At 42.8% G+C, this 144,179-nt stretch overlaps 2 protein-coding genes across 5 annotated transcripts in view; both read right to left on the bottom strand.

Moving 5' to 3' along the window:
* The window catches only part of Pole4 (DNA polymerase epsilon 4, accessory subunit), a 6,143-nt gene extending 428 nt beyond the window's left edge, over nt 1–5,715 (bottom strand). The window contains exons 1-3 of the mRNA XM_027943846.3: nt 5,463–5,715; nt 4,891–4,975; nt 4,374–4,415 (exon numbers count right to left, since the gene is read on the bottom strand). Of these exons, the coding sequence (XP_027799647.2) occupies nt 4,374–4,415; nt 4,891–4,975; nt 5,463–5,669 (334 nt within the window). The 5' untranslated portion in view covers nt 5,670–5,715. The remainder of the gene's footprint in view (nt 1–4,373; nt 4,416–4,890; nt 4,976–5,462) is intronic.
* A 45,086-nt stretch (nt 5,716–50,801) lies between these two features.
* On the bottom strand, nt 50,802–110,595 carry Hk2 (hexokinase 2). Of its 4 annotated transcripts, none has more exons than XM_071601766.1 (19): nt 110,495–110,595; nt 110,089–110,272; nt 90,603–90,765; nt 75,803–75,951; nt 71,331–71,450; nt 70,386–70,481; nt 69,577–69,676; nt 69,097–69,280; nt 66,737–66,892; nt 64,993–65,226; nt 63,478–63,782; nt 62,026–62,174; nt 61,664–61,783; nt 59,043–59,138; nt 58,453–58,552; nt 58,170–58,353; nt 57,446–57,601; nt 56,062–56,295; nt 50,802–53,368 (listed from the first exon to the last, which is right to left on the bottom strand). In XM_071601766.1, exons 2-19 carry the CDS (start codon nt 110,149–110,151, stop codon nt 53,224–53,226), a joined length of 2,754 nt encoding a protein of 917 aa, XP_071457867.1. In that variant the 5' UTR covers nt 110,152–110,272; nt 110,495–110,595; the 3' UTR covers nt 50,802–53,223. The 4 variants fall into 4 exon arrangements, with proteins under 4 accessions (XP_071457867.1, XP_071457866.1, XP_071457868.1 ...); XM_071601765.1 differs by having other exon boundaries at nt 110,482–110,593; XM_071601767.1 differs by lacking the exons at nt 110,089–110,272; nt 110,495–110,595 and adding an exon at nt 108,818–108,837.
* Nucleotides 110,596–144,179: the final 33,584 nt, after the last annotated feature.

The following is a 144,179-nucleotide window of genomic DNA, read 5'->3' as shown; positions in this document are numbered from 1 at the left end:
ATTTTGAAGAATATCTATCCAAAAGCTCCTCGGGGAAAAATATGATATTAAAGAGGGTGGGCAGTTGGAAATTAAGCATACCAATCTAGAGAATTAGAATTAGGTAGGTAAGGTTTAAGAAATTGTTGTGTAACTAAACATACAGGAAAACCATACAAGGAGTAAGTGACATAAAATAAATGATATAAGCTAAAAGAGTTTATAATCTTTTAAATAGTTCCAGCTTAAGATGTAGGACTGAGCCCATAAATTTATATGCGCTGCCACCCAAAATTACATTCAAAAGGAAAAAAAGGTTTAAAAAAGGTATAAATCTACAATAAGGAATAGGGGCCTATGGGCAGTTAACAGATTCCAACAACAACAAAAAAAAAGTGAATTATCAAAATCTGCCTGAAGCAAGTTTATAAACAGAGTAGAGAAAAATGAACCCAGAAGGAACACAGAGGGGGCTGCAGCTGAAGAGGAAGCCCATCTGCCTAGAACCATAGGGAGGATCTAGACTCAGTCACCAAGAATTATAAAAGACCAGAGAGGAAAATGAGACAATGACCCATGTTTCTCTATCACAAACTATTGCCCCCACATGTCTCTCATAACTTTTTCTATATGGTGAAGACATTTACACCTAACTTGAATGGGAGAATCACAGGGCTCTCTTTAAGAGCCAGACAGACCATCAGGAGACACTAGAGCTCCTCTAACAACACTGCTCCCACAACAGAGCATTCTGTATACTGGCCTTTGGAAGCCCCAGGTTAACATCTGACCACAACCCTGCTCATCCTAAAGCAAAGCTGCCAGGCAAAAACCATCCCCACTACACTACACACAGCTTCCAGTCTCCACATTCTCTCATTCTTAAAAAGAATAAACATCACTGAGAATTTAAAGAAATCCTACACAAATAAAAGAGACCAAAATTTATTTTAAAAGTTCTAGCATAAAACAGATAACTCAAGGCAAAGAACATAGTAAAAACAAGCCAGAAACACCTCTAATTTAAAAAAGATAATAGCCTGCTTTTGACAATGACAATATCTTGCTGAGACCAACTAATAAAGCTAAAATATATAAATATAAATATGTGCATGTATATACGTAACAAGTGTGTGTGTGTGTGTGTGTGTATAAATGAGAGAAGATCTTTAAGACATTAAAAAAAATCAAGAAAAAGCAAATCTAAAATCTTGAAAAGGCAGGGAACCAATCAATAGTCAAACCCCAAAGTCTGCCTGAGTGAGGAGGACTGGTAACCCATCCTTTTTTAAGCTAGAGTCCCATAATGTTATACCCTCACAGTAACCAAAATTAAATCAGACTCCTCACAGACCTGTAGCCCAGAGGTTACATCACCACTATGATGCAGGAATCTTCCAGTCTTAGATCTCATTAAGGAGGTACTGTACTGATAATGTTCCTAGGTGTCTTGCTGGAGCAAAGAAAAATTTTCTTTGGAGAAAGATATCACCATAAAATCTCAAATTATCAACAAATAATTTTTTCCAGTGCAATGACCACTATGTAAAGACAGTACCAAAAGAAAGAACAGATAAAAAGACAAACTCAAAAAGTCTAGATATTGGATTGGACATACTACAAAGTAAGAACTTCAAAAGGCTTTGGATATTAGATGGAATATTACACATGACATACTCTATAATAAACAACTATATTCACCACTTAAATAAATGAAAGACAAGTTTCAGAGTATCCACAGAAAATCAACAAAGAGGTTTAAAGGAAATGAAAAGAACTGAAGACAGAACCGAAAATTCCAAAACAAAAAATTACACAGAACATATCAAACAAAGGCAAAATTAGGGTTGGGCTTTTATGTATATTTAGTGAAAATCCCAGAAAAAGTGCAGAAAAGGAAAAAGCAGAGTCAATGTCTAGAGAAACTGGCTGAGAATTTCCCAGAGCATATCCATACTTCTATCCATCAGAGTGAAATCTCAGAAAATCAAAGGCAAAGAGAAAATCTTTTTTTTTTTAGAGAGAGAGGAGAGAGAGAGAGAATTTTTAATATTTATTTTTTAGTTTTCGGCGGACACAACATCTTTGTTTGTATGTGGTGCTGAGGATCGAACCTGGGCCGCACACACACAAGGCAAGCGCAATACCGCTTGAGCCACATCCTCAGCCCGAGAAAATCTGAAAAAGGGATAAACTACCTTCAAAAGACAGACTGTGATTTGAAACAATGGAAGCCAAAAAATGGTAGAAGGACAGCTAGAATTCTAAATTTAGCAGTAAAATCTTTTTGTACTTCCATTTCCCCCTCAAAAAAAAAAGAAAAAAGAAAGTTGAGAGTCAGCTCCCAGTTACCTATACCAAAGAAAGCTCTAAAGGACTTATTTGGGGGAAAAGGATTACAAATGGAGGATAAGACATACAAAAAGATCAAAAATTGTAGTAAACATGAATAAACTCATATATTATCTGTATCATATATCAATAACAATGTCTGATGTGGGCTGATAAAGACACATGGCAATAACAGCATGTTAAGTTGAGGGATGAGGGTTTATAAATGGCATTAATGGATTCTAAGATTCCATTTTGCTGAGGATGAGGGAAAAGGTTCTAACTTTTGGCTTTGATAAATTAAGCATGCATATAGTAATTAATGGATTAATCCTAAAAGGATAGATATATACAATTTCCCAACAGATGGAAGGGAGGAAAAAAAAGGGAATAATAATACAAAAGGCAGCATAAAATAGGACAAATGAAAAGCAGGTAAAATAAGATGGGAGATTTAAGTCTACTGTTATCACTAATTAAATTAGGCATAAATGAACTAAGTGCTCCAGTTAAAGGCAAAGATTGTCAGTATGAATTTAATATCCCCAATTATACAGCGCTTACAAAGATATGGAAATGTAAAGACAAAAAGATGGGGAAAAAAACACATAAACACTAAAGAAAGCTGACAAACTTTAATAACATGAGACGAAATAGACTTTAAGGCAAAAAACATTACTAGAAGTAACAATGGTAAATTTTTAAATATTAAAGATTCTATCACGAGCAATATATAATTATTTTAAATTTGTATATTCCTAATTCCAGTCTTAAATCTATAATGAAAAATAGATCAGAACCATAAGTGAAAATATTCTTCAGTCATAAGAGACATTAATACACAACTCTCATTAATTGATACAGTAAGCAGACAAAAGAAATTCAGTAAGAATATAGAAAATATAAACTATGCAATGAGACTTGACATTGCACCCAACAACTGGAGAATACACTTTTTCTTCATACAAACCCACACACAGAATACACCTATATACTGGATTATAGAGCAACAAACGAAACTAAGAGAAATTATTTTTAAGAAAAATAGGTTGAAAAAGAGGCTGAACAAAGATCTACAAATTAAAGATTACTTAAGATCTAGGCTTGAAGCTGGCCATGGAAAGGTATCTTCAAAGACATTTGAAAGACTACAACACAGGCCTAGTGTGATATGGAGATGCAGAACACAGAATAAAAAGAATGAAATAAATGAAGAAAAGATTTCAGAAAGTAATGAAGCTTAAAGGAGGTAATGAGAACACCTTGTTAGGGTGAAGGTGAGAATGAATTGAGGGCACATGGATTCTGAAAAGCTATTCAATCAGAATACACTGATTGAAGAGTAAGACTTAGGAATTCAGTAGAAGAAACAGCTGAGAAAGCAGTTAAAATGTGGTACTTCAAGTATTTCTTATTTTGATGACAAGATTTATTTATTTTTTTTTTTAATTTTTTATTGTGGGTTGTTCAAAACATTACAAATTTCTTGACATATCATATTCCACACTTTGATTCAAGTGGGTTATGAACTCCCACCTTCACCCCATACACAGATTGCAGAATCACATCATGATGACAAGATTTAGTTAGTACATGAGTTAACCTAAAATTCCTAAGAAAAAATAGTTACAAGAAGTACAGAATCTCAATGCAAAATAATCAGTACACACAGACTGCTAAAGAAGAAAATGGACAGAATGTTGGCAATTGTTCCTGATGGCTAATGTTATGATGAGGGAACAAAATTTCTATTTATTTATATTTAGGGATGGAAAACACAAGCAGGTATAAAACTTTCCAATTCATCTGAGTCTACCATGTGTCTTCATATTCCCTCTCCCTTCTTTATGGTTAGCAGTTTTCCAGAAGTTCTAACTCCCCAAGGGAAACTGACTCTAAATAGAGTTAGCAAGTTTGTTTTCACTGTCCTAATAGGAAGTAAGGAGAAGAAACTATCTCTGTACAAATAAGAGAGAACCAAACATTTGTTTTTAAGAGCTGAACTCGCATCATTAGCATGGAAAAGATAGGTGGAAATGATTTTCCACTGATAAAAAGCTTACCTTCCAGAAAAGCAAATTCATCCACAGCTTCTATTGCATTATCTGAAACACAAGGAAAAGGGACACTTGACTGTAGTCATTTGGCCATCAGCTCCAAATTAGCACAATCCACACAATGAAGGGGATAAGGCTTTATACAGATTTAGGCATTTATACAATATGTCCCTTGCTGTCTTGAGATCTATTCTGTTCCATCACTAAATCTTACATATGGCTGCCTAATAGAGTAAAGTCAAGTCCGCGCAAATACTGTTCAATGAGAAGGGGAAATGGGAATCCTCCTACCATGTTGCTTTACTCTTGAATTTATTCTCTTTGCTCTTAAAGTTATCAGAGAAGAGTTTGGCAATATAGCAGGGAGTATAAGATATAGTATTTGAAAACTTCGGACATGTGCAAGGGTTAGCAGCTAGACAGAGGGTCAGAAATCAAACACCTGCTTTGCCTTCTCAACCTGCAAAGGGGAAGCTTAACCCAGCCCTCCATTGTCTACTGCCAGATACTACAGAGACACTACCCAAATCTCTCCTCTGAAGGGTTTTCCTCTTTCCTTGTTGAGCACAACAGTAGGCATCTTTTGCAATGGTCTCCACAAACAGTTCCTGTCAAACAAATGAACAAAGTAAAAAATCAACGGACTCCTGGTTTTGAAAGAAAAGAAGGTGAAGGGCTCAAGCAAGTGGGGAGGTTCTGAAACTTAAGACGGTACTGGACTTCACTAAGGTCATTCCAGTACCTCTTCCCCCCTACTCATAAATCCACCGTGTTCCTTTACTAGACTGCTACAAATTGTATGTGAGCCAGGAGAGCTGCAAATCAAAGTTGATCTCTGCGCCCTCGTAAAGTGGTTAACAAAGCAATACAACCCATGAAGGTGCGTGACCCTCTTCTCCAGCCTTCCCTGATTACACACGCCTCAGACTGCAGCCAAACACCCCTTTCACTTTCTGGCTCAGCACACCCCGCCCAGACCCTCTTCTTCCTCCTCCCCAAATTCCGCCCAAGCCGCCCCCAAGCCCCGCCCCCGGGAAGCCACGCCCCCCAGAACCACGCGCCGCCACCCCTAGTGCCCTTGCGCTCCCGCCGCACCGCGGCTCGCGCCAGAATGAAGATGGCTTCCTGTCCCGCTAGCGTCACGTCGGGGTCCGCCTTCACCAAAGCCTTCACTCGTGCCAAAGGCAGCCTCGAGAGACGAGCCCCCGGGGGAATCGTCGGAGCTTGAGCCTGTGAGGCCGCTGCCTCCCCTCCAGGCCCCTCCTCCTCCCGGGGCGCCCCGCTTCCAGCCGCTGCCGCCATCCCGGCCCTGAGCGTGCTGCGCGCGGCCACCGACTGTGAGCGCGCATGCGGCGCCGGCCCCTTTCCCGCGCGGGCTGGGGGCCACGCCCTCTTCGGACGCGTGGCTCCGCCCCTACGCGGCGAGGCGTGCCCGGAAGCCCAGCGGGCAAGGTTGTAAAACTGGTACTTGTGCGGTTCCTTTCCACCCACGTGATGGCTGTATTTCACCAGCTGTTCCTGGCGACCCTTCGACCACCTCCGGCTTAGAAGCGCCCAGGAACCGACCTTTTAGTCGAGTTAACTTGGTGGCTGTGCCAGGCTGGTGCTGGGAGGAGCGCCCTGGGGTGGAGGAACCCAGCCCTATCCTGGAGGCCTGGACATGCCCAGGTAGCCTAGGAGGGTGCAAAACCTAGACCAACTTGCAGGAGAGATCCAGCCTTAGTCGTTCTTGAAGGAGAGGTAGGACTTTGGCAGGCAGAAGTGGAAGAAGTGCAGTCCAGGCAGAGGAAACCACAAGAAGGTCTGGAGGCCGGAAAGCATGATGTTGAGGCAGTCACAGGCACCCACGTTTGTTCAGAGATTGCATCAGATCACCGGGTCCCCTCTACTCAAAAAATAATAATAATGATCCAAAAAGCTTTTGTTCCTGTAGGTTATGCCAATATTTATTGTATTAAAATTAGTTTCATAATATTTTGGTACATTACACAATGACATAAATAACATTTTTATGACAAGTAACTTTGAAAATGAAAAATTTAATGGGAAGTTTCTAATGTCCAGCTTAATAGAAGACAACCAGGTCATCTAGCTGCTTATATATATTAATATTATCCATTTTTAATAGCTCTGAGAAACTATTGCATCTCCTTGAGAAAGAAAGAAAAAGGCAAATAACCTCTTAGTATTAAGAAATAGTTTTCGGCTTCACCCCTGAAAAGGATGTCCAAGAAATCCCCTCTCCATCCCCTGCAGGTTCCCATACCATACTTCAAGATCTGGTAACACAGGAATATTTAATATTTGCAATAAAAGTTCTATGTCATAATAAATAAAGCTCACTTTTTGGAGCACTATGTGTGTAGTTCAAAGTGCTTAACATTTATGTAAATCACATAATATAATGTTCATGGTACCCTATTGAGATATTATTTTAATTTTGTTTTGTAGTTCAGGAAATTGAGGCACAGAATGCTTAATAATTCACCCACAGAAACTGCAAATTGGTGCTACCAATCTGGAAAGCACTATGGAGATTCCTCAGAAAACCTGGAATGGAACCACCATTTGACCCAGCTATTCCACTCCTTGGTTTATACCCAAAGGACTAAAAATCAGCATACTACAGTGACACAGCCAAATCAATGTTTATAGCAGCTCAATTCACAATAACTAAACTATGGAACCAACCTAGATGCCCTTCAGTAGATGAGTGGGTAAAGAAAATGTGGTATATATACACAATGGAATATTACTCAGCCTTGAAGAAAAATGAAATTATGGCATTTACCATAATGGGTGGAACTGGAGAATACCATGCTAAAAGAAATAAGCCAATCCCAAAGAACCAAGGGCTGAATGTTTTCTCTGATATGCAGATGCTAATTTACAATGGGCGGCGGGGTGGTGAAAATAAAGGTATTTTGGACTAAACAGAGGGAAGTGAAAGGGGAGGAGTGGGCATTGGGGTAGGAATGATAGTAGAATAAATCACACATTACCCTATGTGCACATATGATTATATGTACAACCAGAAGAACAAGAAGTTATACTCCATTTATGTATGATGTGTCAAAATGCATTCTACTTTCATGTATAACTAATTAGAACAAATAAAAAAATTATTAAAATAAAAAATAATTCACCTACAGAAAGATGTGAAGCCAAGAAGTGAGGAAGTAATGAAGCCAAGATAACGTCTGGAATCAGTTCCAGGATTATGTGGTAAACTTTGCTGGATTAACACAGGCTACACTGCAGCAGAATGTTAGTCTTCACCCAAAATTAAAATCTTCAGTAGGGTATGAGTCACCAACATTTAACCAAAACTTCTTTTAGAACCTCAGATCTGAAGGAGGCTGAGGCAGGAGGATCGAAAGTTCAAAGCCAGCCTCAGCAAAAGCGAGGTGCTGAGCAACTCAGTGAGACCCTGTCTCTAAATAAAATACAAAATAGGGCTGAGGATGTGGCCCAATGGTCAAGTGCCCCTGAGTTCAATCCCTGGTTAAAAAAAAAAAAAAAAAAAAAGTTCTGAATTCTCTTCAGTTCACATTTAAGAAAAAGAAAAGGGAGAAAATAAAGATACAAAGGAAAAGTTTACTTTTAATTCAGCATTTTAAATTACTTAGGCAATGATTTCTGACCTTTTCACCCCACCTTTGACTGAAATAATATATTGTCTAGAAGGCTTTCCACAATGAGCTCCTTCCAATCTCTCCAGCTCTATTTCATACAACTTCCCTATCCTCTCTGCACCTGAACCACATCCTATTTTTCCAGGAAAGTTTTTGTCACTTTCCTGCAAATTCATCCTGTCTCTTTGTGGAGGCTTTCCACCACCAACCCACCCTTCCACAGGTGAGGTTACATTCCTCATACTACTGGGCTCTGTCCTTCTTAGAACTGATCACAGTTATAATCCTACATTTCCCTGTGTGATTATTAGATCAATGTTTGTCTCCTCTTCCTTCACCTCCAAATCAAAACCTCCATAAAGAAGGTGTTCCTGGGGGCTGGGGTTGTGGCTCAGTGGTAGAGAACTAGCCTAGCACATGTTGAGGCCCTGGGTTCGATCCTCAGCACCACATAAAAATAAATTAAAAAATAAAAGTACAATACCTTTGTGTCCAACTACAACTAAAAAATTATAAAGAAAGAAGGTGTTCCCGTCTGATTTTGCTCATTGAGTCTTCAGTCTGGTACAGTATCTGGCACTTAGTAGGTGCTCAATACATATTTACTGGATGAATGAGTCATTAACAGTGACTCACCTGGACTTGATGTCTCCTAAAAAAAAGCCTGTTAGAATTGTTATTTGAAAATGCCTACCAAGAGCCTCTAGTAATTCCTATAATGGGTTCTGTCCTTCCCTCAATCCTTAGAATCACCCCCTTGAACAATTAATTTAGCATTTTCTTACTTATTTTATTTACTTTGATGGAGGGGAAAGGTAAAACCATGAAAGAAAGAAAAATATCTTTTATAACTTAAAAAACAGAAAATAAGATAGATGCTTTTAATGACACCTTTGGGTCATTTTCTTTGTTTAGTCTCCTTGAATTTGTCCCACACTCTCATCTGTGGAATCTGGTGGTTTTTGGAAAAGTTTATGAGCAACCAGGAGTAGCAATCATGAAGAGCCAAACACTATCTTAAATCACTTCCAAAACATTCCTTTTTAGTTCAGTGGTCAAGAATATTGGATTTTCTTATTCTCGAGAAATAATAGAATTATTGTGAAGTATATGTAGTATTTAAGAAGTGTTCAAAAGAGAGTATAAGAATTAAGGAAGTAGTAAATGTCAAGTTGTGTGATGTTTCAGTTATGAATTAAACTGTTATGTAGAAATATTTACCACATAAACAGTGTTAAGTATCATTTATTGTTTATAATTAGAAGCACTTTTTATGTTAAGCTTAATTCCAAGAGGCTTATTATGATTATTTTTGAACAAATTTAACTTTGAAATTGTTCTTGTAGAATACCTATCCAAGCTCTTTCACCCCATCATGGGTCATGACATCTAGACTAAGGCCATGAAATTCAGGGATTTGTGAACCACAGCTATGATCACTTTGCCCAACACTGGAAGCTCCTAAGAAGCTGAGAGAATGCTGGTGGCATTCATCAATAACACAAATAACACTCTGGTCACTTGGAAGAGCAGTATGAAGTTTTACCTCCTGAAAAAGAACCAGAATTTCTCTGTCAACATACTGTAGATCCTTGGTGAAGCAGACAAGAGTCAATGCTGCTGAAACAATAGTCGCCATCTTTGATGGATGCAGCCAGTCTACCACAAAGTGAGAAGAAATCTCATGAAGCATCCAGTAATTGTGAAGGTTCTTACACAGAAGACCTAAGGAGGAGTTCAAGGATATGGGACAGCCTCTGTGCTAGTGATCAAATAGAGGTAGGATTCATTAAACATTGTAAGTTCTTTTCAGAAAGAGAGAAAGGAGAGAAGGAGAAAGTTTTCCAGGGAAGGAGAGAGAAAGGAGAAAAACCATAAATAAGCAGTAAATTTATTCCTACTGTAATCAGGCCTGACTTCCCACTAACATTATTTCTAGAAGTTGGATTTATTGGTCATGCTAATACAATTCAATAATTTTCTATAAGGGCATGACACCTGGTTCAAATCTTTCAAAATCTTGTTCAAAATCTTTCTTCTGATTCAATCTGTAGTAAGAAGCCATCCATCTCTATTATACACAAATGCAGCATTCTCAAAGAGAACTTTGAAATTCACCCCTTTACTAGTTTCTGCCCTCTAGAGTAGAGGACTAGGACCAAATGGAACTCAAGCAGACATTAGGAGTAAGGGCTGGGTAGCAATTTTGTATCAGGCAGTCAATCATTTGGACACTATTGTGATAGCTTCAAATTATGTCCATAAATTCTTTGACACTCCTATTTCAAAAAGTGGAGTCTGAAATCCCTCTCCTCAAGTGTATGCTGGACTCCATGACTAACTTTTAATAATAGATAATATGGAGAAGTGACCTGTATGCCCTTCAAGATAAGATCATAAAAGGCATAATGCACAAGAAGATACAAGAGCTAATATATGAGTTCACCAAGGTTGCAAGATTCAGGATCAATATGAAAAATCAATTGTATTTTTAAACAACAGAAATGAACAGTCCAAAATTTAAGAAAATAATTCTATGTATAATCACATCAAACAAAAAAATTCTTAAAAATGAATTTAACCAAGCAAGTGCAAAATCTGCATAGTAATCTTTTATAGTTAGGAATTTAAAGAACATCAAATAACTTGGAAGATACCCTGTGTTCGTGAATTGGAAGGCAATACTGTATAAATTGATCTAAGATTCAGTACAATCTCTATCAAAATCCCTTCTTGCTGTTTTCACAGAAATTGACAATCTGATCCTAAAATCCATATGTAAATTTAAGGAAACTAGAAAAGCCAAAACAATTTTGAAAAGGAAGAGCAAAGTTAGAGGATTTACACATGTCAATTTCAAAACTCACTACTAAGATATAGTAATAATGACTGGGCAGTATTGGCTTAAGGAGAAGCATATAGATGAATGGAATGAAAATGAAAACCCAGAAATAAACTTATACATTTATGATAAATTGACCTTCAACAAGGGCACCAAGACAATTCAATGATCAATGCATAATCTTTTCAACAAATTGTGCTAGGGCAGCTGAATAACCAAACACAAAAGAATGAAGTTGGGTCCTTATCCTTATCATATACAAAAAATTAAATCAAAATGATTCAAAGACCTGAAGAGAAGACCACAACTATAAAACTCTCAGAAGAAAACACGGGTATAAATTTTATGACTTTGTATTTGACAAAGAACTCTTAGACAAAAGCATCAAAAGCATGAGAAGCAAGAAAAACCAGATAAATTGGACTTCATCAACATTTTTAAATTTGTTCTTCAATGATTCTATTGAAAAGACAAAATAGTTGAAAAATCATATATTTGATAAAGGACTTGTACCTAGAATAGGATATTGGTTAAAAATAAACAGCTAATATAATAATAGAAAGACAACCCAATTTAAGAATGGGCACAGGATTTGTATAGACATTTCTCCAAAGAAGATATACAAATGGCCAATAAGCATATTAAAAGATGCTGAATATCATTATTAATTAGAAAAGGAAAATTCAAGTCAAAAACCACAATGAAATACCACTTCTCACTAAGATGGCTATAACAGCAATAAAAAGAGAGAGAGACAAAAACTATTGGTGAGTATATGGAGAAATTGGAACTCTCACATATTTCTGGTCAAAATGTAAACAGTGTGGCTACTTTGGAAAATAGATGAGCAGTTCTTTTAAAAGTTTAACAGAGTTACCATATGACCCATCAATTCCACCCCTAGGTATATGCCCAAGAAAACTGAAAACATATGTCTGAGTAAAAACTTGTACACAAATATTCTTAGCAACATTCTTTGTAATGTACAAAAGTAGAAACAACCCAACTGTCCATCAACTTATGAACAGATAAACCAAGTGTGGTCTATCCATACAACATAATATTGTTAGGCCATAAAAAGGAATGAAGCATTGATACAAGTTGCAAAATGATAAACCTTGAGAACATGCTAAGTGAAAGAAGCCAGACACAGAAGACCACATATCATAGGCAAACTCATTAAGACAAAAAGTAAATTGGTGGTTGTCAGGTGCTGTGGGGAGGGAAAAAATGAGAAGTGACTGTCAGTAGATATGGAGTTTCTTTTGGGGAATAATGAAAATATGCACAAATTAGTGGTAATTATTGCACAACCTTGTAAATATACTAAAGGCCACTGAGTTTACACTTTAAAAGCATGAATGTTTTGATATGTGAATTCTATTTCAAAATTTTAAAAACTATTTTTTAAAAAGGCACTACTGATTCCTTTCTCTCCTCGCCTCCCCCTCTGTCCTTCCTCCCTTCTTTCCTCCCTTCCTCTTCTATCACTCACTGTAGGAGAAATTAGCTGCCATATTAAGGACACTCAAATAGCACTATGGAGACATATGTGTGAAAAAATTGAAGCCTCCCATAGATAAATAGCAAGAGAACTGAACCTTTCAGATAACAACCATGAGAATGAGCTGTCTTAGAAATGTATCCTCCAACCCTCGCTGACTACGATGACTGTATTAGGAAAGACTAAGATCTTTACTGCAATATCATGAGAGACCCTGAGCCAGAACTACCCAGTTAGGCCACTCTCAAATTGTGAACTCATAGAAACTGTAAGATGATACATACATGTTGATTGTTTTAAACTACTAAGCCTGGGGACAATTGTCATGCAGCAACAGATAATTAACACATAACCAAGAAACCCACTCTTTCAGGCACTATGCTAGCCATTGAGGATCCATCAGTAAGTAAAAGTAGATACAATCCCTGCCTTTTTATATCTTAGAATATAACACATATGGTATATATTAATCAAATAAGTACAGAAGAGTGTCATTACAAACTATTATATATGACAAAAGAAAACCCCAGGTTGTCATAAGAATATAGAATGGGCAAACCCCAGATCCCAATTTATATTATTATTCTGGAAGGTATTATTCAAAGACTCCTCATTTTCCAATTCACCTGTCATCTACCCATCAGGGTCAGAGAGAATGCTTTGAATAGGTCCTAGACCCATTGAGCAGATAACAGACCTGCCCTACCACTCTGAAACTGCATTCAGAAGAGTTCACTCCATAGAACTTGTAGCTTGTTATCTTTATGAGGGAGCTACCCACCAATAGCTGACCAGTACAAGGAGGAATTTTAGGCAATTCATAGTATCAGCCAGTCATGCTCTGGCACACCAAGACTAATATTTATCAGTGTCAAGCATTAGAGAGAGCAGGTGTTCTTTTATACTTGAATGTAGCATTCTACCCATTCAGAAAATTGGAAAGTGGCTATCCAAGGTCCCATAAGGTCACAAGTACCATTAATCCTGATGTTCTCTCTCCTATAACATCTCTCTATATGTATTCACCTAGTCTTTACTACTTCCCTAGCTCTGACCAAGGCCCAGTTCTCCATGCCATGTGTACATGCCTTAACAACCAAGACATAGAATTGAAATAAATGGTGAAATGTGTGGAAGGAGAGTGGCCTCCCACTAGCACTGTGGTCACTCCAACACTTGATTTTAATAGAAAGTAACTGTTCTAAAGTGCATTCATGGGATCTTTTCCCCAACCTCCAAAATAAAAACTCAAAATACACCTGGATTTATACCTGAGACAACTAGAAAAAACCCCAAGCCAAGCTCTCTTGAGAAAGATGTCTGGGGAATGGGTGATGCTATTCAGCAGACACCCCATTACCAGCTCACAAACAAGAGTAGGCAAATTTCTTAATCCCCTCACCACCACCTCCACACAAAGATTTGTTCCAGACACTAAGTTTCATTTCATCTCCATGAACCCAAATTTCTAGTTTTCTGCACTTATCTGACTAGTCCTTTTATCCAGTTTTTCAACACTTAAAACTCTCCCCTGAATTTCTTAGAACCCAGATATTCTATAAGACCTAGGGAAACAATCAGCTTCCTTAATTAAATAAAATAAAAATTTCCAATTAGTACTATATTATTCATTACTATAACAAAATACCTGAGGTGAGTAAATTTTATTTTTTAAATAAAAAGAGGTTTATTGAGTCTCACAGTTTTAGGATACTAAAAGTCCAAACAGGATAGAGCAGGCTCTGGTGAGGGAACCCTCTTGGTCCTATCACCTCATGGCAGATAGCAATGGTGGAACTATGTGCAAGATGGAGAAATCACAGTGTCAAACAGGAAGCCAGAGAGGCTAAGTGGGGCCAGGCTCAGGTTTTCATAACAACCCTCTAGAAGGAACTAACCAGAGCCCCACAAGAAATATCTCAATCCCTTCTAAGGGCATACCTCCACTGACTTTCCACCAGGCTCCACCTCTTAAAAGTTCATACCATTTCCTGTGACCAGCACCCTGGAGATCAAGGCTCCAACACATGACCTTTTGAGATAACACACACAAACCGCATCCATGTAGCAAGTGCATATTGATGAGAAACAAAACTAAAGATTAAGATTATAAATACTATTGAATAGAAATTACTTTAAAATTACTTTCTTGTTCCTTTCTCGCGAATGAGCAATAGTTCAAGTTGGTATACTTCCTAATAACTCTGCTCCTGACATGAAATTCCACTGCTGTAACAGAGAATTTGAATTGAGGATGCCTGTACCACCTTTAGGCCAGGAAACAGAGCAATTTTTCCACCACCTTTCTCTGTTCAAACTTCCTGCAAAATCCGTATCCCCACGGCACACATGCCATGATGTTATTTGTTCTTCAGTTGGCACCAAACTCAGCTGTAAGCACTGAAATAATGTGGTGGAACACTTTTTATATATATATATATATATATATATATATATATATATATCATTCAGATTATCTTCAAAGCAAAACCCTAAAACTTGAAAATTATCATGGAACATTCACTCCCTCAAAAACATATCTACAGACCTAGACTTCAATGACACAACTGGATCACAACCAAGACATTTAAGTAGTATATTACCAAGGCCTTGGGAGCATCTGGGGGAAACCAACAACAGGGCCTGTGATAAAGTCTGATAATCTGACTTACAGAATCTTGTTCATCCATCTGCAGCTTAAAGCCACTTCCTGGCTGTCTTCCTGCCTGACCCCAAGTCAAACCTCCCACCCAGCACCAGGTACGAGCTCCCTCTTTTCCCATCCTTTTTCCCACAATAGCACCTGACTTCCTCAAAGGCTGATGCAAGGGTTGATCTTACCCTTCAGAGGAAACCCTTCCCCAGGGCAGAGACAACAAGGATTACCCAGCAGCCACAGCAGAATCATGTTCATCATACCATGTGCAGCAGTGCAAGACTCCACAACTCTCTGTGCTGGCTCTTCCCTCTGGCCTTCACTGTTTCATTGCCTTGAGCAAGAACTCTCTTGCCAGCTTTAATCATGAACAAATTCACAGCTTTGCTATACCATTAGCTCAAGGATTACAAACATGATTTCCTCCCCTAATTGCCAGATATGACTGTACCAGTCCCACCAAACTCCCTCTTTACCTCCCACTCCTCCCCACCCAACTATGAGGCAAGATGCTGCAGAAAGTTCCAGTAGTTCAGCTAGGTCATTGGGAGATATACACATTATTTTCCTAGGCCTAAAGTTCTACAAGTAACAAATTCAAGGGATTTTAGTGAAAGGAAGTCCAGTTTTGAAAAAGCAGGTGAGTGAGCTGGGTTCTTCTTTGTGGATTTGGCCAAAGGCCTTCTTCACAGTCTTCTATCTGTGGCGCCCTTTCTCTGTCCTCTTCTATTGGTATGGTCAAAGTTAGATAAAATTCTATGCAGAAATAAAGTTAGTAAAGAGAAAGTGCCACAACAAAATTTTACCACTATCAATGACAATAAGATAAAATAGCAGAAAGGAGATTAATAAGCAGAATAGATATCAAGAATAAATAATATAAAAGATGAAAGATTTAAAATCATAGGTTTAAAAGTCAGACTAGGTAAATAAAATAATAAATAAATAAATTGAATACACTAGAAAGACAAAAATGAATAATGTATTAAAAGAAAGAAAAGTTAAATATAGTCAAAATTAGAGAAGGCAGGACTGGAGATATAGCTTAGTGGTAAAACAGTTACCTAACGTGTGTGAAGCCCTGGCTTTAATCCCCAACACTACAATTAAAAAACAAAAAAGTGGAGAATACAAAGACCAGCATCTTCTAATAGGGCAAACTGGGTGAATCCCTTGATCTACTTATACTGAAGTTTCTCCACTTCATCTAGTGCTAGTAAAGACAGCTCCTGAGGACTATTCTCTTGTGAAGTCTCCCCAAGTTAGCACACTGCAGTACAAAAAATATCAGGGCAACAAGACAAAGATCTCACCATTCAGCTTAAGCTGCCACATATTTTTAAGCAGCTCTTAGTCCATAATTAAGAAACTTTGCTATTAAACACTAAGTTGCTCCAGTTGGCTTTGCAACCTAGCCCCTACAGTATACAAACCCATTGTCAAATTGGATGGTTCCTCCATAACCAGAACACATAACTGCTATGGCCTATTAACTGTGCTTTTTTAGCCTGGGCCGCCTCTCTGTGGAATGGCCTTGTGTACTGCCTCTACCCCTCCTGCTGCTCTGGGCTGCTCAGCTAATTCACAAAGTGGTAAGTGAAAGGAAAGCAAGGAACCAGGAGACAGGCGAGAAATGAAGGATGCAGACCAGGCAGAGATACACGCTAGAGTTTATTGGTCAGAGCTGACAAATAAAGGCACATCTCTTCATAGATGAAGAGAGGCAAAACAGGCGTGGGGTTTAGGACTTTTATGGGGCAGGCTCAGGGATCCTGGCAGGTCCTAATGCAGGTGGTGAAGGGTTGGGTTGTTATGAGGGAGGAGTGAGCCTTTCTCAGAAAGGCCCTTGGGCAGAAAAGTGAATTTTTTCTTAAAATGGTGACTGTCCCTTAAGATGGCTGTCCAGATGCTAAGCACGGACCTTACAGTAAGATCCAGGCTTCTGGTCAAATTCAGGTTCTCTATTTCCCTATTGCTCTAGCAATGGAAACAGATTTCTTTTTCACTTGGCATTTAATAAACACTCCTGGTGAGTCACTGCCTGCCTGCTTCAGCCTGGTGAAAACAGACTAGTGAGTAGGCAGTCTCCCCGGGGCAGCAGGACAAGATTTCACTTCCACACTGTTTTTGCATTTCCACATTTTACATATGTCCTCAGAACTGAAAAAACTAGAAAGGAGTTAAATGGAAGACTTTGAAATTCATGGAAGCAGAACCTAAGGGTGGTTTGTTCTCTTGCTGAAGTCTGTCTTCCCATTTCATCACCCAAATAAAGACTCCATCCCTGCAGTCACTTCTAACCCCTGGACTCCAGTGCAAGCGCAATGCTCAGGCCTGCAGCTGAGGATGGGGGTGGGAGGTGGACTGAGAGAGGGAGGGAGAGAGAGATCCTTGAGGACGGGTTACACAAGGCTATTTACAATTGTGATTATTTCAGGGGTCGGAGGGAAGAAACAGGGTTGTGGGGAGACAGGAATAATTAACTTTTTCTCTGCTGATCTTAGTCTTATTTCTTCCGTTACAATAAAAACATGTTGCTCTCATAATTTAAAAAAATAATAAAATTATCTGAAAAATAAAGGAATTTTTTTTGTCATTATAAGACTGCTGAGGAAGAAAGAAATGGTTTACAAAGAGGAACTAGGGGTGTGAATCTTCATTTACATACCAAAAGACATACTCATTGAGACAATATGCATAAACACAAATCCTTCCTTCCCAGACCAGACCAGGTTCTGCAGAGTGTTGATATGTCAAGTTATCATTCTAAGGGCAAACATCGTCTGAGTCTGCCAGACAGGAATGAGGAGATAGCTACTTGAGCAGGCAGAGATCTGTACAAACTTCTTTGATGTGGGGCCCTGAGATAACAGAGTGCCTTGGAAGCAAATTATTTCTACTACCCCTGAAGACTTAAAGACGCTGTCTCACACTTTTCTAAGACAGAGCCGGCAATACTGAATGGATTAGTCACTATGAGCTCTCTAAACTGCCAGGGTGTGTGAGAGAGAGACAGCGGTGTTTGGAAGTATAGTAGAAATTCTATAATTAATGAATATATTGAAATAGGAATTCTCTCCGCATTAATCTTACTCCAGTTCTAACTTCTTAAGATATAACTATAAAGAAATGGTATTTCTTTTTAAAATTCCTTTAAAGATGACCCCATAGAAGTGGGAAAATTAATTATTCAAAATGACTAACGTTTTAAGAAAAATTGGCCCCAATTTTTCCCACATCATAAACACCACCTCTATTGTTAGACCAGGACGCAAGAAAAGACCACTGACTCCAATTAAAATCAAATTAAAGCAAGCTTATTATTTCGACCGGCCGGGCTGCTTCTCCCTCCCAAAACGGCGGGAACAAGACAGCACCCCACCTTTCCTACAGCCCAGCTTTATAGCCCAGAAAGTTACACAAAGCGGGGTTACAGATAACAGAACTCTGACAAGCATCACACTAATGGTAGTTTACATTTTTTTTTTTTTTGCTGGCCCCAACATCAGAATTTATGAGGACCATTAGAGCCTCAGAGAGGGTCGTTGTCTGGCTAGGGAAGGCCAATATTTATGAGGTGTCACTAGGTTTCAGAGAGGGCTGCTATCTGGTCAGAGAGTCAGGCATGGGTGAGTTCAAGGCACGGGCAGGCATTCCAAGCAGGTTCAGAATTTGCAGTAATTTATAGTAAAGCCGAAATTATCTTTTCATGGCTTTGTGGCAAGATGGCTCCCAATTTTAATAAAAGATCAGGTTGGGTCTATCACTATCAAAACAGTCTATAAAAACACTTTGAGTGTCAAGGTCCTGTCCCAACTCTCAGCCCAAAACCCAAATTTCAGATGAGAGGGAAGATTCTGTGGGTCCTGGTATCTTATGGAGGAAAGAGAGTCAATGGAGTCAATAAAGCTGTATACATGTGAAGGCCACAGCACCAAACAGAGACGTGGCCCGTGAATGGAGCTGGAGAAGAAGGAAGAGCTCCTGGCACAGAAGTACTAGACTTTACCTAGCAAACCCTATAGTTAGCATTAGGAAAATTTTCCTAGCAGTCTTAGACTATACTGTATTAGGAAAATTTTCCTTTTAGGAGACATTGGCGTCCCTGGGAATTAACCTTGATGGTCTTGAGTGAACCTCAATAGCTAAATTCGCTTCTTGTTTTGACTTTGCTTTAGGTTCTGATAGAACTGCTTAACAGCTACTTCTAACATTTCAGCCCTGGCTCCTGCATGGCTTATCACTGCTGGTCACAACATTCCACCTGACCTTCACCTACTCACCCACCACTTCACCTGTGGCACCTGCTTAAATTCTTATCCTACATGACAAGAAATGTCCCCTGCTGATCTGCCTCACTGTCTTGCATTTTAAAGACATTCAGACTTTGATAAGGGCAATCAAAGGAGTATACACATAAATCAATATTGGTGGGCAGGAATAGAAGTTACTCTTTGCTCTTCCCTCCAGCTCCTCCACAGCCTTTTTCTAGGCAAGTTACTTTCAATTCTCTTTCTTTTTCCAGAAATCCTAGCAGTCTTTGACTGTACCTTGGTTGCTGTGTGTATTCCCACTCAAGTCTTCCTCAAAATAATGAAGTTCCTTGATGCAGAGATGCTACTCTATTTTTGGTGTGTGCTCCCACAGCATCCAACAGATGATTTCAAAGTAGTTGTTCAATAAATGCTTACTGATTGGTTGGCATGATTGATTCAGAACTCAATTATTCTTTAGTCATTCATCATACATAAAAAACTTAAGTGTAACATTTTAATATCAGTGAGAAGATATGCAGAAAAATTGTGATATGAATGAATTATTTATCAAATTAATGAGGTTTTCTGGACATAGCTGAGTTGTCTTATAGAATGTCCTGCATAATGGATTATATTATATATATTTTAATTAAATAGTACTTTATCATACATAATCAGTTTAATTTCCTGCCTGTACAAATAATACTCTTCGTGACTGTCCTTATTTTAGAGAGGTTTAATTGAAGAATACCATGCATATAACAAAGAACATAAATTATATTTTTGTACACTTATTTTTTTGAGACCTCAATAAATTATCATAAATGGATCACACTTGTGTAACCAACACACACACATCAAGAAGTCTTAGGAAGCCTCAGAAAACCTACCTCACAGCCCCTCTTCTTCCACATAAACCCCTACCCTGACTCTACCACTAAGAATTTACTTTATATTAACGGAATGATACAGTGTGTGTTCCGTTGGGTTTACATTGTGTTATAATCATTTGCAGTTCCTGTTTTCTTTTCTATTTCCCTCCCCACTGGCTTCTCACAGAGGATCCATGTCTCACTTGATTGTTTATCTGCCAGGTGCCTAGACCAGCCCCTGGCCTCTGGCAGCTACTCAGTATTGTCATTAAATAACTGAACAAATGAAACCTCACACATCTTTTCAGTGACTGGGCCAATTTTAAAACTCAGAGATTCTCAACTTAACAAAAGAGGTAAAAGACCTCTACAATGAAAACTACAGAAGGCTAAAGAAAGAAATTAAAGAAGAACTTAGAAGATGAAAAGCTCTCCCTTGTTCTTGGTTAGGCAGAATTGATATTGTCAAAATGACAATTCTACCAAAAGCACTATACAGATTTAATGCAATTCCAATCAAAACCCCAATGACATTTCTCATAGAAATAGAAAAGGCAATCATGAAATTCATCTGGAAAAATAAAAGACCCAAAATAGCCAAAGCAATCCTTAGCAAGAAAAGTGAAGCAGGTGACATCATAACACCAGACCTTGAACTATACTACAGAGCAACAGTAACAAAAATGGCATGGTATTGGCACCAAAATAGACTGCTAGACCAATGGTACAGAATAGAGGACATAGAGACAAACCCACATAAATACAGTTATCTCATACTAGAGAAAGGCTCTAAAAACATATGTTGGAGAAAAGACATCCTCTTCAAAAAATGGTGCTGGGAAAACTGGAAATCAATATGCAACAAAATTAAATTAAGCCCCTATCTCTCACCATGCACAAAATTCAACTCAAAGCGGACCAAGGATCTAGGAATTAGAGCAGAGACCCTGCGCCTAATAGAAGAAAAAGTAGGCCCAAATCTTCATCATGTTGGATTAGGCCCCAGTTTTCTTAACAAGACTCCTAAAGCATAAGAAATAAAATAATGAGCTGATAAATGGGATGGATTCAAACTAAAAAGAAACAATCAGTGAGGTGAAGAGAGGGCATACAGAATGGGAGCAAATTTGTACCACATGCACATCAGAGCACTAATCCCAGGAATACAAAGAACTCAAAAAACTTAACACTGAAAAAATAAATAACCCAAACAATAAACGGGCTAAGGTACTAAACAGACCCTTCTCAGAAGAAGATATACAATTGATCAACAAATATATGAAAAAATGTTCAACATCCCTAGCAATTAGAGAAATGCAAATCAAAACTACTCTAAGATTTCATCTCATTCCAGTCAAATGCCATTTATCAAGAATACAAGCAACAATAAATTTTGGTGAGGATGTGGGGGGCTCTTGCATTACTGGTGGGACTGCAAATTGGTGCAACCAATCTGGAAAGCAGTATGGAGATTCCTCAGAAAACTTTCAACGGAATCACCATTTGACCCAGCTATCCCAATCCTCGGTTTATATCCAAAGGACTTAAAAACAACATACTACAGGGTCACAACCACATCAATGTTTATAGCAGCTCAATTCACAATAGCTAAATTGTGAAACCAACCTAAATGCCCTTCAAAAGATGAATGGATAAAGAAATTGTGGTATATATACATAATGGAATATTACTCAGCATTAAAAGAGAATAAAATCATGGCATTTGAAGGTAAATGGATGGTGTTGAAGAATATTATGCTAAGTGAAGTAAGCCAATCCCAAAAAAACAAAGACCAAATGTTTTCTCTGATAAGTGAATGTTGATCCATAATGGGGGTGGGGGAAAGCATGGGAGGAATGGAGGAACTTTGGATAGGGCAAAGAGGAGGAAGAAAAAGGGAGGGGGCACAGGGGTAGGAAAAATGGTGGAATGAGATGAACATCATTACCCTAGGTACATGTATGAAGACACAAATGGTGTGACTCTACTTTGTGTACAACTAGAGAAATAAAAAGTTGTACTCCATTTGTGTACTGTGAATCAAAATGCATTCTGCTGTCATGTAACTAATTAGAATAAATAAATACCTAAATAATAATAAAAACAAAATAAAAAATTCAGAAATTCTTACTCTAAGCCAATGACTTTGTCTTTTGCTTTTGTAAAATTTGTGTATAAATATTCCCATCTGTTTCATGCAAGCAACTCTGGAGAATGTGGAGAGGTTTTTTTTTTTTGTGTTTGTTTGTTTTTAATATAAATTTACAGAATACAGGTATGACGATGTGAGGGGAAAAAAAAGAAATGTGCCACATTAGATTGGGTAGAGAGAAGTGATGGGAGGGGAGGGGAGGGGTAGGGGGGAATGGAAGGACATCAGAATAAAATAGACATTATTATTGCTGTGGGTATATACGTGACTGCATGACCAATGTAATTCTGCAACCTGTACACTCAGAAAAATGAGAAATTATATTCCATCTGATTCAATTGTATATGTCAAGATCATTGTACTGACATGTGTAACTAATTAAAACAAATTAAAAAAATAAAAAATTAAAAAAATAAAACCACAGAATATCCAGTTAAATTTGGGGGAAAAAAAAAGACAGAAAGAATGGAGTGATGAAGCCACAAGCCAAGGATGGCTGACAAACACCAAGAGTTAGGAGAGAGGCATAGAAACAGATTCTCTATCAGAGCCTACAGAAGAACCCAATCATGCTGACATCTTGATTTGAACCTCTGGCCTCCTCCATGATGAGAGAATAAGGATCTGTTCTAAGCCACCTGGTTCATGGTATTTCATTGTGGCACCCCTAGAAAGCTAGTATAAGATGTTATGGCCTTGTTCTCTCATTCTCTCAAAGGTATGAGGTAGAGTTTTCCAGAGGCTATACGGTGTGTGATATGGTAACAGACTGAAAACAATGCAGACGTGAGAATCTACTATGTTCTATTAAGCCAAATGTTCAAGAGACTTGCAAAATTGTTTTAAAAAATCCACTCATTTAATCTTTGTTTTGGAGAAGTTATTCTATTAAAAATGTGTATTTTAATCTAAATTTTTTTTTACCTATTTTACCTTTATTTTGTTTTTTATTTATTTTTATGTAGTGCTGAGGATAGAACTCAATGCCTCACACATGCAAGGCAACCATTCTACCGCTGAGCCACAGCTCCAGCTCTGGAGAGTTTTGATGACCATTCCATTCTTAAAATAGTTGAAGCCCTTATGGGCTGCCTAAAGCTGGCTGGTACAAACCCACAAATACTTTGAGTTCAGAACCAGTGTCATATATGAGTTGTATGAGATGATTTCAGGTACCTATTTGTAAAAGATGGTTTGTTAGTTAGCTTCTGTCACTGTGAGGAAAATACCTATTGAAGAAGTGCCCTCTGCAGACAGAGCCTCAGACAATGGTTTTGAATTATTTTTGCCATTAGAAAGACTATTCTTAAAGTAAAAATGGCAGTTCACTGCCATTAAACATTTGAGCCATCCAGTTCCCTTCATCTGGGGATGAAGTTACTCACTGAGCAACTTTCTGATATTTACCTTCCTTAGAGGTCTGTCTTCAGTGGAAGATGATGTGAGAAGAGACAAGCATTCCAGACACAGAGGCAGTTCCAGTCCTCTTGTGAATCAATAAATTGACATGCTGGTTTCATGCATCAGTTCTTCATGCTTAATTAATTAAAGCTGAGAGATGGATGTGCACTCAGTCTGCTGACAGATCCAGTTTTTAAACCTGCAGGGCAGAGACTAGACCCTGGACAGAAGTGGTGCCACCCTGTGAGGTCTCTCAGAGATGCCAAATACTCATCCTCTGATGTACCTCACCTTGCCTTTAGCAAAAAAAAAAAATTCCTCTAGCTTTATATCTATCTGCTGACTCTGAGAGCATTGATTATGAGGAACAAGATGTGGATTGGCAAATCTCTGATCCTGATTAGAGAGAGAGAACACTAGACAGCAGAGGATAATACAACCCTCCTCCCTCAGCAACTAAAACAAGTCTTAATGTGTTTTGTGAATGAGGATGTTATATGGCCCTGGTCCACTTTCAATTAATTTTAGTTTAGGAAATGCATTTGTGTCCCAAGATTGTGAGTATTAAGTATCTTTTCATAGCTGTCAATTTTCTCCACATTAAAATAAGCATAATAATACTTACCATGCCCCCATTGATTTTTCTAATCATTGGTTCATTCAACAAATATTGAGTGCCTGCCATATGAAAGCTACTATGCCAGGCATAGTGGTGTTTGGGGAAATAGAGATGCATGGTTTCTGCCTTCTAATGGGGAAGACATAACTTAAATTAATTGCATTCGTCCATTTGATTTGCTATACCAAAATACTACACACTGGGTGGCTTAAACAACAGAAATTTATTGCTTACAATTTTGGGGGCTGGGAAGTCCAAACTTGAAGTGTCAACCAATTTGGTTTCAGGGGAGGACTTTTCCTGGTTTGTAGAGGGCTGCCTTCTTGCCATGTCTTCACATGTCCTTTTCCTTGTGCACGCTCAGACAAAAAGAGAGAGAAAGGCAAAAAGAACTCTCCATTATCTCTTTTTATAAGGATTCCAGTCTCCTAGGATCAGGGCCTTACCTTCATTACCCATTTAACCTTAACTACTTCTGTCAAGAAATTTTCACCAGGGCTGGGGATGTGGCTCAAGCGGTAGCGCGCTCACCTGGCATGCGTGCGGCCCAGGTTCGATCCTCAGCACCACATACAAACAAAGATGTTGTGTCTGCCAAAAACTAAAAAAAAATAAATAAATATTTTTAAAAAAGAAAAAAGAAATTTTCACCAAATACAGCCACAATAGAGATTAGGGCTTTAACAAACGAGTCTGAGGGAGAGGGTACACAAACATCACTGCTGGGAAATTATTAAGGTGGTCAGGATTGAAAAGAAGAAGCTAAGAAAACACTTTGGGGAGAGTTAAATGATATCACCTACCTGGTTCTTTGCCCACTCCATTTCTTTGGGTAGTCCATTGTCCAAGACAAGGAGATGTACAAAACAGTCCCCCCACTAACTTACCTAATAAGTTCCATTAAACTTTCTTTCCTACAGAACTTCATTGTCAGCAGAATTTGTAAACAAAACTCCCTAAAAAATTTTTCATAGTTGCCAGGATTGAAAAAAAATCTGCAGCATGAACATCATTCGAAGATGCTTGTGTATTTCTGCTTTCAGAACCCACTCTGCCTCTGCCGCTACCCCTGATGCCCCCTGAAGAAGGCAACCAGGGTGACCTTGGCCACTGGAACTACACTGTTATTTCTGCCACTAGAAACTAGCAAAGCACATCTCCTTCAATGGTAACTCCTTTTTGTTTTTATTTTATCTTCCTGTCTTGGAGACCTTAGAATAAATTTACTCAGGACTTGACTCAAAGAAGTCCAACACTTTTCTACTGAGAAGGATTTTCTTGTCTATCCAGAAGACTTTTCCTATCTGAGGGGTTGGAGAATCCTCTACCCTCAATTCTCAGGAATATTAATCCTGCACTGAATTATGTCCCCCAAAATTTCACATTGAGGTCCTAACCCCCAGTTTTCCAGAATGTGACCTTATTTGCATGCAAGGTCTTGAGAGAGATGATTAAGTAAAAACGAAGTGTAAAATTTAAAAAAAAAATTGGTATGAACCTTAATCCAATATGACTGGTGTCCCTATAACAAGGAGAAATATGGAGACAGACACGCAGACAAGAAGAATCCCACAGGACCAAGAAGACAGCCATCTACAAACCCAGGAGAATCCTTCCCTCAGAACCCTCAAAAGAAATCAGCCCTACTAACATGGCAATTTCAGATGTCTAGCCTTTAGAACTATGAGACAACTCATTCCTATTGTTTAAGCCATCTAATTTGTGTGGGCCAGTCCCAAGGCCAATGCAGAAGATAATCTGCTTTATTTGTTGTTGAGTAAACAAGTGACTCCTGCCATTGCCTGTCATGCCTGCCAGCACATGTCTTTCTTGAAGGTGGAAGTATTCTCGGTTTGGGAAACAGAAGACAGCAGGGGTTTGGGGCAGGAGAATCATTCTTGCAAAAGATACTGTGCTTTGGCAGAGTTGATAATGACAAACACACCAGGCAACTCAGTTACAGTCTGGTTCCTGGGGCCCCTGTGCACCAATGTGTGGTTTCCTTGGTGACAGGAAAGCTGCTGGAGAAATAGCAATTTGGGGGACATCTGACTGGTTCTGATGCTAACTGGTTCTGACAGCTTTGATTGGGATGGAAAGATTTAGAGTCCCTACTGGCTTTCGCAAATTAAACCCTCCTCTTCTGCTTATAAACATTGATTTAGATTAGGGGATTCTCCTGTGACCGGCAAGTTCTCTACCATAGAAGTTGACTTGGTAGAGCTTCTGGCAGGTTTCTGAGATTGGGATCTTTGGAGCAGGCCAACAAGGTATGGCTACACCCTAATGTGTTTCTCAGGCAGTGCTTCTAAGGGCATGCATCAGGCAGATCAAGCTGTGGAATACAGAAACCACACCAGTTATTTCAACAAATAATTTAATCTAGGCAATTGGTTAAGCAGGTACTGGAAATTGAAAAGGCAAAGGGGAATATCAGGAAAATCAACACAGAGACAGTAACTGTAGGAAGCAGCCCCACTTCTGGAGCTGGAGAACAAAGGGATGAAACTGGAGTTTTAATTTCTTAGAAGTTTGGAAGAAGGGCCCAGCAAAGCTGGGACCCACACCTCCATGAGCAGTGACTGCCTAATACTTCTGTGGCTGGAGCTCAGAGCAGAAAAACTAGAAACTGGAACCCATTGTTCTTGGAATAAACTGTCACTGCAAGGTTTAGAAAAGCAGAGATGTTGCCCTCCCCCACTCTAATATACACAGAGCTCTTGAGTTTACTGTCCTCCATTTTCATGTCTATTTCTAAAAATCTTTTTTTTTTTTTTGGTACTGGGGATTGAACCCAGGTGTGCTTAACCACTGAGCCACATCCCAAGCCATTTTTATATTTTATTTTGAAACAGGGTCTCGCTAAGCCTGGCTTTGAACTCACATTCCTGCCTCAGCCTCCCAAATCACTAGATTAGAGGCATATGCCACCACAGTCTGCTAAAAATCTTTTACTACAGAGAAACTCAGATAAATGCAAACATAGGTAAAATAGTACAGCAAGCTCACATACACCCATCAGCAAGACAGAGCAACCATTCACATTCAGTCTTGTTTTATATAACACCGCCACCACCCACCATATTAGTTGAAGAAAAATCCCCAAGTGCCATTTTGATTCCCCCATTAATATTTCAGAGTATAACTCTAACAATTATTATTTTTAAAAAGTATGCCACACCACCACCACCACCACAGGGACCTGTGGTGTAAGGGATGGGGGATATTTTGAAAGTTGGATGCTACAGACCTGGCACTGGAAAGGGCCTTGTGGGGGGCAGTTGTGGAAAAGTGGTTATCCTCATTATTTCCAGCTCCCTTCCTGAACCTGTGGATATTGATATCAATGCACAACCCTTTAAGCCAGGCAGGGTCCAGTGGTTTCTGGCCTTCTTTTTTCAGGGAGAGATGCTTGGAAGTCACTCTTTGTTGGAGAAGGCCTTTTTTTTTAGGGGTTCTGAGTGATGTTTTCATCTCTTAATGTACCACTATCACTACTTTGGCCAGTTTGGAGTCTAGGCAGAGGATCCTGTCATTAGGAGAAGTTTGGGGACTGTCCTATTCAGGTGTTGAAGAGTCAGATCCTTGGATTCAAATGCAAGGATCTGACTAGCTTTTTAACTGTGTGTCTCAACTCAGTGCCACAGTAACCTTACCTATGAGACCAGGACCCCGAGGGTGTTAAAGGTTTCACTGGGCAAAGAAATAGTGGGGGATGCCCAGGGAGCACGGGGCTAGCACTGAGCAAGGGGAACAAAATCCTCTCCCGCTCCTGCCCTCAGAAATAGAAGATGAAGTTCAAGTAAGAAGGTATTGTCGGAGAATAGCCGAGTGACTTTTGCTTCTCGAAAAGCTGGGTAGTTTTATCATCCTATGTGCAGCTGAAGACCCAGCCTCAGAAGGGACCACTGATAACAGAGATTCTGGGTCCTTGTCTACCATGCTGTTACCGCTGTTTACCGGTCCTTGCTTCCCAGATGCAGAAGTATAACACCAGAGAAGCACTCAGAGGCAAGTTTAGAGTAAAAAGTAGAAGCTTTATTAAAGGACAGCAGAAAAGACTTCTTCTGGGAGGAAGAAGGGGACCCAAGAGGTGGAATCCATGGAAGGGGGAGGTCTTCCCTCTTTTATAGCTAAGGTCTTCATTCAGCTTTCCCGCATTCCTGTCCTTTGTTCTGTTATTTTGCAGTGTTAGAATGTAGGTGGGAAAGCCCAAAGGTGAGGGACAGATGGGCCAGAGGAGTAATCTGGGCAGGAAGGGCCTGAGGAGGCTTCTTTCTATTAGCACTTCCCTGTTTGCTGGGAGCTGCTTCATTAACATTTCCTTAGAATGGGCTCTGGGCCTTGGGAACATTAACATTTCAATTTCCCCACGTGCTGCTCTGCTTTCCTGGGCTCCATTCTCAATATGGCCTTCATTCTGGCCTTCATTTTCGATTTTACTCGATATTAGACCCGATTTACCTAACTACACTAACTACCTATCTTTAAATCTGGCTTCAATGCCACATTGCTCCTGGTGGCTTTCACATGGTGGGAACCCCAACCTTTCCCTTTCACATGAGAGGGCCTGCCAGCATGCACATGAGGTGGGGGGTGGGGGTGGATAACTAAGGACAGAAGTGGTGGCAGGCCCATGGGGAGGGCAGAGGAGTCGGCAGTTCTGAGACTCCAGGATGATCACATGCATAGTCCTGGATGCTGTGTGAAGGTGGGGACCACACTTATGATCAAGCACAAGAACCCATGCTTAAAAGCATTCCTCACTTGGTTTAATAACCTGCGGTCACCATTTTGAAATTCTTGAAGTTTTTAAACAAGAGCCCTACACGTTCATTTCACACTGGTCCCCACAAGTCAGGTAGCCAGTCCAGCCTGGCAACAACCCATCAACTGTGTGAACTGCAGCACCCCTGAGCATCCCAGGTGAAGGACAGAAAGCTGATCCAGCCAGGGATGTCGTCCAGCACAGCTGTTTACAAGGAGACAGAAAAGTTGAGGAAACCAGCAAGTAAAGGGTTCAAGAGATCAAGCTAGATTGTATCTGGGATGGGAAAGGAAGCAAAGCCAGTAGCAGACTGGTATATCGGAGGAAAAGGAGAGTCCCTAAGCAACTTTGGGAGACCCTGTTCCAAAATTAAAAAGAAAAAAAAGAAAAGAATAGAAAGAAAGGGCTGGGGGATGTAGCTCAGTGGTGAAGTGCTCCTGGATTAAATCCCCAGTACCTGTCCCACCAAAAAAATCCTATTTAAAACTTCATTCCCAATGTGCTCAGACTATCATTCACTTTTACCATTTATTCCTGTAATCAAGACATTTTGTGGAGGGCCATTTTGTACCTGGCTCTGTGCCAGGCTGCTAGGACTCAAAAGCAAGCAGCCTCTGCCCTTACAGCACTGCTCAGCCTCCAACATCCTACCACCCAGGGGTGCCAAGGGATTCAAGGGCTCTGCCACCCTGTGCTCTTGTCCTTGGCTTCTCGGCCCAGATTCAAGAGCTTAAATGGCCTCATGCTGAGCGTGGAGCAGGGCTGCCCAGACTCAGACAGCCCTGACACAGTGAGAACTGTGGAAACCTCCCCTCCCGACACACCTACCCAGAAGCTTTCCATCACCTTGTCGATTTTGGAGTGCCTGGGCTCAGACTTCATGTTGGTGGCCAGTGTGAGTTGTTCTTCGGCCTTCTTCCATTTCTCCTTCTTGGCATAGAGGAAAACGATGTTATACAACACCTGGAAAGGCAGAGGCCACGACAGAAATCTTGAGGCTCCTTCCTGTCAAAGTGCCAGCAAAGGGCATGTGTACTCACAGGGCATGGCACCTGGTGACACTTCCCCTCCCAGCTCTCCTGGGTGGCACATTAGTCTTGCAACCCAGTTCTGTCAATCACTAGCCTGGTGCTAAGATAGCATCTCATGGTGTGTCAACTCAACATCTGTATGTTCTTCCAACAACCAAAGGGGGCCCAAGGGGACAAGAGCTCAAGGGGACTGTGTGATTTTAGTATGGAGATGAGTGACTTGCCCAAGGCCCCTTAAACAGGCAGAGAGAGGACTGTGACCTCCCTGTCCAGTTCCTGCCTCTGAGCCTGCACTGAACCACTGGACAGGTGCAGGGTGGAAAGAAAGTTCTAGGGCAGGAGTTGACAACACTGTAATATAGCAATATGCATAAGGAAGCTCTAGGGGCAAGGTCCAGTGGAGCAGGAAGAGACCGCAAAGAGTTAGGGGAGCACTTGTCCTGGGTGGAGAGGGAGCAGCAAGTTAACCATTGTCATGTTCCAGGCCTTTAGTTGAGTTGTAGTTTTCTAAATATGTGTTTTATTATTATGCTTCACAATTTAGACATAGGACCCAATATATATATATATACATACATACATAACTTTATAATGGTATAAAAGTAATGTGTATTCAGCAGAAAAGTTACTGCAGTTTTTTAATTTGATCTTTTCTTGGTCCAGCGATATGCACTACAACAGACTTGCAATTTGGGCCGCAGCAGTGAGCCCCAGCTCCCAGTAACCAAGCCATCATGGGGGAACAGCCCCCACCCTGCAGTGGACTGTGTTGCCAAGCTGTGATGGTCAGTAAGTCAGGTGCATGACATGCATTTTCAACTTAGGGTATTTTAAATTTAAGATGGGGGCGCTGGGGCTGGGGCTCAGTGGTAGCACTCTTACCTAGCATGTGTGAGGCACTGAGTTCAATTCTCAGCAGCATATATAAATAGATAAGTAAATAGAATAAAGATCCATCAACAATTAATAAAAATATTAAAAATAAATAAATAAATTTAAGATGGGTTGATCTGCACAGGTCTGGAAGCGTCTGTATGTGCTCATCTACTCCTAACTGTGGGTAGAAAGGAAAGGAGAACTCAAGCGGGTTCAGAACTTCCTGTTTGGTTCTCAGCCACCTTCTCTTGAAACCTTTACCCACAACAATTTTTGAGACTCAGTGACTAGAAAAACCTTGAGACTCCTTGACAAGAATGCTGTGATTTCTCAGAAGGCGAAGAGGTGAAACCCACGTGGGACGAGAGGAACAGAATTAGAAACAGGGAAATGACTGTGACATAGAGGGCCTCATGTCCCCAAAGATGGAGCTCCACTTGCAAGGAGACCCTCTCAGTCAGCATTTCCTGTTCCTCAGGTCATTTCAACCCCTGCTACAGGGAGGATGTCCCTTTCATCGAGTTCTGCTGGGATGTCACTGTAGCATGATCCTTTCTCTAGTGCCACTTGACCCCCCCAACCCTATGTTCTGTGTAAGTGGTACTGGGGTGACTGGCAACGTTAAGATGGTTTCACCACCACAACTGAGGGTAGGGTGCCTCTGGCATCTAGAGGGTACAGTCCAGACGCAAGCATCACCCGGTCCATCGTAACAGCAGTGCTGTGGCTGAGAAGCTCGCCTCTAGCACAGCCAGCTCCAAGACCAAGCCTCAACTGCCCAGTCTGGTGAGAGGTAAAGAAAAGATGCTAGCCTGCTCTAGGGCTGAGATGAGGTCACATGTCCCCAGGGACCCTGGGCAGCTGTGGACTCTTATTTTTAGCCCTGAGTGACCCTGGGAACACTTGACTTCTTGTGCCTGAGAAACTATCAGAGGAAAAGGAGAGTCTAGAGTCTGTTGGTCTTGTAGACACCAGCAGTTGTTGGAGGGGAGGCAGAGGTGTGATTAAGCCAGCAGGTAAGGAGGGTTTCAGAGGTAGAATAGATGGAAAAGCTGGGCCAGGGCCTAGGAATGCAGAGCCTACTGGAGGATCAGGCAAGTTCAAACTGTTGATGATGGGGCCAACATGGGGATGGGAAAGCATGGGAAGATGGGAGTGAGGGGTCTAACTGGTAACAGTCCAATAAGCAAGCGAAGCACAATCCCTGTTATTCAGAAACCTAAGCAGGAAGGAAGCACAAGAGAAGTTGATCACTAACGACAAGAATTCCAACCACCATGCAAGGACTTGGGGACAAGACTGGACTGGTAGGGATTGGGGGTTTACCCAAGCCCTAGAGGGACTAGGGCACAGACAGGTTTCCAGCACAAAGACCAGAGCACCAGCTGCCAAAAAGAAAAGTCAATAATAAGACTGGGGTAAAAATGGTATCTCTCACCCTGCACAAAAGTCCACTTGAAGTAAATCAAACACCTAGGAATTAGACCAGAAATGGTCTAATTCAACTGCTAGAAGAAAATGTAGGCTCAACACTCCCAACATCTTAGTACAGGCACCAACTTTCATAACAAGGCTCCTAATGCACAAGAAATAAAACCACGTCAATAAGTGGGATGGCATCAAATTAAAAGGGTACTGCCCAGCAAAAAAGCCAGCACAATGAGAAAGACTACAGAATGGGAGAAGATCTTTGCCATTAATGTCTCAATCAGGAGATTAATATCCAGAATGCATAAAGGACTCAAAAAACTTAATACCACACACACACACAAAATTCATAAATGAGGAAAAGAACTAAACAGACGCTTCTCAAAAGAAGAAGGACAAATTACCAAAAAACACATGGAAAAAATGTTCAACAACTCTATCAATCATGAAAATAAAATCAAAATTACACTGAGATTTCTTCTTACTCCAGTCACAATGGCCATTAGCAAGAATACAAATAATAATAAATTCTGGTGAGGATGTGGGGGGAAAGTTACATTCATACATTGTTGGTGGGACTGCAAATTAGTACAACCACTTCGGAAATCAGTATAGACATTCCTCAGAAAACTAGGAGTGGAACCACCATATGGCCCAGTTATCCCATTCCCTTAACCAAAAGAATTAAAATCAGCATATGATAGTGGTATCGCCACATCAATGTTTATAGTAGCACAGATCACAATAGTCAACTTATGAAACCAGCCCAGATGCCTGTCAACAGATGGCTGGATAGAGGAAACGTATGATATGTGCACAATGGAGTTTAATCAGCCATTAAAAAAAAGAATGAAATTATAGCATTTTCTGGTTAATGGATAAAACTAGGTCATCATACTCAGTGAAATAAGCCAGACTCAGAAAATCAAGGGTCAAATGTTATCTCTCAAATGGGGAAGCTATTATTATCATCCTGATTTTACCAAAAGGGGGGGAACAGATTATATCACTTGCTCACAAGCTCCCCAAAAAGAGAAAAATAAAGGAAATAGTGGGGGGACCCCATAAAAATAGAAGTGAGATCAGTGAAGTAGAAGAAAGGGATTGGGTGGGGGGGAGAATGAATGGGAAAAGGGAGGAACACTAGAATGAAATTGACCAAACTATCCTATGTACATATATAAATATACCACAGTGAATTTCACCTTTATGTATATCCATAAAGCAATAATCAAAAAACTATAAATAAGTAGAAGACCAGTAGAACAGAGGAAAGGAAACAGAGAAGGGACAGGCAGAGGAAAAGGAGTACTAGAGATAAAATTAGCATCAACTATATTTCATGCTTGTATAATCATGTCAAATGATGCCCAATATTATGTATAACTATAATGCACTAGTAGTGGCAGGAGGAAGCCAGGTTGGCTGCCTGGGAAGACAGTGAAAAGGCTGGCACCTCCTTTTCTGGCTCCTTCCCAGGCACTTACCACTCTGCCCATCATTCCCACTGGCCACATCACTCTCCCAACATTTTGGTCTCCCCTATCAGTCTGAATGTTCCAGGAGGGGACACTTGTTTACCTGCTGATACTTAATGCAAAGCAAGCCACTTGGAACATAGTAGGCCTTTAAAATTGTTTTCTGGCTATCTGGGTCCTAGCTGGCAAGACAGCTCAGTGGTCCCTCGGCAGGTGGCTGTGGATAGCTGGGAGCCTGCTGCACACTCAGGTACAAACTGCCGGGGTTCTAACTTTGCCTCTGCTATTGCTAAGCGAGGGACATCTTGTGAGGAATTCAATCCCACTGCATCTAATTTTTCTAACAAGATGGGAATTTATACTTTTTTATCTTATTATGCGCCTTTCAGTTGATGTATAAAGAACATAGGATATTGCTAGACATGCCTCGCACTTGCTGTTATCATCTGATGACAGATAAAGAACATTTTGTATGTGCGCATATTGTAGCTGTCACAGCCAGCAGCAGAGGCTTAGCATCTCCCAAGGAGCACCGGAAGATGGCAGCCTCCCACAACCCACCCTCAATTAACGTTCCTTAAACGTTGGCACCGAGGCCCAGAAGAACAGAAAGGAGATGCATCCCTGACGCAAGTTGCGCGTCCGTGGGGGAAGCGGCGCATCAATCTCTTTGCTCAGGGCTGTAACTAACCCGTTCGCCTGCCAGGAAGGGGTGCCTGCCGTTCCCAGCACCTCCGAGAGGCGGGCACCTCCTGGAGGCCACCGCTAGATCTGCAGGGATGCCCACCTGCATTTGGGGTGGTGGCGGGGTGAGGGAGACTGTAGCGCGGGAGGAGGGTCCATTCATTCTATTTTATGCATAAACATTTATAGACACTGCTGTGTGTTAGGATCTTTATTTCTGGGAGAAAAATAAAACGAACGTCTCGTCTCCCCGTGCATTCATGGCATGATGGAGAAGATAGATTACCAACAGATAATTCAATGTGCATCACAAAGAGCTGGGAAAGAGGTGGATATCAAGGAGGAAATAACTAACCCCTTCATTCCTCCGAGCTTTGATTTGTCCTGGTACTAGTTCAAGGCACCAAAAAATAAAGACAGGAACTAAACAGTCATCCTGCTCCTGAGGAGCATATAGTCAGTCCCATGGGAGTAGAGACAGGCAAACTTAGAAATAAGGGGCAAGGCAAAAGGGACCAGCCAGGCATGGGAAGAAAGGTCAGGGGAAATATTGCAGTATTTTGCAATGAAGCCTAGAGAATGTGCAGGATTTCTCTAGGTTGAGATGTGAGAAGCAGTATCTTCGGTAAATTTGTAAAAGCAACTGGAAATATATGGGTTGGTGAATGGTGGGTTTGTTCTGAATCTGAAATACAAGGAAGGGCAAGGACGCCAAGCAGGAGAGTTGGGGCCCACAGGACGCATCAGAGATTCTAGAGCAGAAATTCGCACTATGCGAGTTCAACCTGAAATGCAGAGTGAGGGCAGATAAAAATATAGACCGCTCAAACTTGATGCCCACCAAGTGCGGAGCACTGGGCACCGTTATTTATTTTAATCTTTTTAATGGGCTGAGGGGGTAAGTACGGTTATTATCCCGAGTTTACCCGAGTTTAGGAGGGAAACAGATTACATCACTTGCTCACAAGCTCCCCAAACAGGCATCAAGTACCTGCTAGATCAGGTCTGCCAGATGCTGAGCAGGAGCCCTTCCATGCTACTGAGCTAAGGGAAGCCAGGGGCACTACAGACAAGACCCCTGGGGCAAGTGGAATCACATCACCTGATGACTTATCTGGATCTGGAAGATGAAGAATAGGGAAGAGTCAAAGATACAATTATAATGACATTTGTTTTTGAGATAATACATTTTCAGACCTGAGAAAAATCTTCTGGGCCTTTGAGAACAACACGCCCAGTTTTAAAACCACACTTTCAGCCAGGTTCAGTGGCACACTCCTGTAAGCCCAGTGGCTGAGGCAGGAAGATCAGGAGCTCAAAGTCAGCCTCAGCAACTTAGTGAGGCCCTAAGCAACTCAGAGAGACCCAGCCTCTAAATAAAATATTAAAAAGGGCTCGAGATGTGGCTCAGTGGTTAAGGGCTTTGGAGTTCAATTCCTGATACAAAAAAAAAACTTCAAGGATCACTGTAACCGTGTGCAACTGTATCATACCCCTGTTCCTCCTAGTAGGAAGGATGAGTGGGGTGTGCTCCTAGATGTAGCCCCCATCACACATCCTGGATCCTGTCCTGTACCTACTCAACCACATCACTTCATCAATTTGTCTCTGTCTCTCCTTCAGGAACAATTTTTTGTCTTTTCACTGAATCATCCCCCATAATAATCATATATGTGTACTAAAATCTCCCCCATAAAAAAATAAAAACCTTCTTGACCCCAAACCTCAAGCCTCCTCTCATCACCATATTATATCCATCCTCTTCAAAGCACTTATTCATACTCAGACTCCACTTCTTTTCCTCTCATTCTTTCTCAAACCCACTTCAATCAGCTTCATTCTCACGACTCTGCCACAACTGCTTCTATGGAGTTCATTAAATGACTCTACATTGCAAATCCCAGGGGCCATTGAGAGTCCTCCCCTGAGGTGACCTGCCAGCAGTATTTCACAAATGTGAGTCTCCTCACTCAAGTGCCTTGCAGCTGCCTACCCTCTTCTCTACCTGCCTTCCCCTCCTCCCTGTGCTCACTACTTGGCCGCGATCTAACAATTCCCCACTGCCTGTTTCCAGCCTGATCTTCTCTCTGAACTTCAGGCCCATCTGTCCAACTGTCCACTCCACATCTCGCCTAGACGCTCAAACCAGTGTGTGGTCTGTGTGGAATGACCTCACCTCTCCACTCTGTTCTCAGTGTGGACAGCTATGGAGGAGCATAGCAAGAGCATGGCCTGAGCCATGAGGACACTGCTAGGACAGTGGGCACACACTCCTGTTGGCACCGAAGTCATCAATTGCTTCTCGGTGCCACCAGTGAGTGGAGGTGAGGAATTTGCTAAGAACTTGTGCAAGGGACCCAAGAAAGTGTCTTCAGATGACCCCAGCCTGGGCTGGCATGGGCTTTAACAGTGCCCTGTGCTGATCTGTGAGCCCTGCACCCATGGGGCCTCAACCCCATTGCCTCACTGTGGATGCAGCTTCCAGAATGACCACGAGGCTATCCAACCTACATCTCCCTAGGGAGACCACAGGGGCAATATTCAGGCTTCTGACAGTGAAATATGTGGGTCATGACACCAAATGCAATGGAGTTGACTGCATTGTGACCTGCTTCAGGACGTTCTGGATGAACAGGGAAATCCACTCAGTAGTTGCCCTCTCTCCCACATCGTTTCTCTCTGCCCCACACTCCACCATTCCCATAAGAATAATTTCTCCCACTTAAAATAAAACGACTCCATTGACCTCACATGGCTCTCACACGCTGCTTCTGTCTCATTTCTGCTCTGTATTGAAAAATCTCCCCTAAACACTCAACTGCCTCTCATCTCCTCTGTCTTCTAGAATCCATGCCACTTGGGTTTCTCTTCCCACACACACACACCACAAACTTTTTTAACCCAGGTGGATGAAGGCTGCCAAAGGTAACAGCCCCTCTTCATCCAGCGTGCACTTGACCCTGTGCAGCACTTGGCACTTGAGCGTGCCCATCCTTCATAGCATGCTCTCCCACTTGGTTGGTCTCCAGGGTGACCCTCCCACTTCTCTCTCTCCCTTCTTGGTCACATCTGCGTAGCTCCTTTTATGACCTCTCAATTTTGGTGGTGCATGCCTGTAATCCCAGAGACTCGGAAGACTGAGACAAGAGGCTTACCAGTTCAAAGCCAGCCTCAGCAAACTAGTAAGGGCCTAAGCAAGATAGTGAGATCCTGTCTCAAAATAAAATTAAAGTGGCTGAGGATTAGAGAGAACCACACAGGGTCTTGCTAGGTTGCCAGGGTCTTGCTAAGTTGGCTGGCCCTGAACTAGTGATCTTCCTGCCTCAGCCTCCTGAATCACTGAATTTACAGACATGGGCCACCCCTGGCTCTTCATTTATAAATTTATAAAAATTTAAGATTCCTTAATTTTTGTCTCTAGCCTTAACACTCCTGAACTTCCTTCCCACAGACTCAACTACCTATGCAACACCTCCACCTGGATAGCAAACTCACCTCACTGTAAGGTGCCCAAAACAAAATTCCCCTTCCTTCCCTTTCTCCCTCCCTCCCTTTCTCCTTGCTTCCTTTTCTTCTTTCCTTCCTTCCTCCTTTTCTTTCCTATCTTTTATCTTTGACTTACTCCTTATAATAAGGGATTTCAAACATCCACAAAAGTCCACAGACAGACTGGTGTACCAACTCCCCCACCCATCCCACAGGCTCGGTGACTATTCACTCAGGGCCAATCTTGTTTCTATTCTCCACTCCGTATTATCTTTCCCAGACATTCATGTTGCATCATTCCATATATATCTTTTTTTTTTCAGTTTGCATCTCTAAAAGACAAGTCCTCATTTTTAAACATCATCATGCCCTCATTGTCCTCATAAAAAAAAAAGGATGATTTCTTAACATCATCTAATAGCCAGTCAATGTTCCATTATCCATCTGCCTCATAATTTTTTGGGAGCTTGAATCAGAATTCAAAAAAGGTCTGCACAGTGTGATTCATATATCTGTAAGTCTTTTAATCTCTAGATTCTCCCTCCCATTCCCTTTTCTTGGCAATTTATTTGTTGAAAACAGGTCACTTGTCTTATGGTGTTATCCTCTCTTTGGATCTTGCTGAATGCACCCCCACAGTATTGTTTGGCATGTCACATCCTCCTCTGAATTATCGGCAAATTGGTATTTGGATTCTAGAGGTGGTGGCAGATCCTTCTATCGGGAAGCAAATAATGTTCCCCTGTCTCTCTTTTTATCATTTTCAGAGCAGTTTATGCTCATTGCCTGGACCCATTACCTCATTAAGATGGCCAAATGGTGTCATATTCAAATTCTATCGTTCTTCTTCATTCATTAGCTGGAAGATTATTAAAGAAAAATGCCCCCTCAAGTGCTATTTGATTATCCTAGGTATAGTTTGCACAGAAAACGCAGAATAAATGCTTATTCCTTCCCTTTACTATCAATCATTTTTCTCAATAATGAGTTGGTTCGACATAATTCTCCAACAGGCACCAATTAAAAGATCAATTTTAGCCTCATCATAAACTCATGGATTTAAACACATTTGATGACATTGCAATTCACTGCAGTTTTATCCTTATTAATGCTCACATACTCTTCTTTCTTTCTTCTCTCTTTCTTTCTTTTCCTTTTTTACCGGACCCAGGGCCTTCTACATGCTAAGCAAGTGCTCCACCACTGAACTCCATTCCCAGATCATTATCCCATCCTTAGCAAGTGAGGGCCCCTTCTAACTGGCATTAGTCCTTGGGACCAGACCCTAATCGTCTTTGAGAGCTTCCTTGTTAGCTAGTATTTCCAAATACCCCAGGATCCTACGGTCCATTTCCTGCCCCATACTTCTGGTCAGCAAACGTGGAAAAGAGTACTGCAAGATCACGGTATGAATGCTGGCATGACTGTTGTGGCATTCGTTTGAAATAGATCTCTTGATTCTCTCCTCAAAGCCTGCTCCTCCCTCATCTTCCCCATGCCCATGGGTGGCAACTCCCTTCGTCTAGTTACTCAGGCCAGACACCTTGGAGTCAGCATTGAGTCTCTTTCCTTCACACCCATGTCTGCTCTATCAGCAAATCTGCTGACTTTGGCTTCATATAATGTACCCGGCTCTGCCACGGCCACCTCCCTGCACTGTGGTCTCACCTGCTGCAATGTAGGAGCCTCATAACTGGTTTTTCTGTCTGTTCTCTACATGGCAGCTAATAGGCTCTTTTGAATAACATGACCGAGACCTTGATACTCATTTGCTTCTCCTTGTGCTTGGAGAAGAATCCAGACACGTTACGACAGGCTGTAAGGCCTGCATGATCTGGCCTCGAACCCCTCCCTCGACCTCCCTGTACTCACTGCCTAGCTGCTTCTGTTCTCTTCCTCAACAGTTCTTGCCTTTCCCTCTGCCTGGAGAGCTCTTTCACACACACACACACACACACACACACACACACACAAATACACACACACACACACACACACACAACTCTTCCTCATCTCCTCATTTCTGCTGTCTTCACTTTATCAGAAAGGCCTTTCTTCACTCCTGTATAAAATAGGCCCCACACGGCCCCACACCAACATCTTCTGTCCTTTTACCCTGCTCTTTTTTGTCTTGAGAGCACTAAGCACAGGGGACAGGTGGTAGGTGTTCATTCTCTCACTACTAGGATACAAGGCAGGAATTTGTCCATTTTGTTCACTGCTGTACCCCGAGAACTAAAACAGCAGTCCTGGAAATTGTTCAACTGATGTTGACCGACTCAATGAATGAGTGAATTAACGCAAAGGAGAGAGGGAACATGTGGAGAAGAGACAGACGTGTTAGCCAAGTTTCCATCCCTATGACAAAATACCTGAGAGAATCAAAGAATTTGGGCTCAGAGTTTCAGAGGTTTGGGTCCATGGTTGCTTAGCCCTGTTGCTTTGGAACCAGGGCAAGGTAGTCCATCATGGCTGAAATTTGGGGCAGAGCAAAGCTGTTTGCCTCATTGGTAAGGAGCCAAAAGACAGAGGAAGGGGCATGGGTCCCAATATCTCCTTCAAGGACAAACTCCCAATGACCTTCTGCAAGGCTCTGCCTCATAAAGCTTTCGCCCCCTCCCAAAAGCATCACAGGCTGGTGGCCAAGCCTTTGACACGTGGGGGGACAGTGGGAGACTTGGAGACCTCTCATTTAGCCTTTGGGGCAGTGGTGGTATTGACCCTTGACCTCACTCTACCTGATGAGATGTTGCCAGTGGGAAAGACGAGAGAGCTCTCTCCTGTTCCAGACTTACCTTCCTGGTCTTCAACAGACGAGGCCTCATCCGGATTCAGCACTGAACCATAAATGAAACCATTTATTACACAGAGTTGCGGGAACATGATATAAAGATGAACAAACAATGTAGAGGAGAGAAATGAGCCCTCTTGAGTTTCTGTAAATATCAGAGAACAAGAGAACCCAGAAGTCTCTCTATTCAGCTAGTCAAACAAAGTTTAGCAAGGCCTTTGGAAGCACCCCAGCAGAAGGCAGGGTGTCCAGGTACATATTTCAGGGAGCACGTCACAGTCAGCCCATCTCTGCTTTCATGAGTGTTCAGGTGAGGAGTTTAAATCACTGGTTTACAATAAACCTAAACAAAAGTGTCATTTTCTTTTAGACCGGCCACTTGTCTGTGGAAATCTGGCCATTTATTTAAGACCATCAGCTCTCTCTAGTGGTAGACTGGATCTTTTGAAGGCAATCTATGCAGGATGGGGATGCAGAGGCACTGGAGGGGACAGGGGAGTTGGGTGGATGTGGACAGTGCCCTGAACATGCTGGCCAAAGCTCTCTGCCTGTTCTTCCTTCCCCTCACTCCTGGTTCCCCCGCCCTTTCTTTAGAGGAGACAAACCTTCTTAGCAACTTCTTTCTTTTCCCTCTCTCCCTCCTCCCTTTATCCCCATTCCCCTCCTCCTTTCATTCTTTCTCTCTACCTCTCCATCTCTACTCACCTCCTCCCTTGAAATATTGTCTACGGCTAAAAAAAAACAATGGAAATTCATAATTTTAAATTAATCTGCTTGTTTGGGAAATCTAAATGAAAAAGATACATAGCAATGTCCTGTCTTCCAGGTGCATCAGAGGCCATATTGAAGTTTAGGATCAGGTTTAAAAACAGAGGCGTCTCCGGCTGAGGAAGCAGTTCCGAAATACAGCCACACGAGGGCGCCTCTGGGGCGGAGCCGCCGATAAGGAATAGGCATTAGTCAATTGCAGTGCCCAATGCCGCCTCCAGGGGCACCATCTCTCTGCATCTCTGGGCAAGTGTAAATTACGTTACTACCCGTGCTTCTGGCGCGCCGCCACCACCCACCTCCTGGCCCCGGGAGATCTCCAACAGGTCATCAGGATTCAAAAAGCAGTGATAGCTCAATGGGCTGAAGATGGGAGGCCTTCTCTCAAGTGGCTCTGAAGTGTGTCATCTCTCAGGGACTCCCACTCCATCCTAGGAAATACCTAAAATTGGACAGCTCATCTCCCTAGTGAGGGAGAGCTTAGAACTAGATTTAATTTAATTTCAGTACAGTGACATTTCTTCCATCCCGGTACTTGTGCAGCAACTCCATAGTCACCTTATGCATAATGTATTTGAACTGAATAATACACGTGCACAAACATCTTTTCCCCCATATTTTCATTCTGTGGAGCATGGGTAAATGGCCTTAGGGCGATACCTGAGGCTTAGAAATACAAAGAATGTGGCCAAGGAAGGGGTGTCCAGTCCTGCAAGGCAGAGCCTGTCTCCTGAGGAAACTCCAGTACCCCAAGGCGAGGACTTTCCTAGCCCTCCTGAGCAATGGGAAAATGGCAATGCTCAGAAGCCCTGTGCTGCACCCTCTTCAGTCCCCAGGATCAGCAGCAGCTGCAGATGGTTCTGGCATTTCCCACTGCTTATTAAGATGGAAAACATTCAATAAAACAGAGCACACGTTTGTCCCCCGGAGGACCTGAGGACCTAAAGCTGCCAAGGATACTAATTCCTGTTTATTTCTACACTCTTTTTGGCATGTTTCTTGTCTGCTTTCCCTGGAAATGGGCTTGAAGCCTGGAAAGCAGACAGCATGATTCATGAAAGAACTGTTTTTCTTGCTAAATAAAAGCAGGGAAAAGGCCACATCATCTTCTGAGCACGAAGTGAGAAAGGCCTTGTTCCCCATAGCCCACTATAGTGGGTGGGATGGTGTGTGTACCTTCAGGGCCAGGTTTGTGAGGTTTCCTGTGCTGGCATCTGAGAGTCTGGATCACAATTATAGTCCTGAGTTTTCAGGTAACACCAGCTGCAAGGAGGAGCTTACAAAAGCAGAATATAAAAGTTCAAGCTAAATGGGAGCTTACAACCCCTCGTTTCATAGGAAGTGTAGGTGCTATGATTGAATACGGTTTGTCCCCCTAAAGGTTCATGTGCTGGAAGTTTGGTCCCTGATGTAATGGTATTGAGAGGTGGTGGATCTTCCTTAGTGGAAGGTGATTAGGTTTGGAGGAATCACCCTTGGAAGAGATTAATGCCTTCTGGAGGAAGTGGACTAGTTCCCAGGTGAATGGATTGTTATAAGAAGTAACCGTGGTTATATCTTGCTTCCTCTCTCTTCACTCCATCTTTTGCACATATTCCACTATGTGATGCCATCTGCCACACTGTGACACAGTAGAGGCCCTTACCAGATGCACTCAGCCAACCTAGCTGCCAGAACTGTGAGCTAAATAAACCTCTTGCCTTTAAAAAGTTCACCTCCACATGAACTAGGTGATTAACCCAGATGGTCTGCAATGGCAAACATTACTCCCTCGACTGTTTGGCTCGCCCAAGGAAGTGAGTGGCATGTGAAATCTCTGACATTGTTTTCAAGACTGTCTGAAATCATAGACAAGTGAAGACTACCACTACCTAAGAAGAAGAAACTAAAAATCTCCTGTAATTTCACCATCAAGGAACTCAGAAAAAAAATCTGGAATATATCCACAGTCACTTTGCCTCTACTTACTTTCTCTCTCTCTCCCTCCCTCCCTCCCTCCCTCTCTCTCCCTCCCTCTCTCTCCTTCTCCTTCTCCCTCTCCCTCTAATTCTTTACTCAACACCACAGAAAAACTGTTGTTAAGCACAGATATAGGGTTATGACATTGACCATGTGCCAGGCCACAAAGGATTACTTGATAAATACCATAGAATCAAAAATAACAAACATATCATTTTCTCAGACCCTAATGCCAAAAAATTAGAAATGCATAACAAAAGGATAGTTTGCAAAATATATTGCTGGGAAATAAATAAGATTACATTTTCAAATGTGAAAAAAGAAAATATATAGCAAATTAGTATGCACTCAGAATGTCAATGAAATGGTAATCAATTAAAATTCCTGGGACTTAAAACAGTAGATGGAGAGAAATTCATAACTTCAAACAGAAACTGGAATAAAAGTATTAAACAAGAAAGAAAAATTAGGACAAAAAATCAATGAAGTAGAGGAAGAAAAGACAAAAGCAAAAGCAAATTCTTTGAAAACTTCAATAAAGTAAAATTCTGCCAAGACCAATCAAGAAAAGAGGAGATGTAAGCCAAGCACAGTGGTGCACACCTGCAATCCCAGCAACTCGGGAGGCTAAGGCAGGAAAATTGCAAGTTCAAGGGCAGCCTCAGCACTTTAGCAAGGCCTTAAGCCATTTCACAGATCCTGTCTCAAAATTCAAAAATTTTTAAGGGCTGGGGATGTGGATCAGTGGTAAAGCACTCCTGGGTTCAATAAAAAAAAAAAAAAGGAAAGAAATTGCAAATAGATAAGATTAATTGAAAGGGGAGAAACAATTATAGATATGACAAAGACGAAAGAATGACGTAATAACAATAGTCCCTTTGAAGTAGCTTTGTTAGACTATCAAACCTAAATCTGATTGAGGGTCAACATTTAAGAATCAATTTGCAGAAATACAGAGGACAGGAGAACATGTCAAACTGGAGATGCAATCATGGACAATTCTAGGCCGTGACCCAATTTCTTCAAAGGAAGGAAAATAGCTGGAAGGGACCGGAGATATTAGAAGACACATCAGCTAAGTGCAATGGATAGACTTCCTCAGATTCAGATTCAAACAGACAAGCTTTAAAAAAAAAAAAAAGACATTTGTGAGATAATTGGAAGCTCAAACACTAATTGGGGTTTCTTGATATTTAGCAATAATTACCTGGGGAGGAGTGGTGGATAGATTAAAAAACACAGTTCTTAACTTTTGAAGTTCCCTACAAGAGCATTTGCAGTTATAAAAATGCCCATGTTAGCCAAGTTCAGTGGTGCACACCTGAAATTCCAGCTATCCAGGAGGCTGAAGCAGAAAGATTGCAAGTTCTAAGCCAACCTGGGCAACTTAGCAAGACCTTAACAAATAAAAAAATGAAAAAGGGCTGGGGATATAGCTAAGGGGTAGAGTGCCCCTGGATTCAATCCCTAGTTACCCCCCACTCCTCAAAAATGCCTGTGATTTGCTTTGAAGCATTAGGAGAGCAGGGCTGTAAATACAAGATTCGCTGTGAGTTGATAACCACTGAAGTACAGGAGATCATTAATCTATTTTTGTATATGTGCTTAAATTTTTCTAAAATAAAAGTTTTCAAAGTATGATGAACAACAGTATGCTAAATAATGTGAAAATCTGGATATTGTTGATAAGTTTGTGATGCAATATGAAATGTCAAAATATGGAATACATAGTCCCTAACCCAATTTATAATCATTCAACTTAATGATTTTTTACTCTAAAATTTCTGCTGTTTCTAAGTCACCAGTTAATGGAATTTTTTTATTAGCAGCCTAAATGGTCTAAAACACTAAAAATGGAAAAGAAATTCCAGGAATTGTTACCAAAAACCTATAACAAACTTTTTTTTTTTTTTTTTTTTTGGGGGGGGGGGTACCAGGGATTGAACTCAGGGGCACTCGACCACTGAGCCACATCCCCAGCCCTATTTTGTATTTTTTATTTAGAGACAGGGTTTCAACGAGTTGCTTAGCACCTCGCCTTTACTAATGCTGGTTTTGAACTCACAGTCCTCATGTCTCAGCCTCCCAAGCTGCTGGGATTACAAGCATGCGCCACCACACCTGGCTAACAAAAAAATTTATAAGGAAAATTTCAGTATATTTCCTTGCCTCTCAGGTATAATTGACACATTTGATAAATAATAATGTAAGATGCCCGGTTAAGTTAGAATTTCAGATTAAAAACTATTTAGTATAAGTATATCCCATGCAATATTTAGGATAAAATACTGGGTATCCTGTATTTTATCTGTCAATCCTACTTTCAAGGAACATTCAGCATCTGAAGACATTCTCGTCTAAATTGGGGTTGGGGTATTAATGATATCTGCTACAGAGCCTACGATGCCAAAGATAGTACCTCTCACACACACAACAAAGTAATGATTCTAAGGTTAGAATCCTATGTTATACACTTATAATAACCGACCAAATATATAATAAAAATCAAGAACCACACCCAGCAACTATGAACGATCTGGGCATTAACTTAATTCATAAAATTTTTATAAACTTTTAAACTCTAACAAAAGACAGAAAAGATTTTATAAATACATAGAGACTTTTAATGCTTTTGTGAATATGATAAAGGTTAATTTTAACTCCATGATCAATTAATACAAAATTCCAAAATTTAGGCAGATTATTTTCAGAGATTACTTATTCTAAAATTTACAAGAAATAATAAAGGGCCAAGACTAGCATAGTCAGCTTTGAAAAAGAAAAGGGAATACTAACCCTGCTAGATACTAGGCACACTACCAAACCCTGGTAATAGAAACAGAATGTTACTGTCCCAAGAACAAACAAAAGAGATTAATTAGAGAGATGGAACACTCAGAAATAGAACCTTAATATATTTTTCAAAAGTTGTCCCAAGCCAGTGAGAAAAGATATAAATCACTAGTAACATGGGAAAAGAAAAACTAGATCCCTATTTAATATTATATAGAAAAACAAACTTCTTAGGGGATTCATTTATCCTTTAAGGCAAAAATTACCAATAAATAAAATTAACAGAAGACCATTTTAGTGACTTAAGGGTGAGAAAATTCAGAAGAACCAACTATACAAACAGTAAGCAGAAGTGGTGGCACATACCTGTAATCCCAGCAACTCGGGAGGCCAAGTTAGGAGTGTCAAAAGTTCAAGACAAGCCTCAGCAACTTAGCAAGGTCCTAAACAACTTAGTGAGACCTTATCTCAAACTAAAAAATGAAAAGAGCTGGGAATGTGGATCAGTGGTTAAGAGGCCTTGGGTTCAATTGCCAGTACCAAAAGAAACCCCCAAAACTGTAAACTGTAAACTGTAAACAAAAATGATAGGTGGATTTGATTACTCCAAATGAAAGGCTTTCTAGTCCACAAAGCACACCATAGACACAATGAACAGGTTAGAAGATACCTGCAATATCTAAAGCCCCCAAAGAATTGATACCTGCATTAAATAAGGAGTTCTAGTACATCAGAAAGGAAAAAGAACACTGGTTGAATACGAATATTAAAAGGGAGTCAACTAAGGGAAATCCAAAAGCAAACACATATAAATAAACGCTGAAACCCACAGTAACCAGAGAAATGTAGATTCAAGCAACCATAAGATTCAACTTTACACTCATAAGATTAATAATGAATAGATGTCTAGACAATGCCAAATGTTAGTGGAGCTTTGTGCAGGTGATTGACGGCAGGGACAGCCTTTCAGGAGGGTAAGCTGGTAGTGTGGGGGTCAAAGGTGCATTTGCCAAATGCACATCCTATGATCCAGCTGTCCTGCTCTAGGGTAGATGCCCAGAGAGATGATCACAAGGACATGTGCAAAGAAACTCATTGCAGTGACACTCATTGCCATGTTTGTGTAGCCAGAGTTGAGTCAATGCACATGACCACTTCTAAGAAGATGGATGGGAACACGGGGTGAGTCCATGCACACAATGGGATATTTGTGGCAATGGGAAATAATGCATTAGCTGAGCACATGACACCCGTGGGCCTTTGAAAACATGGTGCTTTGTGAGGTAGGGGAAAGAGACTTTTAGCCAATAGAATTAGTAATTTTTTAAAAAAAATACACACAGAGGCTGGGGATGTAGTTCAGTGATAGAGCATTTGCATAGCATTTGCAAGGCCCTGGGTGCCATCCCCAGCATCATAAACAAACACACACAAAATTAAAAAGCATCAAAGTAATATATGCTTCATCAAAATAAGTTTCACATGGAGCACAATGGTTGGCATTTGGAAGTGGAGAATATGAATGAAAAAAGAGAGTGAGGACAAAAGGAAATAAGAAAATAAAAAAGCAAGAAAAGTTTGTGCAATGATGAGAAATTACCCTGAAAGGATAAAGCAGTGGTCTTCTGCTCCTGGGGCCCAAGCTATAAAGAAAACAAAGCAACCCAGAAAGAAAAAGTTGGATGGTCTTGACTGAACCTAGAAAAGATATTTCTAAGCTGTGAGTAGGTGGTGTATGGGACCTTCTACTTGTTTGAAAGGAACAATTTCCCCATGGTGAGGGATGGAGCATGAGCATGGAGAATCCAGGGCTCTGAGACCCTCCCATGCAGGAATTCATCTTAAGAAACTTAGAAAATTATATGCTGAACATCTTGTCTAGTACTAGGACCTGGGGAGAATTAAGGGTTTATGCCACCCCAAACCCCCACCCCACAAGGGAAATGACAGAGAAGCTCTTCTGAGTCTTCAAGGGAACCCACAGAGACCCAAGGACAGGTACCAACATTGCACTGAGTAGCCAGGCTAGGAATGGCAGATAAGGCCAAGCCTCCCAGATGCCCAGAGGGGTGGGAAACCTGTGGGGAGCTGTTGAGGAGGGGGCTGCCTGCCTTTACCACAACAGATCATTGAGGCAGAGGGGATATTCAGGGAAGTCCACTACACCTGCTGTCATATAGCATTGTTTTTTTTTTTGTTTTTTTTAACAACAATAGGATCATAATACAGTCATATCCCTTGGAATCATGGAGGATTGATTTCAGGACTCACCAAGGATACTAAAATTCACGAATGCTTAAATCCATTATATAAAATGGTATAGTATTTGCATATAACCTCCACATATCTTCCCATACAGGAGAACGTAGATGTCTAGACAAGTTGTAATACCTAATGTAAATAGTTGTTATACTGTATTGTTCCAGGAATGATAAGAAAAGAGCTTACATGTGCAAACATCAAGGCCTAACTACATTTTCAATTCTCAATCCGTTGGATCCCAGGATGCAGCTCCCTCAGAGGGCAACTGTTCAGGTTCTAACACACTGGGGGCATGAAGCAGCATCCTCTGAACATTGTCCTTGTTATTAAATATTCTTCTATAATGCCTATAATATTCTTTGATAACACCATATAATGATCTTATCAAAGACCATAATGTAGGGCACATGCCAGTTACTTTGCTAATTGCTGAGGTCCAAATCATCCCCGCTCCCTGCTCTTTATCCCATTTCCCAGGCTCCCTTTACCAACTAGGTTCAGCCATCAGGAAACACTGCAGAACACTAAAAGGTGGGAGGGAGAGAAACCCTGGTACCTCTACATCCCCCACCCAGTTTTGTGGTTCCAGTTACTGCCTCTTCACTCCCCCGCCCCCAGCTTTTGCACTCTGGTCTAGGCAGCAGGATAGAATCACCTTTTCCCTTTTTTGGGGGGTATCAGGGATTACATCCAGGGGTGCTTAACCACTGAACCACATCTGCAGTCCTTTTTGTATTTTATTTAGAGACAGGGTATCACTGAGTTATTCAGGGACTTGCTAAATTGTTGAGGCTGGCTTTGAACTCACAGTCCTCCAGAGGCAGCTTTTTTGTTTGTTTGTTTGTTTTTAAAGTTGTCAATGGACCTTTATTTTTTATTTATTTCTATGCAGTGCTGAGAATCAAACCCTGTGCCTCACACATGCTAGCTAAGCAAGCGCTTTACCACTGAGCTACAACTCCAGCCCCAGAAGAAGCTTTTCTTGATGTCATAATTTCTGGGTTGCGTCTCTGTACTATTTGGTCCCCTACTGAACAGGTTTTACCAATTTATACTTTGACCAATTTACCAACTTATACTCCCATGATCTCACCACTTTGTTAAAAACAATAGGAACTAATTTTAGTTTTTCCTTCATCATTGGCTCTATTATGCTCTTAGCCTTGATCATTTTCCTTTCTCAGTTATTGTCAAGCAATGTTGTCAGTGTCAATGGGCATCACTAGGGAATCTGTTCCCCAGATTTGTGTTTTACTTCTTGGGGGCCTGGTAGGGAAAGACAGGCAAGTGCTTATTGGTTCACATCAGCACTAACTATCATGCTCAAAGTAAACCATATCTGCCTATTGAGGACAGCTAGGACCCCTGGTAGTGAGGCTACATCCCAGCCCAATTGTCTGAGCAGGAAAAGCTGGACTAGCCAGGGTTCTCTGTGAAGTTTGACATCCAGGAGTCAGGGGTAACCCAGGAAAAGTTGCCTTTCAGTTCCATTAGGACTGGGTTTTGGAGAAGGGAAATCTATGGGATAACTCTTGACCCCATGCCTGTCAAGTTCAGTCACTCTCCATAGTTGGAGAGTCCACATCCAAGGATTCAACCAACCAACCTTGGATCAAAAATATTCAGGAAAGCTGGGCATGGTAGCATACACCTGTAACCCTAATGATTTGGAGGCTGAGGTAGGAGATTGCAAGTTTGAGGTCAGCCTCAGCAACTTAGCAAGTCCTTGTCTCAAAAAATAAAAAGGACCAGAAATGTAGCTCAGTCCAATTCCCATCTTTAAAAAAAGAAGAAGGATGGGGGAGCATTTGCATCTATATTAAACATGTACATTATTCCCTAAACAATACAGCATGACAACTATTTACATAGCATTTACATTATATTAGGTATAAGTAATCTAGAGATGATTTAAAGTATGTGGAGGATATATCATAAAATCTATGCAAATACTACACTATTTTTTCTTTCTATAAGGGACTTGGGCCTCCAGATTTTGGTATCTTGAGGGGATCCTGGAACCTGTCCCCCATGGGTACTGAAAAATGAGCACACTCTCAAAATCAAGATACCATCAATGATTCATAGACTGGCCAGGAGGTAGTACAGTGCCGAGAGATGACTGCCTTCTTAAAAATGCATTTGGAAGATTTTGCTCAGATCACACTTTGAATATTTTGAAAAATGTTAAAATTTATTAATAATAGTTAACATCACATAGTTAATTCAACTACTTCTCTACTGTACATAGTGACAACAGTCAACTTCTTCACAAGACTGCATGCTCAAGGATTTGAGATGATCCATATTCAGTGCATCCCAGTCGAAGATTGAGATCCACTGTATTTACACCAAGCAAAGCAACATCATTGAGGGGGCTGCCAGCCCAATGCCAGGAACACAGACAGTCCATGTGTATGGTCCATTGCTCTCGTTTGGAAACCAACAACACGTCTTTAATAGCTATACACACATCTCTACCTTAGGGGGAAAAAGTGTAATTTCATAGACAGTGCCTAAGTTTTAAAATTTACAAAGTCACAATTCAAAAATAAAATTCAGTTGTATTTCACAGGCATCCCCCCTTTAGGGACCCACAAATCTAAAGCTGGCCTTCAGTTTTCATTGCAGTTGCAGGCACCCATATTTTGGATCAATAACTGCAGATGGAGGCAGCAGAGGAGTAACATCAGACAGGCACAGTAAGAATGGAACAATCAAGGACCTGTCCCCTTTCCTCTGTGCTTCCCAGAAGGAGCTGGGCAGTTTTTACTAATTTCTACTCCATCTTATTCAAAAATGATAACCGGGCACTGTTCTCAGCACAAGTTTGAAAAATGCGCAAAAACTGGGTGTGATCGAGCCGTTGATTTCCTCTCCATCTTTCTATTTTTGTCCTTGTGTCCTACTTAATAGTGGTACAAGGCCATTCCCTCTCTGTTATGTTGTATCCAGGTTTAACATCTGTGCTGATTCATATTTTAGGGCAGAGTGGGCTTTCAGGTTCAGAATTAACTGCACTCTTGGAAAGAGTATGGCAGCTATGATACCACGGTCCATCCCTGCCAACAGTTTGAAATAAATACTGTGTATAAAAAACAAACAAGGGTCAGCAGACCAATGCCAGCTCAGCCCAAGGAAGCACATAGACAACATTTCTTATAAAACATTTACAAAACAAACCCAAGGTGAAATTTGCCAAGAAGGCACAAAATACACCAAAAATGTTGTCCCTGAGGTTTTGTTTGTTTGGTTGTTTAATATCTTGGTTTTGGTTTGATGTTGACAATTAGATACAATTTAAAAAAAAAATTTTTGGTGGCTTCCTTTATCTTGCCAGACAGCTTCAAAATAGTACTGACTTTCCTAAGAATAAAAATTTCTAAACAGTGAGTCTATTTGAAATGCTTCCTTTGGTTTCCTTTGGTTAGCATCCCATGGAATATTGCCCCAGGAAAGTCTCTTGACAGATTAGCCAGTTGCTGTGGTTTCTCCAATCCATGGGCTCAGCCTTGGTCTCCATCCCTGCCTTCCAGGCATTTCCAAATCTGTAGGGTCAGGAGGAGCCAGAAAGCGGATGCTTTTCCATTCACTCACCCCGGAGAGGCTTTCCTTCTCTTCCCACAGGCGAATGAGGTATTTCTAGTAGCTAGTCAATGTCTTCACTTTCTGTCCTTAACTGTACTGATCTACCAATGAGTCTAAGGAGACCTTGCATATCTATATACAGAACAAATTAACATATAAATACATTACATACAATCCACCGTTACATGATGAAGGAGCAGACCTACTTCATGAACTAAATAAATTTCAAACATAAATTAAAATGAAAATACAGTGTCTCCACTTTTGCAGGTAAATCTTTAAAAACAAACCAAAAGGCTCCCCCCCACTCCCCCAAAGGTCCACTGCTCATGAGTGATCCAAGCACCCACAAGGAGATGCAGTGATAAATCCATATTGCAGGATGCATCTGGCTTTGGTGTCATCGCCTAGATGCGGGATTCCTCAATTCCAGTTTCAGTAAATGCTGGAATCCATGGGGCAATGGCAGGTTGAGAAAGGGCTGCCACATGGATTTCCATGGGATCTCCCTCCACTGCCGTGCTTCCTCCCTCCCCACATCTGCCTGCATGAGGATCAGGCTGAGTGACTAGCAGAGACCTCCTGGATCTTTGATGGGAGAAACAGTATTGACATCCTTGCAGGGAGATGCTCTCCAACCAGAAGTACCCCGTCAGCCCCAAGGGGAGGCCGTCCCCATCCTTTAGGATTGTACAGAGACGTGGAATTCCAGGAGGGGGGTGGAGGCGCTAAGGATTATTATTATTATTTTTTTCTTAAGTTGTATGAGAACCAATGGGAATGGTTGTGACCAGTTATGAACAGTCCTGGCTTCTGTATCTCAGGAAGGCCAAGACTTGGGCACAAAACTCTACGGTGAATGTAAAAAAAAAAATCTCAATCCAACGGGGTCCTCTCTGCCAAGGAAAAGCTGAGGGGACTGTGTCTCTGACACAAGAGGAAGACTCCTTATAATTTAAAACAGGGAAGAGGGGGAAGCAGAGAAGTCCCTTCCGAATTCCGGGGTCCTATCGCTGTCCGGCCTCACGGATGCGACAGGCCACGGCAGTAATGAGCGCGGCCCCCTTCCCGCTGCCGTCCTCTGACTCCAGGAAGGACACCTCACATTTGGGGGCCAGGTCCTTCACTGTCTCATGCATGACTTTGGCAAAACTGGAAAAAAGGGGGAGAAAGACAAAAGAACAAAGCACCTTAGTCATGACAGATTTGTGTGCTCAGAGGTGAGATGCTAAGAAGTAATGCTGGCAATCCACGGGTAATTAAGAGGAGGAGCACGACAGCTACACTGTGGGTCTATGTATTTGTACCAGAAAATTAAGCCTGGGAGATGCTAATAATCTGTCCAAGTCCAACATCACAGTGTACCCACTTAGCTCTTAGCTCAAGAGAGCTAAGATTTCACTCTAGGACAAATGCCTTGGGATTCTGTTGAACTGTGCTCTTAAAACTAATCAGTAAAACAAGTTCAACAGTCCTGTGAGCCACCTATGAGTCTTGCAGAAGTGTGTAACCTCCTCTGCAGGGGAGAACCAAATTCTGTGCATGTGGTTTTTATATTTTCCAAGGGTTATCACTTCACATCAGACCTACACCGACTCCAAAATGCCATTGAAGGCAAGTGGGGCAGATGTATAGGGTTTCTGTTTGGACATTACAGAGATCACAGATCATCTTCATATGGGACTGGAAAAAGAGACAGTCACCATCCAACCCAACCCAACCCAAGAGGGTCAGGATGCCCTCCCATCTGTGAAGCTGAGGATGCCCAGTCCCAGGGTTGGGGGCTAGGTTTCCATACCTGCTATAGTTTGGATCTAATGTCCCCCAAAGTCCCTCATGTAAGAGGTGGGAGGTTTTTAGGTCACTGGGGCTATGCCCTTGGAGGGAATTGTGGGACTCTGGTCTTTCTTTTCCACTTTCCAGTCACAAGGTGGGCAGTTTGGCTCCACACACACTCCTGCCATCATGTGCTACCTCACCACGGGCCCCAAAGCAGCAGGGCCAACCAGTCTTGGACTGAAACTTCCAAAACTGTGAGCCAAAATAACCCTTTCCTCTTTATAAGTTGATTATCTCATGTATTTTTTGACAGGAAGAGAAAGTTGAATAAAAGTCCCTTTCCCAACCTCATCTGGAGCCAAGACCCCTATTTTTACAATGAGACTTATCACTGAGGAAAGGGACTTGGATTTTTGGAGGTTCCCCTCTTTTCACTAATAGTGCAGACTCAAAGAGCCTCTTAGGTCATTAAAATAAATGTGGTGACAGCTCAACTCATAATAAATAAACTATGGAACCAACCTAGGTGCCCTTCAATTGATGAATGAATAAAAAATGTGACTGATATAAAATTATATATATGACTATTACTCAGTCTTAAAGATGAATGATGGTATTTGCTGGTAAATGGATGGTGCTGGAGAACATGCTAAGCAAAATAAGTCAATCCCAAAAAACCAAAGGCTGATGTTTTCTCTGATATGTGGATGCTAATTTAAAATAAGGGGGGTGGGTTATGCGGGTAGGAAGGATAGTAGAATGAATCAGACATTATTACTACCTTATGTACATATATAACTATAAAACCAATGGGATTCTACATCATGTACATCCAGAAGGATGAGAAATTATGTGTGATGTATCAAATTGCATTCTACTGTCGTGTATAAATTAAAACCAATAAAAACAAAAAAATTATCAAGTAGCTGCTATATAGCTAGTGTATAATACTGCCCAAATATATTGAAACTATGTTTATAAATTAAAATGTTGATTATAAACATTTTGATTTAGGAAAAATAAAATAACAAATGTGGGAAGAGGTGGTCACAGTTCAATCCAGGATTCTCCACCCTCCCTCCACCCCGCAGGTGCTGTGCAGGCCGGGCACTGCTCTACTCCTTTAGCTTTTAGCTGAAAGGCTTCCAGAAGAGAGTATGTGGGCTACTTCCTGTCTTCAAAATAAATTATTCAATAGACAAGTGAGAGAAGACAGAAGCAAAATGGTAATAAGAAGGGAGAAAGGAGAAGAAGAGGGAAACAAGGAACACAGTCGAAAGAAAGGGGAACTTGGTATTTCCATATTGAGGGCACGACAAAGGGCCAGGCAGCAAACCCTTTCAGTGTCACAGGCCATACTCCTCCTGGGTAGCACAAAAGCGGCCGTCGACAGCACATAAACACATGAGTGCCACTCTCTTCCAATAAAACTTGATTTACAGGAGCAATGATGGCTATTAATTGCCAATCCCCTGCCCTGGACCATAGGGGGAGAATCTTGCTCGAGTTCCAACATGTTTGCTAGAACATTCACAGCAGCACTGTTTGTAAGAGTCAAAATCTAGAAATAATCCACATAGCACATACTTGGGAGGCTGAGGCAGGAGGATTGCTAAAGACCCAGCAGTCTGAGACCCTGGACAACATAGCAAAACCCCATCTCCATAACAAATAACCAAACCATAAGTGCTGTGTGAGAAAAGCCAGTCACAGAAGAAGCCATGTGATTCTATTCATGGCAAGTTCAAAAATCATGCTCAATTTCTAGTGTATGTTTACTAAACAATATAGATGTGTAACATAGAGACCCGGGGAAAAGAAAAGCAAGAGACTGAGTCGGGGCAGCCCTTGTTCCTGGCAGGGGAGGGAGAGGGTGCAATTGCGGGGGGGTGGGGTGGGCCGCACACTTTCAATACTGAAACACAGGCCTGATTCTGGTTCTGATTACTGATCTTCAAACTATAAACATTAAAAACACTATTTAGAATGACCAATAATTTTCTATAAAGTTAAAAGGGGGATGGGGACAAAGACAAAGCGATAAAGGTCTGGGATCAGGCACTCACTGAGGATGTAGCTTGTAGAGGGTCCCATCCACACCCACTGTCACTTTGAGGGTGTCCAGCCCACGGTTTTCCCGTATCTTGTCCACAACGGCAGCCATGCCTGCGCCACAGAGCTGGGCTGCCCGCCGTGCCACTACCGTGCACACCTCCTTGACGATGATGCTGTCGTCACAGGTGCTCTCGAGGCCCAAGTGGTGCAGGATGGCACGGACCTGCAGCAGGGCCAGGCAATCGCTGGGGTGGAAGGGAGACGGTGAGTGGTCAGTCAAGAGCAGAGAGAGCTGGAGACCCCCCTCTTCCAGGCTGGCTCTTTTATCCTGAGAGGCTCTCCGGGGGTCCGGCCCTTGGGGACCAGGCCCTCCAAGGTGGGCCCTGATCATGAACTCAGAGTAGTGCTCATCCTGCTGGACCACACTCACTCTTCCTGAGAGTGCCAGGAAATTTTAAAAGAAGGTCCTCTTTCTACTTTGTGCAGGGAAGGAAGAACCTGTCACTACAAAACATATCCAAATCCAAAGGAACTTCACTGTCTACTCATTTGGAAATAATATAGACAGTGGCCATGCCAGCATATGGCATTTCTAGCTGCAGAGCACGTTCATGTCCCTTCTCTCATTGCTGTCCCTGGGTCTTCAGGACAAGCTTTAACTCACTAGCATTACTCTCCTGCTTGATTTCCATTCCCCACACTGGGCAGTCTGCATTCTGCTTGTGCCCTTTTTATGAAATAGATGCACAAAAATTATAGTGAGAAAATAAACCCTATTTTATAAAGAAAACTATTTTAGAGACCTGGAATCATTTCCTTATCCATCAGCTGAGCAGACTCTATTCACTGGTGCAGGTGCCCTTGGGGCCCACTCAGGTCAGTAACCCAGTTCCTGGTCTATGCCTTAAGAGTAACAGAGCATTAATTTTTTAAGGGCTCTGAAATTCACCATTCTAATTTGGAGCAGAGTTTTCTGCTAACAAGCCACAACATAGCATGCCTCTGCCCTGCCTGAGGTTTACTTAGTCCTTGATAGAGTGAAGACTGTCCTCTTTAATCAATCCTCATTGCCTGATTGTTGCAACCAGCAGTGAAGAAGGATTCCCCAAGCCAAGCATGGATGCTTCATCACGTTATTTTCCTCTGCACATTTTAATTTATATCCTATAATCAGGTTATCTTTCTTGTTCTGCTATTTGATCTAAAATACAACAATATCCCTGTTCATGGTCCCATGCCATGCTCAGCACCATCTTTCATGTGTGAGCCACTAGATTGACTTGTGTGAGCCCTGCTCTGATCTCACTTGAGCTGTGAAATCCTTCAGCTTGTCTGTCCATGAGAAATACACAGGACATGGCCCCATCCTCCCCCAATCCCTAAATAAACTCTCACCTCTCAATCTGAGACAAGAACTTTGTTTCAAAGATTCCCCTTGTCTTGAGCCGCTCTGAGATGCGGCCGCGGAAGAGCAGCCCTCGCTTGGTGAAATCGATAAGGATGTTACGGACAATCTCGCCCAAGTACATGCCACTGATCATCTTCTCAAACCTGCAATTTACGGAGGTTAAATAGGAAGGTAGTAGGATGTGTTGAGACAGAACGAAAAGCGGAGGGCAGCATGGCGGGAAAGGAATGCCACTTAATTCACTTGGGCGGGATTCCTATGTCCTCTCACACTGATCCTCCTCCACCTTCAGCAAAATTGAGCATGGTGCTCTCTGCTCACACCCTCTCCTTATCCGACCACCATCACCACCCATGGGGCTTTGTGATGCTGGTCCTTGACCAGTTCCAACAAGAGAGGGTGCTAGACACTGGATGGCTGGGAGAGGAAGAAAGGATTTGCTCCTGTGTGGGCCGTCCCAGCAAATTTGTCCCCCACAGACCCAGCCCTAGGTTTTGATCCCACCCCCACCCCCGTTCTCCCAGGCCTCGTGGTGGAAGCAGCTTCCTCACGTTTACTAACTCAGAACTTTCCAAGAAACCATTGTCATCTCAAGATAATACGCATCCTTGCTTATTATCTTTATTATTATTATTATTATATAGTCTGGTGGAGACTCCCATCACTCATTGCTATCCAGTTCTGGGATACAAGGCCCAGTTGGGTGCCTACCTCTGTTTGCCTGGGTTGAGCGAAAGATCATCGACAGCCTTGTCAAATTCCGTGCGGAAGTCATCCAGGCATCCATTGTCCCCGAAGGCCCCCCACTCCATGTTGACGCACATCCGCCCCTCTTCTCCATCCACCAGCTCCACGTTGCGCATCTCCTCCATGTAGCAGGCGTTGCTACCCGTGCCTGCCAATCACAGGGGCACCAGGTCTCACTCAGCTCCAGCCTCCCACCCACCCAAGGCTGTGCCCCCGTCCCTGTGGGGAGGATGGTTGATATCCTTACCAACAATGAGGCCAACCTCACAGTGAGGGTCTTCATAGCCACACGTCATCATAGTTCCAACTGTGTCATTAACCACAGCCACCACGTCCAGGTCAAACTCCTAAGAGGGCAGAAGCAGATGCCTAGTCCACAACTGAACCCCAACATTCTCCCTTCAAACATCTGCAAGGACACTTACATGTATATAAAATACATCTCAAATGCTGTGACTCGCTCCCTCATTTCATGCGAGGCTCGCTCAAGGCTTGCATGAAGACTTCCCTAGTTGTGCTGCTATTAAGATTGCCACTTCCTTGCTCACTCTATCTGCTCTCCTTGTCCAACTTCATTTTTCTTAGCCCTTAATAACAGTTGCCATTGGGTTATGGGTTCATGTTTGAGAACAAGTGTTTTTTTGGTTTTTTGGTTTTTTTTGCAGTCATTCCTGAATCCCCACACCCAGAACAGAGCTTTATGCACAGTGGACACTCAACCATTGCTGAGCGGAGTGATTACATCAATTTTCCTGCCAGCCAAAGCAACTGCATTCAATGTTGCCCCTCACGGATCACTTCAGGTATCAAGGAATCAACTCATGGGGTCTCCTTTACCTCTCGCCGGTGGATCGCTTCCTTCAGCAGGGTGACCACGTCCTCACCCTCGCATCCAGATGCCTTGAAGCCTTTGGTCCACTTAAGGAGAATACTCTAAAAAAAGCACAGAGAAGACCTCAGAGAAGGGCTCCTGGGTCATTTCTGGGCTCTCAACCTCATAAACTAGACAGATTCCCTGGAGTAACCAGCCATCTCACCTACCAGTGATCCTCAACCTAAGGTTGTTCCTAAGGTTGTTGCTTGGATTTACTGAGTACTTCCTGTGCACCAATGCTGGTGCATGACATGTGCTACACCATTTAATCCCCACAGCCATCTTTGGAGAACATTTATCATGATCACACCCACCTTTTACAGGTAACCCAGGCACCCAGGTTGACTTGCCTAGGCCTAGTTTGAAGCTAGGAGCAGGACTCACCTCCAGACCTGCTGACTCCAATCAATGGCTCACAAGCACTGTGCCAATGTCCCAACACATGTTTCTTTCACTGGGCAAAGCAGTTTTGCCCTGTCCCTGTCCTTCACTTAAATCAGAAGGGCCAGCACGTCTCTTAATTTTTCATACTTCTGTATCCAGTGAACGAGGTACCTGGCCACAGCTGGGGAAGTGTCTAGGCCTCACACTCCTCCACATTTCTCAGTGAGGAAGCTCTCTAAGGCTTCTCAGAGTCCTCTGTGGGCCCATCTTTAATGTGGCCCATGTCACAGGGCCATCTGGAAGTAGATGCCCGGTGGCTTTGCACGTGGGAGAAATCTTTGTTCACTGGAGCCCTCTGTGTTGCAGAACATCAGGAACCATTGTCAGCACTCCCAGATCCATTTCCCAAGAGGCTGGACCCACCAGTGGACTGTGTGCTCACTACCGCCCACTTGCATGGTGTCCCCAGGCCTTGCTTGGTGGTTCATGCCCATCACCTTGGCATCTCATCCACCTGGATGTGTCACACCATGATCAGATCCCCAAGAGACTCAGAAGAACAAAGCGCATCCCTGTGGAGCCTTTGTTTACACACCCACATCCAGACAAGGGTGTGCTCACCTCCACCCATCTCTCTCATCTGCACATTAGCTTCATATCTCTGGCAAAAGTTCGGCGCTTTAAAATTTATAGAATGTTCAAGTAACATCACTTCAGGTAATCCTTATAAAAAGACACGAACAGGCCCCAACAGCTGGGGAGACTTGCCCAAGGCCAGTGGCCAGTAAGCACAGCCAGAGGCCCTCGGGCCTCCTCCTGAGCACCTGCTAATACCTCATCATCAGGATGACCTCATTGGCTAACAGATAGAATTGTCTTTCCCTTTGTTTGCTGTTCATTTTTATGATCCTAGACATAACATGTTCTCCTTACAGAAAATTGGAACCTACAGATTAAGATCCAGCAGGATGACTGTTCTATTCAGATAGACTACTTCTATTCAGATAGAAACAGTTATCATACCCAATAAAATATATAAATCATACATGTTGGTATGAAAAGATAGTGTCTGTTTAAAATAAAATAAAATAAAAATTTGTAGGAAAAGTCTGGAAGGACTTTGGTGGAATGTTATTTTTACTTTTTTATTAATCATTTTTTCTTCTTTTCTATATAATATAGATATTATAATTCTCAAAAAATTATAAATAAATAATAAATAAAACCTCTCCCCATCGAGTCATTCTTCTAATTTGCTCCGAGTACTCCTCACCTCCTCCAGGACTGCACTCAGATCATCACCTCACTGCGTGTCTTCAGGGCTATAGTATCCCATTGCCATGGTCCAAACAGCAGCTCTTACTTTTCTGAGCTTGCTTCAACAGCCCAGTTTGGAAGCATCTAGGCAGGAACCATGCCTTTTGCACCTGGCAACTGCATCCACAGCACCATAACCCTGCAGCATGCATGCAGGTTTCTACATGACTGGCTAAGTCAGAGAGGAACCACCGTTCAAATAAAAATACTCTAATATCGAAGCCATCAGCCCAGATCCCAGAACTGCCTACTCAGCTGTCCTCCATCTCTTTATGTACTCCTGTCCAGTACATCTGGGAACACCAGATCTTCAACCCCTCTTTCATTCATCCAAGGTAAGTTGAACAGGAATGAGAGGCAAAGGTGAGACTAGAAAGACCAGAGCATCCACATTTACAGGAGACAAAATAAAAATGCCTGAGTCTGTAAGAGCCTCAGGAGCAAGAGAGAGAATTTGAGCTCATGGGCTCAAGACATCAGAAAAACGGAATACAAATAGTGGCTTGGCTACTCCCAAGCTAGATGACCTGGAGCAAGGCACCAAGTACCCTTGTAGACCTTATCTTCTTTACTGAAAAATGGGCATATGAACACTTAGATAGTTGCTGTGAGGATTGAATGAGATAATGCACATAGGATGCTAAATGTATTATGTGGCATACAATAAGTGCTTAAAATATGTGAGTTAATGTTTTGTTTTAGCATCACCATCATCATTCTTCCAAAGAAAGTTGGATCCTAACTAACCCACTTAACCTCCACCAGCCTCAACCAACTCATTCTTATCAATGGGCCCTTCCTCCCCAAGGGTCACTAGTGCCCTTCTTTCACTCATTAGGGTCAATAAAGCCCATAGGAGAGCCCTGTGGGAAGGCACTGTTACCTCATCCAAGCTGTTCTGCTGGCAGGGGAAGGAGAAGGTGAAACCCAGAGGCAGAGACACACCCTTCATGCCCATGTACTCCAGGAAGTCAGCGATGCACTGGACAATGTGGTCAAAGAGCTGTGGGGAGAAGTTGGAGCACTAAGAAAGAGGCCCTGGCCTAGATGGGCTGCCCCCAACAAGGCCTCAGCAGGAGCTCAAGGTTTCCATCCAGAAGATATGAAAGCTCAGGCACAAACCCAGAGAGCAGCCTGGGCCTGGGGCCTACCAAACCTTCCCTAGGTCCACAGGTGAACAAGGAAGGAGCTGTCATTGAAAGCAAGAAGCTTCCTGGGCCCTTCTGGAGGCTCCATGCTGCTCACCTCCTCGCCTGTGCCATGCATGACCTCCTGTGGGATGGAGTAGATCTTGTTGTGCATCTCTACTCCTCGCCGCTTCCCATTTCGCACACGCACCAGCAGGACCCGGAAATTGGTTCCTCCAAGGTCCAAGGCCAAGAAGTCCCCTTTCTCTGGAAAACAAATCCAAGGAGGTAATGAGCTGGGATGACAAAGGGTGACAGTTTATGTACCTTCCCCTGACAAGGGCCACCCTACAGCTTCAGCAGCCTCAGGGGGTGATGGAGTGTGAGCTCTATTTCATGATGAAGAAAAAAGATGCCCCAGGACGAGATCTCTGCTGGCTCCCTAGTGATTCTCACATGAGTCCACATGCAGGGGGCCCAGAAGTCAGAGTGAACACTGCAAAGCTCTGGGGATGCTGATAGAGTACATTTAAAACTATCTAAATACACTATTTGTGCCAAATCAAATACCACCTTAGGTTAGATTCCAGACTAGAGAAGGAAAAAGAGAGTGTAATTCTTTAAAAGAATTAGAAGGGAAATCTTTTAAAATGAGAAAAACTTCCACCATTAGGCAATGGTGTGTGTGCCACAAGCCTCACACACAGTCCCCATCCAACACTTAGGCCATCCTAAGGGATATAGTTCATTCTTTCTTATGGATGATCAAAATCTGGCTGAGCTAGACAACATTGCTTATGTAGAATCACATCAGTAGAAAAAGGGAGCAGGGATCAAACCCTAGTCTCTGGAACCTATACTAACTGCTACATTGGCCTGCTCAGCAATCATTTTCTCTGAATTGGGAAAAGACCTCCATTTATTAGGTTGCAAGACCTACAAGAGGGTTTATAGTGATCTTTTTCTGTAAAGTGACAGGAAACATTTTAAGCTTCGTGGACCATATAGTCTCTGCTGCAAACACTCAACTCTGCCAGGGTAGTGCAAATCAGTCATGAATGCTGTATAGACCAATGGGCATAGCTGTGTACGGATAAAACTTTATTCACAAAAACAGGCATAGGCCAAACTTGGCCCAGGTAGTACAGTATGCTGACCCTTGACCCGGACCAAGTGATGGTTGTGAGCAGTGGCTCTGGTACCTGAATTCCTGGATTTGAATCCCAGCTCTGACATTTGCTAGTAGTGTGAACTTGGGCAAGTTTCTTAACTTCTCAGGCCTCAGTTTTTTGCCACACACAGCAGTTTGTTAGTACACAAAAGTAACTTCTAATCTTTAATAGCTAACAAATATTAAAGGAATTAATAGGCATTAAGTGTGTTGATACATAGTAGGCAGAAGTAAGTACTGTTTAATTTTAGCTGAGGTATGTCTGGTTGACTCTAGTATTATAGTAATATAGCTTCAAAAACAGGTGGCGGTTCAAATGTTCAAGGCTAATGCTAATGGAGCTCCCCAAGCATTGATGCTAGGACAAAGGCCTGCCAGGTGAGCATCTCTGCTGCATACCTGTGCCATCGGGGGTAGCACACACGTAAGTGGGCAGCATCTTCACAGGGGCGATGGAGTGCGTCTCCTTGCTCAGACCTCGCTCCATTTCAAGCTTCATCCTCCTCTTGACCTCCAGCAGCTGCTCATGGCTCAGTTTTAGAGGCTCCAGGGTATTCTGGCGGGCTCTTTGTTGATCAGCCAGTCGGTAAGCCACCGCGGTCACCATGGCTGCCCCTTTGCCGCTGCCATCCTCAGAGCGGAGGAAGCGAATGTCGCAGTCAGGCACCAGCCGACGTACAGCCTTGTGAAGACGCTTGGCAAAACTGTAGCCGCCCACGTGAGATAAGAGACAGGTGTCCACAGTTAAGGTCAGTTGCATAAATGGTTACACAGTGGCTCACTGCCTCAGCCCAAAAGTTGGGCCTGCAGGAGCAGAGGCTGCCCTCAGCCTTCTCCCTCCATTCTTTCCCATGTTAGGAATCACTGTATAAAAACTCAGATGACCGCCCTGGCGGGGTTTATCCCCCACTGAAAGGAAAGGACACTTCTAGCAAGCCACTGTTCCCTACGTAGTCACAAGAAATCTCCTCTGCCCAGGAGATTGCAATCAGCCTCTGCAGTCTAATAGAATCAGGTGTCTCTAAAATTACCCATTTTTCATGTTCCATAACTCATTTTATTTGAAGATGTCACTTCTTCTGCACTCTCGCCTCTCTTTTGCCAATTTCTGCCAACCATCTCAAGGTATCTGAACAGCTAAAGATAACATGTTATGTTCGGCAAGAAACTCTCCAGGTGATGACTGCTTTGAGCTATGGCTCTGCTACTCCAAGTGTGGTCCATGGGCCAACTGCCTCACTGGAGGCTGTGAGATGCAGGATCTCAGGCTCACCTCAGACCTTCTGAACCAGAATCTGCCTCTTAAGATCCCCATGTGATTCATGTGCACATTAACTAAAGCTTGGGAGGCACTGAGCTAGGAGATTAGGGAACCTCAAGGCTGAGACCTTCCACAGTGACCAGCTCAGTTAATGATGCCATATTGACCTGGCACTCATGTTTGGAGAAACTAAGTGAGTGCAACAAGAGGCATCTTCCAGGTCCCAACTGAAACTTGAATGTCTGGATATATATAACCCAAGGGATCAAAACATGCAGCGTGGCATCAATTCAATACCCAAATCAGAGGCTGGTAACCCCCAGTGCTGAGGTGGTCCCTGGCAGAATACATAGCACATATAAGAACCACCAAGAATCATAAGAGTAAAGAATGAAACTCTGTCTTATAAAGAAGAGGGTGGCCAAGAAGAGTACCCAGCAGCCAGGGGAGCTCTGAGTCATAAGCAGCCTTCAGAAATCACCTCCACCCACACCAGGAACGACATCCCCCAGTACCCACTTGCTCCATTGGGAACTATAATTCTACAAAGATCCCCAACACCTTGGGATGCAAAACAGAGCTGCCCTATGGAGTCACCAGGTCCCAGGTACTCTGGGACCTCCTTCACTCCCGGGCCCAACCTGCTGACTCACTGAGGGTGTTTCTTGTAGACGGAGCCATCAACCCCAATGGTGGAGCGCAGCCGATCCTCGCCCTTGTTCTCCTTGATACGCCGCAGCACGGCAGCCAGGGTGGCTGCACACAGGTTGGCTGAGCGTGTGGACACAATCTGGCAGATCCGGTGAGTGGCCACACAGTCCTCCTGCAATGGATTCAGACCCAGCCGCACCAGCACCTGGTAGGCCTTCCGGATGCCATCCTTATCGCTGGGAAAGAGAAAGATAGTATGTGGGCACCTGTCTGACCCACTGTGGCCAACAAGAGGAGGGTATGGGCTGGCAAGGAAGCCCAGCAGCTCCAGCAAACCCCATCTATCAGTGAGGGCAGAATCTCTCTTATGGCCTTGCTACCTATTTATGAGCAGGGCTGGAGGGGGGCGGGGGGGGGGGGGGGACAACAAGGAGGGACTACAATGCAACATAGCCACCCTGAGGTTCCTTTCCCAGATATCACTCACACACACACACACACACTCACTTACACACACTCACATACAGTGCTACCCTGGCTCATTTTTCCCCTAGTGAGAAAAACCAGTATTTCTTTTCTGTGCGCTAATATGAAGATAAGACCTGGTTCTTGGACCTTCTGTATTAAGCTAGTGGTTTGCATTTACCGTTTGCTTGCCTTAGGGTAGACAGACAGAATCTCTGCCTCTAAACAGTCACCTCTAAACATGTGAATCCAGCTGTGGTGCCATCTTTTCTCTCTAAAGTAGCCAGAGTTTGTCTGTGCCTGAAGATGGTGGGAAAGGGTAGGTGATTTGACACCATAAGTGCCCTTCTCAGGGGAACCAAATGCCTCACTGGATTGAGTACCGCCATCCCCTTGGGGCATAGCAACTTTAGCCACTGTTCCTTTAAGGGTTCCACTCAGAACAAAGTCCTTCAAATGCTTTCACTGCTCCTTTTGGCCCTAAAATCACCTCCTCTCCCTACCTGGTTCCTCAACTAATAGGACCTCTTCCATTCACACAAAGAAATAGCAAGAATGGAAAACTAGCCCCAGCTATCAGGATACTGTGGGCCATCCTCACTCCCCTCCTGGCTGGGCTATGAGTGGGTGAGTATATCAGTGGGCATCCAAGCACCTATTTTTCTGTTTTGAAGTAGGGTTCTTTTTGAGAACTGCTGATAAGAAAAGAGATGTCAGAAATTCAGGAGAAGAACAAGGAGACAGATGCAAACATGTGTTAAGGTGCCCCCTTTAATGCCTCCAGGATTTAACCCAGTGCAACAGCCCAAGTCCCTGCATGCACAGGCCAACTGTTCCCAGTACCCTGAGTCACTTTGGTAGCATCACCCTCAAAATCCACAGGAGCACAGACAAGTAAGTAGAGTGAATTCACAGGCCCACCATGGGCCACCTTCAAGACCCTCTTGTGGCCAGGTGACACGGCACATGCCTATAATCCCAGCAGCTTGAGAGCCTGAGGCAGGAGGATCATGAGTTCAAAGCCAGCCTGAGCAACTTAGTGAGGCTCTAAGCAACTCAGCGAGACCTTATCTCTAAACAAAATATTTTAAAAAGGGCTAGGGATGTGGCTCAGTGGTTAAGCACCCCCGAGTTCAATCCCCAGTACCCCCCCCCAAAAGACAATCATGTGGACCTCCTGCTCAAAGAGTCAAAAGCCAATGCCCCATCCATGTTCCCCAAATGCCTCTCCCCATAACCAGACACTCGGTGAACAGAGTAGCATTGGGACCAGAAACTTACTCTTCAATATCTGAGACATCTTTGGTTTCGAAGCTGCCTGTGGTAAGCAGTTCTGGGCTGAGCTTCCCCTGGAACAGCAGCTCTTCCTTGGCCATCTTCACCAGGATGAGCCTTACCAGCTCCCCCATGTACATCCCACTGATCATCTTCTCAAACCTGCAGGGAAATACAGACCAAAACAATAACATCCCCACCATCCATGAATGCAAAACTTTCCTAGGGAGGCAAGACACAAATATGTGAGATTCAGCATGCTTTAGAGGTCAGCATGATTAAGGATTAACTTATTCAGGTGTGTGTCGACGTGACAGCTGGGGGGCTGCAGGAACTGTGGGGTTGGGACTGACCCTCAGGCTGGTGGGTCTTGAATAATGGGAAAGAACAGGACTTAAACAGCCAGATGAAACAACCAGGGAGTATAGAACATTCTGGAACAGACTGAATTTTAGGTAATTTAAGTTTTGTGAAGGAGAATGTTTTTTAAAATTTCTTCTCTCAAAAAAAAAAAAAAAAAAAATCTTCTTTGAAATAAAATCTCTTGTAGAGCCCCAATATTTTTTTTCAAGAGGAAAAAAAAATTTCAACCTGATTAAATATAGGGCACAAGCCTCTTACAGGCCATTTGTGGATTCCTGAGAAAATGGTGGGGTGGGGGGACAAGTTGGGGCAGGAAGATAGTGAGGCAAGATTACAAGACTAGGTTGGAACAGATCTCAAAGAGTCTGGGGGTAAACACAATGGAAGTTTCTGAGCAGGCTGGTGATAGAAGAAACACGTTTTAGAAAGGCAGAGATCAGCCCCCAACCTGAGGCAGTTTGGTAATTTAATTTTCCAGCACTAGGTGACACTGTTTTCTTGAGAAGTCTTTCCGGCTACGACTATGTGGCAGAGGAAATTCAATCTCTTTTGGGCAAAGAAGACCCATTGGTCTCTCAGAAAGCCTCTGGGTCTTAGAGAGAGGAGGCTCCTAGGGCTACTGGTACTGTCTAGGACTGGCTTCAGTGACAAGGAGGCCCAGAGCAGGGGTGTGGAGGGGATTTGGACATGACCTACAGACAGACAACTCAGGCCAAGTCAGGAAGCATTGGAGCTAAGGGACAGGTGGCAGCATTTGTTCCGAGCACAAGGCACATTGAAAATGTCAAAGCACCAACATGGGCACCCGCCTTGGGAGTAACCTGGCTTCAACAGTGAGGATTCCACATCTTCACATGTGAAGCTAGCTGTATGGGAGCTGAGGGAAACACCCCCAGGGCAATCGGGTCTCTACAGTGTGATGTCATCGCTCATGATTTTGGGGCTACCTCAGCTGACAATTTGAAAGATGACTTCCTAATTTATTTTTTTTATGGATAAACCAGGAATATGCTGTCAAGACCTGGCTGGCAATTTTGTCTTTTGATACTTCAAAGGGTACAGGGCTCTTTGGAATGACACGGGTGTGTCTCATTAATGGAGGCAGGCATTGAGTGAGTGACTTCTCCGCTCATAAACCTCTGGTCACCCACGGCAGACACAACCGGTATGTTCCTAAGTTCAGGTAAATGGACTCACATTCCAACACGTAAAAAAAGCTTATGACTTAATGAAACCATGCTTTCCCCAGTAAAGCAAAAGGCTGCCCACCACTGACCTGGTTTATAGGGCTAGTTTTTCTTTTCTAAGTAGAGATCTGTGCTTTTAGCCTTCCCAAAACAGTCCGAGCACCAAGAAGACCAGAGAGATGCTGCATTGCTCAAAATGTTTTGTAACTATGTTTAGTGCTTGCAGCAATCCTGTCTCAACATCTTCAGAGACATTTGGCAAATGTGAGAATGAAATAAGGTTGTGTAAGAGTCTAAAGTAACATAAAACCAAGTCTGGCCTGGCTGGAGTGTAGAGCATTCAGGTCACAAAATGCTGGGGCCTTTTATCCGATCCACTTGAAGATCATGGTTGGGCCACAGACCCAGGGTGGAGCCCAAAAAGGCTTCTGAGAAGCCAAGCTTTTCCATAGTCTACAGCTGAGGCAGGAGGCTCTGAGACTCTGTGGGTTGGCAGTGAGCAGCCATCTGACATAACCTGGTCCTTGAGGGGGGAGTAGTGGGTGGGAGCTACTAAGGGGCTTTCAAAAACTAGAATATGACCTTCCAAAGTGAATGTGCTGAAGGATGACTGGGTTTATCACCCGCGCTGGTTTTAGAGCCCTCTCAGCAATTTATATTCCCAAATGTTCCCATAATCGGTGGGTGCCTTGGCAAACTTTGGGGGACAAAGTAAGACTATAGAGATGACCTGAAAACAAATCCCCTGTCCCTGAGCAGCCCCAACCTCAGTTCCCAACACACCCCCCCAACTCCGCCACCCAAAGGCCCACTCACAGTTGCTTCCCAGGATTCAGCGAGCCCATGTCGATCTCTCGGTCAAATTCCGTGCGGATGTCATTGAGCGCGCCATCGTCCCCAAAGGCCCCCCACTCCATGTTGATACACATCCGCCCCTCGTCGCCCTCCACCATGTCGATGTGACGCATTTCCTCCATGTAGCAGGCATTGCTGCCAGTGCCTGACCAAAGCAAGGGACTGCTCAAGCACCTCCCTACACGTCCCTCCCCTGCCCCCATCTTCCTCTCACGCTACTGTCCAAGGCTGCTCAGTATTAGGATCCCTCCCTGCAGACTCCTGGGCTCACCCAATATGTGGCCCAGAACTCTATTACCCCCAGCTCCACAAGCCTTGGCTTGGCCCTCCAAAGCAACTACATCATTATCTTCAAATATAACCCAGTCTACAGATGGCTCCCTTCTTTTCAGCCCACACCCCCAATTGCACATCTGGCTCTCACACCCAGAGCTCACTCACCCACAATGAGACCAATCTCACAGTTCTGGTCATCATAACCACAAGTCATCATGGTCCCAACCGTGTCATTCACCACAGCCACAATGTCAATATCAAAGTCCTGTAGGGATGAAATGGAGGTTTCTGACCTTCACCATCACAGACGGGATGGATACAGGATGTGAAGATGGAAAAAGAGCAGCAAGACGCACAGCTCAAGTGCAACGGGCTTACTAACCCAACTCAGAGCCAAGGAAGGTTCAAGCTGGAAAGCTAGATCCACACCCAAGTGAACATCAGGCAACTCACTCCCACCCTGCTTGTTCTCATTGTGGAGAACCATTTTCCTGACATCAGCCCTGTGGTCTAGTTTGTAGCCATTACTGCACTAAGGAAAGTCAATCTTGTGTGCTTCTTCTGCTTCTCTTTCTTCTCCCTCTCACCTCCCCTCTTCTTCCTTCTCTCTCCCTCCCTCTTTCTTTCTCTCTCTCTCTCTCCCTCCCACTCCTATGACAGAACTTTATCTTGTCCACTCTCTGTCCCATTCTACCATCATGTCACCATCATGCCAACTTCCTTACTTGAAATGATATGAAGTCTTCTTCAGGACCAAAGGGTTTTTCTTGCACCAAGGCTAAGATTACTTTCCACCATGCTAATCTCAAAACCCCAAAGGCATCTGATCATATATAAAATTACTGGGTAATAGCAGAGAAGAAGAAAACCTCCTCTTAAGCTCTACAAAAGCTTCTCAGGCTGAGTTTGAGGACAGACTTCAGAGTGAATCCCAAAGGGCCTGCACACCCGAGGTCCCACCACTCCACACTCACCCCTCTCCGCTGGATGGCCTTCCGGATCAGAGCCACCACGTCTCTGCCTTCCACACCACTGGACTTGAAGCCCTTGGTCCATGAGACCAGGAAACTCTACAAAACAACCAAGGAATGAATATTGATTTTCTACAATTAAAACACACGCCACAGCAGAATACAACAGACACTAGTATGGCAATATGTAAATCAATGGATGTGTAACTGATGTGATTCTGCAATCTGTATACGGGGTAAAAATGGGAGTTCATAACCCACTTGAATCAAAGTGTGAAATATGATATATCAAGAACTATGTAATGTTTTGAACAACCAACAATAAAAATTAAAAAAAATTAAAAATAAAAAAAAAATAAAACACATGCCACGCTTTGCCAAGCATCATTAGTAGAACTCTCTGATGCCAGGCTAAAGTCATGATTGACTTTGTAGACTGTCTCCTGACTAGCGGAGGAAAAAGAAACTCAGGCTCCTCCCAGGTTCAGGAAAGGAGATCAAATGAGTGATTCCTTCATGATTTACCGCCTCTAAGAAATAGAAGGAGCAAGCTATAGACTTGCCAAAATAAGACACCTATATCCTTGAATCATTAACTCCCCAGGCATCCTTCTTCCAAGACCCTTCATCAAAACACTCAGGATCAAAAGAGTTCCTAGCTTCTCATTCCTGTCACCCTGGGTGGGATTGGGACACTGTGCAATATGTGTGAAAGGGAGAGTAACAAAGAGCACCCACCTCCCTGATACTTTTTCACCCCCCCCAACACCTCCACACACGCACAGTCACCCAGAGGCCAGAACTCTCAATACTGAATCCTTAGCTATAAAATCCTGCAGTGCTACTGCAGGATACCACACCAGCAGATGGCCACCAGGGAGTTCTTCCCAGTCCTCCCAGCCCCAGGAGCAAAGTAATGCAGCAAGTCTTCTGAAGAACCCATCTTACCTCATCTAGCTTAGTCTGGTGGCAGGGGAATGAGAAGGTAAAGCCCAATGGGAGCTTCTTGTCTTTGATTTGGAGCTTATCCATGAAGTTGGCCAGGCATTCAGCAATGTGGTCAAACAGCTAAGGACACATGATACAAGAAGATGAGCAGGCAGAATGGCACAGAAATTAAGACTTTAGGCTCACAAAGGAATTAGTGAAATTTGTACCAGATCCTTTTCCTACCCTCTGAGCCTTCATTTGCTTTTCATTGAAGAAATGGGAATGGTAACTGGACTGCCCACAAACAGTTCCCCAAATGATTAAATGAGTCAATTCATATAAGGGCTTAATACTAGTTAGTACTCATTAAAAGCTGTCCTCCACTTAGACCATTTATCTAAACATCTGTCAAAATAACCCTGAGAGGAAGGGGGAAATCGTGGCCAAAGTTATCAGAAAGTCCACGCATGCCCTACAAATAGGACATCCTTTGGTGGCCCTGGCAGACCCCCGGACACAGATGCCTAGCCAATTATCTCACCAGAAAGGAAAGTTTACCTCACCACCACGTAGTACTTCAGCATCCCTGTTTCTTGTGACTGGGGGAGTGGTGGAACATTCTGTGTTGGCATTCTATGAACCAACTTAGCAAAAATGAGTAACTTTTTTCTATTTTTTCCTCTATTCTAGAAAACTAATCGCCTGGGGGCAATCCAAAGAAGTTATCTTTGTTTTCTACTTTCAAAAACGGAAGACTCAGTTCTCTCTGAAGAGCAACAAAGAATAGGGTTTTGTGGATGGGCACTCTCACAACTGTGATCATGCTGAGCAGAACCCACAGCTCCTCAGCCCTGGAGAAAGCTGCATTCACAGTGAGCCAGGTTTTCAATCAGCCCCAAGGAAGCCCCCTGACTTCCTTCTTGGCCACTCAGCACCCTCAAAGAGAAGTTGGTGACCCTCTACATGCTGAGAGGATGAGGCCAGAGGTTTGGGGAACAAAATATAAGGAGCTGCCAAAGAGGCTAACACATTCCAAGTGCAAGATTAACCAGGTGGCAAAAATGAAAAGCTAAGTGGGGGAGGAGGGAGTGGAAAAGAACAACTATCTTTTCCTTTCCAGAAAGAAGTAAAGATTCTACTAAAAATTTTCAAAGAATAGTCCTGGGCCAGCAGCAGCACCACCACTACCACCATCACCTGGAAACCTGTTAAAAATGCAAAATCCAGTCGCCCTCCTCCCAAGACATACCATAGCAGAAACTCTGAGAGGCCCAGCAATCTACTAATAAGCCCTCATCCTGATGCTGTGGTTTAAACCACAGAAAATTATTTGCATTTACTTAGAAACTGAAAGGTCGAGGGAAGATTCACAGTCCTGACTGGCTCCCCATGCTTGGGGTATGGTCAGCAGAAGGCAGCTAGAAGGCAGAGCCAGCCCAACCTGGGAGGGGCCAGTTCTAACTGGGCTCCCTAGGTGGATTCTGTCCCTTAGTCTGATCCCCATGAAGTCAACCACAGCTGATACTGAACCTGTCTACCTCTAAACCAAAACATTCTCAAGGACAAGTGCTAAGCTAGGACTGGGGTCTTTCACCAAAGGGGAGCACCAGTGCACAAGTGCCAACTTCCTCTAACAGAGGTCAAGTGTTTTAATATGCAAATAGGGTTTCTAGAGATATCTATCTCGAGGCAGTTCTGCTCTTCTATTGGGGAAGCTGATAAGAAAGAAAATATGGGATGTATTAAACAAATTCCCAGCACCTTCTTCCTGACACACTAGTCAATGATCTTTAGTACAAACAGTTTTATTCCCCCAAAAAGGAAGTTGCAGCAGCTGTTCAAAGAGACAAAGCAATCTTTAGAGATGAAGAGTCTTTAAAAGGAGAAGTAGAAAGTCACCTTCCCCTCACCAGCCCTGACCACGGCTCCCTCCCTAGCTGGGAAGGCAGAGGAGAAAGGCAGTGAAGATGCTTTAACTACTGCCCTGCCCAGAAAGTAACCACTGGCCATCTGGGGCTATTTCAATTCATTAGAAAATAATAAAAATAAAAATTCAGCTCTCCAATCACAGTAGCCCCACTTCCCAAGTGCTCAATGCCTCAAGAGGCTGACAGCTACAGAATCATACAGGCCAAATAGAGAGCAGTTCTACCCCTGCAAAAAGTTCCCTTGGCCAGTGCTGGGTTCAAAGAAGTTTGTTTGTTTGTTTGGTACTGGGGACTGAACTCAGGGGCACTGGACCACTGAGCCACATCCCCAGCTCAATTTTGTATTTTATTTAGAGACAGGGTCCTACTGAGTTGCTGAGGCTGACTTTGAGCTCACAATCCTCCTGACTCAGCCTCCCACCCTCTTTTAAAGTGGGGAAGAGGAGACCATCTGCTTCCTTGAACTGGAAGCCTAACCTTTTTTCTGTTAGTTGAGGAATCTACAGATAAGATGCTGAGAGAAAGAGCTAACACCTTCCTGCTATAAAAAGGCTCAAAGGGCATCACTGTGTGGAGTTTGAAAGTTTTCCTTTTCTTTATTGGTCTAAGGATCCACTCACTCCCCTTCCCACAAGATATACCTTAAATATTGTAAGTGGCTGCTATTCAGGTTTATGACCTACTGCTTTAAAATGGAAGTGATGTGGCAGAAAACACAACTTCCTTTTTGGGGGGATAAAACTGTTTGCACTAAAGATCATTTTGACTAGTGTATCTGGAAGAAGGTACTGGGAATTTGTTTAAAACATCCCATATTTTCTTTCTTATCAACTTCCCCAATAGAAGAGCAGAATTGCCTCTAGAATCTTACACAGGGACCCACTCTGCCCAGGTTCAGAGTTCCTCAAGAAACCTCTGCAAGTTTGGAGTTTGGTAAATTGGTCTTAGTTTTAACTAAATTTGCATTTAAAAAATCCATTTATTTTCCTTTACTTAAAATACTCATACATAATACCCAAAAAGGGGTGTAGGGGAAAAAAAAAAGCAGCACCATTAATTTATAACAATAAAATAACCCCTTAGATTTATTTTCAGTCTTTTTTCCAAATACTTTCTGTCATTTTAGATATATAATATTAATTCTCTTGCTTAGGGTAAAATCAACACCCATATTTTCTCCTAGTTTTATTTCTGTTCCATTTTTATATAGTTTTTTGTTTTTTCATTGATTCCAAACCTTCCTAACAACCCAACAGTTCTTCATTTCCATGTAGGTCTCATACTCTTTGGTTTTTGTTTATTAATTTGGACTAAAACATTTTGCCTATGTATATACATGAAGAACACAAACTAGATGGTTTAAGAGATTTCCAGGTAAGCTTGTCAAGGAAAATTTCACTTAGATCATAAATGTTTGAAATGAATTCTCTTTCTGGATTGGCAGAGATACTCCACTTTGTCTGCTGGAGTCCCACACCCTTGCCAGGCCCTGGGAGGGACTCTACAAGGACTATGAGTTCCTTATGCCCCTCATGTGTTGAAGGGTTAGCAATAGGCTACCAAGATGTGTCAGATGACATAAAAATCCACCTAACACATCTTCAGCGAACTGCAAGCACAGCCAAACTTCAGGTGCTATTTTTGGTTTTGTCTTATTTATTTGATTCTCAAATATCTGTAATCTGAGGGATGAAGCTCAGAATGGGTGAGGGAGGCAATGGGAAGAAAAGATGATCACATCCCCCATGATGGCCACAGCAGAGTACAAAGAAGCAATTGGAAGTACAGAAAAATAGTTAAGAGTGCCAGTTTATGGGCCAGGTTGTGTGAAATACTTAAAATGCATCCTCCTCTCCTCTAACCCCACCACAGTTTCTATACTCTCATCCCTCTCTTCAGATGAATTCACTGATGCTCTGTCAGGTGCCATCATCACTTGCCCCAAATCCCTCAGCCAGATTGCCTGAACACAGGGGCCCAACCTCCTCAACCCAACAGCATGGCACAGGTACAGGGGGAGCCAGCGGAAGAGACTCACCCCTCTGTGTCTCCCTGACTTTATGCTGGAGCCATGTGACACCCTCCACAGAGATAAAATGCCCACAATCCCAGGGACCCGGGCTCCTTCTCTAACCTCAGCATTCAAGCAAGGAAAATAGGTTTACCCTCAAGGCCACTCCCAAAGTCAAAAAAAGGATCTAAAAAATACCTTCCTCACTTGCTCTGCTCATAATCAGGAATTCCTTTCCCAGGAGTGGCCTGGTTTGGTAGAAGAACAGGGAATAAAATTCTGAGGGCTGTCACCTCTCCCAAGCCTTAGGCCAAAGATGTGACAATGCTGAAGAGCATTCTACTCCATTTCTCTTCCATGCATTCCTTTTATTATTGAGCACCCGCTGCATATAAAATGTGGCAGGAAGAGCCAGGCTCTGGCCGACAGGGATCCCTACAGCTGTGCTAGTACCCATTCATGATAGTGTCTCCAATCTGAGAGCAGTGGGAGAAGGTGCAGAAAGGACATCTCAAGGAAGGCATTTGTAGACCCTGAGAGAGAGGCCATACCTGAGTGCCACTGCCTCGCATGATGTCCTCAGGGATGGCGTAGATCTGGTTCTCCATCTCAACCTTCTGGAGCCCATTGTCCGTTACTCTCACACGGAGTACACGGAAGTTGGTCCCTCCAAGATCCAGAGCCAGGAACTCTCCGTGTTCTAAACACAAAGAAGGGGACACTGTCAGTTTGGGGAAGACAAAGTGAAACTGCCTCACAGATACCAATCAAAACTTCAAATCACAGATACCAATCAAAACTTCAAACCCCGAGTCCCTTCATGGACACTGGCCATCTATAGGTGACTGCATGGCCAAGGGATTTTACTTCTTTTCTACACACAGTTAGATTTGATCTTCTTAATGTTAAGCACTTTTATAATTTCCTTTTACAATTCACATTAGCAATGAGGCATTTTCACATCCAACAATAGGGTGCTCAACCCCTCAAGACTGACTCTCCTAAGGGATTTCTGCAAGTCCTCATGGAGCATATGGACCCCAGCAAACCCTGTGCCAGGCATCCAGGCCTCAGTTTTGTTTCTATATCCTCAGAATATCCAGCAGATCTGAACCCTGGACCTGGGCCAAATTGTGACCACGGTACAAAACTGCCTAAAAATGTTTGCACGCCACGATGGCGATCTCTTACAACAGAATGAAAGAGTCACATGATGGAGGAGAATGGAACAACTGTCTATGAACTCAGTGGCCTAGCAAATAAGCCAACCAGGTGCCTCTAGAGGATCTCGGGCTTATTAGAGTGTGAGAGGATGCTGACCCTAGAGTGTGAAAGACATGAGTTAGGCCACCCAGCTGCTCCACTCAACCCCCAGAACTGTGAAGGACTCAGAAAGGAGACAGTAGGTCTCTAAAACTTCCCACAGACACAAATCGGTCAAATCTTCACGTGAACCAGAAAGGCAGAGTTCCTTCCCGCCAGGAAACAAGCAGTGCAGACAGGAAACATCCAGATTCTGGATAATAATACAGCCACCACAGGGAAGTGGCCCATTGTATGGCACAGAATGAAAATGCTGAAGAGGCGCAGAGCCCAGAGCCAGGGCTGGGAGAGGAGGAGGGCTCACATGCACCCGGCCTCCTCAACCCATAATGGCTCCCAGAGTCTTCTGCTGCCCTACCACACAGCATGGCTTCTGGAAGGATACAGGGTAATTTCCTGGGAAATTCACTAATTGACATATTTGTCAACACTTAGCCTCTTTCCCCAGTGGAAGCCAGCCACTGAAATAAGGTGCAATGGAGGAGGGTTGGGTAGTATTCTTGCTAGATGAAATGAAGGGCTCATTCTGTGCCCAGATCCCCTGAGCACCTTCAGCACTTTGGCCCTGAGAAAGGCTAAATCTTGCCAACTCCCTGACAACACCACCACAGTCCCTGAGTGCAAAAGGGACATTGGGAGCAGACAAGATGCCCTAGAGATTCCTCAGGATTCACCTGCACACAACCAGCTGTCAGGAGGTATGACACTGGTAGACAGGCTCTTCTGCCCATGTTACCTACATGAGAATCCTGGTGCAATAGCTTTTCATCCAAGACTGGTTTCTGAGCCTCAGCTGCCTCATCTCTAAAATGGGAACAGCATACTTAATGGGATTGTTGTGAAGGGAAAAAATAGATGTTATGCCCCCAGCACTGTGCCAAGAACTTGAGGAATGCTCACTAGGTCCCAGATATGTCCTACCCAGGCTCTCAGAAAACACTGCCCCACACGTACGCTAGAGAGTCTCCGAGGCCCACGATGGCAGGGGAGACTGTAGACATCTGTCCAAGTCACTGGAAGCAGCTCCAGTGACTTCAGCATTCCTCCTGAGGACTAATTTTCCATTCCCTGCTGGCATCTGGAGGCAGCCTCATCACACACTACAGCTGCCAACTCACTAAAGCAACCACCCGTCTGGGGTGGCTCTGCCCCCTTCATGGCCATGGGCGACTTTTCCAGACACTCCGGTTCTGAGCCTCCCCTGGTAGTGGGACCTCAGCCAGATTCTAGGAAACGCTATGTGGTGGTTGTCATGAGGGATGAAAAGGAAAATCAAAGATGAACTGCCTCATCAGCACTCTGAGGCCCAGGGCACACACGATCCGCTGAATCAGTGACCACGGGGGACGAGGCAGCCAGGGCTGGCCCTGGTTGGTTATCATCCAAGGCCAGCCCAGCTGGATTCACTGCAGGGGCACAGCTCCATCAGGAATGTGGTTTTGCCGTATTTTCTGGTGGGCTAAAGGGAAACCACAGATAATAAAGTACTGTCAAAAATTCTGTTCTAAGAAGGAAATGTCATCCCTTGCTTTCCTCCCAACAGGCTCATCTAGAGCAGACATCTTTCCTCATCCTTCCACATTTCTACTCCTCGTGACCCCTCAACAAACACCATGATCCAAACTATCACAGCCAAGGACTACTTCTGAGTCCGGAATCTGAGCCAGCACAATGACTCCATAAATTCTAAGGTGGTCTCTTCAGGACAGTAGACAGACCCTTCTTCTAGTGCCCATATCCCCACCATGCATGACAGTCCCCCATGGTTCAGTGCTGGACCATAGAGACAGCAGACAGACCTTGTGAATTCTAGCTCAGCTGGCGTGTTGCCCTTGTGGCATGGGCACACAGTGTCCCATGTTATGTAGCAATTAATCTTTGCCAATCTGCTAAGTCAAAGTGATATCTGATTTCTTTAAACTTGGTTTCTTTTATTGGTATAAAGTTAACATTTTGAAAGGTTGAATGGAGTTTCTTTTTCTGTGAATTATCTATTCATGACTTGTTTTTGTTTTTTTAAGATAGTCATGATTATATTTAGACTCTTAAAAAAACTCTTTGTATAGTAAAGAAAACAGCTTTGATGATTATATATTTGCAATTATTTTTCCTAGTTGGATGTTTATCTTTTAATTTGATGCATGCTACTTTCACCCATGCAGAAAGATTTGATTTTTTATATTGTCAAAATATTCATAGTTTGAATATTTTTAGTGTCCTATCTCTAAAAATTCTGAAGAATAAAGATTGTATTCAGTTACCTCCCTTTCTAGATCTCTCCAATTCCTCTTAAACATGGTCACAACTGTTCTAATGTAAGGAGGCAAGGGATCATCAAAGGTTTGTTTAACAGAGCACTGAGCCACACACCCGCCAGCCTTTTTTTTTTTTTTTTTTTTTTTTAAAAAAAGGGTCTCTCTAAGTTGCTTAGGACCTTGCTAAGTAGCTGAAACTGGCCATGAACTTGCAAGCCTCCTGCCTCAGTTTCCCAAGAGACTGGGATTACGGACATGTGCCACAGCGCCCAGCTAAAATTCTTCTATTATGATCTTTTTGAAAAATAAAATCCAGGACCTTATCTTCATTTCTCTTATCCCTAGCACAGAGTTCAGACTTATTCCCATTTAGATGGTTATGCTAAAAAGAAAAAGAAAAGACAGAGGCAGGTGATAGGGAGATTTAGTAGACTGATGGCCCAACGGTGGATGTCTTTAACAGGAGAGAAACTGAAGTAAGCAATGTGCTCTTTCTTTATAAACATCTCACTTATCTTCAACAACCCAGTTAGGCACCCTAATCCCAAGTTGCAAAGGAGAAAACCAGGCTCAGGTCAAGCCATTCCAACCAAGATTCAAATCCAGGACTAGCAAAGGTTTCTGCTGCAATGAGCAAGGAAGCTGCTCATAGGAAAGCTGTAAATCTTCAAATAGGGAATTTTTCACTAACTACAGCAATTTATAAGACCTTGAGGTGACAGCAGGGTCCAAGCTGGCCTGGGTGACAAAGGAAATGATGTTGTGTCTCAGAAGCTGAATTACTTGGTTAAGGTCATTTGGGGGTAAATGAGAGCTAGGATTGGAAACCAAGTCCATCTGACTCTAAAGTCTGTGCTTTTCCCTTGCTACCACACCCTCATCTTTCATGGTTTCTGGAAGGTATAAAGTAGCAAGGAAGAAAGCAGACACCCTAAGCTTTTATCAGTAACCACAGCCCATATCCCTGGGTTTATTAGATGGCTATATCCTCCCAGACTGGACCTCCCATATTGAGTGGAGGATGGGGCAAGTGAGGTGGCAGGTACATAGCCATTAGCAAGGGGTGACACACCCTTCTCTACAGTGGAACTCAGAACCTACTGATGCAGGCTTTTTTTTTTTTTTTTTCTTTTTGGTAGCCACAAATTGATGCTCTCTCCCATACAATTATATCAAACCATTGTTCCCACCTTGTAGGTCACTTTCCAAGTTCTCTCTGCTGAAGGACTCCCCACTCTGGCAAGAGAAGGGGCACCAAAAGAGGGGTGGGAAGGAAGACACCCAAAGAAATGACACTGGTCTCTAGCTAAGAGGAACTGGAGATAGGAGTGTTTGATGGTGCCACCCTCCATCAAATTGCCCAACGGTGAGAGTTGAAGAGGTGCCCTCTGGCAGGGTTTGTTTGATGACTCATTTCTCATCCTGGACTACAGGCAGCCCACTTTCAGTTCCACTCTTATCAGACACATAAGGTCAGCAAGATAAAGGGGTTTTAATTTCTCCTGGGAACTCACCTGTCTCAGGGGAACCTTGAGGACTGAAATGACATTTGATTAACCACCTGACCATGATGGTCAATGTAACCTTAGTTGATGTGACATAACTAATTCATTTGGTGCCACCACTCCAGCATTGTTAATATTGTGTACTAACAGGTATCTGGTCCCGGCAATGACTGAGTTATATTTTTTCCAACAGGGTCTATTTTCAATCGTTAGGTACTTGCCACTCATTAAAATAGATCACCACCTGTTCCTTTCAGGCACTCAGAGCAGAGTGCCAGTCAGTGCTCTAAGCTCTTGCAAACAGTTTTGGTTTTGTTTTGTATTTTTAAGCAGCAGTGCCCTTTCATCTGAGGCAACTGTGTTAACAAATGGTAGTGCCCTGGTTGATTGAGGCTGGAGCAGAGTCCAGCCCCTCACTCCCCAGCCTCAGGTAATTAAAGATACTTCAGACTGCAGGAGTCTCTTTCTTTCCTTTTATTCTTTTTCCTCATTTTATATATTTATTCTAATTTATTATACATGACAGCAGAATACATTTCAATTCATAGTAAACATATGGAGCACAATTTTTCATTTCTCTGGTTTTTCACAAAGTAGAACCACACCATTTGTGTCTTCATACATGTACCCAATGATGATCAACTCATTCCACCATCTTTCCTACCCCTACGCCCCTCTCCCTCCCCCTCTCTCCCCTTAGCCCTATCCAAAGTTCCTCCATTTCTCCCATGCTCCCTCCACGCCCATTATGGATCAACATCAAGAAAAAATATTATCAAGAGAAAACATTCAGCCTTTGTTTTTTGGGATTGGCTTACTTCACTTAGCATGATATTCTCCAATTCCATCATTTACCTACAAATGCCATGATTTGATTCCCAGGAGTCCCTTTCACCTAGTGTTCCCAGAGTGCTAGGCATCCATAAAGATGGCAAGGTCTGCCCTTAGTGAAGGTTAAGGGAGGTTAATTAAGATACAGCTCACAGCCAGGTACAGTGGCACACGCATATAATTCCAACGACTGGAGAGGCTAAATAGGAGGATCCCAAGTTTGAGGCCAGCCTCAGCAACATAGTGAGGCCCTAAGCAACCCAGTGAGATGCTGTCTCGAAACAAAAATAAAAAATAAAAAAAGGCTAGGGATGTGGCTCAGTGGTAAATTGTTTCTAGGTTAAATTCCCAGTACCCGCCCTCCCTAAAAAGATACAGCTCACAACAACAACAAAAAAAATTAACTAACAAATAAATATAAAAAAGATACAGCTAACCTCCTATACCCTCACTTCCAATTTTTATTTCTTCTCAGTGCTTCTATCTTTTACGTAGGGCTCTATCCTGTAAGATTTCATTTTGTTAAGTTTGAGACTGGGGTCCACAATCGAAAAATTGGGGAAAAAAAATTTCATTTCAAAAAATGTTTGAAAAAAAATCACTATTTTAATTGACAAAAAGTGAATTTGTAATTGAACCATATCACAAAGTACTTTCCATTCTTGCCATTAGTTGTTTCGTCAATGATCATGGGAGACAGTTACTAAAGACTTCTTAGCTGTCTGGTACTACATTAACCCCAGGCCCAGACTCAACAGGGAGAGAGGGAACAAGTATCGAAGGAAGGATTATTTCTGCTGTGACAAGGAAGGTTTCTTGGGAGGCAACACAAGATGGCCAGGATTTAGTGAATATAAAGTTGCTAGACAGAGAAAAGGGGACATGTAGATGCAGTGGCTATGTGTGGAAGTCCATGGCATGCCCACATATCCAGAAGGCAGGACAGTGGATTGGTTTAACTATACAAAATGGCTCTGATTTGTGGCTTCCAGAAGATGGTATTTCCAAAGTGTGTCCTTATGACACAAGGTTTATATAACATGGCTACAAGCATGCAGCTAATGCCATTGCCAATAACTTGGTTCTTCAGCAGGTCAGATTTGCATTTTCACTGGAGTTGGGGATGGTAAGGTAAGGGAGGCTGGCTAGGAGGCTGCCATGACAGTCCAGCTAAGTAGCAACAAAGGCCTGGGTCCCAGGCCATGCAGATGGTCATCTGTCCCATTTGCCAGGATGGAAGGATTTCCTATGACATGGACTTTCAGTGGTGAAACTGGGGGAGTCCCAAGCACACCAGAATGGTTGTACTGCACCAGATCCAACCATACTCTTCCAGCTCTTCCTCTTCACCCAATGCCTAAGCATGCAGCCTTCAACTTTGAGGCAGATCAAAGACACACATCCAGTTCTCTAGTTCCCGAAGTAGCCCCATATTAATTCAATGCCTCCAAAGGAACCTGCCCCTTCCTGCCCTGCATTAGCATTTTCAGTGGTCCTAGGTGAATGCACTGAACATCCTGGATCACCTTCCATGGGAAGGCTTTGGTTTGAGGAGACCTTGTTCTTCCCCTGCTCACACACAGCGTGGATTGCTCTAAGAATGTAAGGGCATGGGTTCCAACTGCATGGAGAACTAATAAGGTAAATCTCCAAGTCCTGGGGAGGCAATCCAGCAAGACACAGGTTTTGAGGTGCAATTTCCCATGTACTTGGAACCACCACAGTCACTACAAAATCTGGCAGCCTTTTCTTAAGCTCCAGGATCCTGTTACTCTGTTACAATGCAAAGCCCACCTCTGCTCAACAGCTCAGCAATAAAGTGACCCCATTATCATTAAAGTTATTGTATCCTTGTGCTTAACAGTCAGTAAATGCTGGTGTCTGGTACAATCAATTAAGATGGAAACAGGATCTTCTACGCCTTTGGGTTTAGAAACCATTTTAAGCAACAAGATACTTTTTTTTCCCAAATAAAATCAGCATTCTTAAAAAAAAAAAAAAAAACAGAGCTGCTCCAAATGAAGTCCAACTGAAGGGAGGGAGTTGAAGCATACAAAAAGCACATGGTTAGTAGGTTCAGAAAGCAGAGTCTGTTGCTTTTTCACACTGGAATGTTTCTTACTTTCAAAATATGGGCCAGCCACAGAGAGGTGTTCCATTAGCCCCACAGAGGTGAAATCATCCTTCAAAGGATTAAAACATGATTATGTTTCAATATTGTGCATGCTTTGAGCATGTTAACTTTTTTAGGTAGGAAGATCTAGGTTTGAATCCTGTTTTAACATGTACAGTATTAGCCACATGACTTCAGGTAATTTATTAGAAATCTGATACTCAGATTGCATCAGCTGTTAAAACAAAGGTGGGCAGGATAATATAACCTCCTCTTTAACCAACACCCCAGGACACAGGGACACGGATATCATATATGCACACTCATACAAACACCATCAAAATTCAACACAGTCAAGGCACAATGTGTGACGCAAGTAAATGCCATCTACTATAGGGAGGCTATCGGGGCAATCTTTGATTTATATTATCGGTACTACATAAATCCATTTATTAACTTGCTTGTGTGCTAGCTGTTGATTTAGGCCTTTACTGCATGGCTGTTGATATAATGTGCAGCAACCAAGATAAGGGCTTCTTTCAGGGTTTCACTGGCTTCCATGCAACCGATCACCAGCCCAGTCTCCCTTTATCATATCATGTGCTTTGCATTATATGGCCTAGTATCACTCTCTAATTGTCTCATCTGGGTAAGCTTTATCTCCCCAAAGACAGTTTCCACTCTTCAAAGGCAGGGCACAAGGCAACTTGGCACACCACTGCCTCACAGAAGGCCAAGTCTCACAGAGGTCTTTCTTAATCAAACTGATCAGCTAGACCTGACTTTCCAAAAGAAGAAAAATGCATTGTGCTAGCCACATGGGCAACACATACACATAAAATGTGCCACTAGAGTTGTGCTTAAGGACCCAGGCACTGGCATCCAGCTGGCTGAACTAAAATCCCAACCCTGCCACCTGCTTGTTTTATGACTTTGGGCAAGTTGGCTGCTCTTTCTAAATCTAGTTTCTTTTTCTACAGAATGAAGTTCAGAGGACCTACCAAGAATTCACGCGTGCTGCCAGGCACAGTGGCACACGCCTGTAAATCCCAGCGGCTAGGGAAGCTAAGGCAGGAGGATCCAGGGTTCAAAGTAAAAGGAAGGTGATACTCAGTGAGACCTTATCTAGTAAAATACCAAAAGGGGCTGGGGATGTGGCTCAGTGGTCGAGTATCCCTGAGTTCAATCCATGGTACCAAAAAAAGAAAATAGAATTCATGCATGCTTAGCACAATTTCTGGCATTTTAATACATCTACAATTTTTATCATCATTACCACCACCAATACCACCATTACCTACTCTCTAGGGAGTTAAGCCTGTGTAAGGTGGAGATACACTCACCTGTGAACGTAAATCACAGTTCAGGGGAGGGCAGAAATGTTGATGGATCAATTTGAAACTGACTTGCCCTCGATCTACCTGATAAGGCAGTTATATCTTAACACACTAGCCAAGACAAAGAGGCAAGAAACACAGAACAAAGATACTGTATTTCAAAATTAGAATGTGACTGGAAAGTTTATAGCTTTTCAATGGATTGTACTTAATTTTTGTTTTTATTTGTTTTGTTTGGGGATTGAACCCAGGGGCATTTTACTACTAAGCTATATTCCCAGTCTTTTTTTTTTTTTTTTTTAGACAGGGTCTCATCAAGTTGCTGAGGCTGGCCTCAAATATACAATTCTTCTGCCTCAGCCTACCAAGTTGCTGCACTTACAGGTGTGTGTCTGTACTTTAAGATTACAAAGTCAATCCATTGATGATTTATTTTAAAAGATAATCTGATTTGTCCCAGAACCTGAACCTGAACTTTTGTTCAGCAACATGAGCCAACAGAAACTACAAATCTTCTGGCCAGGGGGTACCTACCTCACTCCAAATTCTAACTCTGTCACTAACTGGTCACAGGTGACCGTGGCAATCATCAATCCTCTTTTAGACTCACTTGCCTTATTTTTAAAGTGGGAATTTCTCTTTTGTAAGGTTTTTATGAAAAGTAAAATAAATTTATGCAGACAGTTTAGTATAGACATTACGTACGCTCATTAAATAGTGCCAATTATTCCTGCATTTCCTCTTAATATGGAATTCTTCTCTGAAAAACCGACCCTTTTAATGTGTGTGTGGCAGGACCCTGACAGTACTGTGAGTAGGACTGGTGTTGCAATCCTCTGCTCAGTGATGGCATAGATTAGGGCTGCCTGCAGAGAGTTCAGGATGGTGTCATCCCTGACAGACACAAACAATGCTTCCTTTACCTAATTCTTCACTGCAAAAGTCAAGGGACACAGACAAAAAAATATTGGTGAGGATATGAGGCATGCAGAACTCTTTCCACTTTGTAAGTGGAAGTATAATACTGTTCAACAATTTAGGGGAAAGGTCTGGCAGTTTTAAAAATTGAAGCATATACCACACCAAACTATGACCCAGTAATTCCATTCCCAGTTGTTTTACCCAAGAAAAATGAAACTTGTGCCCACGAAAGAGCTTGTGCAAGAATGTTCATGTTAGCTTTACTCTTAATACCCCAAAACTGGAAACTTCCTAAGCATCCACCGATATTCATGTCATACATGACTCCAATCAGATCATGGAATCAACAACCAAAAGGAACAAACTACTGACAGAAACAACATGAATAAATTTCAGATTATGATGCATAAAAGACTTGAATAAAAAACAAATACTGTATGAATCTACTTATGTGAAGTTCTGAAACAGGCAAAGCTAATATGCGTGGAAAATATTAAAATATGCTGGCCTCTGGGTTGTCAAGGACAGGAACTGACTGGAAAGTGGCATGAGGGAACTTTCTGTGGTGTATTGATAAGGATTGTATTAAACAGGTGTACGTATTTTTGTCAATTCATCAAATGATACATTCAAGATTTGTCATTTCATTGCATGTAGATCTTACCCCAAAAGAATATTGAACTCTATAGACATGCTCAATTTTTAGAGTTGAACTGAACAGATTTTGGCAATTTATTTTGCAATGCTTAAATAAGATGGACTGATAGATGGAAGGAAAAAGAGGTATAATAAGGCAAATCTAGTAAATATTAATGCTCACTATGGAATACTTTGAACTTTTTAAAACTGGGGGGGAAACAAGAACTTTTTAAAATTATTTTATTTTTTTAATTATTAATTTAAGTGTAGAAACTCATGGGGTACCATGTTATAATTTGATACAATGTGTAATGACCAAATCAGGGTAGTTAAGATTTCTATCTCCTTAACATTTTTAATGTTTAATTAACACATAATAATTGCATATAACCTGGCTGACATTGAATTCAATCACCTGAGTAAGATATTCTTGGACTTGTTTATATCCATCATAATATAGTTATCTGTGTTAACTATACATCTTAACTCACATAGTCCACTCAGTTGATGAAGCAAAGGTACTTGATAATAGTCTTTGAACATCTCCACCACAGCAGGGTTTGGGGTCTGCTGACATGCCCTGCCTTCTCACAGAGAACCCATAAAACATGACTTGGAGGTTCATTTTCCTTCAGTGTAATGGAGGTACCCATCAAAAGTGGATGCCCTGAAACTTCCTACGGTCTCTCCCAGATTTTCTACCTGGACTTACTGCCAGTCTAGAACAAGACTGGGCCAGGGATCATTTAAGGCAGACGCTTTTGAACTTCTAATTGAAAAACACCTAGTAGATTCTGGCTAGCAACTTAAAAAAAAAAAAAAAAAAAGTAAAGTAATAGATCTAACTGCATCACACTTGAGAGTAAACATTGGTCCCTGAATCTTGTGTTATTTTGGATAAACATTTATGCATTTGTGTTTCCTGCTGTGAGGATATGGTCCAGAAAAGTCAGAAAGCTAGTGATTTAAGGATTAGGTCATTCTAGATGAGAGGTTTAGATTCAAGGTTTAATTCCATGGATTAGAAAAGTAATGCTGGAAACCAATGGGCTGAGAACCAAAGGCTCTGATAAAGGTGGTATTGAATAGACACCACTGGAGCAAAGGTCTCGAGCCTTCTATGGGAGAAACACCTTATCACCAGTCGCCAACAACAGGAGGCCAGACCTTGGCCAGGAAGCAGGTGCAGAAGTGCAGCCCCCAAGGCTGCGCATGACCACACTGTCTGCCCACAAGTGTGCCCTTGGTCTTTCCTCTCAGCATTTTATTGTGATACCAAAAAAAAAAGAGAGAAATCTTTATTTTTAGTAGTCTCTGTCAATTTAGGAATCCTCAACCTTCACTGCCACATTCCATCACTCACTCCCCAAATGACAAAACATAAACTTGAAAGCCTTGATATTGACCACTCTAAATTATTTCATTCCTTCACCTCCCCCTCCCCAGTTCCATTTTCTTCTCCAGAAAAAAACCCAGTTGGTTACATGGTGCACATGTTCCAGTTTATATCCTATTAACTTCAGGATGTGTATAGGTATGGATCCACAAGCCATGTATAGCATTGCTTTGAGGGATTCTTTTTAAATTTACATTCAACATTAACTTTGCACATAGGAGATACATATATTTCCACAATTTTTCACTCACTCATTACTTTTAAAATTTTTTGTAAGGTACTACAACCCAGGGGCTTTCTACCATGGAGCTACATCCCCAGTCCTTTTATTTTTTGTTTTGAGACAGGGTCTTGCTAAGTTGCCCTGCCTGGCCTCAAACTTGCCACCTTCCTGCTTCAGTCTCCAGTGTTGCTGGAATTACAGGTGTTTGCCACACGCTGGGCTCTTTTATTATTTTTCAATGTCTCCATATTCACACGTGCTCATTCCTATGCTGAACAGTATCCTATCACATGAATATACCACAAACTGTTTCCAATATGCTGTCCTTATAAGCAATACTGCTATGAACATTATTGGACATGTCTCCTTGGATTCATACAGGAATGAATCATATGAGAGTTTATTCAGAGTATATGGTTGGAAATGGAATTGCTGAGATGTGAGATATCATATACATGGCTTGCCCCATAATCTGTTCTTCCCAACAAATGGCTAAACCACCAGCCCCAACCTCATTTCAAAAAATTTTAGTTTGGCACTAGCTACGTGCTGCAGTTCCAAGTGCACAGGCCAGGCCCATGTGCACAAAGACACAATACATCAAATGTTGTCTTGATACCTCAACTTTAGCACATTTGGGTTTGATTCCTGGCTGAGCCTCTCATTAGCTGTGTGATCTTTGGCAAGTTATTTGACCATCCAATCTCAATTCTTCATCTAAGATAGGCTGATAAAATTTGCACCTTTTAAGGTTTTGTGAAATGCAAATGAGTTCACACATGTAGGCGCTTAGGAAAGTCCTAATCCCATAATATATATCTGGACAATATTTAGGGTACTTATTTGATACTACTGCTGGGTAAATAAAACCGTCCTTCAAGAGCCAGTAAATTTATCAGAATGTCAAATAGGAATAATAGAAATGGGTGTGGTTTCCAATCCAAGAGAGATAGGTTCATTAAATGTGCCAATCTAGAGGGCACTGGAGGGAGAACTCCTGAGGTCTGCCACCTCCAGGGACTCTTTGAAGGGCTGAGACACACACACTCAGAACAACCCTGAACAAGGTCACACATCAGCGCTGGGTCCAGACTGGATCCCGAGGCTTCAGCAAACATAGACTTATTTTAGGAACTGTAAAGTCTTGTTAGACAAACAAGGTCCCTAAAGACTCTCAGGATGGTGAGCCTTAAGGACACAAATATGATGCAAACAGGCATGTGGTACATGAATAAGCTGTAACCCATGCCTCCCTGCAGCCCGTATCCCCCAGCTCTGTGACTCCCCTGCAGTACCTCACCAGAGACCAGCTGACATCTTGGAGTCCTCTCCTCCCTTCCAGTTCTTGGACTTGGGCTTCCTGGTTTTCCCACTGCCCTGGCAACTGCTCCTTGGGCTCTTTCCCCTGTCCTCTAGATGTGAGGAGCTTCCCCTGGCCCCCCACACTCATGGGCCTCACAGATGCTTCGTTTCTGACATGGGATGCTATCGTGAGGACTGAATAAAACAAGTAGTATGGAAGCTCTTACAACTCATTATAACCTCTTCTCTAAGGATGCTGCCATCCAGGCAGCTGTGCTCAACCTCCTGACATTCCCTTTGAATCTTCTCTGCCCAACACAACATGCCAGGGCCATTTCTGTATCTCCCATCTGGACCCCTCCACTCCCGCTCTGTTCCACAATTACTGTTGATGATATAACATCACCAAGACAGTTCTGCTCACAGTCCTTCTATTGACTCCCCAGTGCCTACGAGGAAAGACTGGACGTTTGAGGCTTGCATGCAAGGCCTTCTGAGATCTAGTCCTTATCCACCTTTCTAGTTTCAACCTCCACCCATATGATAAAATCTCTTGCTGGGTGGCACGCCATGAAACAGGGATTCTGTATCCAATTAGGGAATTAAAGAAAGCATAACAGATTCTTATTGCAATAAAACTTCAGAACCTTTGATACCTCATGCACACTGTGGTTCTTCACATTTTCCCCAAGTTTATTCAGACTTCTAGTATTTTTTTCATAAAGCTCAAAAAATAATCTAGGATGAGCCAGACATGGTGGCACAAGCCTGTAATTCCAGTGACTTGGGAGGCTGGGGCAGGAGGATCAAGAGTTCAAGGTCACCATCAGCACCTTAGAAAGACCCTGTTTAAAAACTAAAAAAGTAAAAAGGCTGGGGATATAGCTCAGTGCCCATGAGTTCAATCCTCAGGACAAAGAAAGAAAAAAAAAAAAACAGGCAAGGTGTCATGTGCCCACAGTTCCAGCTACTTGGGAGACAAAGGCAGGAGGATCACTAGATCCTAGGAATTTGAACCAGCAACACTGTGACACCCCAAACTAAAAAAAAAAAGAAAGAAAGAAAAGAAAATGAAAGAATCTAGGACGATCTGAACTACACTGTCTCTCTAGCATGCCTAAAGAATGTGCTGGCTATGTGCACACAGGTGGGCCAGAGAGCAGCTGCCAGAGCCCATGGCTGTGACCATCACAGTATGCTTGTTGTGGCTCATCACCACCACTGTGAGCAATCTGTGTGGGACTGTAAAATCCCAAACAGCCAAGAAGACTTTCTCAGCACATGATGGAAAACAAACGGCTGTCAGAGAGTCCAGGTAGCATTGACAAAGAGGTGTTTCAACCTCGCCTGCCCAGACTGCCAGCTTTCCCAGCTTTCCTGCCTAGCCCATTCCCCAGCCTTCCATTTCATTAAGATTGGCTTCTGAAGCTTAAAACCAAAGAACCTTTGGGTCCCTAAGTAATGACAACCAAACTGCTCAGGGCTACCACCCCCCAGCTGCAGTACCTGTCCCATCTGGGGTGGACCTCACAAAAGTTGGCAGCATTTTCACTGAAGCAGTGGGGTGGGTGGTGGCTCCAAGCCCTTTTTCCATCTCCTTGCGGAACCGCTTAGAAATCTCCAAAAGGGTTTCATCGGAGAGACGCATGTGGTAGAGATACTGCTCAACCTGAAAGAGAAAACAGGAATAAAGACCTAGGGATTAAATACATACATAAATATATTAAATATATATAGTTACATATATAAATATAATATTAGGTTCATCTAATAGAATATAACACATCCCTTCAAAAGAATAAAATCGGTCATTCATAAAACATGATTATTAAAGACTACTAATGGGAATCAAATTACCAAGATTATCTTTTTTAAACTGAAAAATTAAAATAATGAAAATAGATTTAATTTTATTTCTAGAGAATATTTAAGACCTGGGGAAAGGACAACTGGGGAAGAGAGAAGTTAGTTCTTTTCAGACAGGTTGAATTAAAATACCTGACAACTAAAATTCATTACTGACCCTCCTCTATTCCCCACATACCTCACACGGCCAGTCATGTCAATCCCATTGTCCTTCACCTTAGGCCAAGCGCCTCTTACCTGGGCTCACACAATCTCATATATCTTCCATCTGTTTTTCAACCCCCAAGCCAGACTCTGCTGTTCTCTTGCTTAAAAATCTATCCACGGCTTCCCATTGGAACCAAACCAGAAAACCTTCCAAGTTTCTAGGTGACCTGGCCTCTGCCCAGCTCCTGATCTTATGGTATGTCTCCGTACCCTTGAGCAGCCTCTATCCCTAGTTCAGTTCCCAGCCTGCCCTTTCCCTGCCCCGGGGTCCATGCACACAGACCCTGACATCTCCCATCAACCCTTCAGGCCTCTCTCCACAGACTCCTCTTCTTCTCTTCCTGAATATAATAGTTGGGACTCCCTGAAACTTTAAAGACTCTAGCTTTCCCCAACATCATCCACAATTTGGAAATGATTGTCTACAGCTGCTCCTGGACTTAGGGTGAGGTTACATCCTGAGAAACGCATCCTATACTGAAAAATGTCTTAAGTTGAAAATGTATTTAAGCCCTAATCTACTGAACATTATAGCTTAGCCACTCTACATTGTAGAATATCAGTCATTCACCCTTGCAAGCACATGGCTAACTGGGAGCCATGGCTAACTGGCACTGCCCAGCATGAAGAAAGACTATCATACTACTACCATTATCCTGGGCCAAGATCAAGATTCAAAATTCAAAGTGAACATGTATCACTTTCCCATTATCATAAAGTCCAAAAATTATTGGTGGAACCATAGTGAGCCGGGGGGCATCTATATTAGCGGCTAGACCATAAGGCTAAAAGACTGATGTTTCTTTGTTCAGGCTCATATCTCTGGAGTAGTAGAGTGCCTGACACATAATAGGGGCTCTGTATAAATCACACCTCTCTTATACTCGGAGGTGGAAACAACCCTCCCTAATTATTTCACTGATCTTGTTTTCCACAATAAATGTATACAAACTTTTCCAGACTGAACACCAGAAGGAGAGGCCTCCTCTCAGACAGTTTGAGAGTATCCCTCTCAGACAGTTTCCTTCTTGGAAGTTCTCTGCCTTGGCCATGGATATTCCCAGTTTTGTAGGAAGAGGGCTGACAGAGACCCATCCAAGGAGATGCATGAGTTTCCATATAGCCAGGACCCAGCTGTGACCTGAAGGTATGAGTACATGGTCCTCCTGTTCTCATCAGCCAACTGAGGGACTAGAAGGGATACCACATCCTTCACCAGCTCTGAAACTCACAGATTTCCAAGGGAAAAGGTTGGCTGATGTCCACTACCAATGTTACCCGCCATGAGAAACATGTAAATGATTATCTGTCCTTTGCCCTGGCCCAACTTTAATGAAGGAGTAAAATTAACTTTCTCAGCCAAATATGGTCATTAATATTATTATAGCTTTTTATATTCTCCATCATTTTTTGTTGGCCCTGCTTGATATTTTTTTTTTTTTCAACTGAACTTGCAACCTAGGATTTCCAGAGGAACAGTACAAGGTATTTAATCCTTTCATGGAAAACCCAGTGTCCTTCTTTGTGACAAAAGAGAAAGAGAGAGAGTCCCCTTACATCTTCTCCCTTCCAAGCCCTATTCTAACGTCCTACCGGGGTTGGACTGTCCCTTCTCTTTGGGACTGTTTCTGGCCCTGTAGAATGAGATGGGCCGTCAGATCACTTCAAAGATCCTGACCAGTAATGACTTCTTATCAATCTTCCAAGATTCTAAAAGTGGAAAGACCAGAGTCTGGGGTAAAATGTTGAAAGCAGCCGTGAGCAGGATAAAGGAGAGCCCGTGATGCATCACCCACCCTCACCCCCTTCCACAGTGCCAGTGTTCCAAACCCAAGGAATGGACACACACAATCCTCAAATGGGCTGGAGAAGGACGAAATAGGAGCAGACAATGGTGACAAGGCAATTTCTTCCCACTAAGTCGGCCCTCAGCCGCTTCTCCACTCCTTCCCCCAGCCTACAAAAAGATCAGTCTTATCAGTTGGGTTTAGAATTGCACAATGAGAATTTCCCAGAATTCCCCCGTTGCCATATAGATTAAAAAAACTGTCTCAGACTATTTAATAAGTCCATTGGTTAAATCAGAGAAAACCCAACTGTCCATTCTGTTCCATTTCAGGGTCCTAGCTCCTCACTTGCCTCATGTCCACTGCTTCAGCCTCCCAGCTTGGCACCCCACCTCCCAGGCCCAGGCCAGGTCACTGACCTCCTGCTTCCTAACCACTAGGGTGCACAAATGCACAAAGTTTAGGGCAACCCAGACCAGAGGCCAGTACCAGGCCATATCCAGGGACAGTGTTGAGCTGCCCTCATAGACAACAGTAATAACAGCAAGCCCTCCCCCATAGTGCCAGCGAGTGAGTTCTTGTTGTCAAAGCTTGGCACCCATTAACTCATTAACCCTCACAAGAACCCTTGGAGGTGGGTACTGTTATTACCTCCATTCCACAGAGAGGTGAAAGCAATGTGCCCTAAGTCACATAGATAAAAGGGGCCAGGATGGAGCAGGGACTATATGGAGCAGTCTAGCTGGCCTATGCTCTTATCTACTCTGCTAGATGACTGCCCTTCTCCTACTAGACTACAGCAGGTCTACACAGGCCTAACTAATAGCACTGTAGTGAACTCAGGCTGGCCACACCCATTAAAAGGCAATCTTTTGGCTGGATGCAGTGGCACATGCCTGTAATCCCAGCAGCTCTCGAGGCTGAGGCAGGAGGATCATAAGTTCAAAGTCAGTCTCAGCAACTTAGCAAGGCCCTAAGCAACCAACTTAGTGAAACCCTGTCTCAAAAAAAAAAAATTAAAGGGCTAGATATGTGGCTCAGTGATTGATTAAGCACCTAAGCACCCCTGGGTTAAATTCCTGGTACTAAAACCACTTTCTATTCTAGTGATTCCCAAAAAACAGAGATCAAGAGCAAATAGCACAGCGTATGGCCTACAGGGCTAATCTGGCAGGTCAGGGACAGCAGATATGTCTAGGGACATTTTCATAAGAATGACACATGACAAAGCTAGAGATTCCATCTTACTATTTTCGCAAGGAGAGGAAAGCCCAGAAGTTTCACTGAGGCCCCTTACCCACCTCCTCCACAGATGGCTCTGTGTTGTCCAGAGGGGGTAGGAGAATCCATGGGGAATAGCTGATCCTGTACTGCCTTAAGAGGTCCTAATACCACTTCCTAAAGTGCAAGGTCATGTCCACAAAACGGCAAATTCACAGCAGCCGTTCTTAGTTTACCTTTGATGTTGAAACTGCTACAAGACTTTTGGGAAATCCAGTCAGATACTTCTCATCCTTAACACCCAAAGATCAAGTTAAGCAGTTACCCCTTACTCAAGACATATCATCCTTTGCCTAATAGATTAGAATCATCTTTCCGTGTCCAAAGACAGATGAAAATCATGATGACAAGGATGTTTGTTAGCAGTAGCTAAACATTTATCAAACATTTCTTACTTGTCAGCAGCCAACCTAACACTCTACTGACTTGATTGATCTCCATTGTCTTTTTGTAGAACTTCTATAATCCTGTTTTTAAGGGCATTTGGATGGTGAGAGGAAGAGCTGGGGTTCAGGTCTGCATATCCACCTCCAAGCCCCAGGACCACCATGTTTGCCTGTCCTACCCACTGCCCTTTGATTTCTTGGATGACTCCAGGACCTTGGTTTCTTCTCCATCATATGAGAAGATTAAGAGAAAGGATGTGGAACAGATATAAGATGAAAGTCCTACATCTTGACTCAAACGTCCTCTCTTTCACTTTGGAGCTCTTGGAACTCAGGAGTAGATGGCACCTGAGCATGATGATGTGTCCACCCAGTTTATTAGGGCCACAAGGAAGAGATGATTAGTTACCTAATGTCATAGCTTCCAAAACACAGCAGTGGAGCCCACACAGGGGGCACTGCTGTGTGGGGTGAACAGTGGCCAAAGAAGCAGAAGTCAGAAACAAGACACAGCCTCCACACAAGGAATGGTTTTCCTGGGTTGGGAGAGAAGTGAATGCAGTTTTCAGAATCCTGCCATCTTTCTCCCGGAGTGAGCCAGAGAAGGCCCAAAGCCAGGGGAGAAAGCCACGTAGGAGTTGCCATATGTACACCGGCAACGGGTCAACAGCTAAACAGTATCCACTCTTAGAAAGGAAGGCCCTTGGGTTAAATAGTTCAAAATCCTAGTGAACACAGCATCTGAGTTTGTGGACGTCCTGTCTCACACCAATAGACATCTATCTGGCCCATGTTTGAATGCTTCCAAGCATAGAGGCTCACACTTCTTTAAGTTCCATTGTTGGTCAGAATCAGAAAGCTTTTCCTCAATCAGAGATAAATCTGCTTTCTGATAACTTTTATTCTCCATTCTGCCACTTGTGATGAGTTCCCAAACTTGACTGCTCATCAGAAATCAAACAAGGAACTTGTTAAAAGCATTAAAAGTTCCAAACATCCATTCCAGACTAACTAAATGGATACTTCTAGGGTTGGTGGCTCAAACATCCTCCCATGTCCTGGGCAGGTTTCTACCATGCCAATGATGTGATAATGACTGGCCAACACTGTTTCATCAACACTATTTATAAAAATCATTTTTACCACTTTTCTGCCTGGGGTCTCTAAAAGCCAGTAGTTAAGACACTGACTGGGCCAAGTGTGTGCCTCTGAAATAATCCTGTGTTGATCCAGGGTGCTGGGAGTTGGAAAGACAAACCCTGCACTTGCTGGGAAAAGATTAAGTTGTTGGAAACTATCAAATCATTCTGGCCAAGCCTCATTTTGTAGCTGGTGGTGGTAAAGCAAGGACTTTGGCAACAGAAAAACCAGTGTGCAAATCCTAGCTGTAACACCATTACAGGTGTGAGACATTGGAAAAGCCACACTTCCCCTGAGCCCCTGTTTCCTTGCTATAAAATAGAATGAGGAGCCCTAACACAATGGTGACTATAATGGCAATGCCAAACATGAAGTTCTATGTTGCCCTGCTTTCTTTCCACCTCTTCTCTTTCTTCTAGATTTCTCTTCAAGTGGCATCCTTGGAAGGCCAAGGATGTTTCTCAACCCAACTTAGTCACATTCAGGGAACAAGGCAGAGCCTATTTCCCCAAATGCTTCCTTCTATGCCTGTGATGGGCGTGTGGCCTATCAGGACTGCTTCTCTTTATCTGGAAGAAAGGAAGAAGCCTTCCAGGCTAGGGAACCAAAGGCAGGCCAGGGCAAAGCCAGGATAGGGTCTGGGAAAGTTGCCTGCTTGCCCAAGAGGCAAGGGTGTGTATTTGAGAGAAAGAGTTAGCAGTTTTAGTTGATACCTATTCGGCAATGTTGAGGAGATTAGAACTTCCTCATTGGGCAATTTTGGTCAGTTTCGTTTTTCCCATAACACACCAGCTCTTCCTCTACAGAGCTGGGGGTAGGGGCAGGGGTAGCCTTAATAAGAAATCAACCCCATACTCTTTATAAAACAAGAAACCAAATTAGGATGCCATTAACACCCATCCCTTTAAATGTCCAAATTTACCCCTGGACCAGCACTAAAAGGAAGGCAACATGTGACGTGGAAACAATATAAAGAATGGAGAAAACAAAAAGTCTAACAGAGATTCCACCTCAAAATGTACAGTGGACAGGCTGAGTCAGGCACAGCCCTGACCAGAAATGGCAGCGACCCAAGGGCACTGGAGGTGAGAATTAGAGGCCTGGAGGCAAGAATTAGAAAGGGCTTCTCAGAGGCCCATCAGGAGCAGCCTTCAGCAAATCTGGAGTTAAGACTAGAAACTGGACCACCCAGATGAATGACAACCTGGCTGGTCCAGAAGGGTCCATCTCATTTCATAGGCCAAATCCAACTGAACGGCTGGTGACCAATGCCTGGATCCTGGAGTCACCCTATCTGGTCTCAGTGAGAAACGGGCCCGATCAAATAATGTCTAGAAAAGAGCAATAGTCCAACTTTGACAGTTTATCTAACAGGCTAGGAATTCAATCTTGGGTACCTTAAGAGGGTTAAAAGGAAAGAAGAAACCATGAATCTCAATGTCCAAATCTGAGGAATTTATTATCATTCAGACCTGAATTCCTAACCACTGATGCCACCTCAGCCTCCTATGTTATAACAGCTATTGAACACCAATTATGTATAAAATACTCTGGGGAATAGAACCATAATTTTAAGAGAAATTACTTTTGGATATGGATAGTGGTGATGGCTGTGCAACAGTGTAAATGTCCTTAATGCCCTTGAATTAATTGTACACCTAGAAATGGTTAAAATGGTAAACTTTGTTTTATATATATTATCACAATAAAAATTTTAAGAAATCAAGATCCTGATCTATAGGATTTTATAAGATAATGAAGAACCTGGTTTAAAATATAGACCAATAAAGGCCTCTAGAATGCACAGAGGGATGCATCCTGGTAGATTAGAAAGGCAAACATGTTTCAGGACATCCCCTGGAGTGTCACAGGTGTGACAACAGTATTCAGAAGAGAGATCTCTTTTTTTTTTAAAGAGAGAGAGAGAGAGAGAGAGAGAGAATTTTTTTAATATTATTTTCTTTTAGTTTTTGGCGGACACAACATCTTTGTTTGTATGTGGTGCTGAGGATCGAACCCAGAGCCACGCGCATGCCAGGTGAGCGCGCTACCGCTTGAGCCACATCCCCACCAGAAGAGAGATCTCTTGAGCTAAGTCATCTCAGGGAATAAATGTTGACCTGGAGACCACAATGTGAAAAGTCTCAGAAGGGGTGAGCAAGCCCAAGATCTAAAATGATTACAAATTCTAGTCAGGCTTGGTGGTGGTGCATTCCTAAAATCCCAGTAACTCAGGAGGCTGAGGAAAGAGGATTGCAAGTTCTAGGCCAGCCTCAGCAACTCAATGAGACCCTGTCTCAAAATAAAAAAATAAAAAGGACTAGGGATGTGGCTCAGTGGTAAAGCACCCCTCAGTTATATATAACACACACACACACATAAATGTGTGTATAGACATAAATATATTTTTTTCTCATATATATGTATATATGATTTCCAGGTGCCAGGAAGCTATTCGAATCACTACATTTCATAGTTCCTCACTAATTGCTTTATGATTTAACTCTATCATTTTTCAGAGCTCTTTATAATTTGCATCTGGTTATTCATAATCAACTAGTACAATGTAGAATCTGAGATATTTCAAATGGGACAACAGATAAAAAAAATACTAAATTGTTTAGATGCTTCTAGGATCTAAAAATAACTATACAGACTTTTTCTACCTAGTTAACAAGAGTCCCTGAGAAGCAAGAAGCTGGCCAAATGTGATCTCATTATTTCTAATCACAGGAAGGAAGGACTATGAAGACCACCCTACTCTAAGGACTTCATCCTATTCACTAACTCTTCCTGGGCTGGTCATTTCCCTGTAGGGTTGAGTGTCAGGAGAAAGTTTGTCTGCCCAGATACACTGTGCTTCCTGCTAACCCAATGAGATGAAAATACCGATTTAAGGACAATGATCCATTTTGTCTTGACTGTCAGGAAGCTCAGAGCTCTGTCCTTAGCTCCAATTAAGTTTTTTGGAAATCATCCCTGCCTGTTTGATGACTCTTGTTCTAGAAATCCTTTTACTGAAAGCTGACCCAAATCGCCAAATCCTTTTAGTAAGCAGGCAGAAAATAAATACTACACGAACGAGCAAATGCTCATCAGTCATTTCTATAGGACACACCCTCCTGGCAGAAGGGTAAATTCAAGTGATCAAATAGGATAAGAAAGTGGCTCTACAAGCTTAGAAGCATCAGGGCAAAGGATTCAGGGACACCTGAGGCACAGTCCGGTTCCTTTCTTCAGTTTTTGGATGTTTCTGTTAATATTTAGAACACTCTTTCCAGGTGGCAGTGGAACAATCTTTTAGCTTCCAGACCCCAGCCTTCTTAACACTGTTCTTGCCCAGAAGATACAACCAAATCATCTATATTATTAGGCCAATGCTCCAACCTGGCCTCCTCAAAAGAAATTTAAAAAGGACTGTGTTCTCTGGAAGTATGACTTAGTCTTGTCTGCTTTAAATCAAACACAGTCAGACCAGGGTGGGACAGGAAATACCACTTGATTTAAGAATATATACCTACAGCCACCCACAACAATGTAGATGAAGCTCACAATGTAATGCTGGGTGAAAGAAGCAGACGTGAAAGTGAGTCCACTCATTAAGTATGAAACAGATCTATGCTGTCAGAAATCATGATATGATCACACTGAGTGGTGGGGAGGGTGGGGGAGATGATAGAGTAAGTGCCTGAAAGTGGGACTGACACGAAGGATCTCTTAGCGTGTCTGGGTGGCATTTGCCCCATGTGTTCAGTATCATATTTTTACTTTTGTTTTTTAATGTAGTTAAGAAAAAAAGGCAGATGGCACTGACTTGACCCTAGTCTACCTACTACACATGGTCAAAGCACCAAAAGAAATCCAAGAGGTCACAAGAGGACAATCCAGAGGGGAGATTCATAGTTTAAATCCAGCCACACACAGCCTTCCAGTGACTCTGTGCTGACACAGCTGGCAACTTAGGTTTGAAAGAATTTCATATTTTTTGCATTATTCCTTTGCCAATGTTTTACCACAAATCTTTCACAAGGAAACCAAAGCTTGGAGAAGCTTCCCCAAACCGCAAGCTAGTTCCTGGCAAGACCCACAACATCCGGTGGCCAGTCGAGTGCCCCAACCTGGGGCACAGGTGTGCCCATCCCAGGAAAGCCGGGCAAATGCTATCAATGACCTCATTAATAATAATGCCCTCACAGACTCCTCCTGGGAGGGCCGAGGCTGTGCAAAGAGCAGCAAGTTTATCTTGTAAAATTGCCAAGGCAAAACCAGATGTTTCTGATAAAAAGGAAAAAGATGAGTTGGGGAGGAAGACATGAAGCAGAAGAACACCGGTTCGTTAAGCCCTTGTCCTCTGAAAACCAGTTGAACAAAAAGTAACAGATCTGCTACAATGCTTTCTTCAGATGGGATCAGGAGGCCCCTCAGCAGGGCCACCATGCCACCTTAGGGAGATTCCAGCTCTGACACACCATGTACTCACAAGCCTCAGGCAGCAGGGTAAGTGTGGAGTTGACCAGGGAGGCATATGGGCCACTCCTCCAGGATCCTGTTGCACCGTGGTGAGTCACAGGGTTTCCTGTTCTTCCAGTTCTCACTCTCAGCTGCATCAAGTTACAGACAGACAGACCTCAGGCAGCAGCACCTGTCCCTGGGTCCAGGAGATGGACATTTGGGAGGCCTAGCCCAGGGCCCTTCTGTCCTCAGACATTGTGTTCTGGCTATGGAGCAGCAGTGCAAAGGAATAATATATCCCAGATGTACACGACCTGGCTAAGTTCATTTACCCAATGGATATTGATTGAGCACCAAATTGAGTGTGCCAAGATTGGGCACTAAGGATACCAGGGTAAAGCAGACACTAGCCTCTTCCAGAAAGAGACTCAGTCCATGGATGGCAGGAAGCAAATAAGACAACAAATGTTTGACAAGGAAACTGAGGCTTGGAGAAAATTCCCAAGAATAAGTTCCAATCATAAAACTGAAGGTGAGGACAGACAACAGGTGGTTTCTTTCATTGTAATAAAATGCAGACTTATAATCACTTAAGTCACACACATCAAATCAATTTTAAGGATCCATTGTCTTGAAAAAGGTTAGAAATACATGAATGTGTAGACTCCCATGCCTAGAATGTTCTCCTCTGACCTAACAAACTCCCCACTCGCCCTTCAGCACAAATGGTCTTTCTCCAGCCCATGTCAATGTACTTTTGACACCTCTTTCTTTCATTCTCACCAGAGGACTAAAGGTACCAGCTAAATCTACGTCATATTTGTGATGCCCGCAGCTCTCTCAACACTCAAGATAAACTAGGTGCTCAAGAAATCTTTGTTATGGTTACCTAGAAGAGGTAGGAATGCCAAGAGAAGAGTTGGAAGAGCAACTTGGTGAAGGGGAAGAGTGGGCTACACCACATTGACAGGTGCTGTGTATCTGACCTTGCTCTTCAGGCTTGCACTCTCACTGTATAAGATCCTGACATCATTTCCTCCCAATCCACCCCGCCGCCTGCCCTGCCTAGGATGTTAGATTCCCTAGAGATAACACTCTGCCCACCCCTGGACAGTGCCATGCCAGTGACCAGAGTCTGCCTTCTGAGCCTCTCACCTCACAGTGACATCTGCACTCCCCACTTCTGCTGCTGCCATCTCACCACCTGCTGAACCAAATCCCTCTGGTTCTATCCCTCTGCTCCACATGTCTAGCACCAGACCTCCCAGTCTGTTTGTTTTGATACCCACCCCAAGATCACACCCACCATAGGAGAGGCACCCATATGTCCCAGCTTGCCCAAGACAATCTCAGTTGGCACCTGTGGTGGTAGCATGGCTGTGAATAGTACTCTCAAAAGTGGCAATAAATTATAGGGTCCCCACAGGGACAGCCCACAAAGCAAATTCTTACTTTGTTTTTGAGGAACCTTAAAGATGTGCATGCTACACAGATAGTATTTAAAGGAAACAGGACAGGGATTGGGGGATTGGGTTCCAGATCCTATAAAAGCTTGGGCTGATTCATTTAGTTTGTAGCAGCTGGCTTCTTTGACTGTAAAAAGTAGTTTGGATTACGTGATCCCAAAGATCCCTTCCCGGCTGACACCTGACTCATAACCCCATGAAACTGAAACATTATCAACCACCATGAGCAGCCCCATGCTGAGGGGAAAGTGCATGGGCTCTGGAGTCAGGCTGCCAGGTTTTGAATTCTAGCTTGTCCTTGGTTCTGAGCTTGTTACCTTCATTTAAATGATAAATAATAAGAAAAGTTCCTACCCCGAAGGCAGTTTAAGGGTAGCTCAGCTACCACACAAAGAGCATGTGGTCAGAAGCCAGCTCTTAGTAAGCACTGTACTTGCTTGTGAGGGGAAGGAACTAATGGGACATCATTGGAAGGCTTCAGGGAAGGTTTTGTTTGTTTGTTTGGTTTGATTTTGGTTTTGATACTGGGGATTGAACACAGGGTCACTTTACCACTGAGCTACATCCCCAGTCCTTTTTATTTTTACTTTGAGACAGGGTCTTGCTACATTGCCCAGGCTGGTCTCAAACTTGCAATCCTTCTGCCTCAGCCTCCTGAGTAGATGGGATTACAGGTGTGCACCACTGCAGCCAGCTCACAGAGGGTACTGAAATAGGAATATTTGGGAGAGCGCATAACCAAGAGGAAGCCCCTCAAATGGGAAAGAAGAAACTGGCAACAGTAGCACAGGCCTGTAAACCCAGCTACTTTTGAGGTTGAGGTATGAGGATACCAAGTTCAAAGCCAGCCTAGGCAACTTAATGAGACACTATCTCAAAATAATATAAAAAGGGCTGGGGATGTGGCTCAGTGGCAGAGCACTTGCCTAGCACGCAAGAAGCCTTGGGTTCAATCCCTAGTACAGCAATAATTAATTAATTAATTTGAAAATGGGTATGGAGAAGGCAACCTAAAAAGCTCTCATTAACTCTAATTAAAGTAGTCAGGTAGTTTGTCTGGCTTCATTCCTTCCTTCATTCAATGATACAGAGAAAAGAAAAAGGTTGAGAATAGGTCTTTTGAAAATACAGACCACCTCCAGCCTCCAGGGGCCAACCCAGGAGCCGTGGTGAAGGAGGTAAGAAGGTTGGGTAGGTGCGGGGGTGGGCACCAGAGCTTGGTTTTCAGAGCCTGACTCAATCTGCTGGTGACCTGTGAGATAAGGCTTAATATCAAGGTCCCTCCAGGAAAGGAATGTCAAGGAAATGCTTAGAGATCCAGAGACAACAGCACAAAAAGTTTGTGACCCACCTGTAAAAGAGGGTGGCACTCCAGGGAAATGTGTGATTCTATTCACAGGAACAAGGTCAAGACTCCAGACCTCCAAACTGGGTTGTTTTGAGATTTTTTTTGGTTCTGGTGCTGGGGGATTGAGCCCAGGGCCTTGCACAGGCTGGGCAAGCACTACCTCTGAGCTACACCCCTAGCACCACCACTCCACCCACCCACCCCACCCCCCCCCCCTTTTTTTTTTTTTGAGACAGGGTCTCATTAAGTTCCTGAGGCTGGTCTTGAACTTGGACTCCTCCTGCCTGTCTGCCTACAGGCATACACCATACCCGGTTTCCAGAGTGTGGGTTCCACACAAAGGATCCTTTGAGGTTTGTCAAGAAGTAGGGGCACCCTACTCTCAGCAGGAGGGAAGACACTCTATGGCCAGGGGTCTGAACATGAGGAGCAAAGAGCTCCCTGCTGAGACCCTTCAGGGAATCTCCAGGAGTCAAGGGGAGCCAAGCCTCTCAAGGCCTGTCTTATGATTCTTCAGCCCAGGACACCTCAAAGGCTTTCCTCAGTGGGCAGACATGAGCAAGGGTGAGCAAGGATCCAAAAGGTAAACTCTACAACAGAAGAAAACTTCCATAGGGAGAAGCCTGAGCAACTGCCCTTGGGGTGTCTACCCTTGTACTTTCTGGGAATTTACTGGGGAACAGTAGGGAGGGCATTCACCAGTGAACAGGAGTGAGTAAACTAACACCATGATCATTCAATGCAATTGTGTTTCTCATGGCATCACAAGAAAGATGCTTCAACCTGGGGTGCATCAATGGGCAAGGCATCCCAGAGATCGATCACCAAATGGGGTTGTGCCTCAGAGAACCAGAAAGAAATCATGTTAGAGGAGGGGGTCAAGGCTGGCTCTCCTAAGTTCAGGTAAGAGATTTTAGAAGCTGAAAGGGACAGCAAAGATGTTTCCTTTTTTCCCAGCTCCAGGACTCTCCCCCACCGCAGCCCTTAGTCCTCTGATCAAATCTATCATAAGGAAGCACAGGCAAGCTAGTACCCACATACTCTAAAAGAAGCTCATGGGAATTATTTTTAGGTCCAAGCAGGGCCTTTTTCTGCTCCTGTCCACCTGGATAAGGCAAGGAGGGTAGGTAACAGTGTCTTTCTTTTTTCCTTCTGTGTACTATTATTTCATTACATAATAACTATGTGTCCATAATAGTTCTAAGAGCTTGACTTATTAACACTTTCTCTGTTTAATCCTTAAAACGATCATCTTTAGGATGGTATTCAACAATCTCTCCCTTTTATAAAAGAAAGACACTGAGGCCTAGAGAAGCTTCAAAACTAGCCCAAGCTCACCCTGTCAGGATTCAACCCCAGGGAGCCCGACTCCACATCTCACTATACAGCCTCCCCCCCCAAGAACTGCTGGACTGTCCCTGTACCTCAGTGGGTATCACTGGCCCCTCTCCTCTGCTCCCCAGCTACAGCAGCTCCTGAGCTCAGGTTTCACCAGGTCACACGCCTGCCTTGTCCTTAAGCCTGGCAGATACTCAGCCTCCCTAGAAACTCCAACACAGTCACAGCGAGAGTTTCCCAAGGACAAGAGCAGACTTCTTTCCCACTGGTTTCCTGGAAAATGGGCACCGCCTCCATTTTTCTGGTTGAGAACAGAGAAACCTCAACTGGCTCCTGCCTCAGGAAACCCACCCTTCAGGGAGAGATCATGGGCATCTGTCGACAGCTGGAGACTGGTAACCTCACCTTAAATTCCTTATTTGTAAAAGCCTATCTCCCACCATGACTTCCCACGATGTGACACACTATTGAAAGCTGAGGGCTTTGGTCTCAACCAGGGCTGCCAACTAGCTATACAACCATGAATGATGTACTTGAAAACTGAAAGGAAAAAAGGGAAACGGGCTATGTTCTTCTAAAGCAGTTTCTCAACCTCCACTCTACAGGCATTTTGAACCAGATAATTACTTACAGAGAATGGGGCCGGGGTGGGGGGGACGGGACGGGACACAGGATGGGTATTTATCATCCATCCCTCAGCTTTTACTTATTAGATGCCAATAAAACATACTCACCCACCAACTGTGACAACCCAAAATGGTGACAGACATTGCTAAAGTTGCCCGAAGCACAAAATTCACTCCTAGTTTAAAAATACTGCTCTAAAGGAATAGTAAAAAAACAAACAAAACAAAACAACAACAACAAAAAAATAGAACTCCATAAAGCTGGATAGGGTCTACAAATCTTGACTCTGTTGCTGGGATAGGCCCTCACGAAAAAATTTTCTGGCCCAAACTGTCAAAAACACCAAGGTTGAAAAAACAGTTTTAGAAATAATCAGGAACAACCCCTCCAGTGCAAGAAAGAGGGACAATGTCAAGAGGTATCCAGTGAACGTGGGGTTTTGATTTGTCACACCCCACCCCTACTGCTTTGAAATGGCAACAACAGACAACATACAGTGTTAGAAAACAAACCAAACTTGCTGACTTCAAAACTCCGCAATGATAATGAGGAACCTCTTATCAAGAGTTGGTCTTTGAAACAGGAAGTATCTAAACAAAGGAGGCCCACTTTCTGGGGCACCCAAGATTTTTTGGTACATCAGATCTCCTTACTCCAGCTGCCACATTTAACTCTGTGGTTTGTGTTGCTCTGATTCTCCCTAGAAAAGGGCTCTCAACTGTCCCCAAACTCCTCGGGGTACTAGAAAAGTTCAACTTTGAAAAATGAGAAGAAATAAAAAAAAGTAAAATGCTGACTTTGGCTGAGCAGCCTGAGGGAATTTTAATCCCTTCAAGAATAAAGAAAAAAAAAAGTGCTTCTTAGTGAATAGGATCTTGGCAAATGGATGATTCACAAAAGCTACAAAGTATTCTTACTACCACCAACAGCTGCCTTCTGAGCAACAGAAGGGGTTGTATTAAGACAGTAAAATGTTACAAACTAAAAAAAATGACACATTGTACCTGACAGTTAACCCAGCAGGAATTAATAGTCAAAAATAATTTTATTAAGGTTTTAGCAAGTAGTTTACCCCCACTATTTTAACCCCTTATCTAGAAATTAATTGGCACTCACTCCCCACCAACCCATGGCAATGTATCCTCTTTAGGTTTAATAGCCTTAAGTTATCTTTCCCTGGAGACTTAGCTCTCCAGATAAATGCAAAGTGTTTCTGTTTCCTACATGGTACCCAGAAAGCCTTGCACCCTTAGGTGAAAGAAAAGAAAGAAAGAAGGAAAAAAAAAAAAAAAAAAGAAGAAGAAGAAATTAAAATTCTTATCTGTCTTGACTCTGGTTGCTGCTGAATCATTCTGCTTCCAAGATGCTCCCCTCAAGTCCACAGTTGAAGGTCACCACTTGCTTATACAGAAAGAAGCCATAAGTGAGCTCTGTATATTCCAGAATTGGCATAAAATGTTTTTCAATCTACGTGTATCAAAACAATTTGATCAATGGATAAAGGAAGAGGTAAATGCTTAATTTCAGATCTACAGTTAACTCTGCTCTGATTCTTATTCCTACGAAACAAAAATCTTATAGTTTGAATATTAATTTACCCCAATAAAATGAATCTTCTATTTCTCCAGATAGGACACAAAGCCTTGATTGCTAAAACAGGAAAGGTACCCCCTTCTGTCTTTCTGCCACTCAGGATCAGTCTTAGGCCATAATCCCAAGGAAAGAGTAGCCCTGAGAACTGCATTTCCTTCTGCCCATCTGCCCATTTTCATCTGCCCATTCTTTATTCCGCTTCTTTCTCCAAGAAGGCCTCCTCTTTCATTCTCACTGAGTGCCCACCTCAACGGCGGACAGAAATCATGGTGATAAAATTGAAATAGTCAGGATTTGGCCTGTCCTGAGGAAGGAACTGAAACTGAAAACCACCAACTCTCATGTATGGTAGAAATGCAACCAACACCATGCAAGATTCAAGTGCAGCAACGTGGGCACACAGGAGGGGTAATAAAAAGCAGGAAGAGGAAGTAGCATTGGAGCTGGAAGGGGTCATGTTGAGAAAAGCTAGGTTGCATGTTCAATGCCACAAGGGCAAAGGTGGAATGACCCAATGTGAACGGCATACACTTAAAGGTATGGCAATTCAAGTCTTTGGGGAATGAAAAGAGGGAGAGGAGGAAGAGGCTGAAGATGAAGGATGGGGTCCAGGACATGCAGTAACCAATACAAAGTTGTCAGAGGCTTTTGAAATAATTCAGTCTAGCTCCAAAAAGAGAACAGAAATGGGGAAACTTTAGGAGGCCTCTGAAGTAACCCATAGACCAGCTGACAAAGGTGGAGCAGTCAGAAAGGAAAATGATTTCAGAGCTCCCAATAGGAGAGCTAGTTCTATTTCTGGACATTATTGAGTACAGTTGCTACCAGTAGGCATAAATCAGTAATCCACTATGTTCCTCAGAGGTAGGCAAGTAGTGGTCATGAGCATGGTGCTCTTACAAAAAGAAAAATAAGCAAAAAAAAAAAAAAAAAACCACCACAGTGCTCTTGCAAAAAAGCTAGTGACCTTGGGCAAGTTACTCTGTGCTGCAGTTCCTTACCAGCAAAATAGGGATGCTCTTAATAATGGCACTTATCTCACAGGGTTGTTTAAGTGTTTTTGAGGTAATCTATGTCTAGAGCTTAGGACAGTGCCAGGTACGGAGTAGATATTTTCTGTTTGCTCTTGAGTTCCAAAGTTTCAATCAGCAAAAGTGAGCAAATAACCCTTAGTATTACCCTAAAGACCAAAACATTAGGATTGTCCATAGGAGACAAGTGATTCCTAATGGGGCTAGTTCTGGACAGGTGACATAAACCTGTCCATGCTCTCAAACTAGAATAGGTAAGATGATGTCATCACAGAGGAATTTCAGAACAGTTCAAATAAAGACCTTTCCAAATGACTATAAAATTAAATTCAAACTTCATCCTTCTCTCCTAATTCTTCCATCCAGAAATTCATTCTGATTCTTTTCTTACTTTCCATGTAACTACAGCTAGAATCAAACAGCTTTGCTCACCCAAACTAAGAACTTAAATCCGGGATCTGACACCTGGTGAGTTAAAGGTCTGATTCAACTCTGCCCCCATTGGTAACTTACAGGAAATACATCCAAATGTTCTCAGGGACACTTCACAGACTGAAAGGTGGCTCCTAGAGAAGAGAAGCCTACAGGAGAGATATTTTCACTTTGTTGTGTCTCATCATACTTCTCTAAAATGGACAAGGCTGCTCCCTTATGCATCTTACAAAAATAAATAGTAAGTCAAAGCGGTTCAAGGTCCTGTGGTGAATAAGTCACAAGACATTAAAACTCATTTCCAGATTCTCTGGCTAATTTTCTTTCCACTCTGGAATCCGGGGAGATGACCCCCATTCCAGACCCCAAGAATAGTACAACTTCACAGTTCCACAGTCTTATTTCCTCTGAAGGAGGGAAAAGCAAACTTGTTCAAGAATTCAAATGTCCTGGAGCGGTATTCACTCAACTGAGACCTCCCTGGGATTAATGATCCTCCACTTTGTATTTTAGAGCTTGCCAAGAGATGACAGTCTTCCCCCCACACACAGTTAACTCCTATCTTGGGCAGAGAAGCTTACAGAAATTGCCAAGATCCTGCCAGCCCAAAGACATGCTTTTAAATAAACTGAATTAAAGTGCAGGGCCACATCCCAAGAAGGGGTCAGAAAGTAAAGACATTTACAGAGTAAACCAGCGCCTCTGGATCCCCCTCAGGTCTGAGGTTCATCTGCCATGGCTCTGGAAACATCAAGATTATAAACTACCATTCTTTCCTATGCCCTCAGGACCGCCAAAATGGGAATATAAACAGTTCGCCCCACAGAACGATGTCAAGACATTTTCCCTAAATAAGTGTTCCCATTGGACCCTGAAATCTCAAATATGTAATTGAGCAATGCTGTCATTGCCTCACAGCTATAAAAGAAAACTCCCACCCACCCCCAGCCCAGACCATCCCCTCCCTCAAATCATAGTCAAGGACTCAGGCCAGGAGCCAATACCCTTAATCCAAGGTATTTCAGAAACTCAATTCTCCCCCAGAGTGAAAGCGCCAGGAGCCTGGCCCTAACTAACCCACCCCCACCTTCATACCCCGAGGCAGGGAGAGAGAGGCTCGCAGCAGGGCCCGAGGCTCTTTCTTATGTAAATGAACCGGCAGGCCGCCGAGGGAGCTCGGGTCTGGGGGCAGCGGAAAGCGCAAGGGGCACCGACAAGTCGGGGCCTGGGCGCAGGAAAAGGCTGGTTTTCAGAACCACAAAATCTCAAGGAATCTGGGGAGGGGGAGGGGTCCTCTCCGAGCAACTTCTAAGGGAAAACCAAAAAGTAACAAAAAGGGCGACCCCCATTGGGAGGCGGGACCCGGGGACGCGAGGCGGAGCCGTCCAGAGGCAGATCTGCTAGGGGGATGTACGCCCCTCGTGGAGCCTCAGTTCCGGGCACCTCAGTTCCGGGGAGGGGGCGCGGCGGCAGAGCTAGTCTGCGCGCTTTCCCGCTCCTTCCTGGGTCGCCTTTTCCTCTGGCCCTCCTCCGCAAGGCGAGGAGGGACGACTAGGGGGAACAGCACGCCTCCTAAACGAGTCCTTAAGCGCTGGAGGCCCCCAGCAGCCCCACGCGGCCGCGGCGCCTCCTCCCCCAGCTACAGTTCTCCCCACGTGCTCTCGCCGGAACTCGCTACCGGAGGGGGGGTTCCTCCCACGTGGGCCCAACAGTCCTAGACTACGTGCCGAGCTACCCGCCCCTCCAAAAGAAGCTGGGGAAAAGGGGTAGGGGGAGAGCGCGAGCGCGCACGGGACAGCAGGGAGGAAGAGAGCCAGGCGGTACTCGAGCGCTGGCAACTCGCACGCGCGCACAAGTCTGCCAGCGCCTAGCGGACGTGGCTCCTCGCGCCCAGGAGTTTCCCAGCTACTCAAGACTTTTCCTGCGTCCCACTCCCTGAATGAGGAGGAAGCGGGTCCCGGCAAGATCCAAGAGTTTCCCGGAGAACACGCAACTTTATCGGAAGCGAGCCAACCCGCCCCAGCCCGCCACTACTTACTTTCTGCACTTGGTTATGGTTGAGCTCCGTGAAGAGGCAGGCGATCATATGCGAGGCAATCATCCTGTTGCGGCCAGGCGGCGCGGACTTGGGAAACTGAGGCGCGAGTGTTTGCAGGGGAAGCGGGTAGCGAGGTCTGACCGCTTTGTATGCGGGCCCGGTTGCCTGGCAGGAGCGGGGATTCCTGGCGGTACACAGAGAAGGTTAACGCGGGCTGGGGGATCTCGAGTCTCTAAAAACAGGCTTGGGGAGTCAAAATTGCTAGAAGGCGCCTAAGTATCGCTTCTGGCGACGAGTCTGGATGCCCAGCGTCAAGGCGCTAACTTCTCCCACAGGGTCACTAAGGCTCAACTTAGCAAGAATCACAGCCCGACTCCACTAAGGCGATCGGACCTATCGGGCTCACTCGCGCTATGCTCCCTCCCGCGTATCTTAGCTGAGTGACACAGCGTTGCCAGCGGTGGCCAGGGACTCCAGCGCTGGGGTTCGTGCAACAATGTGGCTTATTGAGGGGCTGCCGGCTCATGGGCGGGCGGGTCAGTGACGCGCGCAATCTCATTGGCCGCGCAAGGAGGGTGTGTGCGCCCGCGGGCCGCCCGCCGGCACGGGACAACCAATCAGCGTGCACAGCCCGCGGGCGCGGCCGCTCTGACACCCGAGCGGGCAAGCTACAGAGACTCGCCTGGGGCAGGGGGCGGGGCCGGGCGCCGGGGATGGGACGTGTGTTCCGTGGCAAGAGGCTGGAACGCAAAGGCGCATGAGCCACCGCCGCGTCAGGCTCGGCTACGGGTGGGGGGCGCGTGATCTCTGGCCCAGGAGGCGTGGAATGACTGGAAAGACAAGTCACTGGACCCGCACACGCCCTGGCCCAGTCGCGGAGAGGGACACCGTCTGGTATTTGGAGATCGTGTGAGGGGTCCCCATCACCCAGTCACACTTCTGAAGCATCCTGGTTCTCACCCTAATTTAGGGCTCAACCGGTCCGCCTAACGCTGATGCAAAGGGAGCCGCCTTGACTGCTTGCTTACTCTCACAGCCATTAGAACTGTCGGCCCATCTAACCCTCACCCCACTGATAAGCTATGGGTTTTACTAATCCTGTACTACATATGAGGAAACTGAGGCATCCGAGGCCTCATGGCTAACCAGTGGTGGATGGTAAAAGGAGCCCATATCCGTTTTGACTTTAAGATCTTATTCTCTTCCCCATTATTGTATCCTTCCTTTCTAGGAGCAGGAATGAAGAAGGCAGGAAAGGAGCGTTGTCTGCAGCTTTGGGTCTAAATTGTGGGCAAAAATAGGTGATAGTAAGTGTAAAACTGGATGATCTTGGACTTTGGTGGGGTGTAGTGGCTTAGAGATACTGAAAGAAGCAAGGTCCCCAGATTTACATATATTAAGCTGGGGACGTGGCTCAATGGTTAAGTGCTTGTCTAGCATGTCAAGGCCCTGGGTTCAAGTCCTAGTATCAAGTCCTAGAAGAAGAAAACAAGAAATAAATGTTCATTGTTAGGGAACACACACACACACACACACACACACACACACACATGACCCCACCTTGCACCAAAACTTATAAGCTGTGTACCCTTGCCAAATGCACATCCTCAGCCTTCTTCCCCTTTACTCCAGTCAGGATTGAAACCAAACTGCTTTGATCATAGTCACCATAATGGCCTACGTGTTTAAAATCTTGTGTTCTCTTCTGTCCCCTGCCCTTTTTCTTCCTCCATCTCTCAAAGATTCTAGGGACAGTTGTTCACATGCTGCATCTGGGCTTACCTTCTGACACCCAGTCAGAACCAGATGCTTCACTCTAATGGCTTTCCACTAACTTCACTCCCCAGGCTCCTCAACTCCTGTTTTCTATACTGGTGACTGCTGGAGTATTCCAGGGCTACCTTCCACCCTATTCTCTGATCTTGTTACATTCTCTTCCTGGGTAATCCCTCCAGCCCCACGACTGTTATGTCATCTGCACAGGGTGACTCACAAAGATAATTCTACAGCAAGGACCTCTCCCAGAGCTCCAGACTTATTCCAACTGCCATTTGTCATCTCCATGAAGTGAGAGCATTGCACACTTAATATATACAACACTGGATTCAACTTTTTTTCCCCCCAATTTTTTCCTTGTCCAGATGTGTCAGTAAATGGTATCCTATTCACTTTAATCATCCTTGATTCCTTCTTGCTACTCATCCTCACATTAATTAATCCATCAACAAGCAGTCAGTCTGACCTATCAAATTGACCCTGAGTATTGATGACATTTCTCTCTCCATGTCTTTGGACACATCCTAGCCAAGCCACCAATAACTTGGCCAGAGCCAGTACTACTGTTTCCATTCTTTTCTACCCCCATGCATGTTGACCCCTATGATGTCTTTTTTGGTACTGGGGATTGAACCCAGGGGCACTTAACCACTGAGCCATATCCCTATCCCTTTTTTAATATTTTATTTAGAGACAGGGTTTCATTGAGTTACTTAGGGCCTCGGTAAGTTGCTGACACTGGCTTTGAACTTGCAATCCTTCTGCCTCAGCTCCCAAGTTGCTGGGATTACAGGCCTGTGCCTCCATTTCCAGCTTATAATGTCTTTTTCAACCAGGAACCAAAGTCATGTGTTTAAAATACAAACCAGACTGTCTTTTCCTGGCTCAAAGCCATTTGCCAGTTTCTAGTCTTCGAATAAAATTTGTACTAACAATGAACACCAGATTTTAAGATCCCTGCTTCCTTCTCTATCCCGTAAGACTTTCCTCAGTACACTGCTGAGCACTCACTCTGGCATGCTTTCCTCGAAAAATGCCAAGCTCTTTCCCACCCAAGAGCCTTTGCTCTTTCTTTTTCTTCGATCTGGAATATTCTCCAGACCTGTTTCTTGCTGCCTTTTCTCCCTCAATGAGGTTCATCTCAGATATCGCCTCCTCAGAGGGCTTTCCTCTGACCATTTTTTCTCAAGTTCCCAAGTCACTATTATTTGGCTCTGTTGATTTCCTATTCTTTCTCTTCTCACTAGACCAAACTACAAAAGGGGATAGTCTGTGTCTATGTTGTTCCCTCATATTTACAGTGCCTAGAATGGTGCCCTTCAAATTGTAGGCATGTAATTAGGTATTTATTGCATAGAAATCCTAAAGATGTCCATGGTTCACATTTTGTATAGCAGTACAGAGAGTTTAGCTTTATATGCTTTATATATCATTTCTCAAATGTTTCCCACCTCTCTATCTACCGCAGTTCACACACTCAGTATCTCTCGCCTAATTACATCAGCCTCATATCTGGGCTTCTGTCTTTAGATAACAGAAGATATCCAACAGAGATGTTTAAAGCAGGAAGTGATATGATTACACTTGCTTTTGTAGGACAATAACAGCCCTCCACTGGATAAGGGAAAAAGGGTCAGAGACCAGAGACAAGAAAAGAGAGAAACTATAAGATAAGGGCCTGAGCCAGTGAGCTGGCTATGGGTTTAGGTGTTATGAAGTCTGAGGCTGAATCAATGGTTTGGGCTAAGGCAGGGGGTAAGAAGAAATTGCCTGCTACCTAGAAACACTTGAAAAGCCAATATCCCTGCACTATAAAAACCCATTGTCCCCAGGCAGGTGAGACCAAAGCCAGTGAGACCAGGGCAACCGTGATAACTTTTCCACAGACTAATTGTAATGGCCCCTCCACTACCCTCTCTGGTCCCATTTCATGTGGACCAGATAATGATCACAAAGTGCTTTAAGTATAGGTTATCTCTTACAAAGCTCCCAATAATCCTGGGAGATGGTTGGAATATTCTTTCTGGGTTTCTTTCTTTTCTTTTCTTTTCTTTTTTTACCATACCATAGATTGAATCCAGGAGCAGTTTACCACTGAGCCACATCCCTAATCCTCTTTTTTTTTTTTTTGAGTTTCAAAACTAAGTGTCTCACTAAGTTTCCAAGGGTGGCTTGAAACTTGCAATCCTCCTGCTTCAGTCTCCCTACTGGCTGGAATTACAGACATGCACCACTGCACCCAACTTTGGAGTAGTTATTGTATGTGCCACAATTCAGACATGACAAACTAAGGGGAAAGTACCCACACAACACTGAGACTTGTATCTTTGATTTCTTTGGATTCCAAACTCCACACCTAGAGTTTGTTATTCATTGATTCTCGCACACACAGGCACATGTGGACATTGAAAAGTGATGGACAGTCATACAATTTACACTCCATAGCTCCCTGACAAAAATCAATCAATAAATATTTATTAAACCCTTACAATGATTCAAGGAAACAAACTATGATTCCTGGGGCTGGGGTTTTAATTCATGGTGGAGCACTTACCTAGCAAGTGTGAGGCACTGGGTTTGATCCTCAGAACTACCTAAAAATAAAAGGGTTAAAAAATATTCTTGCTGTTAAGGGATCAACTGTTTAGTCAGAGACTTAAAAGCAACACATGTGACAAATATTATGGAATATAAGAAATCTATCATTAACAAATCAATGTGTCTGTGTCCTTGTCTGTTTTTTGGTTTAGGGTTTTATGTATTAGGGATTGAACCCAGGGATGCTTTTCCTCTGGGTCCACCCCCAGACCTTTCTCACTTTATATTTTGAGACAAAGTCTTCCTTAGTTTCCCAGGCTGTACTCAGACTTTTCATCCTCCTTCCTCAGGCTCCAGAGTTGCTAGGATTACAAGCATGAGTCACCATGCCCAGTATGTCTATGTCTTCACCTGCTGTAGAGTTTTGGAAGAGGGAGGTAGAAGACACAGGCCAATATCAACCAAGGGTGGTCTGACTAGATGTGGATGCCAGCTTTCCAATTTCATGCCAGGCTGGTGCTGGCACTGTCCCCACATTACACTGGCCTGAGCCTGGCCACTAGACCTCATGAACTATCCTAGAAAGACATTACTTTGCCAAAAGACCTCCCTCTGCCAAATATTATTTTTGTGGTTGCTGTTGTCGTTGTTGTTGTTGTTAGGATTTATCAAGTTGCAGCATGGGATCATGTAGAGAATTTTAAGAATGAGGGTGGTGGACCTGGCCTGTATATAAATTTCATGTTATTTTTAATATTGGGCACTGACAGTCTGTATAACCTCTTTATTTCATGGTTCAATTATAATGAATAAATTTCAGAGATTGGGAAATTTAAAATTTTAAATTTAATGAATAAATTTCAGAGATTGGGAAATTTAAAATTTAAAAATGGAAGCTATAAGGTTTCACAATCTCATTTCATTTGTAAGAGGTGCAAACAGGACCCATTCAAGCTAACTTAAAGACAAAAGGCGTTTATTGAAGAATATTAAATCCCTTACTGGACCTTCTGGAGGATCAGAGAATTAGGCTTGGAAGCTAACCACCTGAGAGTGATGCCTAGGCTCCACCCTAAAACTCTGCCAGGGGAAATTCTATTGCTATGGTCACTGGGCTAGCATCTCTGCTCATACTCCTGATGCCAGACATGGGATGCTATAGCCAGGATGTGCCACATCTGCCCTTAACAGCTGGATGTCTGTCTCTTTGCACCCTTGATGGAAGGAATTCTATCTAGCATTTCCTTCTTAAGGGTATTGACTTTTAAATTGACATTTTACAGCTGGAATAGCAGAGATTTAGTCCCACACCCATGGCCTAGCTGCAAGGGAAGCTACAAAAGCAGGCCAGGGAGTCAGGAGTCATAAAGTGGAAAAATCTCAAAATATAAGAAAGATGTTCAGGGCTGGAAATGTGGCTCAGTGGTAGAGCACTTGCCTGGCATGCATGAAGCCCTGGATTCCATCTCTAGCATCACAAAAAGAAACAAAGTTTTTCAAAGGAGTCTGGGAAGTCCCTAAGCTTGGCAAATATCCATCACACCCAACAGTCACTGACTGTGCTACACTGAAAAGTTTAAAATGCACTTAGACAAATTGACCTTCTAAAATCCAAAATGCATCAAAGGACTGAAAAATAGGATATCTGTACTCCATGAGTTAAATTGGGGGGGAAGTAGTCAGTAGGCAAATTGACACCAGAAAAACTGACACAAATGAATTGACAATGAGCCAGATGATTTGCCATGCCAACCCCACACACAAGGTGTGACCCAGAACCTATCCACGCATGCATGCAGTGTCAAAGCACATATAAAAAAGCCACTAGAAATATTGCCAGGGGGACTGCTCCAAGACCATCCCAAATGTGAGGGATTCATGTCTAAATTTCTTATCCTGATGGGCATAGAGCCATGAGAAGGGTCTTGTGGCATGGGAGGCTGGCATGGGAGTGCCAGTTGGTCTCGGGTCTTTCCAAGCCCTAGTTTTGTCATCTGCAAAGTTTAAGAGATCAAAAGATGGAAAGTGTGAAGCCTTTCATGTAGTGAATCCTGAATACCAGTTTCCTAAATGCATTGTTCATAATGACAACTCCTCTGTGCAATAAGAACTCAGGGCTTTAAAAAAAGTCCAGGTAGCAGGAACATCAAATGTAAAGTCCCGGGGATGTGGGAAAGATTGATTTGTTCCCAAGAGAAGTACAATGGCCTGGTCCAGATCAGTGTGGAATGAGACCAGAGTCATGTAAACGATGATGAAGGTCTCTGTTAGACACATGGCAGAAGGAAGTGGTGAAAGAAGTGAGAAAAATGTGAGAGGCAGCCTGGACAGGACATGATAAGTAATTAAATGTGAAGTGGAAGACTCTGGGACAATGGTTCTAAGCCTTGACTGCTCTTTGGGACAGGATTGTTTTGTTGATGTTGTTGTTGTTTTGTTTTGGGTTTTAGTCAGTACTGCATATTGAACCCAGGGGCATTTTACCACAGACCTACATCCTAGTTCTTTTTATTTTTTATGTTGAAACAGGGTCTCTAGGAGTTGCCAAGGCTAGCCTTGAACTTGCAATTCTTTTGCCTTAGCCCCAGGGTCACTGGGATTACAGTGCACTATTGAGAGCAGTTCACCTTAGAGAAATTATGAGCCACAATAAAACCCTTAGTCAGTTTGGCTTTTATTGTCGTTGCTGGCAATTCTAAACAACATCAATGACAAAGTACTGCTTTCTAGATGAGAGCAACCCTCCCTTCCTACCCCTTATATACCTATTATGTGAGGATCACCTGGAGAGCTTTTAATAATCCTGATGCCAAATTAACAACAGATGTTAATGGCATCTTTTCTTCTATTATAACAGTGAACAAAAAGACAAAATTCCTAGGAACTTAATCCCTGCAAGGAATTCAGGAGACTTGAATACATCGGGAGGCCTAACAGTACCTCATGAATTTCACATCCCCTTAGGTTAATCTGTAAATTTACAATGAAATACACCTAAAAGTAATGGATTAAAAAAATCAACAGACTGATTCTAACATTCATATGGAAAAGTAAATAGGACTACTCCCCAAATTTCTGCAAATCCTTGGGAAAATCTTGTTCATTTGCTTTTTAAATCAATATTGTTGAATTGCAGCCATTGTCTGAGAAAAAGTAAAAACCTAAATGCCATATAAGTAAAGACCATAAAAGAGTGCCTATTAAGTCATCAAAAATATGTCAAATACAAAAGGTTTGTTTTCCTACGATATAGAGACCTTCTTCAATTTACTAAGAAAAATGCATCCAACCTGTGGGTGAAGGACTCAGAGTTCACAGGAAAATAACAAATAACTATTTGACATATGAAAATATGACTAACATCACCCACAAATAATAAAAATACAAGTTTACACTCTACTGACACTTTTTGCCCATCAGCTGGGCAAAAATCAAATAATGATAACACACCTTACCAACAAAGTGAACAGATCTCCCAAGGAGGAAATGAAATTCGTGAAACACTGTTCAGCCTCTCTTCTCGTTCTAGTCGTCTGAGTTACATATATATTGAAGTTCCTGGGTATTTTATCTTTTTTTTTTTTCAGTATTATAGAATAGACAATCACATTGTTGGTAGTAGCACAGAGCCTCCATGAGATCTATTGGACACTCTCCAACAATATAGGTACACTTGCTCTATGGGCCAGTGATTCCATTTTTTTTTTACAGGTACACCCACACATGCTGTGTTAAGAGTCTTCACATCTTGTGCCACAGAGAGACTAGAACCAACCTCAATTCTGTCTACTTGGGGAGATAGACTGGTTAGATAGACTACAGCACATCCACACAATAGAATTATTGGTCTCTACTGGGAGTGGTGGCACACACCTGTAATCCCAGCAACTTGGGAGGCTGAGGCAGGAGGATTGCAAGTTTAAGGCCAGCCTCAGTAACTTATTATGCTAATGGTAGAGCACTTGCAGAGCATGCAGGAGGCCCTGTGTTCAATCCCTAGTTAAAAAACAAACAAACAATTTGAGCACCGAATTTAAAAACCAAGCTAAGTATGAATACAGAATGATCTACAATTTGCAGTTAAGTCAGCAGAAGCAGGATGTAGAACAGTCTGCATAGAAAGTTACTGTTGGTACATAAAAAGGAATTAACAGTAAAATAAATATATACTTGTTGTTTTAGTCACTTTTTGTTGCTGTGATAAAAATACCTGAGAAAATCAACATAGAGGACAAAGTTTTATTTTGGTTCATAGTTTCAGAATTTCAGTCCAGAGTCACTTGGCCCCATGGTTGTGGGTTTGTGGCAAGGCAGAACATCATGACAAAAGCATATGGCAGCACAGAGCAGCTCACTTCACAGTGGTCAGGAAGCAGAAAGAGTGAGAGGAAAGGTTCCAGGAACAGGATATAATCCCCAAGGACCTGACTCCAAGGACCTGCTCCCTTCGATTTCTATCACCTCCCAGTAGTGCATGCAGCTATGAATTCACCAAGGGACTTACCCATTGATGAGATTAGAGCCTCATGATTCAATCACTTCCAAAGAGCCCCAACTCTGAATACTGCTGTATTGGGGGACCAAGCCTTCAACACATGAGCCTCTGGGGAACATTTCAGATTCAAACCATAACACCTGCATATACTCATAAAGTACCCTCGGAGAGAGAAACCAGGTGTCAGAGACAGTCTATCCTTTTTTTTTTTTTTTTTTTTTCTTTATTTATTTTTGGTACTGGGGATAAACACAGAGGCACTTTTCCACTGAGCTACACCCGCCAATTCTTTTTATGTTTTATTTTAAGACAGGCTCTCACTAAGTTACTGAGGTTCTAGCTAAATTGCTAAGACTGTCCTCCAATGTGTGATACTCTCACCCTAACCCCAGAGTCTCTGGGTTTACAGAAATACACCACCACACCTGGCATGTACCAGGTACAAGTATATCTTATTTGCCAAAAAAATAAAATTAAGAAAAGAGTCCTCTGTTGTGAAGGTAGCACAGTAAAATAAAAAGGACAAGGGCTGGAAGTAGAGAAACCTGAATCCATCATAATTTTAAATTAAAAATAAATAAATAAATGATACCTGGACTACACTCTGTCCAATTACATCAAAATTTTTGGGGTTGGAACCCAGGCATCAGAATTTTTTCCTCCCCCCAGTAGTTCCAAGTGCAGCCAATGGTGAAAAGCAAGGCTGTCGAGTAACTCTGGGTGTTTTGGTTTTAGTGCTTCGGAGATCAGCTGAGTCTGGGTCGGCCTTGACATCTAGATCTGACTCGTCTAGCCCCTCAGCACCAGTTTGACCCCTTGCCTATCTCCAATCTTTGTATCTCTTCCTGGCCCAGCAGCATCTTGTTCTAATCTTTGTAGCTGCCTCATCCCTGCCCCTAGATAGCAGAAGCTCAGTTTTCTACTTATGAACTTGCCAAAAACCCAAGTGAACTTCTTAATCTCCTGTCAGTTCAATGATGGGAAATGTAGTGGTTCTAATTAAGAAGATGCTGGTCCCAGCAGACAGGAGCTCAGACCCTGTTGGTGGCAGCTTCAGCAGACTGAAGCAGCCCTCTGTCTGTGCCACTCTCTCCCAATGACTTCATTTAGTTTGGTTTCAGATGCAAGTAACAGAACACTCTGCCTCCTACAATAAGGATATTTGTTGTTTCAAATAAAAAGCTGCCCAGTGGTGGGCCAGGTGCCAGTCCCATGCGTCAGGGTCTGGCCCTACTTCTCTGAGAATCTCTTGGCTCTGCTTTGCTCTCTGACTTGGTTTCATCTTCAAATGGGTGGCAAGATATCTGCATCCAGGTTTTGTCCACAATGAGATAAAGAGAAAGAGAAAGGAAATCTCGTTACCATGGGTCCTTTTGTTTAAAAAAATGGAAGAGGAAAAGGAAAGGGAAAAAAAAAAAAAAAAAAAAGCATTTCCTGAAAGCCTTCAGCAACTTTCTTTCCCCTTAATTTCATTAGCCAAATGATCACATACCCATTTTTCAACCAGTTACCTAGAAAGAGGAATAGGTTCATAATGGTTAGCCTATATCAGGGGCTCACAACTGGGTGACAGGCCCAGAAGACATTTGACAATATCTAGAGACACTTTTTTTCTTTTGATACTGGGGATTGAATCCAGGGGTGCTTTACCACTGAACTATACCCCCAGCCCTTTTTATTTTTATTTTTTTATTTTGAGACAGGGTCTCACTAATTTGACAAAGCTAATCTTGAATTGAGATCCTCCGGCCTCAATCTCCCAAATTGCTGGAATTACAGGCATGTATCACCACACCCAGCTCTGGAGATATTTTTGATTGTTACAACTGGAGTGGGGGAAATGAGACTGGCAATGACACTGCTAAACATTGTTGAATACATACAACAGGCCCCCCTCCACCCCAAAATTATCCAGCCCCAAATCTCAATCATGCCAAGGCTGAAATATCCTGGCTTTCGACTAATCAGGGCTCACCTCTAGAGCTGAAGAGAGAGTCATCTCCCCACCCCACACCTTTTTTAAAAATATTTTTCTTTAGTTGTAGATGGCACAATGACTTTATTTTATCTGTTTATTTGTATGTGGTGCTGAAGATCGAACCCAGTTCCTCCCACATGCTAGGTGAGCGCTCTACCACTGAGCCACAACCCCAGCCCATCATCTCCCCTTTTGTTATTGGTCGGATCCGAAACAATATCAAGGGCTTTGGGAAGAAACAAGCAGCAATGCCTGCTATGTCACTGCTTCACAGGGTCACAGATCCAGCGCCTGCTTCCTGCAAGGTAACTCAGGTAACCCAGATGGGCAATTTAGAAACAGGTGGTCTCATTACTACAGATCTATAGTTCTGGAACTCAGTGAAGTGAACAGTTTTGTTTTATATCTATATTTCTGCAGAAGTAGAAAGCTGTCACTCAAAAAAGGCCACAGAACACTTACTCATTGGTCAATCTGAGAATATTACAAAATAGCTTCCCTAAATCTTATCAGAAAAGTATGGCACCACTATTAGTAGGATTTGAGCCATCAGGGGAAATTGTGGGGTTGGCTTCTCCCATTTACAACATTAGTTGGTATTTCAAGGAGACATAGGAGTTCAGGAGTCAAGGTAAAAGTATCAGCTTAAACATCCAGAAGAACAATATATCCCTATTCTTATTTTTTTGCTTTGATAGTTACTTGTCCAATATCTCTTTGGAATGAAAATAAAAACATTAATTACAGAGACCAAATTTTTAGGGCAAAGATAAGAGTTGACAATCCATTCTTGGAATGGTGTATGGTTGTATGTGTTTCTGATTGTTAAGCCTTTGGGAAAGTTTTGAGGATTTACTCATGCCTGCAGCACAGGCAGGGACTGCTGGTGTCATCAGTATGCAGCCACCTCCCAGTGGACCTCAGCTGACTTGTGCGACAACATGACTCTATCCCAGAGTTCTGTTCAGAAATCTAAAGTTGGGTTAGTTCACCCTACAGCTCACACCCCTATAGGTTGTAGTAACTACCTGTGGTAATTATTAGTTCTATTCACCAAATATGTGTACCTCTCCCTCTAAGTTCATGGAAGAATTACTTTACTGTGTCCCTCTAAGGTTAGATACAGTAATGTGAATTTCTTTGGACAGTGAACAATTCAGCAAGTGCCCCTCAACAATTGAGCTTTGGCTATCATAGAAGCACTGAGACAGAGGCTGTATTAGTCTAGATTCCCGATGGAAGAGGATATAGAGTGGAGTCCCATCAAACCTGAATTGACAAGTAATGTAAGTCTTAGTTTTAAGCCAAATGCGGAGTGATTTGTTACTGTGGTATAAACTATTTCATCCTCACAGATATGGTACTTGAAATGTTGGCTCTCCTACAAACATCTGCTCCTCCTAACACCTCCCTGCATCGCACCAGGTTTGAAGTCCTCCATCTGATTTCCTACTTCTCACATCACACCCCAACATCTGGAGTATTGCATTTTGACTTTTTTTTCCTTTTTTTCATCCATTCCCCAGCCCTTTTCACATTTTATTTTGAGAGAGGGTCTCACTAAGTTGCTCAGGGCCTCACTAAGTTGCTGAGGCTGGCTTTGAACTTACAATCCTCCAGCCCAGGCGTATGCCACCGCACCTGGCTTGACTTTTGATTTTTAAAGCACCTCATGTATAAGTGGTTCACTATTCACACTCTCAACCTACAATCCCTCTATTTCCAGTTTATTTCTTTTCTTTTCACTTTTTTCTTTTTACATTTTGATCTTCATACCCTTTCTCCTTCCCAACATTTGTCATAGGGCACTTCTAATATGTTTGATATAGGTCCTTAAATATACAGCGTTCAAGCTGAGACAATCAGTTTTCTATGTTTATATTTTTAAATTACATAAGTGATGTGCAATTTTTAAAAATGAGACCTTCCTGTGAGGTCTTGCTGTGTGGCTTATCCTGATGAAGTGACTAAGATTCACATCTCTCATTTACAAATATACAAACAATACCCCTTGTTTTTTAATCAGCCTCAGTGAATCTCTATTTCTTGCAACCAAAATAACCCACAGAACACATAGCCTTATAGGGTAGTCCTGGAGGTTTCAATGAAAGCAGGATGTGGTGTCTAGACAACCTCAGCTCAGTGTTCCTTAAAAGTGTCAGAACTTGTTTTGGAGTAGTTGGCACTGGGATAAATAAAAAGTTATTTAGACCAGTGTTAAGAATTCAGTCTCCATAAGGTCTAGTTAGCTTTGCCAGATACCAACATGACCCCTAATACAAGTCAAAAACACTGTTGGGACCCCTCTGAAATAATAGAAGAAGTCAAAAGAGTTTAAAACATGAAGACAGACATTATACAGATAAAACAGTGGATAGAGCAAAAAACTCTGAAGCAGATCCAGAGACACCTAGGGGTTTAGGATATGATAAAGTTTTGATTTTTCAAGTCAGCAGGGAAAAGATAGATTAACCATTGAGGGGTGTTGGAACATCAAGGTGACCATCTGGAAATAAAATTAACATGAATCCTTATCTTACGGCTTATAATTCCAGATAGAGCAGATTTATCTATCTAAAAAAATTAAATTATTAGAAAAAGATCATGAGAGAACTTTTATAACAACTCCATTTATAGCTTTCCTACGTGTGGCACAAAACCAAACATATTTCTTGAAAGAAAGGTGAATTTAGATACATTAAAACATTTTTTTAATTCCTTAAGACAAACCTACCATAAATAACCTTCCTTAAAATGTAAATAACTTTTACACATCAATCAGGAAAAAACTATTGTCCCATTTGAAAAAGTGGGTGAAAACATGAAGAGTTCATAGAGAAGGAAACATAAATTCTCTAAACATAAAATACATGCTTGAGATTAAGTGAAATGCAAATTAAAATTACAATGTCAATGCATTTTTCAGTTCCCAGACGAGAAAAAAAAAATGTATAATCTGTATTGAGAAAGTCAGCATTTTAAAAAAAAATCAGAGGGAAATTTGAAACTCTTTATCAAATTAAAAATGAACAGAAGGGTGTGGTGGCATACTCCTACAATCCCAGCCTCATGGAAGACTAAGGAGGGAGGTTGGCAAGTTCAAAGCCTGCTTCAGCAATTTAGCAATTTCCTAAGCAACTTTGTGAGACCCTGTTTCAAAATTTAAAAAAAAAAAATTAAAGGGCTGTGGATGTGGCTCAGCAGTTAAGAACTCTTGGGTTCAATCCCTGGTACAAAACAAAACAAAAATCCTTTGATTTCTAAAAATTTATTCACGATTATAATTGAATTATCATAAAGTTGTAGTTTACATCTCTTCAAAATTATGATTGTCCAAATAATAGGATATTATATCGATATGAAAAGTTAGAAAGCTTTTGGATTATTGATACAGATCACACTGTTTAGGGACAGAGCAAGGAGCAAAACAATGTAAAAGTGAGGAGAGAACGAGAGCAAAGCTGAGCACCATGGCCCACACCTGTAATTTACCCTGCAACTTGGAAGGCTGAGGCAGGAGGATAACAAATTCAAGGCCAGCCTGGGCAATTTTAGCAAGACTGTCTCAAAATTTAACAAGGGTGGAGGCACTATGGATGGAGCTCAGGAGTAGAGCACTCGTGGGTTCCATCCCCAGTACCACGAGAGAGAGAGAGAGAGAGAGAGAGAGAGAGAGAGAGAGAGAGAAAGAATAGTGACGCTATCTGTGTATTTGAAATACATAGAAAGTCTCTCCGGAAGGTTATGCAAGAAACTTACAAAGGGGAAGTGTGGGCATAGGAGGTAGACCTAATATTTAATGTCTACTTTTCATATGCATTGAATTTTACAGTATGTACATCACAATAAAATATAATAAAAATTTGAATAATAATAATTAATAAATACACACAAAATTCTACCAAGTAGTTTCTTCAGCAGTAACTTTGATGTCCATTTAGTTATGATCTTAATTTCTGTTGACTGCATATACAAACAAACAAACAAAAAAGGAAGTTAAAAAAGGAAATAAAGAGACTGCAGAGAAAGGGATATGTCTTTATTCGGGGGAATGGTTTTCTAAGGACTTAGTGATGAAATAATGCCTCCTCCTCAAACCACAGGGGCATGAGAAATGGCTCTCTCACTCTTGAGAGAGAGCTGCACATAGACTGAGAGAGTGGGTGTTAAGTCACAAAGGTGACATCCTGATCCATCAGCCCACATGGTCAGAGAGACCTGAGCATGGAGGCTGGTTAATCCAGACAAGGGCAAGAATGCCTGAGAGCCTTCTGGAACACAAAGACCAAAAAAGAAAAGGTAGCCTTCAGCTGGGCACAGTGGTGCATGCCTGTAATCCCAGCGACCCTGGAGGCTGAGATAGGAGGATCACAAGTTCAAAGCCAGCCTCAGCAACTTCAGGAGGCTCTAAGCAACTTACCAAGATCCTGTCTCAAAATAAAAGACTAAGACTTGAGGATGTAGCTCAGTGGTTAAGCACCCCTGGGTTCAATATCTGGGGTGAGAGGTAGAGGGCCACCAGGGGCAGCCTTCTGGGTGTAGAGAAAGTAGATTCAAAATAAATAAATAAATAGTGAAGATGGAACCAGAAGCTTAAAAGAGCAAAGAATATCAGGGCATGGAGTAGGAGTGTATCCAGGAGAAGAAAGGCAGAAAATCCTGTACTGATCTGTCTTCCTTGAGTGTATCTGGTGATCATAACAAGAGATAAGCACTGTGCAGATTGAGTTCACATTCAGGGCAATTATGGTGTGTTAATGTTTACCCCCACTTAAAGAACGTTCAGCCCACAGTTCTAAGGGCTTTGACAGATGGGACTCTCAGAGAAGCACCAGCATGTCATACCCTCAAGCTCAGAGTTCCTACGAATGGGTTGCAAGCTGCTGCTGCTCAATTCAGCCCTGCTCAGCACTGTAAGACCCTATTCCGCTTGCCCCATGGGCATTCATTCATTCATTCAGCAAGAATATATTGAGAACATATTCTGCCAAGCACAGTATCAAGCCCAGAGTTACAGAGATTAACATGTCAAGCATGATCCTTAGCTTCCTGGACCTTATAAATCTGAGACAGACATTAAAGGCCCAAATTAACATACCCTACAAATTATGATATGTACTCTGAGAGTGAGAAGTTGGCAGGCAGTCTTAGATTGCATGGTCAGGAAAGAGGACTGCCTCAATGCACACCTCCAGGGGACATCGCTCATGGAAAACACTACGTGCATGGCACTGCCAGATGCCAGCCAGGCAAAGTGGGGGCCTAAAAGCCTTCCGGGAGGGGAACAGCACACTCAAGTCACCAGAACAGGAAACATCTTGACAAAGAAAAGCCACTGAGAGAAGCACAGAGTGAAAATTGTCTAGAAGAAGGGATCATCAAGTGAGGCTCAGATTCATGGAGAACCCGGAAGGCCATGAGGTGAAGGTGAGGTCTTTATTCTCACTTCAATGGGAACACTTGAAAGAGCACTAAGCAGGTGAGTCACAAGTCAACATGTGTGTGTGTGTGTGTGTGTGTGTGTGTGTGTGTGTGGTGTGTCTAATCACTTTTTAAACTTATCTTAATTAGGTATATGTGACAGCAGAATGCATTTTGATTCATTGTACACAATTGCAGCACATCACTCTTGGCTGCTGTGAACTGGAAGAGAGCAGGACAGATAAGTCAATCGATTCAGTTAGGAGGCCATTGAGTCAACCAGGCAAAAGATGGCAGAGACTTGGCAAAGAATGATGGCTGTAGAGAGGGACAAAAGTGGATGGAGTCAAGACATGTTTTGGAGATAGAACTGACACGACTTGCTGGTCGACTGGATGTGAGAGGTGAAGAATGACTCCAGATTTCTGGCTCCAGTAGATGGGTAGTACCATTTATTGCAGTGGCGGGGGGCAGGGTGGATACAGGAGAACAATGGATTTAGTGGGTTGATCCAGAGTTTCATTTAGCACTTGTTAAATTGAAATGCTGTGATAATGTGAGTGCAGATGACAAGAAGACAGCTGGTTATATGAATTAGGGAGTTGTCAGCCGGAAGTTGTATTTAGAGGTATGGGAAAGAATGAGTTCCCCTACCAGGGACCATGGACAAAGAAGCTATTGTTTCGAATGGGCTTGAAATCTTGCAGTCTCTCATACATTGTAGTCCACACCATATATGATTTTCTGAAGCAGCTGGAAGAAAGTCTTTACCTCTGTCTTTGGCAGAGGAGATGGTGAAGCTAATTTTCTCTTCTTAAAGGCAAATGTTTGGCCAACATATAGAGTCTTGAACTGCAGCCTCTTCTCCAGGGTCTCAGCTCTCCTGTATGTGGATTTATTCTCCACCTCTTTACTTCTAATTCTAGATGTGTTTACATGTTGATTAAAAGGCTTTTCAGCAGGGCACACATCTGTAATCACAGCAGCTTGGGAGGTTGAGGTAGGAGAATGGAAGGTTCAAAGCCAGCCTCAGCAACTTGGTGAAGCACTGAGCAATTTAGTGAGAACTTGTCTCAAAATAAAAAATAAAAGGGCTGGGGATATGGCTCAGTAGGTAAGTGCCCTGGGGTTCAATCCCTGGATAAAAAAAAAAAAGAAAGGCTTTGCGCTGAGCACACACCTATACTCCCAGCTACTGTAGAAGCTAAGGCAGGAGAATCACAATTTCAAGGCCAGCCTGAGCAACTTAGTGAGACACTGTCTCAAAGAAAAATAAGAAGGGCTAGGGATATAATGCAGTGGTAGATACTCCTGGGTTCAATTTCTAGTCTGGTGCAGGTGGGGGGCTTTTTAAAATTTGTTTAGGACATAATAATGTTACTCTCTATAAGATTTCAAGGGTGAGTTAAGACAGAGATGAGGATAAAAGGAAGTGTGAGGGCATACAGGATCTGTTTGTTTATTTTTTTGTGGTATAGGGATTGAATCCAGGGCCTCACAAATGCTAAGCAAGCGCTCTACCACTGAGAAGCATCCCCAGCCCTTTAGATTTTATTTTATTTTTTATTGTGAGACAGGGTCTCAGTAAGTTGCTGAATCTGGCTTCAAATTTGTGAAACTTCCTGTCTCAGTTTCCCAAGTAGATGGGATTACAGGTGTGCACCACCACAATCAGTTTGTTTATTCTTTTGTGTGTGTGTGTCTGTGTGCTTGCGGGTCAGAGAGCAGGGCAAGGGTACGTGCCAGAGATTGAAGCCAGGGACGCTTAATCACTGAGCTACACCTTCAGCCCTTTTCCTGTTTTGAGACAGTGTCTCTCTAAGTTGCTTAGGGCCTCACTAAATTGTTGAGGCTGACTTTGCAATTTTGATCCTCCTGCCTCATCTTCCCCAGCCACTGGGATTACAGGTGTGCACCACGGCACCTGGCTTGTTTATTCTTCTTAACTTTTAGTGTCTCCTGGATTTGGATGACCAACAGATTTCAAGGAGAAGTGGGACACCAATAGCTTTGTTTACTAAGGGTATGACAACATCTCTTTGTGGATCTGACATTTACATTTATGCTTCTCCATGGAGAGGATTTGGTTGTGCTCATCTGTTCCATCCAATATAATTCTCCTGTACTAAACTGTTTTTCTCCAAGCCACCCAATAACACAATGGTGGAGCTCCATGATATAAAATCTATACCCTGTTGCCTTTGGTGTGGGTATTGATCCCTGGTTCAAACACTCATTATAATGGAAACAAAATCAGTTTCACTCAGTGTATACAGCCGGGCTACTGCAACAACATACAACCTCTCCTTGAGCTCTCTAGCCTTGTTAGGGACTAAGAGTTGACCTTCCTTTAGGGCTTTGGCTTGAAGGAACTATAGTTCCTGGTTGTAACTGCAGGGCTGTTGTAACAACTTATACTCATCTATAGGTGCCAGAGTGTCGTACTTATAAGATTATAAAGCAATGAGACTGGCATCTTAGAAGAACCCTCAAGATGTGGAAGTTTACTGTCATCAATTGCCTTGTAAAAATCTTTCATCAAGGTGTGTTGGTTACTCTATTTTACAACTCCTTTCTGCAAAGCTATAGATGCATTTTCTTTCTAATGAACTTGAGAAAATCCCTTAGGAAAGTTTCCAAGCATTACTCATATATCTCTTAATTATGAACTCAGTCAGAATTTGTGTCCCATGGAATTGATCCAGTTTTACAAAACTAAAACCTAGTAAGAAATATGAGAGCTTCAAGGTAAGAAGAATCAAAGTATTGTGAAGACCTGATCAATGAAGGTTTATAGAACTAGCCATGTACAGACAAGTAGAACTTCCCTTTTGTATAGAATTTCAGATCCTAGTAGTCTTTGAGACACTTCAAGGAATGTTAATGTGGGCTAAGACAGAAGGATCCAAAGTTCAAGGGCAATTTAGCAAGACCATCTCTCAAAATAAATAAATAAATAAATAAATAAGACTAGGGATGTAGCTCAGTGGTAAAGTGTCCTCAGGTTCAATCCCAGTACAGGGGAAAAATAAAAATTAAAAAAAAATGAATGAGATAGAAGAATTAATCTTTTAGATAACTGAAAAAGTCATAAGTATTTTGAGTCCCTCCATTAAAAAAAAAAAAAAAGGTAGGGAATGAAATAATTTTTGTCATCCCATCAAAATCTTGTCATGTTAGGAAATGATTCTTCACAGATCTCTGGCATTTTTGCATATCTTGGGGTCAGAGCACTAGCTGTCTTTATTATAGACTATCTTTCCTTTTTTTTTTTTTTAAGAGAGAGAGAGAATTTTAATATTTATTTTTTAGTATTTGGCGGACACAACATCTTTGTTTGTATGCGGTGCTGAGGATCGAACCCAGGCCGCACGCATGCCAGGCAAGCGCGCTACAGCTTGAGCCACATCCCCAGCCCTACAGACTATCTTTCCAATGATGTCTCTGTAGCAAACAGCCTCGGAAGACAGAGGTAGTGTCTTCTTCCAAAAAAAGGCAGGTTTGTTTACATTCCAGTATAATAGATAATATCTCTCTTCAGGGCAAAGTTTAGGTAAGTTTATTGTCTAGTATAAACCTTTTGGCTCCCTAAACTTGGGGCTCTGCATATGCAAGCATTATTGGCTCTTTCATCACCCTGTGGAAATTGGAATTTGAGGAATTAATACAAAAATGAGGATTCTCTGGCTCTGTTATTACTTATGAGTAATAAGTTGTCCTTTCTCTCTAACCCAGGAGACATGCTTTCTCTCAGCATCTATGTGGCTGGCTCATTAGCTTGCAAGTTGGATAAAATTTGAAACCTTTCATAATTCTTAACAGAGACCTGTGTTTTAGCACAGGGTTCCAGAGCAGTGTTAGCAGTTTCAAGAACTATGTTGGAACTTTTAAACAAAACTTTGCTGGTAGCGCAGAAGAAAGAGTTCTTTTACTTCTTTAGGTTGTTAGAGTGCTTGATCAAGTGCATACTATTGCACTTTTCATAAGACTATATTCAAATCTTCTTCCAGAAGTCTTTTCAAAGAAGTCCAGGAGTGAACAAAGTTTAGAGAACAAACTTTGTAAGGACCACCTCTCACAGTGGCTGGGTCAGATGTTCTAAAGTTCTCCTCCCTGATAGGAACCAAGGATTCACCCCCAAACCACCACCAAGGATCCTCCTTCATCTCTCTTGTGGGTTTGCACTCTTCCTTTTTTTTCCTGCTACTTCTCTTTCCTAAATCCTTCAAACCTACCATGCTCTTTTCACATCTGCCATTCACATCCTCATCATCTCTCTCGCCTCCTTCTCTCCTTTCAATGAGATCATACAATGGCCATCATACATTAGCCTCCCCAAATCCCCATCACTTTCAGCAAAGGCTTTCAAAACAGGCAAACTGATAGCTGTATGTATCTGTTTGGTATACTGGACTTCTGCTAAGATTATTTTTGAGAAACAAAATAAAAGTTTCACTGCTTTAAAACTCTTTTGAAAAGCACTAGTCTGAAAGATCAATTTCAAACTCGTTAGCTTATCTTTAGCACTATTCCTACAACCATATCACCATCCTACACACAAAAAACTTTACCACACTCGTGCTTTGATCAAACCTCACCACCCACAAGATCAAGTTTCCCAAGTTGGCATTCATTACCTTCCCTGTTTTGTCTTATTCTGGCCTCCTTCCTGACATAAATTCTCTCCTCCAGCAAGTTTGGTCTCTTCCCAGTGTGGTGGAAACTGGGCTGCTCTGAGTTACCTTTGAGCCTCTGTTGAAAGGTGATTGCCCCTTTCTCTCTTGTCCATCCCCTCCACCCTCATCGTCCCCTGCCTTTCATACTTAATGTGCATGCTTACTACCTGGCAATGACAGACTCCTGGCAAATATAGTTTTCTTCATGGATCTCAAGAATCTTTCCCGCTGTCTTCTCTGTCTTACCACTTGAGAAAAACAAATTCCTGATGCACTCTGCGATCTCCAGTTCTCTAATTATGCTGTGTGCTGCCCCATCACCCTAATCTTCAACCTGGAATGCCCTACCCCTTCTCCCTCGATTTCCTATCTAATTCCAATTTATTCTTTAAGATGCAGTGTAGCTGCTAGGTGGAAGGCACTGGCAAATTTGGGAGACAGCTCATGTGCAGCACCTTGTCATAGAGCCTGGTCACATCAGAATGTCAAACAAGCTCCAGCACCTGCACAATAGCTGACAGGTGGACCAGGCCATCCTCTGGGAGGAGGACCTTATTGTGGTCAATTGGTTTGGACATGACTGGAACCCCACCTGCATAAAGATGGATGTTGTTCCATAAAGTCTCATTGAAAAAATGTGAACTTTTGGTTATGTATCCTGTGGACATCACAGAAGTACCTGACTTCAAGAAAATATATGAGTTATACAATCCATATATCGTTATGCTTTTCTTCAGGAATAAGCACACCAGGATTGACTTGGGCACTTGCAAATGCTAGGACTGGTGATGTTTCCTAAGGACTACTCCCCTGAGCACTAGATACCTAGGCATATCACCATGGTCTATGCAGATAACTGCTGTGGAACCATTTTCATAGCCTTTGGAAAAGTAAGTAATGCTCAGGAGCTGAAGAGTCCTAAGGTTAGGGTTGCACAGATTTAACTAGCTGAAATAAACACACGTGAAGGAGCAAAACAAATTTTTTTAAAGATGTGGTTTAGTTGTCAGATTTGGTTCAATCTGAGTTCTGAGACTCCTGGACAACTTCAAAAATGAGGCTGATCCATTCTGTGTCTTAGGATGGACCATGAAGGTAAGTCCTAGAATTCGGGACTGGACTGGTTACATAATTTGTGGATCCCAGTGCAAAATGAAAATGCAAAACTACTTGTTCAAAGAGTTAAGTGCCATTAAAGATACTAAAATATAAGGCTTTTTATTTTATTTTTTTCTCTCTCTCTTTTTTAAAATTGGTCCTAGGGATTGAACTTAGGGGTGTTCTACCACTGTGCCAAAACCCTAGTCCTTTTAAATTTTTATTATTTTTATTTTGAAATAGGTCCTCACTAAGTTAATTAGGGCCTGGCTAAGTTGCTGATACTGACCTTGAATTTGCAATCCTCCTGCCTCAGCCTCAGGAGCCACGGTGATTACAGGTGTGTACCATTGCACCTGGCTTATTTCTTCTCTCAATTTATGTTATTGATTTGCTATGTATGTCATCTTAACTACAAAACAGTTAAGATTTTAAATTATTATAATGAATTTTACTGTTTATCTTCATATTATGCAATGCAAACAAAAACATATTTGACTCATATTTTGAATCACCAAAATTATACAATTTGTACTTCATAGCTTTGTACACCATGTGTATTTCATTCATACAAGTGAAAATGCTTTGCAAAGCAAATTTAAATGCTTTTCTATCACTTCTGATTATGTTCACTGTTAAGGTTTTTATTGGGTGTCCCCCAAAAGCTCCTCTGTTAATGCAGGACTGGTCAGAGCTGAAATGATTAGATTGTGAGAGCTGTAACCTAATCAGTCTATCCTCGTTTGAATGAACTGACTGGGTGGTAACTATAGGCAGATGGGGTGTGTGCATGTTCGGTGTCACACGCTTATATTCTCAACAACTCAGTGGAGGCAGAGGCAAGAGGATCCCAAGTTTAAGGCCAGCCTCAGCAATTTAGCTAGATTTCAGCAACTTAGTGAGTCCCTCTCACAAAATAAAAAATAAAAAGGATAGCAGATATAATTCGGTGGTCAAGGGCCACTGGGTTAAATCCTCAGCACACACAAAAAAAGCCAGATGGGGCGTGGCTAAAGGAGGTGGGTCACTGGGGATGTGCCTTGGAAGGGCTGTTCTTCCCTGTGGGCTCTTTGTGTTCTTCTCTTTCTCTCTCCCTCTCCCTCTCTCTCTCTCTCTCTCCTTCCTGGCTGCAAGAATGAAGAATGAAGAGTCCCTATGCCTTGCCCTTCTGCCATGATGTTTGCCTCATCTGGGACCCTGAGCAATGGATTCAGCTGACCTTGGACTGAACCCCTGGAACATAGACTGAACCTCTGGAACCATGAGCCAAAGTATACTATTCTTCCTCTAAGTTGTTCTTGTCAGGTATTTTGGTCACAGCAACAAAAAGCTGATGAAATGAAAATATAAAACTACTTATTCAAAGAGTTAAGTGCCATTAAAGATACTAAAATATAAGGCTATTTATTTATTTATTTTCTCTCTTTTTAAAAAAATTGGTACTAGGGATTAAATGAAAACCTGAACTATACCCATGCTTTCTATTTTTGGCTCCCTGCTGAGTAAGGGAGGACCAAAAGTGAAGGGAACTGAGGGTTGTGCAAGCTCTCTCTTTCTTTCATTGCCGCAGTCTGGCTGGGCACACAATCACGAGCCACCACACAGCTTGTAGATTCAAACAGCAACTCTTTATTCCCGAACTCACACCAGCCGTCTACAATCACGTTCTGGGGAAATCCACGTTCTCTGCCCGAATCCACGTTCTCTGCCCAAATCCACCTCCACTGGGCTTCTATCTCCAAAATATACTGTCTGAATCACGTGAGAACTCAAGGGGAACTCAGGCAGCAGGATACGCCCTATTCCCAGGAGGAATAATCTTAAACCTTAAACCTGGAACCTAAACTGGGAACGCCCTAAACACGATTTATCTTAAAACCGGGAACACCCTAATCTGCCTTGGTCCTTGAGCAAGGTCACCTACATTCAATGTCGCTGCAACATGTCAGCAACATGGGGTACGCTGGCAAGGAAATTGTCATACCTACTTGGCTAATGGCTCCCAGCATCTCCCCCCTTCTGATTAATTAAACAACAAGCAATGTGGCTTAAGGACCGTGCCTGGTAGGCTGTCCAATTCAACATATGGTTCTTACCCGTCATCGGAAAACTGACCTTTAGGCGTCAGCCTCCTGTCTTAGGTTGATACCACTGCAATTGGATCATACCCGTCACTGACTACCGGTCCAGCATAAGCCATTGGCCCCCAAATTTTAGACCATCACTAGCAGAAGGGAGGAGGATACAGAAATGCCACGACACCAAGCCAATTGACGGCTCCTTGGGAAAAAATTGCATCACTGGTGACACCATCAGCAAAGATATGTCAGCACTACCACAATTAACATGGGGTGCGCTGGCAAGGAAATAAAAATTGCATCACTAGTGACACCATCAGCAAAGATATGCCAGCATTAACACAATTCGCTGCACCAAACGATAGTTACATAGTCCAGGCAAGTTCTGCAAGCAGTTCAAAGCAGAGGAATCTATCAATATGTCCATTTCCTCCCAAAATCCGTTTCCTCCCAAAGTAAGTTGACTCTTTGATTGAGCATTACTTGTTGAGTTCTTCACCGGCACTGGGATGGAGATAGGAATTCTGGCAATGATGCTAAAGAGACATTATCCTGAAAAGAATTATTAAATATAATGAAAAGGAAAGGTGAAAGTAAACAAACAGATCTGTTAACCTACTTTAAAAACAATCCTTAACAGCCTTTTACCTAATTTAAACTAGTAAACAAACAGATCTATTAACCACCTTTAATTTAACCTTTTAAAGCCTTTTAATTATCATCTATACTGTACTTTTAAATGTACTTTTTCACCACCTACAGCTTCACTCTTTTAAACAAGGCTTAGATTCTGTTTAAATCGCTTTAATGTTAGTTTACATGGCTGCCCTTCAACCAAAGGCTTTTTTTTTTTTTAAACTCCATTGAGAAGCTTTGTCTCAATCTGCCATGTACAAATACCTTTTTCTTCTTTCTTCCTTTCTCAAGCTTTTAAAGTAAGTCTAGTTTCCTCAAAATCTTTTTAAATGGCATTTTACAACTTTTTACTTTACCACAGAGATTATCTCATCTAGAAACATTTCTTTTTCCTTTAACCTTTTATATTAAAATATATTTCCATATCTTGAATCTTTTTTTTCTCTTTTTTAACTGTTAACCCTTTTTATAAATTCACATTTTGAAACAACCCTTATAAAATTTCTGATTTAGACAAATTACTCCACTTTAATAAGATGAAAGACTTTCATGTTTTTTATGATACCATAATACTATAATTGAAACCCAACTGAAAATTTTTCTACTCTTTGTATATAAATTACACATGATAGAATCTTAACACTTAGTAACCTTGTTTTAGCAAAGACACAGACCAAAGCAATATTAAACATTTTTCCATTTACCAATTTATGAAAACACACATAATGTTTAAATATATTACCTTATGGAACATAATAAGTAAAGAGTACTTGATTTCATATTTAGTGGTTGATATTTTAACACTTTAGCTTTGTAAATTAATCAGATGTCTGTAAAAACCAAATCTTAGACAAATGTAGTAAACAGAACTAGCCATCTCTTTCTTGAAGAAAAATCCTTCTATAGGATACCATGATGGTCCCATTGATATACTTAATAACTCGTCTTTAAAAAGCCATGGGATACATTTTTGTACTGTATCAACATATGCCCTAATTGTTCTTGGTCTTACTGGGGTGCCTCCTTCCTCTAACAATTTATCTTGCTCGGAGGCGAACAACTTCAAACCTTGAGTCAACCATTTTCCCCAGTTTGCCTGAGAAAGTTCTAGGGATAGGCAGCTTGAAACAAAAACAAGATAAATCAAAACAATAACACATTGTTTTTTGAATTGGTCACCCATTCTTTCGCTCTTCCTCAGGGGCAAGCAATTTCACTTACCTCCAAGCTTTAGAAGTTCCCCGCACGGGCCGCCAAATGCCGCTGTCTGGCTGGGCACACAATCACGAGCCACCACACAGCTTGTAGATTCAAACAGCAACTCTTTATTCCCGAACTCACACCAGCCGTCTACAATCACGTTCTGGGGAAATCCACGTTCTCTGCCCGAATCCACGTTCTCTGCCCAAATCCACCTCCACTGGGCTTCTATCTCCAAAATATACTGTCTGAATCACGTGAGAACTCAAGGGGAACTCAGGCAGCAGGATACGCCCTATTCCCAGGAGGAATAATCTTAAACCTTAAACCTGGAACCTAAACTGGGAACACCCTAAACACGATTTATCTTAAAACCGGGAACACCCTAATCTGCCTTGGTCCTTGAGCAAGGTCACCTACATTCAATGTCGCTGCAACATGTCAGCAACATGGGGTACGCTGGCAAGGAAATTGTCATACCTACTTGGCTAATGGCTCCCAGCATTCCATGTCATCTTCTTTAGCATAAGTGCTTGGCTGACACAGCATGAAAGGATCTGATAGGGTTCCTTGGTTGTTCTTTGCTTTTCAAAATGCCTTCCATCTGCATTCGAACAAATTTCTAGTTGGAATGGAAAGTGATCTCTGGCTGTTCAAGTCTCCTCTTATTCAGTTTTAGACATAACATGCCTACCTTGTACTCCCACACATCAGTAGTCCACCAAATTCTGGGTTCATGGGGCATATCATGAGTGGTATCAGCAAATGAGGCAGCCAGGAATGGTAGACAATATGTTTCATTTCTCTGTTCGTGGGCATGCTGCATTATCCCATTAGACGACACTAACCAAACCTGAGTTCAAAGTTAAAATTAAGATTGCAAGATGGCAATCAGGGCATTAAACCAAGCACAGACTCCTTCTGAGTGTAGCTCTGTGGTAGTCATCGGGCCATGAAGCTGGCCCTTTCTGGAAAGCCATAGATGTCACTGATGAGATAAGGTGATAGGATAGATGACTCATGTGTGTCCCACCTCCCTCTGCATCCCTCAAATGAATCAGGAATCACTTCACATCAGCTGTCACCCTCTGCCTGGGTGACAACCCTGTCACTGCTTCATCGACTTCCAACCCCAGCCAGAGTCCAGGTGCCTGAGTAGGAAGGGGCACCAGAGTTGGGCACGCTCCCTGAAGAATGGCAGCCAGGCCTGATCTGGGCTGCAAGTGTCCTGGTGATGGTATATTTGACAAGTGACTCAGTGGGGGCCTCTCATCCACTCCAGGTTCCAAGCATGTCCCCCACAGAGGTTGCCATCTCTTGGGGGTTGCCTGTCAGCCATGGTTTGGAGGAATGGACCTGTAGGAAGGAGAGATTGATTTCCCAGGATCACCACCCCCACCACCCCCACCTCCAGCCAGGCCTCACCTTTTCACTTTACACTGGGCTCCACCAATTATGTAACCAATCTTTTTTTTTTTTTTAAGAGAGAGAGAGAGAGAGAGAGAGAATTTTTTTAATGTTTATTTTTTAGTTTTCAGCGGACACAACATCTTTGTTTGTATGTGGTGCTGAGGATCCAACGCATGCCAGGTGAGTGCGCTATCGCCTGAGCCACATCCCCAGCCCTATGTAACCAATCTTGATGTTCCCTCTCCCTAGGATGTTTTTCCTTTCTTCTCCCTTTGTTGAATACAAAATAGTAACAACAACAATAGTAATTATCATTTATTGGGCTCTTGGCTATATGCTAAGCACTTTCGACTATGAGGAAGATAAGATGTACAGTACTGGTTGTAATTCCAGATAGAGTACAGAGGCAGAAAAAGTTAAGGTGAAGCAGAGATGGTGCGCAGGTGAGGGGTGTGAAGGTCAAAGGTGATGCATCTGGCCCTGAGGGGTTCACAGCAATTCAATGCACTGAAGGCATCTTTGTTCTGTGGGGTCAGCAGGGTGGGAAACTGTCCTTGAATAATGGGAACAAGCAGGGAAGAGCAGTAGAGTCTGGAGAAACAGCATAGAACACATTGTAACACCCTAGCACTTGATGACCCAGTGCCTTCTGAGCACTTCTTTGGATTACTTCCAGATGGTTTAACCCAGAAAGAAGCAGCTGGATTTGAAAAGTGCCATGAAGTCTGTCCCACCCTGAGCTTCATTACCTGTGAATAACTATTCTTTTCCAGGCAAGTCCTCACCGGACAGTCATTATGGCTGAGAAAGAGACTTTTCTAGGGCTTGGACAAACAACTCAGGGGACCCCACCCAAGAGGATGGAGGTGGCTGGCTTTTTTCTAGTACATTGGGGGCATGGGGCATTGTCCAACTTGATAAAATTTAAAATATTCAGTGATTTTCAGGCTTCAGTGTGCACCACAATTATCCAATGGGCTTATTAAAACACAAAGCTAGTCACTATCTGAAGTTTTGATGCAAAATGTCTGGAGTGAGACTGAGTGTCCGCTTTTCCTATTTTGTTTTGGTTTTGATTTTTTAAAATTTTTAATTCATTTTTAATGGTAGTGGGAATTGAAATCAGGGGCACTTTACTGCTGAGCTACATTCCCAGCCCTTTTAATTTTATTCTAAAATAGGGTCTTGCTAAATTGACCAGGATGACCTCAAACATGCAATCCTCTTGCCTCAGACTCCCCAGTTGCTGGGATTACAGGTGTGTGCTATCATGACCAGAAGAGTCTGCACTTCCAAATTCCCAGGTGAGCTGATGCTACTGGTCTGGATAACACACTCTGAGATTCACTGCTTTGAACCTGAAACAGTGTGGCTTTAAGGGCCTTTGCAAAAGGGATTCCCCAAAAAACATGTCCTTCATGGCTATCTTCAAGCTCTCGCTCCATCTCCCACCACTTGCCCATACACCCCACCTTCCAGCCACACCTGATTTCTAGTGGTTCCCCAATCCCTTCCACTATATTGCATTTCCATGCCTTTGTTTTTTTTAAATGAAGAACCAGGCCTGGGAATGCAGTTCAGTGGTAGAGCACTTGCCTAGCATGGGTTCTGTCTGCAGCACTGCAAACAAGTAAATATATTATTTATATTTAATATAATATAAATATACAAACCATATGCAAAATAACATAAGAATTATCCCTAATTCTGGTACCAAGCAATAATAACCACTGACCTTTGAGTGTTCCTGGTAAGAAAGAACTGAGTGAAAGAAGTTACTTGGTAAGTTGCCAGCAAGTCACTCTAGAGCAAAGCTTACAAATAAATCTTTCAAGTGGCTCCTCTTAAATGCTTCAGTGTATAACAGGCATCATGGCCTCAGAAAAAGTGGTACAAGACATTCTGTTCTGTCACAAGGATTGCCCTTTTAATGAAGTTATATCAAGTTTTACAATAACACCTTGTGTTTACAGCATTGTATAACATTTTTGCATTTGCTATCTTATCTGGATTGTTTGCTGAGAGTGTTCTGACTTGTTTAAGGTCTAATAACCCGAAATTAGGGTTGAACTTGGGTCTTTTGGTTCCCGACAGCTCTTCTTACATGTTACATGGTGAGATTTCTCATCAATGGCTCATAGCTTGTGACTACAGTGAGGTCAAGGCTTTCTGAGAGAGTCTTTGACAATATTAATAACACTCTCTACCATTCTAGCAGTTTCTTCTCCTGTAGAGATGCACCTTTCCCTGCTCTGTCCCCACTGCCAAATACCCTGGTGCAAACACCAGGGAGTTCAAAATCCTCACCTCCAAGCCACTCTCCTGGTGGCTTATGTGCCCTGGCACCAGCCACTGCTCCCCCCACCCCCACCTTTTAACTCTCAAAGGTCTTCACAAAGGAAACAGTCAGAAGCAGATTGCTGGATGGGGAAAGATAGTGGAAACTTATGGAGACCATCAGACCCAGGGGTCTCTGTAGTTAGAGGCTTGGAAGCCCCTCCAGATGATATGGATGCTGCCAATCCCAAGACCACACTTTAAATAGCATGTGTCTAGATCTGGAAGCTGGATGATCTAGACAGCAGGAGCTCTAACTCTCACTGCCCAGTCGCAACTTGCATTCAGTCTGTTCTCATATTGATCTTTTTGTCTATCTCTGTCCACAATTGATTTCACCTGCCCCTGCCATGGATACCAACTTGAGCTTTCCTAACATGCCCTGGAAGAACTGAGAGGATTAAACAGAAAAGGTTGGAGGGATATGTAAACATGAACAGTGAAAGGGGATGTTGTTGAAGCTGGGTCCTGGATTCGAAGACAGTTCGTTATTGATTCTTGTCATGACTTATGTATGTTTTTAGATTTCCAGAATAAAACATTCCAAAATAAAAAACTCAGAATAGAATAAGTCCTGCAGATAAGCAAGAACTCTTGGATTCTCCATCCATCCTTGTTTTAGAAAGTTAAAAGGACGTTCTTTAAATGCCCCACTCATATATAAAGTTTCCTTTTATCAAATTCTCTAGCCCACCTCAGTGGTTCCCTCCCTCCCTCCCTCCCTCCCTCCCTCCCTTCCTTCCTTCCTTCCTTCCTTCCTTCCTTCCTTCCTTCCTTCCTTCCTATCTTTTGATTGGGTGGGTGGTAAAATAAAGATTATATATGCCCCTTTGTTTTTTCTTGTAGTAAAATACACATAGGAGCTGAGGTATAGCCCAGTGGTAGTGTGCTTACCTAGCATGCTTAAGGGCCTGGGTTCCATCCCCAGCAACACACACACACACACACACACACACACTCATACACACACACGCACATGCACACGCACAGCAAAACAAACATAAAAATGTACCTTTCAGCCATTTTTAAGCGTTCAGTAGCATATATGATATTTACAATGTTGTGGCACTATCATTAGGGATTTTTAAGATTGTTAGTATGCCAAAGAATTCCTAAACAGGATAAGATATGCATATCCTAAACATTAGACCTCATTGGCAAATTTGGGGTCTTTGAAGGAAATTTTGACAACAGGAAATTTTGACAATAGTAAAGTGCTGACACCACCATCACCACCCCTTACGGGACTCCACCCCTCCTCCAAGCAGCCAGTTCTGAGGGCAGGCCCTGATTTCCTCCTTCATCCCTCAAGTTTAAAGGGGAGTCCTGAAGTAGAAGCCTCTTTATTCACTTTGCCTACTGGACTATGACTTCCTGGGGCTTGTTTTTCTGCCCCTCACCCTCAGCAAGTCCAGGCTTCAGCCCACATTGCTACTGCACAGCAGTATTCAACAATTTTGTTCAAAAGCTTCTATCATTTCACTTACTAAGAAGTTCTCAACCTGGGACATTTATTTGGCAATTATCTAGAGACACTTTTGGGTGTCGAACTAGGAGAACAGGGGATGCTACTGACATCTATGTGTTGGGGCAGGGGAAGCTACGAACATCCTCTAAGGTACAGGACAGCCCATGAGTCTCCAGCCTTGGGACTGCATTTCAAGATGACTATACTTTGGAAGGTTCAACAAGAGGTCATATTGCTTAATATTATAAGTTCTCCAGGTTCTTGGTCAATGGTTATTAATAGCCACATTGGGCAACTGGTCACAACTCTTTGAAGCTTTTCCAGACAAAATATGCTACAGTCACACTTTGAGCAAAGAACAATGAAGCTTCCACGGAACTCCTACATGTTGAAGCTTGTATCATCAGGGCACATCCAATACAAGAGAGGTTTCCAGAAAGAAGTCTTGGTCCTCCGTGTATCTCAGGTATGTGACTTGGTTAGTATCTTTATTTTTTACTGCTTTTTTGTTCAGTGCTGAGGATTGAACCCAGGGGCTCGTGCATACTAGGCAATGCTGTACTAATGAGCTATTTCCTTAGTGCAGAAGTATCTTTAATTTTCATAGTCCTCCCTCCACTCTGATTGGTTCACAGAACCACCCTCTAATCAACAGCATTATCTACATTCATGTTCTCTATATAGAATATCACCATGGCAGGAACAGCTAGTAACCCAATACAGATTTGAGTTTTCCATCGCTGTGTGACAAAATACTGAGATGATCAATCTAAAGGAGGAAGGCTTATTTGGGGTCATGGTTCCAGAGATTTCAGTCCAAGGTTACTTGGACCAGTGGCTTTTGGATCTAGGGTGAAGCCGTCCAAATCGTGAAAGCACATAGAAAAAGAAAGTGGTGACCTCTCAGCAAAAAGAGAGCAGCCTGGGACAAAATATACCCCTTCAAGAGCACACCCCCAATGACCTAAGTTCCTGCAATTGGGTCCCACCTGAAGTTTCCACCGCCTCCCAAATTCTGAATTTTAAAAAGCCAGGCATAGTGGCACACACCTGTAATCCCAGCTACTTGGAAGGCTTAGGCAGGAGGTTCACAAGTTCAAGGTCAGCCTGGGTAATAGCAAGACCCTGTCTCAGAATAAAAAGGACTGCAGATGGGCTGGGGTTGTGGCTCAGCAGTAGAGCACTTGCCTAGCACATGTGAGGCCCTGGGTTCAATCCTCAACTCCACATAAAAATAAATAAATAAAGGTATTGTATCCAACTACAACTAAAAAATAAATATTTAAAAAAAGGGATTGCAGATGTGGTTCAGTGGTAGAATGCCACTGAATTCAATTCCTCATACATTAAAAAAAATTATGACTTCAAAAGGAATTAATCCATTCATGAGGTCAGAGCCCTCATAATCAAATTACCTCCTGAAGGCCCTGTCTCTGAACCCTTTTGTATTGGTACCAAGCCTTCAACACATAAGCTTTGCGGGGCTATTTTAGATCCAAACTATGACAAGCTCTCTTCCACAGGGAAGCATCAGTAAATAGTATGTGACTAGCCAGGCAATATCTTTCTAAGCATGTCTCTCACTCTCCGTCTCACATCTAAAAATTGCCATGTTGCGTGTGATCAATTCTGAGCTGATATACCTGAGAAGCAAGTCCACCATCATCTTGTCTTTCCCCATCTACAAGACTATGTGTTTTGAGTCACAAGATAGATGAAGCCCAGGTCAGCCTTCAAAGGAGAGCCATCCACACCAGACAAGAAATCCCCACATGCCTGAATCTCAGCTACTTGGAAGGCTGAAGCAGGAGGATCATGAGTTTGAGGCCAGCCTAGGCAACTTAGTGAGACCCCAAAATAAAAATAAATAAAAGTGTGTGTGTGTGTGTGTGTGTGTGTGTGTGTGTGTGTGTATCTCCATTTGGACTTTACTTAGGGAGAGATGCACTCATGTAGTAGTAGCTCACAGACATTTTGAGTTTTGTCCACTATGGTGGCTAGTATTACTCAAACTACCCTCAAACCCTCTGCTATGTTCTGAATTTTTGTGCCCCTTTCTTTCCCCAAATTAGTATGTTGGAATCCTAACCCCCAAGGAGGTGGTATTAGGAAGTGGGTCCTTTGGGAGGTGATTGGGTCATGATGGCTCTAATCATTTAGTTACTCAGTAGTTCTCCCCCAGCAATTTTATCCCCTGGGGACATTTGGCATCATGTGGAGACAATTTTAGTCATGATGGTTCTGCCTTCATGAATGGAAACAGTGACCTCATAAAAGAGGCCTAAGGGAGCTGGTTTGTTTGCTCCTTCTGCTACACGAGAATGTAAGAAGAAGGTGCCATACAGGAACCCAAGGGCAAACCCTCTCTAGATGTCACTTGTGCCTTGATCTTGGACTCCTCAGTCTGAAGAACTGCGAACAATGCATTTCTGTTGTTTTCAAAGTACCCAGTTTGTGGTCTTTTGTTAAAGTAACCCAATTGGACGAATTTTTAGTCAACTTTCTTAGTCAATTATAAGCTACTCTCTTCACAGAGGACCATCTGAAACAGGGGTCAGCAAATCATGGCATGTGGACCAAATCCAGCCTGCCACATGTTTTTGCACAGCAGAAATAAATTGTTGTTTTTTTTTTTTTAAAAAAAAGATATTGTCCACAGCTAAAAATGGTTTTTACATTTTTCAGTTGTTGAAAAATATTCAAAAGAAGAATTCATACATGGACATTATAAGAATTTCAGATTTTAGTGTCCCTTAATGAAGTTTGATTGGAACCCAAGCACATTCATTTGTTTATGGATTCTCTGTGGCTGCTTTTACAGTACATCAACAGTTTTCAGTAGTTATATAACAGAGACGCAATGGCCTGCAAAGTCTAAAACTTTAATATCTTGCCCTTCACAGGACAGGTTTGCCAACCCTTATTGTTTTAGTCATATTTTTTGCTGCTGTCACTAAAAGATATGACCAGAACAATTGTA

The sequence above is a fragment of the Marmota flaviventris genome, chromosome 14 (assembly GCF_047511675.1).
Source record: "Marmota flaviventris isolate mMarFla1 chromosome 14, mMarFla1.hap1, whole genome shotgun sequence".
Lineage (NCBI taxonomy): Eukaryota > Metazoa > Chordata > Mammalia > Rodentia > Sciuridae > Marmota > Marmota flaviventris.
Note: the sequence above shows the minus strand (reverse complement) of the source record. Positions and strands in the feature narration are given on the sequence as shown.

Bases quoted from the DNA above. Each gene is read 5' to 3' on its own strand.
- Hk2 (XM_071601766.1), bottom strand. From the start codon at position 110,151: ATGATTGCCTCGCATATGATCGCCTGCCTCTTCACGGAGCTCAACCAT. The intron at 58,553-59,042 runs GTAAAGGAGACC...CTGCCCTCTTAG, and splicing joins AAGCGATCCACCGGCGAGAG to GAGTTTGACCTGGACGTGGT. The intron at 53,369-56,061 runs GTGAGTGCCTGA...CCTTTTTTCCAG, and splicing joins CTCTACAAGCTACATCCTCA to TTTTGCCAAAGTCATGCATG.